General features: G+C 38.4%; 1 protein-coding gene across 3 annotated transcripts; it reads left to right on the top strand.

Annotated features, from left to right (window-relative positions):
- Positions 1-42,171: 42,171 nt before the first annotated feature.
- On the top strand, positions 42,172-122,291 carry RNF182 (ring finger protein 182). 3 transcript variants are annotated; one of them, XM_078153585.1, is made up of 5 exons: positions 42,172-42,710; positions 57,092-57,226; positions 83,698-83,775; positions 113,060-113,192; positions 118,894-122,291. In XM_078153585.1, the coding sequence occupies exon 5, from the start codon at positions 119,067-119,069 to the stop codon at positions 119,808-119,810; it is 744 nt and encodes a 247-aa protein (XP_078009711.1). In that variant the 5' UTR covers positions 42,172-42,710; positions 57,092-57,226; positions 83,698-83,775; positions 113,060-113,192; positions 118,894-119,066; the 3' UTR covers positions 119,811-122,291. The 3 variants fall into 3 exon arrangements, with proteins under 3 accessions (XP_078009711.1, XP_020842442.1, XP_020842443.1); XM_020986783.2 differs by lacking the exon at positions 57,092-57,226; XM_020986784.2 differs by lacking the exons at positions 42,172-42,710; positions 57,092-57,226 and adding an exon at positions 58,135-58,323.
- The last annotated feature ends 21,888 nt before the right edge of the window (positions 122,292-144,179 follow it).

Raw genomic sequence — 144,179 nt, 5'->3', positions numbered from 1 at the left:
TGGACCTCAGTTCCCTTGTTTATAAAGTGGGATATTTACACTAGATACCTGTAGTGTCTCCTGTTTTTAAAGTACCACACTATGCTGAGGTCATGGTCCTCTTAGGTAATGAAAGACAGATTGCAATAACAGCAACAATGCTATGATGCATTAAAGATGCCAAAAAGATAGTTGTTTTGCCACTGGCAAGATTTGACTCAGTAGATCATGTTGACTATTTTAAGTGATGTAGACTATAGTGATTCTTCTATTTTTCTTGGCTACCCGTTTAATCATTTAGCCCTTAGTTACAAATATCATCCTCTTTTATAACAAAATCATTTTTTGGTGGCTGAAAGCAAGAGGTTTAAATTTGATTATTAAAAATAATTTTCTCTTTTTTCTTTAGAGCATCTTTTGTATATACAAATTTATTGCATTTCTTTCCAGTCACCATGTTGTCTTTTCCCTTCATGACTGAAAAGCTTGTGTTCTCCTGGAAACAATACTTATTAGTATTATAATTTGTCTAGTTCCCTTCTCATCTTAATTGCTCTTCTTTGGATTTTTTCCAACATGTTAACATCTATCTCCAGTGATACTGTGCCAGGAAACATGGCCATATTTCTTCCCTTAATTTGCAACTGAAAGTGCTGCATAATTGAGTATGAGTCTTAATCTAAAATGAAAATGCAATCATCGCAGCTATAAAAGAGAAAAAAATCAGATAAAAGAGAAAAAAAATCAGACCCAGAGGTTTAAGAAGGAAAAATTTTCTATTAACAGAGGTGTCCTTCCAGACTTGAGATACACGTTCCTACCTGTAAAACGTCAGGCATTCATCACAGTAATCCAAATGTGCTAATTGCTGAAGATGAAGTGGGAGTGTAGCTTAGCTAATGATTGGACATCTTGGATTGGAATCTGTGGGAAAATTTGGTATTTTAACCACTTTGTAAAATCCTTGCAAGGAGTCTCCTAATATAACCTTTCCCATGTAGTATATTTCTACACTTATGTCTCATCTACTCTGTGGATGAAACCCAAGTTTTACTCATTTTTGTACCAAAATACCTGTTGTTCTGTCCGCCCTGCTCTGCTCCCCACTACTTTGCATACTGCTGTGTGTGTAGTAGGTACTCACTAGGAAGGGAAAGGATGGGGGGGCCCACAACATTTCTCTTTTCACTCTTCTCTTCCTCCCTCTTAGTGGCCTGTACTCTAGGGGTACTCCCTGTCCTCCTCTCCCCTCTCCCTTAAATCCCATCTAGTTATCTCAGAAAGAGTCACTGGCACACCAGAACATGATTAGAGAGAGACTTGGGACTTTTTAATTAAACTCCCAGACTAGTGGGAGTTTACTCAGGTGGATTGATGTCTGAATACCTGAGGGATCAAAAAAATGTGGTTTGGGAGTCATCGTGTCAGAACCTCATCTTGGTGCCTAAATCATAGTGGAAGATGGAGCAGAGCAGTATGTTCTTGAACCTCGGCAAATTTTTTGTGAGGCCAGATGAGTGCAAGAACCCTGGAAGACACTATATCTGAGTATCACAGTTCTGAGCCTTCATAGTTTCTGGAAAATGTGTGTGTGTGTGTGTGTAGGGGGTTGTGGTGCGAGGGATGGAAGAAGGGGCTATGTGAATGGAATCAGAGCTTATAATAGTATTTCAGGTCAGTATCAATGTAAGTGTCATAACTCACAGAGGATGGCTTGCCTACTTCCTTTACCTGTCATACATGTTCTTGATTAATGATGTCTTTTATTTCATTTCTAGAGTGTCGTCACTGCTAATGTGTTGTAGCCCTAATAATCCACCATGAGTTTTTCCAGTGCCCTTTGGGTCACCTACAATTTTGATTCTTTTGTAATAGTGGTGTTTCATAACTTGTAGCTGTGCAGCATCTCTGGGAGAATATAGATATTAAAATATATTATTCTGTGCCCAGGAGCAGCTTGGGATCATTGAAGGTGTATAATTTCCCAAATGTAATCTAGCTCTCTCTTCTCCTTCTGTTCAATTTTATGCCCAGATCATTATTTATCTACATTGAGTGTCCAAAATATGCAGGTAGATTAATTCAATGGGCTTCCCATCAAATGGGCATGTCATGTCCCCCACAATCTCCATTGGGTTTCACCTATGTGAATCACTAGGTCAATGTCTTTTGAAAGGTTGAGAATCTTTTTGTGTGCCAGGTCCTGATGCAGTTAGCACAATATTATCTGAGAACAAGACTACCTGAAACAACTTTGAAAGGCTTTAGAGCTCTGATCAACACAATAATAAATCATGAATTCAAAAGAATGAGGATGAAACATTTCAGAGGGGTGATGAACTTAAAATGTAGAGAGGCATACATTTTCAGACACGGCCCATGTGGGAATATGTTTTTGCCAGCCTGTGCAGCTATGTATCGAAGGCTTTCTTTTCTTTTCTCTTCTTTCCTTCCTTCTGGGTGGGATGTCCTTATGAAGACTTCTCAGTGTAAATAAGGTTGGGATAAGACTATCCTGAATTTGGAGGTAAGTTCAGTAGGCAGAATCTGATAAGTATAGATTTCTATAGTTCCCCTTTTCTCCCAGTGTCACATCAGTAGTTAAAGCTTGCCAAGCCTGAAACCCCTGAAACCCCTCTCCCCCCCATGCTGTTGCTACATTCTGGTCATGGTGACCTTGTTACATCAACGTCTAGCTTGACCACACATTCTAATTGTTTCATTTTGGCAGCAAACTAAGGTGCTAAATATGGATATGTATGTTGTTTCTTTGTTCTCTGCCTCTGGGGGTAGATTTTTGCACTTAGATTGTGAGCCAAGTATTGGTCAGTTGGTGGGAAGGGGAATTTTCCCATTAGCGTTATTTAACCTGGCTTTTTGCTTCTGTACCTTCTCTCCTTTCACCAGATCATACTGGTGGAGGGACACCTGAATCTCGAGATTCGAAAATAAACTTTCTGTTCCTATTTTGAGATACCTCTAAGTTTTTTTTTAAGAGTTGCATCTCACACACTTCCTTCCTCCTCCCTCTCTCCTCCCTCCCTCTCTCCCTCCCTCCCTCCCTCCCTCCCTTCCTTCCTTCCTTCCTTCCTTCCTTCCTTCCTTCCTTCCTTCCTTCCTTCCTTCCTTGCCTCTCTCCTCTTTTTTTTTTCTTGTTGTTCTTGGGCATTAACTCCTTTACTTGACTCTCTAAGGATAGCCGTCCTGCTGTGAGGATGGCAGCTGTCCTTACATTTAGTTGTAACTTCCTTATGGCTTCTGATTTAACTTTTAGAGAGAATATCAGTATGTATATGGTTTCTCCCAAACTGTATCAACTCATTGTTTCTGGGCAAAGAAGTCCCACTTAAAAGCTGCAATTTAGGAAATATTAATAGTAAATGTGACCCAGAACTCAAGCCATAGCCCTATATCTAATGGTTATCATGAAATTTAAATTTATCTCACTTGAAGTGATATTTGTACAGCTCTGGTTTGTAAAAAAACCAAAACAAAACAACAAACTATTGGAAAGAAAAATCTTAGATCAAAGTGCAGTCACATATTACTTAGCAAATCAAATTTATTTTCAAACCCATTTCTTTATTTATTCATGCACTATTTGGAGCCACTGTGTTGGTAAGAACAATATGTGGAATTTATTTTCACATTAGACCTCCCTTCCCTGCAGACTGCTTGTTGTATTGGCTCTTTGTCTGATTAAGTACTGACATGGTAGCACTGCTCATTAAGAGGTAAAATAAACATTTCCCATCACACTTGTACACTTCAGTCGCTATGTGTTCTGATTTGAGCCCATATTATTTCAGGTCACTTAGGCAACTCTTACAGTATCCAATTACTATGTGTAGCGTAGCTTGTCATAATAACCCAGGACATTTTTAGGAAGCAGATTGATTCAACCAGAGATATTTTTTTCTCCGTTATTGAAATGTTTTCCGAGAGTTTTGGTGAGGGGTTTAGGTCTTTTATTGTCTGGTTGGGAGAAAAAAAAAAACAACCCCAAGTCTCTATGACTTGTTAAAATAGGCCACGAATTGAGTCATTTGGATTAGCTGGGTCAGGACTTTAACTATTCTGTGGTCACTTATTCATTTGGGTATGCCTAGTCTTTAGCTGGAAATCTACCCTCTCCATACTCTTGAACTCAAGTTATTTGCATTTTTATTTGCTTTCCCTAAACTATTTTTGGGGTTTTGTCACAAAAATTCTGCATACCATCAGAGCTAGAACTAAAGAAGGCTAGGGCTTTGTTCCAAGGCTCTGAAATTTAGAGGGCGCTATCAGCACCATTTGGGGGCGGCTTCCTCCCCTGTCCCCTGTCTCTCTCTGCCCCTCCCCAGTGGTGGCCAGCCTTTCAGGAGTATTAAAACTTCAGGGTGTGCCAGGGCATGCTTCCTCCTCTCATGCATCCTAATTGAACCCCCTCTCTAACATTCCTTGCCCTCTCCTATGTGCCCAGGTCTCCACCCTGCCTGCCCTGTGATTGTACCTCTGCATGCAAGCCTGGCAATGAGGGATCTATAAAAGATGAGCTTTAGCAAGACTGTTTTTTGGTACCCCATCCTGTTGCCTCTCCCCTCTGATTGGAGGGCTGGAGGCAAAAAACTCCTCCCACAGTCTTCCTTTATAAAGTTCTCGGAACTCCCCGAACTTTGCCAGTAACTCTCATTTTCCGTTAGCCGCTCTGATTATTTTCGACCCTGCAGAACCTCGTGCTCCCTATGGCACTCCCCACTCCCCGGTTTTTTAGCTTCTTTTTGTGTATTGTCTTCTCCCATTAGATTGTAATCTCCTTGAGATCAGGAACAATCTTTTACTTATTTATATCCTCAGCACTTAGCACAATGCCAGGAATAGTAGGCATGCCTATTGAATTGTTAATTGATTTCATTGTTAATTGAAATATTTATTGAATCGATTTGAATTACCTTTCCACATTCTTTTGGTACTCCTCTCTCTACCAGCTCTGGATATTCATGCATTCAGCTGGCTATCTGCTCTCATTAAGGTGTTAACTCACCTAGAGCTATTTTCATTTTAATTAAGAGCCTCTTAAAGATGTAAATATGGAAATAAGTGGTAAGAGAAGTACTTTTTAGTCATTGGAGGGGGCTCTGCCCATCATTCCTCATAGTGTATCAAACAAGCAGCCCCCAGTTCTCCCAGATTAGAAGGCTAGTGTAATCGGGGTCTCTAAATTGGAGACTCTAAATAATAATTAATTTGAATAATAATAGTGCACAATAATAATTGCTGTCACAAAACCATGTGGATGGGTTATGGTTAATTGAATCCACCTAATATTTTGGCCATATCTATATATGCCATGGTCTGGAAACATAATTCAGGTGTCATTTGGGTAAAGAATGAGGACTGAAACCAGAGTAATAAAAGCTGCCTTTAGAAACAGGCGTTGAATAGATTACTACACATATGCTTTGTATTACATGCTTAGCTAGGTCAAAGGAGGAAGAATATATTTTGTCCACTCTGCTTAAGTTTCTTACATATGAAAAAATGTCCCACTGTTTCTTCTTTGATTTCATTATTCATAGTATATGATCTCCTACTTCCTCTTTAGGTTTTCAGGAGTTAGTAATGAATTTTACAGGGATAACAGGCATGGGACTAAAGATTCCCAGTGTCTAGGGGGCCCCAGCGTTAGCAGAATCAAGACTACTCTGGATCCCTCCACTCTTGGGTGAAACATTTTAGAGTTGGTGTTTTTAAATTTTTTTTGTACAGTACATATATTAAAGTTTAATCTGTATCATTAACATTTGCTCCATCACTTTTTTTAGATAATCAACAATCAAGCCTTAATCTGTAGCATTTGCTGATTTATTTTTTTATTTTTTAAAATTGAATTTTTCTTGGTTACATTTTGAGTTGAGTCATCTCCCTCCCTCCCTCTCTCCTAATCCTGCACTAAAGAAGGCCAACATTTGACACAGATATATATATATATATATATATATATATATATATATATATATATATTATGTGGAACCATACAATACATAGTTCCATGTATCAGTTCTTTTTCTGGAGTTAGGTAGCATTTTTTCCTTCACAAGTCTTTTGTAGTTGACTTGAATGATTATATTTACTCGAAATAGCTTGGTCATTCACAGTTATTCTTGGAGCAATATTGCTGCTACTTGTATACAACGATCTCTTGGTTCTGCTCATTCTACTCTGCATTATTCCATGCAAGTCTTTCCATGTTTTTCTAAAACCAACCTGCTCATCATTTCTTACAGCACAGGAGTAGTCTATCACAATCATATACCACAACTTATTCAGCCATTCCCCAATTGATGAGCATCCCCTTACTTTCCAGTTCTTTGCCACCACTGAGAGACCTGCTATAAATATTTTAGAGAATCTAGGCTCTTTTACTTTTTCTTTGATTACTTTGGGAAACAGACCTAATAGTGGTATTGTTGAGTCAAAGGGATATACACAGTTTAATAACTCTTTGGACATAATTCCAAATTGCTCTCCAAAATGGTTTGATCAGTTCACAGTTCCACCAATAGTGTGTTAGCGTCCCAATTTTCCCACATCCCTCCGATATTTGCCATCTTCCTCTTCTATTTTAGTCAGTCTGTTAGGTGTGAGATGGTACCTCAAATTACTTTAATTTTTATTTCGCTAATCAATTGTGATTCAGAGCATTTTTATATGACTATAGATAGCTTTAATTTCTTCTTCTGAAAACTGTTTGCTCATATCCTTTGACCATTTACCAATTGTATTCTTACGAATTTGACTCAGTTCTCTATATTTTTGAGATATGAGGCCTTTATCTGAGATAATGGTTATAAAATCCTCATGTCTACCCCAGTTTTCTGCTTTCCTTCTAATCTTGGCTACATTGGTTTATTTGAACATTTTAATTTTTATAGCTAGGGAGATCTTGGTTGAATAGGAATTCGAAAGAGAGCTTCCTTCTTGACCTTTGCCCAATCTTGGAGCTCAGACCCACTTATTGACAAAATGGCAGTGGGATGGGCATGGTAAGAAGGATTACTGATTGCCAAAAAAGCCCATTGCACAGAATTACTAGAGGTACACAAGACCGTCTGCAACTCTTAGGAGGAAGACAGAAGAGAAGGACAGACATTTCCTTGCTCCTTATAAGAGGTTGCAATGAAGACAAAGAATAGACTTAAAAGGGGTGAGGCAGAGGGAAGGATAGAAGGACAAGAGATTATGTTCAGAGGAGGTAATATCAGATTCAAGATGACTAAGGAGGCACAATTTTGGGTGCTGGTGAGTGACAGATCTTTCCATTCCTTACTCCATCAAGATACGACCTTAAGAGAAGCATGTCAAGTTGGATACCTCATGATGTCACCATTTGGTATGTGGCTCATTGAGGGAGAGGGTGTGTATCTCTGAATCCAATTCAATTATGTTGGGACCTATGAAAATGTTGTTAGATGCCTCCCAAAAACTTGTAGATACTTCTCTCTCTCTAATCCCTTACCTGCTCCTCTCTCCACCTTTTTTTTTTTTTTTGCAGCATAGGCTGGATCTAGTCCTATGTACCAGGGTTGTATGGTAAAATTTCTTTTAGAAGATACATTTTTCTGCCCAGTGAGGGCATATCATTTATCTGTGTTATGCTTCAACCTTCTTTTTTGGGTAGGTAATTTTTGTTTTTTTAAATTAAAAAAAATTTTATTCATTTTTTTTTTTTGCTTATCAAGTGCTTTATTCTTATGGCCACAACTACGCATAAATGCTGCCTACTAAGGCGTGGAGGATTTGTGATTCATATTGATGGAAGGAGTAATGTGTGGGAAGAACAAACTAAATGAGTTTGTGATATACTTAATGCTTAAGACATACATTTAACATGTGCTTGTATCATTCAGATATTCACTTTTGCTAATAGAAGAATTCTTCCCCAAATCCTCTATCTCTCCAACTCTCTCATCTTCTCTTTGACTGGTTAGTGGGTAGGTAACTTTCAAATAAGATTTTTCATAAACAGTGAACACTGGGGCAAATTAATGTAAATTGTGGATTGACTTTGTTAGATTATACATTCCATTAAAAAAAACAACCCAACAACCCTAAAGCTCTATTTCAGGCTGGAGATCTCAACCCTGTCCTATTGCTTAAACCTAGACTATAGCTAAGTTGGCTATATCCTACCTACCCTAATAAAGGTATCACCACCCCATGGGTAACTGAGATAGAGCGGAAATGTAGGTCATGGGACTTGAGGAAATTGATGAACCAGTTGATGAAGTATTCTAGGGAACATCAATATGAAGAGATGCTCCTAAGTATGAAGGCAGGGGTTGGGGTGGAGAGAAAGACTGGGATCCAGGAATAGCGTTCTCCTATGAAGGAGGAAGAATCACTTGGAGGCTGGCAGATGACAGCAACAAGATCTTACAGAGCCATGATTTGGGCAACTGGTAACTGTAGCTTTGCCCTTGAAAAATTTTATCCAGCTTTCATAGCATTTAGATTCCTTCAGTAGCATAGAGGTAACTGAGCTTAGGACTTAGTAAGAATAGTTAAAGTACCAAGTTACTATAGTACTACTTCTGTGTTATAGAACTACTATGGTAGTTGTACCCTATACTCTACCTCTCCTCCTGCCCCAGGCCAGTGTTCTAGGGTTTTTGTCTTTATCACATCCAAAGGCATTTATCTTAAAATGTTGAAGTGAAGGTAGATTTTATGCTTCTTGCCTTTCTTGCATTTTGCACCCCTTGCCTCAGACACCAAAGTTTGCCTGAATGGCTCTGAGCATCTGGACAAAGACTGATATAAGTGGACTAGAACTAAAAGCAAGAGAAGCTGATGAATGATGGTAGCAAAAAGGTGGTTCTAGAATTGACATGGAGAGCAAGGTTTACGCTGGTTACATTTGCTGGGTGAGTGTCGTGGGACCTGAGAGAAGGAATAACCAGCACTGGATGGGGTAGTAAGAGATGATCCACTACAACAAGGATTCTTTTTTCTTTGTTTCTTTGTTTTTCAATTTCATTTTTCTTTTCAGGCCTGGATTTTCTCCCCACCCTTTCCATGCCCCCATTGAGAAAGCAAGAAAAATAAAACCTGTTATAAATATGCATAGTCAGGCAAAATAAATCCCCACATTGGTCAAGTCCAAAAAAAAATGCGTCATTCATTGTTACCTCTTTATCTGGAGAGGGGGGAGCGTGTTTCCTCATGAGTCCTCTGGAATTTTTGTGGATGGTAATTGTGTTGATCAGAGTCCCTAGTTCTTCCAAAGTGGTTTATCTTTACAATATTGTTGTTACTGTATAAATTATTCTCCTAGTTCTGCTCACTTCACTTTCCATCAGTTCATCCAAGTGTTCCTATATTTCTCTGAAATCATCCTCTTCATAATTTTTTTACAGCACATTCACGTGTCATAAAATGTTTACCCATTTCCCAACTGATGGAATCCCCACAGTTTCCAATTCTTTGCCACCACAAAAAGAGCTATTATAAACATTTTTGTAGATATGGTTCCTTTTCCTCTTTTTTTTTTTTTGATGCCTTTGAAGTATAGATGTAGCAGTGGTATAAATGAGTCAAAAGGTATGCATCGTTTTATAGCTTTTTGGGGATAGTCCCAAATTGCTTTCCAGAATGGCTGGACCAATTCACAGTAAAACAGAGGTTCTTAACCTTTTTTTTTTTTTCTGCATGTGCCATGGACACATTTGAAAGTTTGGTGAAACCTATATGGACTCCTTTTCTGAATAATGTTAAATGCAAAAATAAAATCCAAAGGATTACAAAGAAAACCAATTAATTATATTAAAATACAGTTATCAAAATATTTTTCCAAAAAATTTCATGGACCCCAGGTTATGAACCTCTGTAGAAAAATACGTGTTTCTGAGAGCATCAGAAGATGGAAATAGTGTAAAAGGGAGAAATCTAGAATGAAGGGGAGGTTGTGGAGGTTCCATAGGGTATGATGAAAGAAGGTCAAAGAAGGGCAGCGAGGTGGTGCAGTGGATGGAACTCTGGCTTTGGAGTCAGAATCCAGCCTCATATAATGCTTACTAGCTGTGTGACCCTGGGCTAGTCACTTAACCCCATTGCCAAAAACAAACAAACAAAAAAAGAGGGTTGGAATTAAAAAAATTAAATTTAAATTAAAAAAATGTTTACTGAGAAGTCTGAGTAATGCATTTGCTGTGATTCATTTTGACTCTTTTGTGAATTCCCCTTTGTATATCTAGCAGCATGCTTTTATAAGATGGCTGGGCTAGGGGTTGGAATAAAGTCTGTAGTTGTGCAATGGAACAAAGCTAACTAGAGCATATGGAGATTGTGCTCATGACTTCGTCTTCATTAGCAAAATGCTCTGAACAACTGAGTTAACATGCTAAAGATTCTGAGGAATACGTCTCTCTAGAGACTATGCTCTACCCTGGGCACCCTTGTGTTTAAACAGCATTTGGAATGACACAGTTTTCTTTGTCCCTGGTGCCTTTCTGTGTTCTTGCTTGCTACACAAATTTTTTGATTTCCATTGTCTTTTGGAAATAGTATAATATGGAAAAAGCTATGGATTGGAAATGAGGGGACTGAGGATCCTAACTCTAGCTCTATAACTCACTGATAAGCCTCAGTCTCTTCCTCTGTAAAATAAAGGGATTGGATTACATGATTTCTAAAGTTCTTCTCCAGCCCTATATACAATAATTATCCTCTGATTACAGTATATCATTTACTTAATTTTCCTGTGGTTAGAGTTTCTCAAATTTGCATTGATCCAGTTCCTATTTTCCATTCATCTAATTTCTGTTTTATATTGATTGTACTGGGGTAAAGTGTCTATGATAATCTCAAGTATCACTCACCTCTCAGGGGAAAATGTTCTGTGCTAATTTAAAATATGGTTCTTACACTGATTACTTGAGAGGAAAATATTTAATCAAAAAAAGTTCTTTCTTATCGATCTTTACCCATAACTACTTGGTTTGATCTATTCTCCTGTTAGAATTCAAACCTATTACTAAAAACAATGGTTTGGAAAACTTGGAGTAGAAAAGATTCTCAGGTGCCTGACCTCTTCTAATTATGAGCACATTCTTCTTTTCTTGTTACTCCCCACTCCTTCCTTTCCTGCCATCTTCTTTATTCTCTGCAATTAGAATATCTTCAAAAAAAAGAAAAAAAAACTTTGTTAGATTAGCTGTTTTGTCTTTGCTTTATTGACCTTTTGCTTTTCATTACAAACATTCCAGATTGCCCCAAGTTGTTAAGAAGTGTCTCAAAGTAAAACAATGAAGCCAAACTCACAATAGTAACTTCATCTGAAAATACTCGGAACATCTATAGCACCACCCAACCTCTCTATTTAAAATTTTAAAAAATGAACAGAAATCTATTTCTCTCCCTCCCAACCTGCCCCAGTGAAAAAAAAGAGAGAAAAGAAAAACAAATTTCTCATAATGAATATGCATAGTCAAGCAAAACAAATTCCCTCATACACTGTATACAAAAATATGAGTGTGTGCGTGTGCATGTGTGTATGCGTGATTCTGCACTCTAAATCTATCTCCTGTCTGGAGGTAGATCGCATATTCCATCCTCTGGAATCAGTAATGGATACTTTATTGATTATAGTTCTTACAGCTTTCAAAATTATTTGCCTATATAGCATTGCTGTATTTACTCATATTATACTATATATAATAAAATGTTATGTTATATCATGTTACTATTTTCAATTCTATTCTATTGAATGTCTTTTCTAAGAGGGCACTGACAGTGCCCAGTGAAGAGTAGAGACAGAGCTGTAGAGAAATGAATTTATTCATTGTCTTTATGAATTTGGTTTGACAAAGATTCTAAAAAACTAAATCCATAGTAATTTAATTTAAGGTTGAAAGATTTGGGTGATCTTTTTCTTTTGGTGTGGAAAGGACCATATTGGAGAAGTGGCGCTATTTTCACAACAGTTTGATTCTAAGCAGACTTTTGCTGGTAGAAATGAGTAAATGAGTCCTTTAGACAAAGAATAAAGAATGATGATGTCTCTTTCTTCATTTCTCTCCTATTGTCTTTCTGACCTTTTGCAATGAGCCACGGTTTAAGAAGAATTTTCTTCCATGAAAATCTGACTTCAAAAGCCATGTATGGACCAGATTCCTTCTAGTGCCTATGAACGTGCATTTTAAAACCTATTACTATCAAATTAAAATGGAATCAATTCCACTATAGCCAGGCCTATTCTCATTATTTTATAGTGGTTCTTGTCACAAGAATGAATCTACTTATACCAGATGGAAAATAAAACTCTACAACTGGAATTCTTTGTACATGGGCCATGATGGCACTGAGCAGATGGAAGAACAAGGCTATTTGTATGATTATATAAGTCTATGATTATAATGGAAAACTTCAGATACAATCTAGTAAAGGTAAAAAGAACAAGACACTGAAACAAAGGCACAGCCAAAATTTGGATTCACTTTTTTTCTTAGTGTCAACAAGGCCAGTATATGGATAGCATAACATTCTTTGGTCTGTTGTCTAGAGTTTAGGGCTTTGAAGTATAAAATCTGGGTTCTGATTGGGTCCTATTAAATGACCTTGGGATATCTGTCTTCAAGGTGGTTTTCTCATAACGATTAAAGCAAGGATAAAAAATAAAAGAGCAATGCACTGATCAAGAAAACCAAGGAAAAACTATAGCGAAAGAGACAGACAGAAGTCTGTGGGCACTAGAGAAAAGATGTTGATATAAAAGCCTGACCAGGGAGTGTGACCCATTGAAACATTCCAGCACAAATGGAGAGATGGGGGGTGAGGGCCGGGAGGCCTGCAATCTGCAACAGAGTATAGGGGTAGACAGATGGGACTCTGGACCAAGGTATAGCCAAGGACACCTGGAAACCTGTTACTGTCTCATTCTGTCCCAGAACAGAGGTCAGAAGTCTGAGGTTCTGGGATTGGGGGGTAGGGGCAATAGTAAGGGTTTGCCTTAACAGAATCTGGTTCCACAGTGTAGGTCACCTGTTGTAGACCTCTTAGCCCCTGTACCACTCACCAACTTTGGAATAATCCTGCACCATCAGCTCCTTCACCTGAATACACCACCCCAGTGCGTTGGGCTGTCTGGAGCAGCTCCTGGGGTCCCTGAAGAACATAAGGCTCATTACCCAGACCCTAGATGATAGAGATCAGTACCAAAGAAGACTCTGACATTCCTTCTAGTAGTATACAGAAACTTGCCCTGATACAATGTCCCCAATTTGATAAATAAGAGTGGAAAAATAAGTAAACCCGAGAAACAATGATGGTAAAGAAATGTTATATGTGGTAACATTTAAAAATGCACATTCATAGAGCCAGAGACACACCCAGGAGACAGTAACTTACATTATTTACAAGCAAATACTCAAAGAAGAACACAGATTTGCCAGGAATGCTACCAGGAAAAAATGAAGTAAGAGTTTTAAAATGATCATATAAATTAGATGACAGCTCTAGAGAAACAGAATGTGAAAAGGGGAAAAAAGCTTTAGAGGCAAAAAACATGAAAGCAAAGGAGAGCTCTAGAGGAAAGAATTAGAAGAATAGTTTATTATAGGAGTTGTAAAACCTTACTCAAGTAATGGATTCCTTGAAAAATTAGATTGGATCAGACAGAGAGTCGATGAGAAAATAAGAATTTCTGGAACAAAATCAAGACTGAGAAGATATGTAAAATATCTATCAAAACAATTGACTTGGAAAATAGGTCAAAGAGAAATAATTTTAGAATCATCAAATTACTGAAAACTCTGACCAAAAATGTTTCAAGAAGTCATAAATGAAAACTGCTCCAGACCCGTTAGAATGAGAGAGCAGAATGAAAAGAATCCTCCAGCACCTCCTGAAAGAAATCCTCAAAATGAAAATCCCCACAAAGGTGATAGCTAAAATCTAGAGCTTCTAGGTCAAAGAAAAAAAAATACAGCAAGCAGCTAGAAAGAGTTCAAGTGCCAAATACCCATAGTCAGGGTCACATAAAACCTGTTGGCTTCCATTCTAAAGGAGAGGAGAGCTTGTAATATAATGTTCTAGAAGGAAAAACATAAAGGATTACAATTAAGAATAACCTATCTGCTAATGCTAAGTATAATCTAAAGAGGGGAAAATGGGCTTTTAATGATACAGATTTCCAAGTATTCCTGATGAAGAGACCAGTGCTCAGTAAGTGAGTACAATTGGAATTGAATGAATAAAGTCAAGAGAAACATAGAAAAGTACATTTGAGCAATTGGTAGGACCTATTTGACAATGAAATGTTTTTATTCTTTTATTCCATTCTATTCTATTCTGTTCTATTCATATTTGGAGAAGAGACAAGGTTCCCTGAGAACCCTAATGTCTTCATAGGTCATAAAGACAATAACTAAAACTGAAGGTCAGGTATTGTTTTGATATATTTTATTATATTTTGATGATCTTAAGATAGAAAGAAAAAAGGAAGGACAAAGCAGTATGTTAGAAAAAAGACAGAGGAAAGGGGTAGAATACACTATCTCACATGATTCAGATGAATGAGAAGAAGACTATACAACATGAAGGAATAAGTGAAGAGAATGGTCTACACATGATCCTCACATTTATTTGAACCAAAGCATGGTACACACACACACACACACACACACACACACACACACACACATACACACACACAGAGTTTGGTATACAAATAAGTTAAACTCAACAGGAAATTAGGCAGGGATAAGAAGAGGGTAATTAAAAAGGAGGGTAGGTTTGAGGAGAAATTCGTCATAAGCAAAATCAACTACTTCATATTCAGAGGGTTAAACAGGGAATAAAAGGAAATAAAGGGTAAGAATCTGTGATTAGAGGCTGGGTGGAGGGAAGAGAAGAAGAGTGATGGAAGGGAAAGAAGTGGTACCACATATAGTGATTACTGTTGAGCACTCCTCTCTCAACATATTTTATTCTTCTTTTGAAAAGAGAGGTTCAAGGGACAAAGTGAGGGAAAAATGTAAAAGGGCGGAAGGGAGGGTTATACAAAACGATCTCAACAGAATGTGAATAGAATGAATTCACTCATAAAATGAAGGAAGGTAGCAGAACTCCAACAATATGTGACTTGTAAAAAAATACCCTTGTAACACAAATATTCACATAGATTTTAAAAATAAGGTGTTGAAGCAAAATTTGTTGTGTTTCATGAGGCAGCTAAGTGGTGCAGTGGATATACTACACTGGGCCTGGAGTCAGGGAAACTTGAGTTAAATATGACCTCAGACATATACTAGCTGTGTGACCCTGGCTGTTGACCACTGTCTGCCTCAGTTTCCTCAGCTGTAAAGTGGGGAAAATAATGATCTACCTACCAGGGTTGTTGTGAGGACCAAAGGAAATAGTATGTGTAAAATGCTTAGAATAGTGTCTGACACATAGTAAGCACTTAATAAATGATTATTCCTTTCCCTTCAGGTGAAGTAAAAAAGACAGGAGGTAGCAATTATCCCAGAGAACAATAAAACTAAAGTGGATTAAAAGAGATTAAACAGAAAATTTAAATTATGCTTAAAGACAGCATAGATAATGAATCAATAGCAGTACTTAATAGATATGCACCAAAAGCAATAGCATCTAAATTTTTAAATGAAAAGTTAGAGGGAGAAATAGACAATAAAACTTTAATAGCAGGTAACTTCAATATGTTTATTTCAGACACAGACAATTCTAATCAAAAGATAATCTAGTAAGAAGGTGAGGTAGAATTAGGAGAACAATTTATACAATGACAACATTATAGAGAAAAATGTTTTGAAAACTTTGGAAACATCATCAATAAAAAAGAGAAAGAACAGATCAATGAATTGGGCATGCAACTAAATGACAATGGGCAAATCATTCAGGCTCTGCCTCACCAATGATTAGTAAATATGTGTCTGATAAAGAAGAAAGAATGCTGTTAGTTTATGATTTCTACTTGCATGCTTGCTGATGGATGGGAAGGATGCTAAACATTTTGGGGGTGAGATGCTGTCCATCTATGTTTCTTACATGCACAAGTGGTACATAAAGTATGGGCCAGGTTATCCTGGCACAACCTAAGGAGCTCTCAGAGAATGGACCAATGTTAATGCTCCTTCGGATTGTACTGGCACATCTAGCCCATGTTCCATTGCTCACCTCTGCACATGGCCTAAACGTTCATTTCTAGATAATGATAAATCTTAATGAAACAATGCTGAGGTACAAAATACAGTTCAAGTCCCTTCTCTGGAAAGTTGGAATTCATACCATGCTTTTCTCAACTTGAATTAAGTGTAGTCGAAATTAATTAACCTGGTTTAGTCAAAATAATTAATTAGCCTTCTAGCTGTAATCTGCCTTTCCTCAGGATTTCAATAGATAGAAATAGTGGGTGGACCTTTCTAAGCAAAGGAGCGAGCACAGGAAAATGTAAGACCATATTTGGTCAATGCACATGTGTGCCACTTGGCTGGAGATAGGGTAAGTGAAAGGGAATACTATGAGATCAAGCTGCAGAAGTAGGTTGGGACCAGACCTGGAAAGTCTTGAATATCAGGCTAAGCAACAAGAACTATTGACAGCCAGCACCAGTCTTATTCAGCTTCCAATCTCTTTAGATCTCTCCTCAATAGCCTCATCTTACTTCTCTCATACAATTAATAAAGAAATTTATTAAGTGCATACTATGTGCCAGGCACTGTGCTAAGTGCTGGGGATACAAAAAGAGGCAAAAGACAGTTCCTACCCTCGAGGAGCTTACCGTCTAATGGAGGAGACAACATGCAAACAAATCCTGTGCACAGGATAATAGAAAATAATTACAAGAGGGAAGGCATTGGAGCTAAGACATGCAAACAAATAAATACAAAGCAAGCTATATATAGGATGGACAGGAAATAATTAACAGAGGAAAAGACTGGAATTAAGACATGTAAACAACCATATACAAAGCAAGCTACATACAGGATAAATAGGAAATAATTAGGAGAAGGAAAGCACCAGATTTAAGAAGTATAGGGGAAGGCTTCTAGTACAAGATAGGATTTTAGTTAGGACTTAAAGGAAGCCAATGAAGTCATTAGGTGGAGTTGAGGAGGCAGAGTATTCTAGGCATGGGGGACAGCTAAAGATAATTCCCAGAGCAGAGAGATAGAGTGTTTTGTTCGTGGTGTTCATGGAATAGTCAATTGATAGAAGAGTAGGTGTTGGGGAGTAAAGTGTAAGAAGATTGGAAACATAGTAGGGGGCAAGGTTATGAAGAGCTTTGAGTGTCAAATGGCATTTTGTTTTTGATCCTGGAGGGAATAGGAAGCCTCTAGAGTTTACTAAGTAGGAAGGTGACATGATCAGACCTTTGCTGTAGGAAAATTGACTTGGTGGCTGAATGGAGGATGGATTGGAACAGAGAGAAGCTTGAAACAGGCAAGCCCACTCAACTCATCTGACTCAAGGTTTTTCTCCAGCTCAGATCCATGCAACCCACCTAATCATTAACTTAAGCCTCTGTCTAATCCCAAGCATCCTTGCATGAATTCATTTGTCTTATCAGACATCATTCTTCTTGACTGATAGAACTCATCCTTGCCCAAAGCTTCCCTGTAACAAGCATTCCTTCTGTCTCCTGGAAATTACTATTTCTGCTCATCCTCTCTTAAAAGTCAACCCACAAATTCATCTCATTTTGATGGAACAATGAAACCTCTTTGTTTCCTTTTTCTTATACTTGTTCTCAAGGCTGATATTATCTGTTATTGGGTATAAATATGCCATACCTTTTATGCTTTCTGTACTCAAAAGTACCTAGCTAGCAAGAAAGATTACTTAAAAAAAAAAAAGATGACAACCAGGAAAAGTTTAGTCTTGTGTGACTTTTTTTTTTTTTGCCGCTCACAATGGGAAAAAAACCCAACTATTCTGTAACATAAAAATTTAGGTTTGACCAATATTATTTGTTGTGAGAGAAACCTAGACTTACCTTCTTTGGCCTGTTTCCTCATTTGTAAAGGAGGGTAATTATACCTGCTCACAGCAATGTTGGGAGGCTCATATGAGATAGTAAGGTGAAAAATCCTTTGTAAGCTACTAGGTAGAGTATAAATGTCAGCCATCATTACTGTAACTGACTCTTCATGACCCCGTTTCTTGGCAGAGATACTGGAGTGGTTTGCCATTTCCTTCTCCAGCTCATTTTTACAGATGAGGACACTGAGGCAAACAGAGTAAAGTGACTTGCCCACAGTCACACAGCTACTGAGTGTCTCAGGCCAGATTTAAACTCAGGAAAATGAGTCTTCCTGACTCTAGGCCTGGCAGTCTGTCCCTTGTGACTCCTACCTGTCCAGTCATAGATACAGCAGAGATTAAATTAGTAAGGGGATTTTTTGGGTAACACCTCAAAGACCAGTTATATTTTCATTTCTAAATTTATGGGCCCCCTGAAGTTAATCCATAGACTCCAGGTTACAAGCCCTTGGAGTAGTTGGTCTTTAAGGCCCCTTCTAATTCCAGATCTTCAGTTTTTTTTTAAAATAAATTAAAATTCTTATTTTTAACCCCAACCCTAACCCTAACCCTATTAATTTAATTTCTCCTTCTCAGACTAGCTTCTTTCAATTCCTTTCAATATTGTTATAAGGAAACCTGAAGCTATTTTATTTCTCCAGCTCAACAATAAGTTCTGAGTCAGTTTTATTTTTTTCCCTTAGGAGCTCAGTGAGACTGATTCTTTAACTGTAAATAACCCTCCTCCTCAAGCCCTCACTCTTTCCCTTAACATTTGAAAATACAATTAGTAGTAAGGTGTATGTGTTGTGTTGTGTTATGTTTTCTTTGGAGAAATCCTTGATCCTGTGATGCCCTGCTAATTTTTTCCCCTTAACATTAAGGAATTCTGTAATTCAGTATTCTACCAATAGATGGCAGCAGCTGATAACTTCTATGTCTGCAAAAAAATTCCCAGGGCAAGCCCAGATCAAGCTCATCTGTTTTAAAATGTATGTTTGAATGAAGGCCATTGGAAACGATAGATCATAGTAATTGGAGAAAGCTTTAGTCAGCTGTTGGGAGATTGGCATTATGTACATGTAAGGGATCCCAGAAGGCTCGGGGCAGATCATATAGAGAAATTCATTCCTGCTTTGATTGCTCTAACGTGAAGTCAATCAATCAATAAACATTTATTAAGTGCCTACTATGTGCTAGGTACTGTGGGTGCTAAGTGCTGGGAGTACAGAAGAAGCAATATATAAGTTCCTGCTCTCAAGGAACTTACAATCTAATGAGGGATTTATATACAAATATATGCAAAGCAAGCTATACACAAGCTAGATAGGCAAAAAAAAAATGACACAGGGAAGGCACTGGAATTAAGAGGGGTTGTGGAGGGCTTCCCACTGAAGGTAGAATTTTAACTTCAGGCAGCCCACGTGACGTGGCAGGAGTATAGGGCAGGTTACCCGGAGCCCAGGCTCTCCAGGCGTGGGGCCTCATGTGGCCTGGAGGCCCCTGCCTAGGCTTTTGTCAAGAGCCCTTCTCTGATTTCCCCAGCTGTTCTTTTCTTCGTGCTGGAAATCACCCTAGCATTTCAAATTTTGCCATTTGGGTCTCTTGGAATCCTGCACCCTCTTTTTTTTTTTTTAACCTGCAAAAAAAGCACTGGATTTGAAGTCAGAATACCTGAGATCAAAGCCTAGAGGCATCACAATGCCACAGAAAGAAAGAAGGCTAGATTTGGAACCAGAGGACCTGGGTTCAAATTCTGGCTTTGCCATTTACTACCTGTGTGACTTGGATAAGTCACGTCACCTCTGGGAGTTAGACCAGTTGACCTCTCAGTTCCCTACTACCTCTTAATCTATGAGCCTGGCTCTGGCACTCACTACTTGTGTGACTGTGGGCAAGCCATCGTCCTCAGTTTCTTCATTTGTGAAATGAAAGAATTGAACTTTGTGATGTGTCTGATCCCATCTAGTTCCACAATCTTATGAATGCATGCCTTGTCCCCCAAAAGCAATGTTAGGCAGCCACCTCCCTGCCATTTCAGGTCCTAGTTGTTGATTGTTTCCAATTCAAAGCTAGGGGAAAAACAAACCTTTAGTTGAAGAACTTTAATGTGCATTGGCTTAGGGTGGACTTCAGCTAATTTGACCTTTTGATAGTTTAATAACAGAAGCTAGCATTTATATAGCACTTCAAAGTTTGCAAAACATTTTACATGTATTATCTCATTTGATCCTTACAACAAGCCTGTGAGGTGGGTGCTGTTTTTATCCCCATTTTACAGATGAAGACACAGAGACTGAAATGGATGAAATGACATGCCCAAGCTTGCATAGCTAAGTAAGTGAGGTGCATGGTATCCATTGTGCCACCTGAACTGCTTAATGAGGGTTAGTTTAACATTATGAGAATTTTTCTTTTTTTCATTAGTAAGTAAGCCACCTTTACTGAACATTTACTCTGTGTACAGATAATTGTGCATTACTAGGCATTGGGGGAAGGGAATAAGCATTTATAGAGCACCTACTATGTTCCAGGCACTGTGCTAAGTGCTTTACAAATATTATTTCATTTGATCCTCACAACAGCCTGTGAGGTAGATGCTGTTACTATTCCCATTTTACTGTTGAGGAAACTAAGGCAAAGAGAAGTTAAGTGACTTGCCCAGGGGTTACACAGCTAGTAAATATTAGAGGCTGGATTTGAACTCAATTCTTCCTGACTCCCAGGTTTAGCTATGCCACCTAACTGCCTGGGGAAGATTTAAAAGTTTTTTTTTTTATTGAGGAGATTATGATATAATGTAGGATATATGATATAATGATATATCGTATCATTGATATATTGACATATATGATATAATGTAGGAAACAGAGTGTATCATATAAGAATATAACAGGAACTTAAATGAAACACAAATAATGGTATCTGGGCATATGGGCTAGGGGATGGAATGAAATGGCTGAAATGAATATCAGAATGTAGGAATGCTAAAGTATATTTAGAAATGAGAGAAAAGTTCTTTCGTAAAAATGAAGGGAACAATGGAAGTTCTAGTTAAGGTTGAGACATAATCTCTTTTTTTTCATTTTACCTTGGTATTAAGGACATTTGCTAGTATCCATCTACCTGCAGATAGGGATGAATTGGATCCTTCCTTACCATAGGACCCCAAACAATGGTCTTCCTATATTTTCTTTTTTAAAAAAATTATTTATTTTAAGCTTAAATACAAAATGAGAAAAGAAAAAAATATTTTCATATATACAATAGAACATGAGAGGATTCAATATAAAACAGTAAATTTCTATTTCATGAAAACCTTCATAAATCCTACAATTTTGTTTCCAAAGCAACCCAACTTTTCTGTGCTTCCTTCTAGGTTTTCTTATGTTTGCTGTGCCTTTCTTATGTTTTCTTATATTTCCTTTCACTTTGTATATCTCTTTTAATGATACCTATAGTAGCAGAGGAAATGCCAAAGCATCAGCACTAATAAATGCTTAATCAGAATTCATTAGTTTTATAGAATTGTAGAACATTAGAATTAGAGGAGACCATGGAGGTTACCTTGTCCAGACCTTTTATTTTACACATGAAGAAACTGAGATGGAGAGAGACAAAGTGCTTTGTCCATTGTGCACAGCTAGCTAGTGATGCAAACGAGAGAAGAGCCATAACTAGCAGTTGTGGTAGCCAGGGTGGTTGAGCTGTTTAGGGGTTTAGGGAAAGGTCCCAGGACACTGCCTGGTAGGAGAACAGGAGAAATCAAGACCTGGGAACACCTTGAGGATGTTTCCAAGGAAGGGAGAATGTGACGTCGCAGGCTGGGGTAGGAGGATTTCCCCGGGTAGAGTTTAGCATGGTGAGGGTGGTATGTACTACCTATGTGACCTTGATCAAGTCCCCTTTCTGGCCCTCAGTTTCCTAATATGTAAACTGAGGGTGTTGGACTTCATGGCCTCTAAGGTTTATTCAGACTCTAAATCTATTTATGAACATTTGGTAGCTTCCAATTTTAACTGATTATTCTTGATATTAAGGTGCTAAACTCAGTTATTTCTATGATGCCAGAGTACATGTGCTATATTAGTGCCTTCTAAATTTCTATGCCTTGGGGAAAGTCTTAGTCATTCCACCCTTCTTACAGTTCTGGATAGAAAACTAGATGCCTATCAACCAATATAGCAGTCTTTCCATCACGTCATCTTGCCTGCACTATAGTAAGTGGGATAGGAAGAGAAGAAAAACAAGTAGTTACTTATTTAAAGCCTTTCTAGTAGAATCTCTGTCATATACATATATGTTCATGTGTATACATATATATATATATATATATGTATACACATGACCATATATATGTTTATATGTATATATGTAAGAATTCATATATCAAAACCTTTAGTGAGGTATGGCGATGTCTATCCCAAGCATGGTGAAAACTGTCCCCAGGGAAATGGCCAGATGAGAACAATTTGTTCCAATAGCCATGAAGGCAGCTGAAGCAGGTGCTGTGGAACGCTTAAAGCTTGGTGAGATTTTGAAGATGCCAAGGTCATCCACTGCATCCCAGGCCATCACCAGTCATACCTACTTTTGTCCTGCCAATTGACTTTGATGACTCTGGAAGAGAAAGTGAGGCTGAAGACTCCATGGAACTCTGCTTCACTTAAATCCTAGTTCACTGCACAAGTCAAGACATCACCTGTGATGTCATTGGTCCTCTTTGGAAACAAAGGACAAATAATACCAGTTGTATAATAAGATTGTCTTACCATTTGAAAGTTCGTGAGATTATAAATGAAATTCATAGATTAAAAAGAGTAGAGTTTTATTGAAAGAGGGAAGAAAACAAAAGAGAGCTACAGAAGCAATCCTTAGAAACAAACACTAATCCTCCAAAGAGTATCACTCTCCCCTCCCATCTACCCCCATTATATCTAAGTAAAATTTCAGTTATTTATAGCCCAGAAAAGATGAGTTGCTCTCTGGGATCTGGGACATTGTTTACTTAAATTCCCAATCACTAAGGCTTGCTTTTTTTGGGGGGAGTCCTCCTAAAGTTCTTTGTTTTCCCTAATAGATACTGCCTTAGAGTAGGGGCCTATCATGGGACTCTGTCTTTTCCTAAGGTGTGGCTCTCTCTTAGGTAGGCCAGGAAAGTTAAATGCCTGACTTCCACAGTTTTCCCTGTCTTGAAAGAAGCCCAGTTCTCCTTGCAAAACCTCCTGACTAGGACCTTTTTTTTTTCCTCATCAAGGCCCCCTTCCCATTCTTGCCACTCATAGAAACTTTTCCAACTTCAGGGGTCCCTGTCAGCAACTCCAACTTTACATATGATAAGTATAAATTTTAATTTCCTTTCTTCCTCTGATACCTGAAAAATACTGTCTTCCACCTGAGGGAACATTCTTCATTTGAGGAAGATTCAATAAAACTTCTCTCTCTCTTTCTTCCTTCTCCTCTCTCTCTTCCTTTCTCCATCTTCTTCCCTCTTCCTCTTCCTCTTCCCCACTTCTTTCCCATTCTTGAATATAGTTTGAGGATACAGTTGGAAAGTGAGGGACAATTTGAAACTGACTGAATAGGAAAAAATACCTCCCCCCTACTCCAACTATTATCCTAAAAGTCTTTCTATATAGGCAGATGGTTAAATTTCCCATCATTTTTCCTCATCTTCTTTGCCCAACATTCTCTTCCTTAAATATGTCTTCTAAGTCAGAAATCCAATAGTTTTTCTAACTCATATAGCACCTTTACAGTCTGCAATTCAGTTTGCTCCACAATAAAGCTTTATTTTTCCTTTAGAAACAAGGTGAATTAGCTCTCACCTAGATCTCCTGCTATTTTTCTGTAGGACTGGTACCATTTTTCTGCTACCAAGCATTTTAGCTATCAAATTACTCAATTGCTCTGTTCATTTCTCCTGCTGTCTCCTGACTGACTCAAAATGGAGCATAGACATCAAAGAGCATTCTGACATTTGCAGTCTCACGTTTGATTTGTTACCTGGAAGGTTTCTCTAGGGAGAATTTTTATCTTCATGTGTCATGAATACAAAATGGGAACCCCATGCAAAAGACTGGAGATAAATACAGGCAGGTAAGTGAGGAAAATAAAAGGGGAGAAGGAAGCTTTGTTGTTGCTCAGTTGTGTCCGACTCTTTGTGACCCGATTGGTGTTTTCTTGGCAAAGATAGTGGAGTTTTGCCATTTCCTTTTCCAGTGGATTAGGGAGACAGAGGTTAAGTGACTTGCCTAGGGTCGCATAGTGAGTGTGTGAGGCTGGATTTGAACTCCGGTCTTTCTGACTTCAGGCCCAGCGCTCTATCCACTAAGGCAGCTAGATGTCTAAAAGGAAGCATAGTTTGAAGCAAAAAAACCCCGTGATCAATAGCTGAATAATAGTGGTAGATAGGCTGAGAGGACAGAGTGCGACAATATCTGAGGGATTGGTTTGAACAACAAAAAAAGAAAACTCATGTTGATAAATGCATTGAGAAGCATCCCTATGAAAAGGAAGAAGTGCTTCCATTCTCTGGTTATCAGAAAGATAGGCTTGAATTCCAGCAAGCAATGTATAAAGAATGGACAGTCAGAATTAGTTTCTGTAAGGTCTACCGGCAACAACTTGAACAAAATTCAAGATAAGCCATTTACTAATTGTCTACCATGTTCAAAGGGCAGCTAGGTGGCAAAGTGGACAGAGCCCTGGGCCTGGAGTCAGGAAGACAAGTGTTCAAATCCAGCCTCAGAATCTTATTAGCAGTGTGACCCCAGATGAGTCACTTAAACCTGTTTGCCTCAGTTTCCTCATCTGTAAAATGAGTTGGAGAAGGAAATGGCAAACTACTATAATATCTTTGCCAAGAAAACCCCAAATGGGGTCAAGGAGAGTCGGACACTACTGGAATGACTGAACAACACCACCATGTTCAAAGTATTATATTAGGCTTTTGTGCATGCAAAGACAAAAGTAAAATAGATCTTCTTTTCAAGGACCTTATATTCTATGGGCAGAATAAAGCAATAAATGTACTCACTAATATGTGTATATATATGTGTGTGTATATATATAAATATATGCATATACATACATACACAACAATAAATGTATATGTATGTATATTCAGTATATTCAGTATACTTACTGGTATATACATTAACCCCCCTACCAATAAATATATATGTGTGTGTGTATACCAATGAGTATACTGAATATACTCATATGTGTGTGTATATATGTATACTTATATATATTTCTATGTATTCATTGGTGTATATATCTATACATACCAATAAATATACTGAAATGGACCTGATATTATCAATGTAGCTGATGCCTTCAACAATACAGAAAGCAACTCATTGGTGTCTGCCCTTCCTAGTTCATGTCTTTCCATGATTTTGTCAGAGGGGTCCCCCATTGTGCTAAAGGCCCTCCTTACCCTTTCATTCTATGAAGGATATCAAGGGAGCATATGGTTTCCTCTCCCTCTATCTATGCTCTCAGCTCATCTTCTTTTCTGGTCATATACATCTTTAATGAGATCCTTTTTTTTTTAATCTAGTTCTTCTTCATAGTTCCTTATGTACTGTATCCTGCACACATTCACCATGCACCACTCTATTGCCCTCCATGACTCATGGAGCTGTACAACACTGGTGGAATGTTCACACATTTGAATGTATCTGAGATTTTACTGATTGGGATGCTTCTTCCAATGATGCAGATGGCAACCCATCCATGCCTACCCAATCCTGTGCCACTGTTGTCCTTGTCCTCCCATTGGTTTGATAAAGGAGGTTCACCCAAGGTGCTGGAGACATTCCTCAATTTCTCCTGATATGTAGAGGCTGCTAGTGGAGTGCTATGGCTAGGTACCTGTCATCCATCACTTGCTATATAGCCAGACCATCTTTTTCTATCATACAATTCTCTAGTGACCTCTTTTACTCCTTTTCTGCTTTGTCATGTTAGAGCTATTCATACCCATATTGTCTCTCTGCTTAATATCCATTTTCAGTTCATCAAAGACTGTTTTATTCCATATTTCACAGATATTTAACAATAGCAGTAGAATGTAAGTATTGAAAGGATTGGACTTTGTTTTCTTTTTTTTTTAAAGCTTTTTTATTAACTAATTCATTTTTAGTTTTCAAATTTACTTCACAAGATTTTGAGTTCCAAGTTTTCTCCCCATCTCTCCCCTCCCCCCACCCCAAGATGGCATGCATTCTAAATAACCCTTTCCTCAATCATGGTTTATATGCTCTTGGAAGAATGGATGTTCCTGAGGGTGGCAATCAACTCTGATTGGTTAATAATTAATGAGAAAATGAATATTATGTGACAGGCTGGGCTATATTATAATAAGCATCTTGGAGTGACATCAAGACAAGGAGAGATTATACCTATACCCAGACCACCCCCCAGCCTTGTGTAATCTATTCAAAGAATTTATCCCTACCCACATCTGAGTAGAGCGCAATGGCTTCCCCACCTGGTAGGGTCTGAACAAGATTTTTTTAAAAGTTAATTTATTTTGATTTATCAACAATCACTTCCATATGCTTTTGAGTTTTAAATTTTTCTCCCCATCTCTCACTACAACTCTCCCCAAAATGGCACACAATATGATATAGGCTATACATACACATTCCTATTAAACATATTTTCACATTAGTGATGCTGAACAAGATTGTTAAGAAAGCTAATCCAGTCTCGTTATCAGTAGTGTGCTTCAAGAGACTGAACTTTTAAAATCAGGACTTCAGAAAAGGGGAGGAAACTCTGGATCTCCTCAAATTATTGGTTATTAATAATCTTTTCTCTCATCTCCTTCTGCTTAATTCTGGGTTCCATTTGTTGTCCAATTGCAATGACTATGCAAAATATACTAATGGATGAGTTCTGGTTGTTGTCCTTTGTTCTCAAAGAGGAACAAAATGACATTACTGTGCTAGAGTCAAGTTTCAGTGTGTCCGACTGGGGCTGAGCAGACCAATACGAGTTTGGAATGTTCTACCACAGGTCAGACACAAATAGCCCGTGTGAACATTTGGAGTGGATTCTCTAAATTTGCACGTCTCACATTTCTTTCAAACTACTTCAATTCTACTTTGCTCATAGAGCACACAGCACCCTCTCTGATGTGGGCACACCATGTTCAGCAGTCCCGTGCCAGTGTCTCCCATGTCACACAATCAATTTCAAAGTTCTCAAAAGAGACCTTGAGAGTGTCCTTGTATCACTTCTTCTGACCACGATGTGAATGCCTGCCCTGTGTAAGTTCTCCATAAAATAGTCTTTTTGGCAAGTATACATTTTGCATTTGAACCAACTGGCCAGCCCATCAGAGTTGAGTTCTCTCAAGTAGAGTTTGAATACTCGGCAGATACCAAAGTCTAAGATGCCAATGGATGAGCTCTACATGCTGTTAAATGCATGTCATAATCTGATCAATGGACCAATGGACTTGGTTGTTCCCTTGTTGTTGATTAGGTAACTGCTTTTGAGTGGTTACGTATCTTTTCCAGCAGAATCTGCAGGATACTGGGGCTCAGAATCAGCACAATGTCATCTGTGAACATCTACAAATTCTAGAGGACCTCACTGTCTATAAGAACCTTCTCTTCAGCTTGGACTTTTTCTTTTTTTGGCTAGTTCTCATCCTTTGCGAGCACATGCTTGCTCATTTTAAGCCTCATTTGATATTTATGATTAGAGCATCGTTAGATAAAACTGTCACTGTTATATCTTTGAATAAAATAAGTATAATACATGGAAAATTGAGTAGAGAGAGAGTAGTAGCAACTTCAGGGAGGTGTCAGCACTTGAGCTGAGGCTTGAAGGAAGACAAAGATTCTAGATGTGCAAATGAAGGCAGGGTATGTTCCAGAGATGAAAATTAGTTAATATTTGAAGAGAGAAGATGAAATATTAAGTTTGGGGAATGGCTAGTCCAGAATGTAGAGTTTGAGAAGAAAGAGTAGTGTGAAATAAGACTGAGAAAGGAAGTGGGAGTCAGATTGTGGCAGGCCTTGAACACCAGGCTAAATGTATATTTTATCCTATGGGCAATGGGGAGACACTGGTGGGTTTTGAGCAGGGGAATGACATGGTCAGACTACTTACTACTTTAGGATTATATTTTGGCAACTTTATGTAAGTTGAACTGGAGATAAGACACTGGAAAATGCTGGGGAGGTAAATTAGGAGGCTGTGAATTTCAGATGAGAAATGAGGAGGGTCTGAACTAAGAATATAGCTATGTAAATGGAGAGAAAGGAACAGCAGCAGGTGAGAAGCCATTGTGTAGAGAGAATGAATAAAATAGCTGGCATATATATATATGTACATATATATATGCATATATAGGCTTTAAGCTTTGCATAATGTTTTTCATAAAATATCTCATCTAGTATACAATAGTTAACATTTATATAGTGCTTACTATGTGCCAGGTACTACGCTAAGTGCTTTACAATCATTATTTCAAATGGATCCTCACAAACAACCTTGGGAGGTAGGTGTTGTTATTATCCCCATTCTACAGACAAGAAAACTGAAGTAGTCAGAGTTAAGTGACCTGCCCAGGATCACACAGTTAGTAAGTGTGTGAGGCTAGAATTAACCTCAAGTCTTCCTGATTCCAGGTTCAGACCTCTAGCTGCTGTGCTAACTAGCTGCTCCTAATCGCTAGCATTTATGTATCACCTAATATATATGTCAGGCACTGTGCTATTCACTCCACAAATATTGTCTCATTTGATCCTCACAACAACCCTAGCAGGAAGGCAGTGACATTATCTCCATTTTACAGATTAAGAAACTGAGCCAAACAGTCATTAAGTGACTTGCCCAAAGTCACATAGCTAGTAAGTGTTCAAGGCTGGTTTTGAACTTGGGTCTTCCTGACTCCAGGCCCCGGCACATGCCACCTAGCTGCCATTTGATCTTCACAACTATTCTGCAAGATTGGTGCTAAGTATCATTGGACCCAATTTATAAAGAGAGTCTTGGAGAGGTTGAATGTCTTGTCCAGGGTTCCACATTTAATTAGGTTTCTGAAGTGGGATTTGAACCCAGGTCTCTTTTGATGTCAAATCCAGTGTTCTTTCTATTATACAAGGCTGATTCAATGATTCAAGCCAATATTTAATTTAGATAAAAGCTTTCAGAATCTCAGATTGAATCTGCCATCACTGTCTTAAAACATTACTTACACTTTATTTGAATGGACCTGGGGTAAAGGGCATGGAACATGCACCCTCACTTTTTCATTTATTCAACCAAGACTAATTGAATGTCTATAAGGTCTCTAGCCTTTTTTGTACTAGAAAGGATATTTAGTTCAGTCATTTTTCAATTGTGTCCAACTCTTCATGACCCCCTTTGGGGTCTTCTTGGCAAATATACTGGAATAGCTTCTATTTCCTTTTCTAGCCTATTTTACAGATGAGGAAACTGAGACAAACAGGTTTAAGTGACACAGGGTGACATAGCTAGTAAGTGGCTAAGGCTAGATTTGAACTCATAAAGATGAGTCTCCCTGACTCCAGACCTAGTGTCCTATCCACAATGCCACCTAGCTGCCCCAGAAAGGATATGATACTTTAAATTGAATATTTTATCATTCAAATCTTGGAAGCAACCTATATACATGTGTAGGTAGTTCAGTATGGTACATAACAATCACTACTTAAGTTTGTCCTATTTACCCATCAAATGATTCCAAACACATGTCTAAATGAAGGGTCTGGGGAGAAAGCAAAACCAAATGAAAAGGTCTCTTAGGCAGCCAGACTATCCCAGCACCATTTAGGTAAAAGGCTGACTAAACAAATGTGCCTCTAGCAATAATGTGTTTAGGATTGTAAAGCAGGGCAGTGGGCCAAGAAAACTGACTGACACAGAACTACAGCAATATATATATATATATATATATATATATATATATATATATACACACACACACACACACACACACACACACACACACACACACACACACACAAAATAATCAAGAATCCTGCAAAGGAAACTCGGGATGCCAAGTTCAACACATTGCTTTCATACCAATGAAGGGATGCTCTTGAGCTCTGGCATCAGCTCGAGTTCCTGGCTCAGCAGCCAGAAGGACAGAGAATATCCCCTCCTCCCCTCTGTCCAGCCCTTGCCAAGAAAAAAAAAGAAGTCTGCTATGCACCTGGTACCCAGTCACTGAAAGGATGGATTGTACAAGAGTATCATCTTTGCTCTAGAGTCCTGGGTGCAGTTTGTTTTCATTTGTAATGTGAGGAGGAGGAGATAGGACTATGGCATTTAGGTAGTACAGTGCTGGTCCTAGAATTGGGAAGACCATCCTTCAAATCTCACCTGAGATACTAGCTTGTGACCCCAAGTAAGCCATTTAACTTCTCTCTCAGCCTCAGTTTCCCCAACTATGAATTGGGGATAGTAATAGTAACACTCACCTCTTGGGTTTGTTATGAAGCTAAGATGAGAGAATGCATGTGCAGTGATTTGTGAACCTTAAAGTGCCATATATTCTAAGTGTCTGCTATTATTCTTACATGGTTTGTTGTGTTAAAGTTAAACTGTTTAATTGTGTGCCTGTAGAAGAAATAACCACAAAGCCTTATGAGTTCAAGGCTTCCATCAGTTTCTAGAATAGGCTACTTCTGATGCGTAATGACTAAGTTGTCTTCCTTTTTCATGCAGCTGCCACTGACAGTGTTGACAATGAATGGCGCTGGTTTGGTGATACTGGATGCTTATCCATGGGAACCTGGACCATGACCAGCAATTCTTTTAACATTTCAATGCACTTAATTCTTAATTGCATCTAGCTTTGCCAAGTTCCCTCCAAGTCAGTCTATTAAGTAATATGAAAGAGTATCTGAGAAAGGATATAAAGGAGGGGAATGAGGCAGGGATGCAGGATAAGGAAGATACTGATATATGGTCCAGGTTCAGCCCTGGGTCTCCCTGACTATAGGGAAGAGCCTAAGGTTAGAGCCAAGTGATGGTTTTCCAGAGAGCTATTGGTTACTTCAAAACAGCCTTGGTGTCAAGGTGGGCACTTTCCCCCCCTATAGATTGCAGCCCCTCCCCACTTCTCAATAGAATATTTTGTGGGTTGTTGTGGCCAAAAACAATTAATTTCCTTATGGTCAGTCCTCTAGGGATGAGCCTTTGAACTTAGCTAGGGAATCCTCAAATGACAATCTCTTGCCTGGCCTATGCCTTCCCATCGTGGGAGGGCCTATTGGAACTTGCCCTTCATTAATATAGCTTTTCAGAACCCAGCCACCTTTATGTTATAATCAATCTGTCAATAAGTTAATCAATCAAGCATTTATTGACTATGTACTATGTGCCCAGCTCTGTGCTAGGCATTGAGGAAACAAATATAAAGAATGAAACAGGTCTTGCTCTCAAGAGGCTTACATTCTATTCAGGGATACAACATGTAAATATACAAGTATGTACAGAATATATACATAAGAATAAATGTCAAATAAATATGAGGTAGCTTAATAAAAGATAGTTTAGAAAGGAGGGTACTGACAGTTGTGAAAATCAAGAAAGGCTTTATGTAGAAGATGATGTTTGAGCTGGGTTTATTTTCAGGAAGAGAGGGAATCTGTGAGGTAGAGGTGAGGAGAGAATGCAATCTAGGCATGGGAGATGGCCAGTGCAGAGGGAGAAGGAATGCCATATGTGAGGAGCTGAGAGAAAGCCAGTTTGGATGGACCATAAAGCGTGGGAAGTGAAGTAATATGTAATATGGCTGGAAAGACAGGTCAGGGCCAGATTGTGAAGGGCTTTAAAAACCAAACAGAAGAGTTTATGTTTTATCATAAATGCAATAGGAAGCCAGGGCTTTACTGAGTAATGGAGTGATATGGGCAGATATTCTCTTAAAGAAATCACTTTGGCAGCCCTGAGGATGATGGATTATGATGAGTCATCAGGATAGGACTTTTGTGAAGGAATTCTTGATTATCCTAGAAAATTAGAGGATGGTATTTAGTCCAAACCTACTTCTTTCCAATATGAATTTTAACCTGGTTCTTGTCAGAAGACAGCATGCTGTAGAGAAAATAACACTATACTTGATGTCCAAAGACCTGGGCTTGGGGTCTGGCTCTGTCATTAGCCACCAGTGATATGACTTTGGGCAAGTCAATTAACCTCAATGGACCTTAATTTCCTACCTTATAAAGTGAGTGCTTGGACCAGATGATCCTAAGATCCTTCTGGCTCTAACAATCAAAGAAAAATCTCTAATTCCACTCTGAAATGAATGAAGCATGTGAAACTCACTAACTCTGAAATTAGCTGTGACTTTCCTCACTAAATTGGGATGGAACCTCCATGTAAAATATACATAAAAATAAGAGAAAATGTCTCCCAAAGCTTGTCTCCAAATTATCTTTCTCTTTTAATTTTACCTGAATGGGTATCATGGCTAAAGCCTTTGAATCAGCTTACAGCCATTAATAAACAGATTTGTAAGCACAGTGCCTGACGCTTTGTAAATGCTCACTTACTCTATCTATAATCTCTCTCTCTCTCTCTGTCTCCCTCTGTCTCTTTCTATCTTCTATCATCTTTCTATCATCTGTTTATCTATCTTCTACCTATCTTTCTATCTTTCTCTACCTTTCTATCTTCTATCATCTATCATCTATCTTCTACCTATCTGTCTGTCTATCTGTCTATCTATCTATCTATCTATCTATCTATCTATCTATCTATCTATCTATTTATCTATCTATCACAGCTAGGTGGGCCAGTGCCTGGCCCGAAGTCAGGAAGACTCATCTTCCTGAATTCAAAACTGGCTTCAGACGCTTAATAGCTGTGTGACTCTGGGCAAGTCGCTTAACCCTGTTTTGCCTCAGTTCCTCATCTATAAAATGAGGTGGAGAAAGAAATGGCAAACCACTCCTGTATCTTTGCCAAGAAAACCCCAAATGAGGTCATGAAGAGTTGGACACAACTCAAATGACTCAACAGAACATTTATCTATCTATCCATCCATCTGTCTAATTAAGCACTCATTCATGCATTCACGCTTCCATTCATCCATGCATTTATCTATCTATCATCTATCTCTCAATTAGTTTTTGCTGATATCTCTGTTCCCAATAAAACACCCACTTATTATCATCTTCAGTAGAGATTATCAGATATACTTAAAGTAGTAAGACTTGTAGCCTTGTCTAAACTGCTTCCTGTTAATTTAGGTCACAGGAAGAGTGGATAGATGGGACAGTAGTGAAAAGATCACTGGATTTTTAAGTCTGAAGACCCATTTTTCTTCTTACTACCTGTGAGACATCGTGTAAATCATTTAACCACTCTGTAATGTGGTTTCCTTATCTTTAAAATGAGAGATTTGGACTTGATGACCTCTAAGGCCCCTTTACCCACAAATTAATGATCATCTGAACATTTTATTGTGTGTAGAAGCATGCATCACTTGAAGTAAATCAGTTACACGACAATTTGGGTTTATAAACCAGATGTATTGAGAAATCATTATTTGCCCTTTAAAAGCTTACCACATGGTTCATTTGCTGTTAGTATTTGCTATCATGGTATTTATAATAAAAATTCTATTTATAAAAATTCATTTTATACTTAGCTATTATTCAGAACAAGTCCCACCTCAAGTGGATGGATGGGCTTTATCTGTGGTTCTAGCCCCATAACTAGTTTCCTGGCTTCTCACCATCCTCATGACCCTCTTTGATGCAATTCAGTCTGTCAAGGTCCTTCCCGAACACATTGTTCCAGATGTGGCTTGACTGAGCAGAGTTGAAGGGGGCTATCACTTTTCATGTCGTGGGCACCTTATTCGCTTTACTGAAACCAGAGGTCACTTTAACTTTTTTTGTGGGGGTGCTGCTTTGCCAAACTATTAACTCATAGCAAACTTAGAGTTCATTAAATCCCCCAAATTGTTTTTACATGAACCACTTTCTCCCAAGTCTTCCACTACTCTGTACTAATGTTATTGATTTTTTAAATTCAAGGATAGGACTTTAAACTCATGACTATCAAGTTCATCTCATTAGTATCAGTTCACTATTCCAGTCTGTTGAGATAGTTTTAGGTCCTGATTCTCTTATCCAAACTGTTGGCTACCTTTCTCAGCTTTATGTCATCCACAAATTTGATAAGTTTGATATCTTTGGGCAATCAATAAATGAAATCACTAAGCACCTATAATGTTCTAGACAAGTCATGAATCCTCTCTGAACCTCAGTTTCCTCATTTTTGTTAAGTGGGGATAACATTTGCAATATCTACCTGTGGCAGTTGGGTGGTGTGGTGGAGAGGACTCTGGGCCAGGAGTCAGGAAGACCCGGATTCCAATCCAGCTTTAGACACTTATTAGCTGTGAGATCCTGGGCAAATCACTTAACCACTGTTTGCTTCAGTTTCCTCATCTGTAAAATGGGGACAATAATAGCACCTACCTCGAAAGGTTGTTGTGAGGATCAAATGAGATAATAATTGTGAAGCACTTAGCTCAGTGTTAGCTGTTATTGTTGTTGTTATTGTTGTGATCTCATCAGGTTGGTACGAGGAAAGCACAATACCAAGATGAGTCCTTATCTATTTTCCATTATCCAAATCACTGATAAGAATGATGAACAGAATCAGATCATGGTGGGAACCCTGAGGACACTCCAACGTTCCAGTTGACATTGGCCCATGAGTAGGTCATAATCTACCTGACTCTCCAGCCTGATCAACATATCTCCATTTTCCCCACTGGGAAAACCTAAAAGATTTTGTCAAATATTTTATGAAGACTCTGACAGATGGTGTTCATGACATTGTGGTGCAGGTAGGTAGAGCCAAGGATAGTGAGCCCGGCTTAGAGTCAGGAAGACCTGAGTTCAAATTTAACATTAAACTCTTATCCAGGGCCTCAAATCCACATTTGCCTCAGTTTCCTCATCTGTAAAATGAGCTGGAGAAGGAAATGGCAAACCATTCCAGTATCTTCGCCAAGAGAACCTTAAATGGGGTCAAAAAGAGTCAGCCCTACCTGAAATGACTGAACAACAGCCACCTGTTCTAAGAGTTGAATAATCTTGTCCCAGAAGGAAATGAAGTTAGTCTGGTATAACTTGTTCTTAGTAATAGTTGACATTTATCGATAGCATTTGGAACAAAGCACTCTGCATAGATTATTTCACCTGATTCTCATAAATAATACCTGCCTGTGAGGGCAGGTATTATCTCAGATATAGAAACTGAGACTCAGACAAGGTGTGACTTGTTCAGATTTCTTTGTGAGTAGCTCTAATGGTTAAGAAGTTTTTTGTATTTTATTCTTAAATAATGAACTGAATTTGCTTCTCTGCTATTTCTGCTCATTGCTCCTACTTGTGCCTGTGAGGTCAGACAAAACAAATCAAATCTCCTTTCCACATGACAGTTCTTTCAGATACTTGAAGATAGCTATCATGTTCCCCTTAAATCTTCCCTTTCCTCTGCTAAACACTCCAGTGCCTTCATATTCTTATATAAGGCATAGTAGAAAGCTGGCTGACCTTGAAATCACAAGATCTGATGACCATGATTCTGGTTACCATACTTCCCACAATGCACCACCCTGGCATGTATTGATCACTATTTCTTTTTCTCGGTGCTCACAACTAACTAAATAGTTCATGGTCGAATTGAAAAGTTAGCTAAGGGGGCGGCTAGGTGGCGTAGTGGATAGAGCACAGGCCCTGAAGTTAGGAGGGCCTGAGTTCAAATCTGGTTTCAGACCAAACACTTGACACTTACTAGCTGTGTGACCCTGGGCAAGTCACTTAACCCCAATTGCTTAAGAAAGAAATTAGCTAAGGTTATTATTATCGATAATTTTGAGGGTTGAATCCTCTGCTCTACACCAATAAATGGCATATCTAGACATAGAAACTAAGGTAAGCAGAGAAGAACCTCCTGGCAACTGCCCAGGAACAAGATTTAGAATCCTCTCTTACAAGTAAAAAAAGGCCAAAAGAGTCTATCACTCACCTGCCTCGTACAGGAATGTAAATGAGCCGATTAGCTGTATGTGGGCATCCTATCTTGGAGATAATATAAAAGTGTTTGTTCTCCACTAACAATGCTGATGGGACAGAACATGATATTTGGCACATATTCATAAAATAAACAGAGGTAGCACAGTGTAACAACATGCTGGGCTTAGAGCTGGAAAATATGCATACAAATCTTGCATCTGATGTTAGTTTTTAAATCCTGGGCAAGTTACTTAACATCTCTATACCCAAGGCAGCTCCCAAGGACCTAACTACCAAATCATAGACTAGTTGGGAGCTGTGTTAGTATTTCCCCAGGTTGGCTCATTGATCCTTAGTGTATTTTTGGATGTGCCCCTGGCTTCCTTTCTCAGAACTTACTTTCCTAGTATCCCTCAGTGAATTATTGGTAGAATGGGAAATAGCATCTGTGACTCATGAATCCCCAGTTTGCATACATTCATTTGGGTAATTGGTTCTGATGTTCTAGGGCAGTTGTATTCCCTCAGATGGTTCCTAACCATCTTAAAAAAAAATCCAGTGAAAAAGTGTTTAAAGAGATAGGCAACAGAAGTACCTTCTAATTTGTTTTGGGTTTCTTGTTATCACCTCATTAAGCAGTGTTAGAACATGGCTAAGAGGCAGGGGTCCATAGAATTGTGGTTTAATGAGATTATAATGAAAGAACATTGCAGACTGCATTTCCCTGTCTAATCTAGCATGTGTTGCTTAGTAGGATAAAACACACCATGAGGAGCTGGCGTTTTCAAATAGTTTTCAATAGATTTCTTGGGACTGCTCCTTTTTCTTTTTCAGTAACTGCCCCATTCCCTTTTTTCAGGTAGGTACAAATGACAGAAAAACCTTTATTCACTTCTGCTTTTCTTGAGGTAAGCAACTTCTACATTCTAGCAATCAGAAATTTCTCTAAGAATATCAGAAGTCAAAGACAACTGGCTTTCTAGAACTACTGTTAAATTTTTGGTGCGGTCCTTTGGTCCCACTGGCAAAGGCTACAGATGGGGCTTGATTTTGTGTTGTTGATTGTCTAGACTAATAATGCAGATTAAACTTAAAAGTATGCTGTGCATACATTTCCCTCCCCCAGCAGGTTATTATGGATTTACCAGCACACCCCTGGGTGTACTATCACTGTAGCAAATAGAGGGGAATGTGAACTGACTGAGGACACAATGGGAAAGCATTTTATCAAGATGTTCTGGTATTTGACATTTTGGGCAGTTGCATGGTATGGTGGGTAGCCTGCTGGACTTGGCTGGGAAGAAGACCTTGGTTTAAATGCTACCTCTGGTACTTGGCATCTGTGTTAACTATATGTAAGCCAATTAACCACACTGAGCAACTATTTACTCATCTGTAAAGTGGGGATGGTAATACCTGTAGTATTTCACAGAGTTGTTTTTAAGGCTCAAAGCAGATAATGTACATAAAGTGCCTTGCAAATTTTTAACATGTCACATAACTATCAGTTATTATTATTTCTTCATTGAATAAGGTGGAATTTTTCCTTTAAATGTGACAATAATTTTATATTCAGCTGAATAGTTGTAAATTTTGACTGAAGTGCTAGACCACGAGAAGAGCACTAACTCTAAAATAGAAGGTCCTGGGTTCAAATCCAGTCTCTGATATTTCCTTAAAAATAGAACTTTTGTTAAGTCCTCTGTGAATTTCAGTTTCTCGTATATAAAATGAGGAGATTGGACTACATGGCCTCTGAGGGTACCCTTAAGATCTGGATTTATGATGCAATCAGTCTTGAAGATTAAAACCAAATTTATTATGTAGCAATGAAATCACAAGTCCTGTCCCTATTTCCTTAATAATATAATAAGTGCATTACAATTATTACAACAACCACCTTGGGAAGTAGGTACTATTATTGTCTCCATTTTACAGATGAAGAAACTGAGGCAAACAGAGGTTGCGACTTGCCAAGGGTCACACAGCTGGTAAGTGTCTGAGGTTAGATTTGAATTCAAGTCTTCCCGATTCCAAGCCTGGTTGTCTATCCATTTCACTGCCTAGCTGCCTTATTGCATAAAGACTACCAGCCGTACATGGCGATGCTTTTTTTCTTTTCTTATTTTGTATTTTAGTTTTAATATTTCAGTTTCTAATATTGTGTATTTAAATTTTAGAAATAAAAAAAGCTATAAAAAGACTACTAGCAAGATTATGGATTAACTCAATAAATAACAAATATGATAATATTTAATGCCTTAAATTACAACTGAAACTAACCTGGTACAATATCCAGAAACTTTATAAAATGTGGAGGAACTATGTCTGCATATGTTTATGTGAGAAGCTGAAAACATGTTGCATACATTATTAATTAATAAAACACCAAATGAGATAGGTAGTTCTTTTCAGTTACAATAAAAAGATTTCCAATTTTGACTTTCTTTATGCTGCTTTACCAAAAATACTTCTTCCTCTTCCCTAAATCTTTCCCCTTCCTTGCTGTACCCCAGTCTGGAAGTCCACGTATGATATAATATGCAAAAGAAAATGTGAAAAGGAGTGGGCAAATTGCTATGGACAATACAGGGGATGGCTCCTCTCACTAGAGTCCCTTTTCCTGAATTTCAGTTGTCCAGCCATCATGAGGTAGCTCCAGACCCTGGGGTCCAATCAGAAGAGTTTCTTTTGTCCACTCAACAGGGGGTTGGGGCACCTGTCCACCTCCATGGGAGATAGCCCTTCTGACAAAGGTCAAAATAATCTCATCAGACTGATGGGACAGACTCCTCAGATTAATCAGGGTCTACCCTTATCAGCCCTCAATTGCACTCTCTATGGAAATTCTTAAATTTTTCTGAGCTAGAAGGCATCATTTCAATTAGCTTATAATAGAGAGGTGGAATGGTTCTGTAGAAATAGTACTGAATTTGGAATCAGAAAACCTCAGTTCATATCCCTCACTCTTACAAGCTGTAAATCACTTAACTTTTTAGAGGGTCATTGCTAAAATAGGAAAGTTCTTACTCTACCTCATCTCTACAGGGCTGTTGTGAGGATCAAATGAGATAATTGTATGTAAACCTCAGAGGTTGTTTTAAGGATTAAAGATCACAGAATCATAGAATCTTGGAGTGGAAGGGACCTTAGAAGTCATGCAGTCCAACCAATTCCTGAGCAAGAATCTATTCTATGACGTTCCCAATAAGTAGCCATCCAGCCTGCAAGTAATGACTTCTCCAGTGATGGGAAAATGCTTCCTGAGGGAGCTCATTCGACTTTTGGACATCCTTTTGTTTCAAGTTTTGATTTTAATTACTTGCTAAAGGCTTTTGCATCTCAAATCCTCAGAGACAAAAGAATGGAGAAATGTTAGATTTAGATTTTAAATAATTGTTTTATTGTTGTTCAGTCCTGTCTCATTTTTTGTGACCCCATTTGGAGTTTTCTTGGCAAAGACACAGGAACGGTTTGCCATTTCCTTCTCCAGATCATTTTACAGAGGAGGAAACTGAGGCAAACAGGGTATAGTGATTTGCCTAGGGTCACACAGCTAATAAGGGTCTGAGACCATATTTGACCTCAGGAAGATAAGTCTTCTTGACTTCAGGCCAGGCATCTTTCTGCTGTGCCACCCTAGCTGCCCTTTTAAATAACTGCAGCTGATTATTATGTAGCTTGGGGCAACTAGGTGGCACAGTGGATAGATTGCTAAGCCTGGCGTTAGGAAGCTCTGAGTTCAAATCCACCTCAGACACATATTAACTGTGACCCAGGACAACAAAGTACTTAGCATAGTACCTGGCGCATAGTGTAATATAAATGTTAGCTACTATTAGCCAATGTTTTCTTTAGTAGACGGGGTAAAAATATCAAAGATTAATAAAGGATTGGATGAGCACAACTTCTGATCAAGATGTAGAAGATTATGTAATTCCCTCTCCACCCTGACCTGTTTCAGAATGAAAATATCACGGGTAACTGTATGTGGGAAGGTTGGGGGCAGAGATAAGGGGAGAGCAATTATTCAGATATGGTCATTGAAGCCACTAATCAAAATCTGATCCATCTTTAAGAAAATTGTTAATTTTGTTTATTTGGACCTGCATATACTATTTTTTTTCCTATTGGGAAGCAATTAGTTAAACTTTACAGATGAATGATTGTTTCATTTGAAGGCAGAAAATTTGACAGAATGAAATCTGGTCTTTATTAAATGGAGATGACAACATGAATCTTTCCTAGATCTTCTCTGGACTCACTCATTTTCTGTTTCACTCATATGGTAAACAACCTCCTCCTCTTCAAATACTCTTTTATTTATCCGTATGAATCTCCCTAGTAGAATGGAATTTGTATGAAGGCAAGGACTGTTTTTCCATACGTCTTTGTATCCACAGTATCTACAATGCTTCTTTCATGTTGTTCAGTCGTGTCCGACTCTTCATAACCCCATTTGGGGTTTTCCTTGGCAAATATATCGAATTGGTTTGTCATTTTTTTTTCCAGATCATTTTATAGATGAAGAAACTGAGGCAAACAGGCTTAAGTGACTTGCCCCAGGGTCACACAACTAATTAAGTCTCTGGGGCCAGAGTTGAACTCAGGAAGATGAGTCTTCCCGATTCCAAGTCCAGTCTTCTATCCACTGTGCCACCTAGCTGTCCCTCTTCTTTCATAGTGGGGGCTTACTAAACCAGTCAGGGCTTTCTTTTGACATCTTCTACATATTTACTGTTATTCAAATCTTGCATACTTCAGGCTTTAAGTTAAAATCCAGGGTAAAGGATAAAGATGCACAAATATATCTTGAAAATGGTATTGTAGTGGAAAAAAGATTGGTCCTAGCATCAAAAGATCTGCATTTGGAACTAGGCTTCAGCTGAACAACCTGAGAACCTCTCAGTTTCTTCATCTGAAATCAGGGATAAGAGAACTTGTACTACCTATCATGATGAAAGTATTTTTATAAATGTTAAAGCAATATTTGTGTAAGTTATCACAACAGATAGAAAATAGTATACTAGTATGTTCAAACCTGAATGGCTTTGGTAGCCAGGCAAGCTATTATGAAGATATCATCTCACAGATTCTCAGATGGGCAGCAAAGTATCAAAAAAAAAAAACCCAGCTCCTCTGAGAGCTTTTTGCATGTTGTTAATATTCCTTTCTGCCATCTCAGGGTGATTCATTGATGTTAGAAAAGAAATTCCATGCCACCCAGGGTCTAAATTGGAGTGAAGTGATGACACATTGTAGATTTGGATATAGGAACTGATCTCTTTCAAGAAAATATAGTTAGCCTAGAGGATGACTCACTCACCCTACAGCCACTGTCCTCAAGAGCTGCCCTTTTAGGATTGTTTTATAGAGGGTCTGATAGTTGTTTTCACTCAGTAAGGATTTTTTTTTTTGGAGGGAGGGTGTCTGGCATCTGCTCAGCGGCTAGCCTTGTCTCCTCCTCTCCTCTGAGGATTGTAGCTTGTTGCAGTACACGGTCAGTTGTTGGCAAGAGACCCGGCCAGTGCTCAAGGCTGATACTTAGTAGTCACAGCCAGTAGCATAGCTGAGGCATCAGCTGAGATATACAATATAGTCTCAAAGTTGTATCATTTGAATGCGGTGACATGTGTTCCCTGGGCAAAATTAGAAATAAAGCTACCTTTTCTACCTCTGCAGTCGAGGGAAAGGGTATCTACCAAGGTCATTTGTTAGCAGGGTAAAGATAAGACTCGGATGAGAATCAGAACATAGCCAAGGAGGAACCATCAGCCCCCGACAAAGTGGAGGCAAAGAGGGGAGGAGGTGCTCCTTGGCAGCATCCTGACTTGTGGCCGTGGAAATAGGAGCGCTAAGCCAGCTTCCCAGCATTTCTCCCTCATCCCCCAAGGACTCTCGGGTCCCCGCAGAAATCTAGTGGATTGCCATTTGTTGCAGCTGGGGTGGAGGGCGGGGCCCACTGGCCCCAGAGATCTTTAGGAAAGGGCGGTTGGTGGTGGGGCTCTAGAATCCAGTTTCGGGGTAGCAAGAGATGGATTTCCAGGGATACAGAGAAAGTCCAGCGCTCTGGGGGAAAGACACTTCTAACACGGCGCCTGGCGTGATGTCTTTTTGCACACTGCAGGCTTTTAATAAGTGCATTCGATTGAATTCCCAGTCCTCAATTTTGGAGTGGGAGAAGTGACTCCTGGGTCCCGGGGGGAGGGGGTCTCCACGACCCTGACTTTGAGTCCATTCCAAAGGAGGCGGAAGAAGTGTCAGGCGGCCGTGGGATCCAGTCCCCCGAGGACACAAGTGCACGCCGGCGGGAGAACGGAAGCGTGCTGGGGGTTGGGGAGCGGTGTCGGGGGCACGGACGGAGAGCTAGGCTGGCTCTGGTGACGGGCGCACCGCCGGCCGCTGCGTCCCGGGCCCTCGAAGTCCCCGCGGCAGCTTCAGCCAGCCGCCGGTTGTCATGGTGACCGCTGGATCGGCGGCTGCTCGCTGGAGTAACAAAGCCGCCTGCTTCTCCTCCTCCCCAGGGCTCCGCCTCCTGCCTCCACCTCCACCCCCCAGCCCCCGACTGCCGCGGCTGGAGCAGGCACCGGGCTTTTCGCGCTGCAGCCGCGGAGTCCCCACGACTACGGCCACGGCCACGGCCGCGACCACGGCCGCCCAAGCGAGGTAAGGCGACGCGCACCCCTCACCCGGGCTGAGCATGGGGGCAAAGGGGCGGGGGGGGCCTGTGGGGCCACGGGAGAGAGGGAGAGAGAGAGAGAGAGAGAGAGAGAGAGAGAGAGAGAGAGAGAGAGAGAGAGAGAGAGAGAGAGCGCGCGCGAGCGCGAGTGGGGATATGTGTGTGTATGGGTGCATCGCCGCTGCTGACGGCTTCTCGGGCTTTATGACTGCACCAAAGTGTACCCCCAAAAGGAGCATCCCTGGCTGGAAACACTGGGGCGCCGGCTGCTTCTTTTTCCTCCTCTTCTTTCTTCTCCTCCTTCCTTGGCTCTAGCAACCAACCAACAAACAAGCTCCCTCACCAGCCTGCCCCTCGGATCCAGACGTCCAGATCACACACCCAACTTACACACGCACGACGCACACACACATACATACACACTCCTTTCGCAGGATGAGGGGCTAAGTTCGGGTGGCTGCGAGAGATGCTCTGCTTTCTTCCATATATCGCGTGGTATTCCCCGAAAGAAAGGAAGAAAGGAAGGAAGAGTGTAAGAGAAAGCGGGTGTGCGTGGAAGAGAGAAGCAGAGACAGGGGAGACAGCAAGAGACAAAAAGACAGAGACAGAAACACACTGGGGGGGCGAAGGGAGGAGGAAGGAGGAGAGAGAGAAAGAGAGAAAAGAGGGAGAGAAAGAGCACATGGGAGGAAGGAGAGAGAGAAAAGACGGGAGAGACACGGAGAGAAAGACAGAAACAGCCAGTGAGCTAGTTTTACTATGCAAAAGAACCTGGCATTTTGGTGAAAGTCAAAGCTATTAAGTGCACCTCCGTGTGTGCTATAAAAGGAGCACGGAAAGTTTGCGTGCATCCCTCAGGTTTGTGAGAAAGGGGCTGTAGGATTTAGGTTCCATCCATTGAATGGGATTAATTCCGTCTCAGACTGGGCATCTCCAGTTGCTTCCGGGCTCATGCGGTTGCTTCTCCAGTCTGACAGGTTGTTCACTATTCTGGCATCAACTCAGACGATATTGTGGTAAGGCAAATTGGACGTAGTTGCACCACCTCCCTAATCAGTCAACGCTAGGCTCATTTTGTTTTTCTTTGCTGTGAGATGGTGAATATTGTATATTTCATTCTGACATTCAGCCTTGTTGTTAAAGAACTAGCATGGATGGATTTACTTTTGCACTTTCTTAGTAGATGAGGGGAAAAGGAAGAGAAAGAAGAAGGAATAAGGAAGGATTACAGGATGTGAAGCTGGAAAAGGCCTTAGAGACCATCTAATCCAATGCTTCTTCCTTTTGCAATTGAGCAACTGAGGTCCAGGGAGCTAAAAATACCATGAAGGAAATATGGGAAACAAATATTTCTAAAATTGCATTGGATCAACAACCAACTGTAATTCTCAGTCTTACTTAACTTGATATTGCTTATGAAATCCGTATGAATTTTGAGTTCAGTTCTCTCCGTTTTAGAAGGACTTCAATTAAATAGAACTGTCAGCTACAAGACTTGGTCCATATGGAGACTACAGAGATAGCTAGGATTTTTCTAAGCAGCGAGCAAATTGTCTGTATCACTTTTCATTACCGGAAAGAGGTGATATAAAAGCAAGTATGGTAAGACAGTTGTAAAACTTGGTAGTTGTTATTGTGATCATCATCAGTATTGCATAAATAAAGTACCTTTTCTCTATGCAACTAAATAATGTCTTAATGAATTTTTTTTAAAGAACCAATTCAAACCATCTTTTTGAGGCAGAGAGCTGTGTGCTGTGTACACTTAAATAGTTGTGAAGGAAAAGAGTGCAAAATGGAACTGAATAGGTGATTATGCCAGGTGCACCTCCTTTTTCATTGTTCAATACTGGATATTATTAATTTTTGAAAAATTGAAACTAAAGTATAATGTGATGACCTTCCTTTTTGCTTTATTAACAGGAATATTGCAATTGGAATTGGTTTTAAAATTCAAAATTTTTATTAACAGCCATTTAGAGCTAATAATATGCATCATGCAATGTATGAGAAAGAAAAATAGTGTCTTGTTTCAGGAACAATAGATAATCTTTCCAGTGACAAGGACATGATAGGTAAATTAATATAAATTTCATTTGATTAAGAGGAGCTGTGGGAAAGGATATGTGACTAGCAAAATCAGGCACGTAACTGTAGTGTAGGAAAAACAATTTGAAAGTCAGAGTAGAGCTGCTGAAAGCAAAATTAAATAGAAATACAAGAAGTTGTATTTTTTCCACAATGATACTTGGTGAAAAGAAGCCTGTGTCATAATAATTCTGAATGACAGTTAAATTTATCAGAATTATAGGTATTGCAGCTGTAGACAATTTCAGGTATGAAGCAATAATCTGATATTCCTTTACTTTCCTCTGGGATTTTAATACTGTTAGCTTACTGGTAACTGGGTTTATGAACCTATGTGATGACTAATCTTGTTCATCAATTTAAGGAACTTCACTTCTTCAGAAGAGAGTATTGGAGAATAAAGAAATTAAGTCACAAGCCAAGTTAAAACTTAGTTCAGAATTGTAGTTAAGCTTAAGAAAAACCAACCTGAATTGAATCTAGCACAGCAATATGCATACCCACAGGTGTTCTGATAGATTCCTTTCAGTGATGGCAGTTCTGAAATACTATGTTGATTAAAATTATGGAGGTACATTTTTAGGAAGGTAATGTAGAGTGAAAAATAAGTATTTTCTCATTTAAGCTTGAAAGGCAATGAAAATGTTTGAATATTGAGGCTAAAATCTTAGTGAAGCAGTTTGCAGATACAGAATAGAGTCATATTTTGTATGTAAAAGTATTAGTGGTTTATTTCTCAAGGGATCCAAGAACATTTCCCTCTTGAAACCTTTCTTAATGTTACATAAAATCCAAGTGCATATTGTCTAGACCCGTTATTAAAGTTTTCAGACAGTTCAAAGCCCCATTAATTCTGATGATGAGATCTGTTGCCTTAAAACAGTATAGTCGGGGCTGTTGGTTTATACCTTTGAAATAGAGATATGATATTAACTTGGCACAATGAGATCTCATGTTTGTACCTCGACCTCTAGATGATATATAAGATCTAATCTAGTTTTTTGGGGAGCTGATCAATTCTTTCTCCCTCCATACTGGAGGAAAAACCGTGACGGTAAACATTAGAAATCAACATTCAGTATACAGTGAGCTATACAACTGCCTTTTTAAAGTCTGTGTTTTAATGTTTTATTTATACATCTATTGAAGCATGAAATGTAGCTTGTGGCCATGAAATGAAAAACAATCTGTATAAATTTGTTCGTGTACGTAGGGCTCAAAAACAGTATAAGTGCATGCCCAAAGAGGGAAGAAAAATTACTTTTATATTTATATTATCCCTGATAAAATACACAAGTAGAAATGAGTATCCTGGCTCTTGATTAAGATGGGCAATGGTAACCCACAGCATTGTGTGGTCTCAGGTATGTGAAATACCAGTTGTAGTTGGCATTGTTTCATAGGAGTTTAGTCCTTCCACAGCTATCATAATACATAAGACTTCCCATTACGGAGTAAAACTACTCTCTTCATGATTTTTATGATATCAGCTATACAAACAATATGATATTCTGATCATTATGGCCCATCATGTTTTCAGCAGGCAATTTTATAATTTAATTTATTGTTAACTGAGCACCAAAAGACACAAAACTGTCCGTAAAAGCTTCTTATTTAAGTAATGATTTATAATACAATGCTGTGGTTCACCGTTAGTTGTTTGTAACCATATGGGTAAGCTCCGGCCAAAGAAGGCCACAGATGCCCTGATCAGCTGTTTCTGGGTCATTGTTTTCTTGTAATTTCTAAATGTACAATGTTACCATGATGGCTGTGTGGTTGTTTATAGCATGTAGCATGGTATGTGCTGTGATATTTATAAAAGCACAGTTTAAAAACGTGATAGTCTTTAAATAAATTCTTTATTACCAGATCGGTTTGGGTTAATACCGATTTGTGGCCTGGGAACGTAACATATCAGTGACACAAAGTGCTTTGATTCCTTGAGGAAAACTGCTCTAAATACAAGGTATTGTTAACTGACCTGCTGTGCACTGTGGGTGTTGATAACTACCCTTACCTGGAAAAAGGCCCATGAGACACATGGGCTGTTGTGAGAGGCAAGAGGTGGTTGGTGATGTGGTTATCTACTGGAGTGACTTAAAGACATCTTTTGTGCTGTGTGTATGTGTGTATATGTGTGTGTGTGTGTGTGTTTGTATTTTCACTTTGGTTTCTTTGGGAAAATACACACTAGTTTATGATTTGGCTAATATTAAGCATTTCAATTAAAAGGATGATTACATTTCTTTTAACAAGATTTAAATGAAGTGGGTTTGGCCATATTTAGCCCACAAGTATTAAATTCTTGCCACATGCCCAACATTGTGCTAGGTGCTATGGGAGATACATCTTTTCTTATATAAAGCCTGTGTGCTAACTGTGGTTGAGAATGAGCCAATTTTCTAACAGTTGTATACATGAATCTCTGGGATAAATTTTCAGTATTCTCAAGAGACTACTATTTCTTATATTTTATATAGTTTACTATATATGAGACCTAAATATACTTCCTACTCATCAATATTCAGCCAGCCATTTTCCCAGTATAATAGGAGCAGGCTGCCCTTAATGGAAGACTTCCAGTGCAGTTTCAGACCTACAGTTATGGGACAAGGGTGCTGCTTTTCCTTGGAGAAAGTCTAGCGTGTCATAATCCTGGGAGGTTGGTGCCGGGATGAAAACGGGGGTCAGGCAGCATGAATAAGGGAAAAGAGGAGAAAGAAGAGCCTTGGGGGCAGATAGGCATCGGAGAGGCAAAGTGCAGGCTGTGATTACAGTAGGGGACAGAGGGGAACGCATGGATCATGGCTACTCTTGTGTCCTCTGAACCTGATTGTCCCGGCACAATCCTGATGCTTATTAGCCCAAGCTGAAAGGCATCGCAGATTTCCAGCCTTGTTGAGAGACTTGTTGAAAGGCGATGGGTGCCTGATTTACAGCTTTCTCACTTTCATTGCTTATGTGATGAGCCCAGTTTCCTTATTCCCTTGACCAGTTTTCTGTCTGGTCCCTCCAAACATGGGAGGTCAAACTCATTTATGTATTGGACAGAGAATGATTTTGTTATTTGTTTTTGATGGTGTGTGTGTGTTTAATTTCTTAGTTATGTACTCTGTGATTTATGTGTGTCTTGCATGGTCAGGTAATACAGTGTACTAGGTGGTGCTTGAGCCAAGGTTTATACCGTATGAACAATTAATTCCCTGAAGTGATTGCATGTATTAGAATTTGTCCTATTTGAAGTTATAATTATGCAAAATACAGTAGTAACTGGTTTCAGCCCAATGGAGATATGTGGTACTAATTCGAATAATGCAGCCACCTTGGGGAATTCATTATTCACACTAATGGGGACTTAGCTGTACTGAAAACAGCTACACTGAACCTGGAAAAATGGCAAAAAGGTCCAGAACCCCAGTCATCAGAGACTTCAAGAAACTAGTTGTCAAGTGGGGGATGGATGACCAATGGATTATTGAACTTAAATGATTTTTAAAAAAATTCTTTATCTTCTTTATATGTAATTTGGAAATTGTAATGTAATTAGACTGTACCAAAATGTAATTTTTTTATTTTTTAAATTAATTTATTTGGATTTATCAGCAATCACTTCCATAAGCTTGTGAGTTTTAAATTTTTCTCTTCCTCTCTCCCCACCTCCCTCCCCAAGGTGTCGTGCAATTGATATAGACTATATATTTGCACAAAATGTAATTTAGAAAAAATGTGAAGAACCATGATATTATTCCATACTTAAATGTTAAGCATTTAAATATTAGCATTCAGTTTTTTAAAAACATAGAAAATGATAGCTAGCACAATGGGTTAAGCCATGCTATTGTTCATTAGAGTTTAAAATATAGGACATATCTGTCATTTAAAGGGATTCATTCTAGAGATTCTTTGAATATGCCAATCTGAGAATACCTCTAACTAATCACAGCTCCCTAATATAATTTTAAAAAAATTTTGTTTGTTGATATCTTTTGTTTCTTACATTAGTATAATTATCCCAAGTTATCCCTCTTCCTTCTTCCAAGAGAGCCATCCTATATAACAAAAAGTATTTTAAAAAATATTTTTAGAAAAAAATTGAAAAAAATCAGCACAACTGATTAATACATTAAATAAAGTTTGAAAACATGTGTAATGCATAACACTTGTGGTCTTCTCACTTCCATAAAATAGTGAGTTAGGAGTGTCCTCTCATATAATTTCATTCAAGTCCTGCTTGATGTTTTCTTTTACATTCACTTTTGATTTTTTGGGTATGTAGTTGTTCTTTCCATTTATATTTATTGTAGTTATTTTGTATGTTGTTTTCTTTGCTCTGCTTACTTTACTGTTCATCAGTTCATATAGATCTTCCTGTGCTTCTCTGTATTTATCACACACATCATTTTTTATAGCACAGTAAATATTCCATTATGTTCATGAAGTATCACAATTTCTTTAGCCATTCCCCAATCAATGGGCATCTATTTTGTTTCCAATTCTTTGCCCTCACAAAGAGTGCTGCTATAAATATTGTGGTGTACATGAGAATTTTCTTCTTATTGAAATGAAGATTTTTCTCTAAAATCTCTTGAATCCTTTCTTTCTCTCGTGATTGGCATAAGGCATATCCAAGGGACTAGAGAACAGGAGGCAGAGACTGTAATGTACCACAAGGTTAATTATGCTTATCATAGACATACTTTCTTTAATTATTTTAGGGAAAAGGGCTCTAGTAAGGTTAAACTCACTTTCAAACACCATGTAGAGCTCAGATCCTTGAAACAATTAACCAAGAAAGGTATCTTGCCTCTTTATAAAGGTTGGCCCTTTCAGAGGCTGGTACAGGCCACACAATTTCCTTTCCACTTAGACAAAAATTTTTAAGCCATTTGGAATCACGATGATTGTAACATGCACAACTGATATTTGAAGCCACAGATCAGCCTCAATTAGATTTCCTCAGTGAGTAAATGTTTAACTTCAGTACTTCAAATCTTTGTGATTCCTTTGGTGTAGGTATTCCCTCCCCATTGCAGGCCACAACCCCTCTATCCTTTAGTAGCGAGTCTTCAAATTTCTGTGGGTGAAAAGTTTTATCACATGGCAGTCTACCAGGTGATGAACGCTTCTGGATTTAACTAGTCTGGTTCTTAGAGGACAATACCTCAGTGGCTTCATGTTTGAAGCCTTTCCTGCTTGGCCTGAGTATGTAATATATTCTAAAATGGTTTAAAAGAAATGTGAAATAAACTAATTAGTAATGGGTTTTTTAAATCAAATGCTTAGTTGTCAGACATCTTTGAAATGAGTATTTAATTTGGAGTGGTATTCAGTCCTTTGTGCTCCTTCTTCCCACCAATATAGCCATAATTTTTCAGAGGAAACATATAATTTCACACGATTTAATCACTAATGTGGTGTGCATAATTGGGTACAGCTATGTTGAAGTATAAATGTCTTTTCAAATTATTAAATAGTAAATTTAAAATAAAAGACGTTCCTCTGTGTTTGTGTCATTTGCTTTCTCCCTGTTGTGTATTTTCTTTCCATGACCTCGATTTTTACACTTTCAGTCACTGAGACTTCCTTCACCCCACCTTTTTTCTTTTTTTTTTTTGTAATGTCACTTTTTATGAGGTATTTATTTCTGTTTAGCTTGCTTTAAGGTTATAGAATCTGTCACAATTGTAGAATCTCAGAGTTTGAAGGGGTCTTTGAGACCATTTCATCCAGCCTTATCCCTAGCCCTTAGCAAAGGCTAGCGCATACTAGATCCTTAATAAATACTTGTTGAATGATTAATTGATTGAAACTGGACTTGAATAAGAATCAAGTCTGCAACATCCTTGAGAAGTGATCACATATTCTCTCCCTTATAATGTAAGTTCCTTCAGGGCTGATATCATCATCATCAATATCCTCCTCCTCTCCTCCTCCTTCTCCTCCTCCTCAGCTTTTCTTTGTATCCCCATCCAGTGCTTCCTGTAGTACTTGGCACATGGTAAATAAGCACTTAATAAAAGCTTCTTGATGAATTAATTGATCTAGCCTCTGCTTGAAAATCTGAAGGAGGGGAACCCTTACTGCCCAAAACAGTATTCTGTATTTGAATGATATTAATTGTTCAGTTTCTCCTGATATTAAATCTATATCTGCCTCTCTGAAAATCTCACCTGTTCTGTCTAGTTCTACTCTCTGGGGTCAAATAGACCAAGCCTAATCCCCCTTGCACAACTATTCAAATACTTGAAGAGCAATTAATGTATAATCCTGCCTTCTTCACCCATTACCTAATTCCTTTATGAAATTCTTTTATGTCATATTTTCTATCGTTGTTGTTGGTTGTTTAGTCTTGTGTGACTCTTTGTGACCCCATTTGGGGTTTTCTTGGCAAAGATACTGGAGTGCTTTGTTATTTTCTTCTCCAGCTCATTTTACAGACAAGGAAACTGAGGCAAACAGGATTAAGTGACTCACCCAGGGTCACATAGCTAGTAAGTATCTGAGGCTAGATTTGAACTCAGGAAAATGAGTCTTCCTGACTTCAGATCTGGTGCTCTATCCACTGAACTACCCAGCTGCCCCATGTTTTCTGGTCTTGCTTAATATCTTGGTTACCTGCCACCAGATATTCTCCACTTTGTCAGTCTTCCCTAAAATGTGATGACCGGAATGGAATGCAATACTCCGGATTTTATTTGATCAGGGCAGAATATTCTTCTCTCTTATTCTTAACATGTTGCATCTTTATAAGACTTGTCCATGCAATAAGACCACATTAACTTTTATGTCTGCTATATCACACATTGTGGTCTTAAACTGAGTTTGTAGTAAATGAAGATTCTTAGATTTTGTAAGAATTATTGTCTGCTCATACTTGTTCCCTCCTGGACTTGTACCATTGATTCTTTGATGAAAATGATGCACTTTACATTTATATCTACTAAATTTTATCATAGTCATCATTGTATTGTCCAGACTATGATATGCAGTTTGGACAGACAGAACATAGAACAATTCCATTAGTATTTATATCTTGGCTAGTCAACTATATGAGGACAATGAATATGGTCCAGAACTTGATAGGAAGAGGAGACCTGTCTGGTTTGCATTTGGGAAACTATGCAGTACTTTTAATGACTCCAAACTTTCTCCTGAAACAAAGGTCTGTTCTTTAAAGATTGATATTATTCTGGTGATGCCATATAGCTGTAAAAAATGCAACACTGCAGTTTCTGAAAAATTGAAGTCACTCAAAGGGCAATGAAGAAAGAGATTCATGGGTGGGTGTGAGCAGGTTGGAATATATTACCAATGAATATTCTTCAGGGAAAGTAGTGTAAAAGATACTAAAGAAATGTGGGACCAGAAAAAGAAGTCAGGAATGATGTATATTTGTAAGGAAATCTATAGGAAGTCCTCTGTATGTTGGGCGGACCTGTTGTATAGGATTCATGGGAACAAGTGGACCAGAGTAATCTAGGATAACAAAGCTTGGATTGGCTTTTGAAAATTGACATGTCTGACTTCCACTTTTTAAAAATTTATTTTTATTTTTATTTTATTTTTTGGTGAGGCAATTGGGGTTAAGTGACTTGCCCAGGGTCACACAGCTAATCAATGTCAAGTGTCTGAGGTCAGATTTGAACTCAGGTCCTCCTGATTCCAAGGCTGGAGAATTTATCCACTGTATCAACTAGCTGCCCCCCACTTTTTTTTTAACAGGTGGGGTATTTTGGGTGTGGAGCATCATATAGATTGTCAGATTTGGTTATGTACAGATTAGTCTTGCTGAAATACTTTTTTGTCCTCTTTTGTTTTAATTCTTTGTTACAAGGGATGGCCTTCTATGTAAGGGAGGGAACAGGGATATATTTAAAAATGAAGGGATATAAAACAAAATATAATAAAAATTTTAAAAAATCAAAGCATCTCAAATAATTTATTAAAGGAATGGACAAATTCTGATCCAAATACATTACATGCAGATACATTTCATTACATGTAAAAAGCTTACTTTTTATGGTTACACATCAGTAGTAATAATAAAACTTTTAGAAGTGTGATTTCTTTCTTCTCCCTTTATTCACTCCTTCCTGTTCACACACATCCCTTACCCAAAGTTGGAAACATTGCCCCAAGGAGAGAAAGAGAAGTATTTGTTGTGCTGTGGATAAATGTGAGAGACCTTGTGGTGTAGTGGATGACCTAAGTTTTAGACCCTCCTCTGAAGTATACTGGCTGTGTAGTCTTGGGCAACTTACTTATTTTCAAATTTCTAGGCGCCCCAGGCAACTGTGAGAATGATGATGATGACCAACATAGCTATGTGCTAGGTACTGAGTTAAACATTTTACAATTAATATCTCATTCAATCCTCACAACAGCCCTGAGAAATAGATGGTATTATTATCCCCATTTTAGGGAAGAGGAAATTGAGGCAAACAAAGGTTAAATGACATAAACTAGGTCACACAACAAGTAAGTGTCTGAGACAGGATTTGAACTCAAGTCTTCCTGACTCCAGGCCCAGTGCTCTAAGACTTTAACTCCCCAAGACTCTAAGTAGCAAAAGAGATGTTGATCTGCGTTGGTAGAAGGAGTTTCCTTACTGGGAATTTCCTGTATCAATAAAATCATAGGTTAAGTAAAAGTAAAAATTAAAAAAATATTTATAATATATATACAAACACACACACACACTTATTATCAGGGTCCTTGGTGGGGGCTTTGAGCTATGAGAGTGAAAAGCACTCCCATTATGGCCCAGTTGTATGGTTTTTTTAAAGTATGTAGCACCTCTTTGTACTATCCTTTCCTCCTCCCCCATCAATTCATATCTCCTAGGGGATAGTTTCCTTCGAGCTTCCATCAACATTTACCTTTTAGTTGTTAGCCAGACACAATTAGCTCAAAACAAAGACACTTACTGGAAGAGTTCAGTCAGTAAATTTACAAAAGGACATTTCTACCCATAAACTTAAGCTACACTCTCCTGCACACCTGCCTGCTGTCCATGGGGATAGTAACCAAGTGCAGAGAGATCCAGGAGGCAGTGTGGATGGGCAGCTTTCCAGTACAATGCTGCAAGGCCAGAGATGTCCTCTTGTGATTTCTCTGCACTGCTTCTAAGTGAGTAAGGCATCTTGGGTAGGGGTGTGTGTGTTTTTGTTGTTGTGTTTTTTGCTGTGCTCACTGAGCCTGCTTTTTGCAGAGTGTATCGTTCAGCTGGTTGGTTATGGTTTCTGAAGCTTCCAGCTGACTAAACTGAAATCCTCTACTAATACCCTGCTAGTCTCTTTTGGACAGCAACAGAGCCCTTGCCAGAGGATGAATGGGAAGTCTCCACATCTGTTCCCTCAGTATCTTAGCTCAAGGGCTTGCCATCTTTTGAGCATCAGGATTCTCATCAGGTTCCAAGTTCTTACTCTTCCTACATCCTCAGGGTTGGCTCCTGGTTATCCCACCCTCGCTGCCCTCCCTACTACTCCCTACTCGCTTTAACTCTGACAAAGGTTATCCACACCCAGGAGCAAATCCATTGCCTCTGGTAATCAGCTAGCTTCTGACTCTTTCATATGCAAATAGACTCCTGAAAGGCTCTTGCCCTTACAAATAAAACATTTTAAAAGCTTAAATGTTAGTAAGTCTGTTTTCTGTGCTTTTGGACTAACTGGTGATTGGCCAAATTTCTCACTGCTTATTTATGTGAGATACAATAACACTACTCCTACTTTTGGATGACCAAAAAAAAATTTGTATTTTTTTTCTTTGGAATGTGCTTTTTTTTTTTTCCTGCATGTTTAAATTCTTTGGAGCAGAATGATTAAGCATTTGAACTTGTTTCATGGCTTTCCTCAAGCAAGCTGCATAGAAAAATAGGAATAAGTAGGAAAGAGACAGATGCTGATAAATCACATAATTAAGGTCTCTTCTATGAAGGTGAAAGCAGTATTTTCCTTGGATAAACTGTAAACCAAGTTGGCCTTGGTTAACTGATTTGTTTGTTATCAGCAGAGGATATTCTTATGTGTCTGCTTTGGTGCAGTGGAAAAGGTGCTAGATTTGAAGTTAGAGGGTCTGAATTTGAAGCCTATTTCTGCCACTGTGTGACCACAGACCAGTTGCTTAACCTTGCTGGGTTTCATTTCTCTGATCTATAAAATGAAAGATTTGGACTAGGACTATCCTAGCTTTAAATGTTGATAATGTATGTTTTTAGGGATATACTTTTCCCTCTGAGGACTGATTTAGCTGCATTCTAGACATTTTGGCATGACGTCTCATCATTTGTCTTTCAAATAGTTATTAATTGCTTCTGTGATTTGTTCTTTGACATATTCATTGTTTAGGATTTCATTATTAAGTCTGAATTTAGATCTGCCTCTTTTGATTATGCTTCCTGTGTTGATGATTATTTTTATTACATTATGGTCCATAAAAGATGTGTTTAGTATTTCTGCTTTTTTACATTTAATTGCTGTTTTTCTGTGCCCTGATAATGCTCTAGTTTTGTAAAAATGTCATATGATACTAAGCTACATCACTTTCTCTCTCTCTCTCTCTCTCTCTCTCTCTCTCTCTCTCTCTCTCTCTCTCTTTGCCTCCTTTAGTGGTCCCATTCAAAAAAGATACCATAAATCTTTTAGCTCTAAATTCAACAGTTTTTCAGTTGTATATTTTCCCTTTTAAAAAGAACTTTCTGTTAGATTTGTCTAGCTCGAAGGCAGGAACATTATAAATCTCCTATTCTTATGGTGTTACTTTGTGAGTCTTTTTATAATTCAGTTATTTTTTCCAGTGAATGTAGATGCTTTGCTACATGGTGCATATACATTTAATACTGATATTGGTTCGTTGTTGATAGTTCCTTTAAGAATAATATAATTTGTTTATTTCTATTGTTATTATGAGTTATTTATTTGTCTTCTAACATGAATTCAACTTCTACTTCTTTTCTGATTATCCTTATGCATAGTAAATTTTGTGCCAGCCTCTCATTTTGATTTAATGTGTGTCTGTTTTTTTAGTTATGTTTCTCATAACCAATAAATTGTGGAGTTTTGTTTTCTTGGTGATTCTGTCACTCTTTCATTTTATTGGATTATTTAGCCCATTCACGCTTAAAGTTATGAGTGAAGTTTGTGTTTTCCTCTATTTTTCTAGTTTTTAATATTTAAATTTTTTTCTCTTCTCTTAATACTTTATCCCTGTAATTAATTTTGCTTACGTTACTCTGATTCTGCTCAAGTTTCATAGGCTCTCTTTTCTCCCTCACTTTCTATTCTCATTTGTCATCTTTCTCCTCAGTTTTGTGGTTTTATTTAAATTATTATTCTTTTCACTTGTTTAATTATCTATTTCCTCCTCTATTCCTTCTTTTTCCTCTCATTACTATTGTTAATTTAAATCCACCCTTTCCAACTTTTTATGTTCGTTAGTTTTCTCTTTTTTTTTTCTATGCCTTTTTATAAGAAGGTTTTATTGGCTTTGTTCTCTTCATTAATTTCCTTCCCTAGTCTTTTCTGAAAGTTTATTTCTTTACTCATGTTTTATATTCTTATCTATTCCTTTTTTAACCTCTTTTTGTTCCTCAAGGGGTTAAAACTTCTGAAGTACTTCATTTGAAGACTCTCTTTTAATCAGTTCCTAGGTTATTCCCCATGTAAATTTTGCTCCCTTGTCTCTCTTTTCTGTTGTTCTTCTCTTGTTTCTTAAAAGTATCAATTCATGAGGAAAGTAACGTGGTTAGAAGTAATACTCGTTGCAGAAATTACCCTGTGTCTTAAAGCACATGGTCCAGTCCTATGCTCTGGTCTGCCTATGATTATTCTCCATCCCATTGGCTATGCCATGTCATCCATATCTCCCCCACCCCTCTGGCCTTAGCAGCTTGGGACAGAATGTTATTCATGGAAGCATAACACTTTCTTAGAGAAGGTGGTCTGCTACCACACCCCAGGCCATTCCTCCCACCTCTCTGATTAGATTCAAGTTTATAGGGTTTGTCATTTTGGATTTTAGCTTGACCATCATTGCTCTTTAGATATATTATTCCATTTCCTTCTGCATTTACTGGTGAATGTGGAATAATCTCATGTTATTTGAATTTTCTTTCCTTTATAATTGAAGGTCTGTCTTCCCGCCATTTGCAGATTTTTTGGGGGTTGTTTTCTTATATTATTTATTACCTTTTGATGTTTTATGTTTTTTGATTTGTCATGTTCTTCTGGAGGACCTTTGACCGATTTAAACTGTCTCTGTGTATTCTTTCTTGTAGGTATTCTTTTGAAAATTAAATTTTTAATGCTGTCTCCCCCAGGAAAAAAGAAAAACAAAAGCCTTGTGACAAATAATGCACAGTCAAGCAAAATACATTTCCATGTCGGCCATGTTCAAAAATGTTTGTCAGGAGGTAGGTAGCGTGTCTTATCATGGGTCCTCTGGAATCGTGATTGATCATTGTTTTGATTAGAGTAATTCAAAATTATTAATTTTTATGTTATTGTTGTTTTAGTATAAATTGTTCTCCTGATTCTGTTCACTTCACTCTGCATTAATTCACACATATCTTCCCAGGTTTTTTCTGAAACCTTTCTTTTTGTCATTTCTCATAAGACAATAGTATTCCTTTACAATGGATAGAGTGCTAGTCCTGGAGTCAGGAAGACTCCTCTTCATGAGTTCAAATCTGGCTTCTTTCTTTTATGATATATAGGCCTAGTAATGGTATCATTAGGGTAAAAGATTTGTACAGTTTAGTAACTTTTTGGGCATAATTCCAAATTATTTTCTTGAATCATTGCCTAAATTTTCTCTTCCTTCCCCTGTTCCTCCCAAAGAGCTACTCATTATAACAAACAATTTTTTTTAAAGAAAAAAAGAAAGAGGAAAAAGAGAAAAAAAATATTCAAGACTGATCAATCTAGATACCTGAAAATAGTTATAATGCTCTCCCACTGTTCATTCCCTCTTTTTCTTCCAGTACTTTTGTTAAACTAATGTTTTATTGATGCACTTTAAAAATACTGTAACTTCCTAATAACTCTCTATCTCACCTTCCCCCAAATATAATCCTCCTTTGTAACAATGAATCTTTCTTCTTCCAGACTAAACATCTCTTGTTCCTTTATTTGATGTTCATAGGACATGGACTTATTGTTCTTCAACACCCTGTTTGTCTTCCTGTGGAAATTTTCTAGCCCATCTGAGTTTCCTAAAATATGGTGCCAGAACTAAATAGTGCTGACTCGCACGCTAGATGTGATTTGACCAGGACATATTTTTTATTAAATTGAGCACATGCCTCTAGGGATTTCCATGTACCTCACATTTTGCAATGATTCCTGGTAGTGGTGGGTGGTAATGAACTAATTGGAGATACTGGTTTATCTGAATGATCTCATTGCTTTCGGAAAGTCACAAAGAATCTGAGGAGATGCTATGGAAGATGTACAATCAGTCGGAAACTATTGTCTTACAGCTGAAGTTGTTTAACTAGAGTTAGTTTTGGTGAGTATTTGTCAAATGTTTTGATCACAGTTATTTTAGAGGAGTGACATGTGTGTTTGTGTGTGTGTGTGTTTGTGTGTGTGTGTGTGTGTGTGTGTTGTGTGAATACTGACACATAGGAGACAGAAGCACTCATATATAAAAATTATCAAAGGAAGATATTTCAGGGATTAGGTGATTATGATTAGAGATTTGTTGAAAAAAGATGCTATCATTACAAAGCCCCCCAACAGTCTCAGCTGTGGATATGTCACTTGGGAGGAATTAAAAATCAAAGGCCAAAAAAGGAAATTCAGAAGTAGTAGAACAGAAAGAAGGAATAGCCTCGACTTCATCCCTTGGTATCTTTTGGAGGCATTTGCATGAGAAAGTGACCTGTCTGTGAGGCCTTGATTAGCTTTCTTATACATGTGCTAGTGTTGGCATCTGTGAATCCAAGTAAAATTTTGGCATTACATGTTGATGCCAGCCTACATGGTTCAGGGGTAGTCCTGAATCTGGAGAGATTCTGGCTACAAGAATGTGAGAGCTGACTGACTATGAGAGCCATTATTGAACCTACTCATTCCAGATCATCAGTTGTCAGTCACCAGTAAGCTTTTGGTTGGAGCTTTCATCTTTCAAGTGGACTGACATGGAAAAATTCAGAGGCTGTGTGTATGGGACTCATATATGTAGTTCAGGTATGGATGAACAGTAGTTCGTCAAACTTCTGAAAGGTGCCATGCAGTATGACGTTAGCCAGAAATTGGAACGTGCCCTGGCTAACTCTCGTTGACCCGTACTTTGGAATATCAGAGGGTGGAAGCATTACAGATATCCGGGGAGGCAATTGGGAGTAGTGACATCACTAAACACAGCATCAGAGGACTTGGTTCTTGTTCTGATTGTGACTTCAGGAAATATTGCTAGAAAGCACAGCTAAACCTAGACACAACCTTTGGGAGAGATGCTCATTAAGTCCACAATATGAGGAGCGTTAGCATGATACCTCAATGTTGGATTTGAAACCTGGGGAAATATTTAGCAGGCTGGGGTTTATGTTGTATCTTGTCTTTAGCAATATGTATCTGCTACATCCCTGGCCCCATTCCTGTTTATCTCACCTTGTGATCCTTACCTGAACTTTGTTCCTCTGATACCCTTATCCTGTACTCTGCTTTGCTTTGCTCACTGGGATACTGGGCCTTGCTAGACTGCCTCTTACTTTAAGGAGTTACATGTTTGTCTGCAGAGGAGCCACCTGAATTCCTATGTTGAAATTTGGTCATGCCTCCTATGTAAAAATCATGATATCTCCCTCATTCATGTACCTGGGTAGTTAGTGTCTAAGTCTGACCTCCACAACTAAAGTGACGTAGAGAACTTTATAATTTCCCTCTGAATATTCTTCTCAATTATTCACAAGAAATAGGAGCCATGCTGAAAGGTTAAAAGACTGGGATTATTTAGCCAGAGGCAGAGAAGGATGAGGAATGACGATAGGTTTTTAGTAGAGGTCTACTTCATTTTATGGAATAGATGTTTGCCTGAAAAGTTATACGTCAATTAAACTTCATAAATTGAATCATACTTGAAAATCACTAGGGATGTTTACTAGTTAAAAGAAAGATCCCTGAGGTTCATTATTTTGCAATGCAAATAGTCACTTACTAAATTATGTCTTTTACAGATTGGAATTTTTGCCTAGAGAGTTTTCTCACTGTAAAGGAGATAACACAGAAGATAGTGGTCTTTATTACTGTGGAGGATCAAACAAGGTGATAAACGACATTTAAGCTAAATATCAGGAAGGAAAAAAACCTTAATTTTCTCATAGTATACATTTAGATGGATCATTTAAAGTGGTTATAGAAGGTTCTCAAGAATCTTTAAGATTAGAATAGTTTCTTAACTTATTGGTGGCAGTCATATGGTCCAACCCTGTGAATTTATGAAAATGAAATGTTCCTAGGGATTTATTGTTGACTGTGCATTAGGCTCCCAATTCCTCTTCACCTTTCCAGAGCAATGAGATTTCTAGGAGTTATTCAGTCGATATGACATTATTTGACATAGTTTCCTACCCAGAGAAGCTGCTCTTGTTATCAGTAGGAAATTTTCAAAGCCCAGGAATCAAAGCCTTCATTCACATACTTGGTATTTGATTTGGAAGTCCTTTTGCACCTAATGCATGGCCAACGGAACTACTACAAGTCACACATTCGTAAATAGAAGATGTTTCCCCAGAAGACTTGTTGGAACATTTAAGTATCCCATGCTGTTCTAACAAGGGTAGCACATTAGGTGGGGGACTTGCAGCCATGTGATATCAGTGAAACTGTTGAAAGCATTTTAGTCTGTTAATGGTGATGGTGATGTGGGTAGAAAGGTTACTCAGTATAACTGTTTGTTATGCACAAAATATGGTTTAAAATTTAAGTTTTTAAATAGTAGAGATCTTGTAACACATTTAAGTCTTGCTTCATTTGTTAAAATGAGTCTTTAAGAAAATGACCACCCCATCCCTTATGTTTATAATCTCTTTCAGCAAAGGTCTGAAAAAATCATAAATAGCATTTTTTCTCTCCAACCTTCACCCCATTCACAGATCAAAGAAAAGTGTGAAGCCTTCACTGCTTTTTGCTTTCAGAGATGAAACGTGTAATTTGAAAAGGTTAAAGTATTTCAGAAAAAAGAATGCATGCACAAGAAAAGGTTTTTGAAGGGCTAAAAAAGGCATGGTCCACCTAGATTATTGTCAAAGCTTGGGGTTATAGTTAAAACAAAGTAAGATCAAGTCATTACTCAAGCTGTTCTCTGTATAGCCTGGTGAGACCCAGGTCCCCATGCTGTTCAGTGATAGAGATAACTATTTTCAATTCCATTTATATAATTGAACTCTTTCCCAGATCCTTCTCCTGCCTCACCAACTCAGTATCCTTTATACATCTTTGGTGAGAATTTAACGCCTGAAGAATTATTATCCCTTCCCCAGTTTTGGACATTGGATCTCAACTATTTTCATCATATGGATTGTACCCAGTCCAGCATTAAAATACTCCCCCAGAGTGGTGGTAGTGGGGCTTGGGATTAAGAAGAGATGGTTGCTTGCCTCCAAAGGTCTTCATGATAACAGCTGGACTATTAACAGAAAGAGATAGCCTTCTCCCTACAGTTTTACCATTTTGGGGGATAAAATTAATTAAAATTACTTAATTATTAACTTCAGATCATGACTTTTTGAAAGCTCTTTCAGCCACAGAATATGATCTTTAAAAGTAACAGTTTTGTCTTCACATTGAGAGAGGCAGCAAATATAAAAGTATTTTGTGTGTGGAGGAGAAATGCTTTAAAGTAATGATATTTAAAGGTTCTGCTGACTTAATACCATTCCATTTCCAAAAGTAAACAACCTCTTTACCTGATTGCTCAGTCATATTTATCATGTGAAATTTATGGCATAAAATTTGAATCATAAATGTTGTTAGCAGAAGCATTCTCTAGTGCCTCTAACTTTATCTTGCTTACTGCAATAAATAAGAAGAGCCTTATAGATAACATAAAATATTCTATTCTAAAATGAGCCCTTTTCTTGATACAGACCAGCAGTTCTTTGTAATTAGGATAACTATATACACATGATTAAAAAGATGATCAGTATGTATGATTACATTTTTTAAAAATTCCTCTAAATGCATGTGAATGCTTTGTACTACAAGCAGAGTGGCTTAATTATGAACTCTTAGGATTGTCGTGGCTGAGCCAGAAAATATCTTTAAAAGTACCGTTGGCTAGCATTAACTTCAAGATAGCTGAGTACTTAAACTTTGTACACATAGCTCATAATTATGAACATAGCAAATATTTATATAGTGCTATAGGGCTTGCAAATATGTGTATTTTTTTTGTAGATTATCTAATGGGATTATAGGAGGATCGTCTTCAAGTTTTCATTGTAGTTATTACCATGTGAGAGTTTACACAAAAGTAACATTGATCTTTTGACTCTTCCCACCATGCCTTTTCTATTCTTTTCTTATAGAGAAGCCTTTTTACAATAGATAAAGTAATCTTGTTGTATTTTTGGTCTATTCCTTTATTGCTTATTCTTAGAATATTTTATAGTCTGTGGCTTTATTACTATCTTTTATAAAGGAAACAACACTTCACAATTAAAATATCAGTAAATATGTAGCCATTTTCTTACATTTATATTAAAGTAGCATGGAATGATTAATCTTTTAATTGTCACTGTACAACCCTTTTTAATTTAATGTAATTGAAATCATCCATTTTACACCTCACAGTGCTGTCTGTCTCTTGTTTATTCATAAACAATATTCAAATTTGTAAACAATTCATAAACATATCCATAAGTAGGTAATGTGTTCCAGTATTCTTGTTTACTCTTGAAAACATAGTATGTCCTTACAAATAATTTTTATTAATCTTTTTTTTTTTTTTTGGCTAGGCAGTGGGGTTAAGTGACTTGCCCAGGGTCACACAGCTAGTAAGTGTTATGTGTCTGAGGCTGGATTTGAACTCAGGTCCTTCTGAATCCAGGGCCAGTGCTCTATCCACCTAGCGGCCCCCTTACAAATAATTTTTTAAAAATCATTAGGCCTACAGAAAATTTCATTGGCCCACCCTCACTAATCATTGTTACTGAAAATTTTTTTTTCTTGGAAAAACAAAACCAGAGGCCTTGGCTTCACCTTAGGATGTATTAAATCTATATGTATCATTAGGAAGGTAAATTACCTATTTTCTGATACAGCCTAATTATTTTATCCTGTCTTTGACAATTAACTACCTGTGTGACCTTGGGCAAGTCACTTAATTACCTACTGCCTTAGCTTCCTCATCTGTATTATCAGGGGGCCTTTGAGGGCCCATCTGGTTCATTTATACTTCTGTAATCTTTTGTTCTATGACTTAAAATTGAATCTTCAACAAGCATTAGTTTGTGTAATCTGCATTGTCATTAAGAAACAAGCTGAGGCCGTTACTATTGTAAGGAAGGAATATAATACTGGAGAGATTTAATTTGTAGTCCACCAGTAGATAGTTAAAAGAAAAGGAAACTGAATAGCAGCTTCTTGGAACACATGAATGAAAACACTATTGTGTAATTTGTTTTTGTCAGAAGTGCATATTCACTTGCCAATACGAAATAAATTGTCAAAGGTATTTAAATATTTAATGAATTTAGTATTTGGTCCTGACCAGACACATTTGCATTTACCATGATTTCTATGATCTTTGTAAAATGTGATAAAATGACATTATTATTATGAAGAAGCATTTATCGTTAGTGCCTAAATGTATGTTGTATTGATCTGGGCACTGCCTATAAAGCTGATGCGTCTTTGAGGTTTAACACAGAACCATTGATATAGGTACAAATGTAAAGGTCAGAGCAAAGAAAAGGTACGAATTGGAGAAGTGATATCACCGAGAGGTGAAGAGTAAATGTGGTTTGATGTGGGAAGAGGTGATCAATTCAGAAATAAGGTAGAGAAGGAGAATAGTTGTGGAAATCCCAAGTTCCACTGTCAGACAACATAAGGAGAAAACTTTCAGTACAGTTTTCTCAATTGTTCTATCAGTTTGAAGTATTTAATGTCTATTTAATTCTTAAATTAGACAATGGGGAGCTATGATGTGTTTTAAAGAAATGAATGAATCAGTGAAGCGTTTATCAAGTACTTACTATATCCAAAGTACTGTGCTAAGTGTTGGGAATGCAATAGAAAAATAAAACTGTCCCTGCTCTCAAGGAGCTCACGTTCTTTTTACCTTTACCGCCACCACCCAGCCCCACACAGACAAAACTATTATTTATTTATTTTTAACATTAATTTTCAAAAAAATTTTGAACTTTTTAAATGTTCTAAATTCATTCCTTCCTTTCCCCTCCCCATTGAGAAAGCAAACAATATAATACCAATTATATATGTGAAATTGTGTAAGCCATAGTTCCATATTAGCCATGTTGCCAAAAAAAGGAAAAGCAAGAAAAATAAAGAAAATGGAAAATTATACTTATGCTTCACTATGCACTCAGAGTTCATCAGTTCTCTCTCTGGAGGTGGAAAACCTTTTTCATCCTGAGGAGGGGCTCACTTTCAAATGGAAGAGGCAACCCATATGGAAGGTTTTAGCCGCAATTGAGATAACTTCCATTTATGAGCAATATTGTTCACCATCTTTGATCCTCTGTAAGATATTACAAACAAGTTTATCATGTGAACCAAAGTTGACCTTGCCTACCATGTCTCTGTGCTTGGCAAGTATTTGATGGTTTGCTCGCTGATATAGTCGTTACCCACTTTCTGTCTCTCTGTCATGGCAGTTAATTTACATTGGTTAAATTTTCTCTGTTTTAGTGGAAAACTACTATTTAAGATGCAAATTGCAACTACAAACCCCTTTCACATATGGAAATGGATAGCTAGCTGTCAAGTAACCTTGGTTAAATTTGAACTGGTGAACCAAGTGTTTAATGTGCTATTTTCCAATCCTGTAGAATCTTTATGAGAATAACCTGTGCATATTGGGACCATCCTTGATGCCTATATGATAAGGAAACAGTCAGGCTTGAATAAATGATTTTCTATAGCAGACTGCCTCTTTACTACAGCTGATTGAAACATGCAAAAAATACAAGATCCTACTATGTTTGTTGAGTATGAAAAACCATTTCACGCAAGTCATGGTGATCCACGCCTGTAATCCTTGTTCTTGGGGTGCTGCTGCTGGTGTATCATTTGAGCTTAAGAATTCTGAACTGCAGTAGGGCTAACGCTGATCCTGAACTATCTGGCAGCAATATAGGAAGTCTGGCTCAGGCTCAGGTTCAAAATAGAGCAAGTGAAAGTTTATATGCAGTGGGATTGGGCCTGGGAGTGGCTGCTGTGCTTCCAACCAGGGCAAGATAAGAAGACCCAGTCAAAATACTTTGATTTGGTAGAACAAAATCCACCTAAAGACTCTCTTCTCAAAAGCGCCTCCCATAAATAAGGTTGGAATCACACAAGATTCTCTGAAAGATGAAATACCAGAAATAACTTTGTTCAGAGATCCTCCAGTGATTAATAGTAAGTGACCTATAAAAAGAGAAAAATACTTGCTTGCCAAATGGACTTGTTACTGTCATGGAGAATACCCAGTGTAGGATTCAGATGAAAACTGGATTCCCTATAGGTGACGAGGTTCTCTAGATATCTCTGCCTGCAGATGCCGTTTTGCTGATTTTATCAAGGCCTAGAACATCACAGAGTCTCCTAAATGAGATCATAAAACCATAGACCATAGATTTAGCACTGGAAGGGACCTTAATGTCTCTTCATTAGAGCCTCTCATTAGAAAGAGAGAAAACTGAAGCCCAGAGATCACATGAATAGGAAATGATAGCGTAAGAATTCATACACATTCATTCTGGCTCCTTTAGATCCAGTACTCTTTCCACTCTGAAGAGTTTGCCATAACTATCGGTGTTGTTCGTCCTTCCTTTTGAAGAGGACTAGTGATAGCATGGAGTGATTTAAGTGAAGTAGAGCTGCACAAAGTCATCAGCCTCACTCTCTCCTCTAGCGTCATTGAAGTGCAGTGGCAAGACAAAAGTCAGGATGACTGGCGATAGTCTGGGATGCAGTGTATGACCTTGGCATCTCACATGTCTGATCAAGCGCGACTACAGCTGCTTCAGCTCCCTTCACGGCCACAGGAACAAATTGTTCTCATCTAGCCATTCTCCTGGGGGAAGTCTTCACTTTCTTGGGGTACACATTCCTCTATCTCACTGACAGGTTTGGTGCCTGTCAGTTACCTCAACCTGGTTTATTTAGCTCGTCTGCCAATGTGGTTTACTGGGATGAGGCTGCTGTGCATGCTGCAGCTTCTTGGAGCCACAGGTAGGAAAACAAAGGGATGAAAAACACCTGTTGTCCAGACCATAACATGAAGTTGAATGCTTGGATGCACAAACCAGAAAACTGTTTCATGAGTACACACATTTAAAAAATTTATTTATTTTTGTATTATTATTATTTTTCTTATTGTTTATTTTTAAATATAAATTTATCTATTTTTAGTTTTCAACATATACTTCCACAAGATTTTGAGTTCCAAATTTTCACCCCATCTCGCCCCTCCCCCCACCCCAAGATGGCATGCATTCTGAATACCCCTTCCCCTAATCTTCCCTCTCTTCTATCTCTCCCCCCCCTTCTCTTATCCCCTTCCCCTTCTATTTTCCTGTAGAGCAGGATAGACTTCTGTACCCCATTTCCTGTATTTCTTATTTCCCAGTTGCATGTGAAAACATTTTTTTTAAAACATGTGTTTTTAAAACTTTGGGTTCCAGATTTTCTCCCTTCCTTGCTCCCCACCCACCCGCCCTCATTGAAAAGGCAAGCGACTCAATATAGGTTATGCATATGCAGTTATGCAAAACACTTCCATAGTAGACATGTTGTGAAAAGCTAACTCTATTTCCCTTAATCCTATCCTGCCCCACCCATTTATTCTATTCTTTCTTTTGACCCTGTCCTTCCTCAGAAGTATTTGTTTCTGATTACCCCCTTTCCCAATCTGCCTTCCTCTCTATCATCCCCCTGCTCTCTCGTCCCCTTCCTCCCCCCCCCCATTGTACTGTAACAGGGTAAGACAGATTTCCATACCCAATTGAATGTTGAGTACGCACGTTTTAGACAGATTGTAGATTGGCAATGACCAGGACCTGTTATCAAGTGGAGCAACAGTAGGTTTAAATGCCTTTGGGAAATATTACAGTGCTTTTTAAGAATCTCAAACCTTCTCCCCCACAAAATTTGCATTTTTTTAAACATCAGTATGCTTTTACTGATGCTGTATGAGTGTGAAGCATGTCTTGCTATAGTTCCCAAAGAACTAAAGCTTTGGCTTCTCTGCAGGCCCATGGAGAGGTAGATAATGGACATAATTAGGCTGCAATGTATTCATAACAGAGAATTATGTGAGTACTTCCATGCATCATAGCAGTTTATATGGAAAGACCGCTGAATTAGAGTCAGAGCCTGAATTTAAATCCTAGCCTTGTCCCTTACTACTAACTACTAAATGATTAATCAGTTGAATACCTGAATGTTCTATGATTTCCTCTGCTTCTATTGTGTGGGAAATTCTTCTATTTTTGCAGATTCAAACTGTCAATGACTTAGTAATTCAGTAAATCAAAAAGCATTTGTTAAGTATCTCTGGTGGTGGAAGCAGATAATGTGCACTGGGGATGCAATGATAAAAGCAAAACAATTTCTGCCCTTGAGGAATTAAGTTTTAGGGGGTGGAGGGAAAAATATTTGGGCAGATAAATAAGATCAAAATATGCAAAGATGAAGAGACTGGGAGAGACTAGGGCAGACCATGGGTAGAAAGTGATGTTTGAATTGCACCATGAGGGGAGCTAGTGAGTACAAGAGGTGGAGGTGAGGAGGAAGAACTTTCCAGGCATGGGATACAGAAGATGGAGTATTGAGTTCAGGGTAAAACAATTAGGCTGGTTCGATTAGAATGTAGAATGCTGAGGTGGAGCATTTCCACACATAAAATTGGTATGGAAAGATAGGTCGGAGCCAGATTGTGAAGGGCTTAAGTGTAATGTAGAAGAATTGGTATTTGGTCCTAGAAGCAGCAACGAACTCCTGAAGTTTCTTAAAACAGGGGAGTGAAATAGTAAGACCTGTGCTTTAGGAATATTAGTTTCATATTTATTTGGAGTATGCATTAGTGTGGGGAGAGATTGACAAGAGATTATGAGGGCCTGAACTAGGGTGTGGAGAGAAGTGGAGAGGTATGAGAGATGCACAGGTAGAAACAATAAGTCTTGGTAATTTATTAAATTTGAGGGTTGAAAGAGAGGAAAGGTTTAGGATGATGTGGAAGTTGTGAACCTGGGTTGGCTATCATGATGATGGTTGTTCACTCAATAGAAATTGGGAAGTTAGAGGGTTGGGTTGCAAGTATTGTTTTGGACATGCTAAAATTTTATATATATATATATATATATATATATATACACATATACATATATATATGTATATATATTATTATTAAGACGTCTTCATCTAAATGTGCAAAGCGGCTATTTAGATGAAGATGTCTTGTTCACGGATATAGGGGTGGGTAACATGTGGCCTCAAGGCCACGTGTGGCCCTCTAGGTCCTCAAGCACAGCCCTTTGACTGAATTCACATGTGGCCTCGAGGCTGCAGGTTCCCCACCCCTAGATAGGACTTGAGTTCATGAGGGGAGTTGAAGGCTGCATAGAAATTGATAAAATGAGCAATAGAGAGGAGACCCAGTGGAGATCCCCAGAATACACTCAGGCATAGAAGGTGGGACATCAAAAATGACTCAGCAAAGGAGACTGAGAAATAGTGGCCATATAGGGGTGTGTGTGTGTGTGTGTGTGTGTGTGTGTGTGTGTGAGAGAGAGAGAGAGAGAGAGAGAGAGAGAGAGAGAGAGAGAGAGAGAGAGAGGAAGAAGATGGGACTGGAGAGAATTGAGGGCATAAATGTTTTTCACATCTTCAAGTTTTTAGCAGTCTTCATAGGAATTATTATGATAATAAATATGGAAAAACATTTATAGTTTGGCAAAAAAAATGTGAGCTAATTTTGAGACTCACCTTCAGACATTATTATCATCAATACTATTTATCAGTACCATCATCAGTAATAGCACTAATTATACAGACCTCACAATATCCTTGAGAACTCAACCAGCAAACCAACGCATTATCTCACACTTTCAAACTTCTGCTCACAGTTGCCTAGATATAACATTGATACATACAAAGCTCAAGAATGATATTTTGAAATCAGTGCCTCTTTGTCAAATACTCCTAATCTCTAAGTTACACGATGAAAAACTTTGAAAATAAAGAGACCCAGCAGAGAAAATCAAAATCATGAGGGAACAGGCTGAGGTACATATCATTCCTGTTGTCCTGTCTGCTGCTACAGTTGTACCAAGGATTTCAGTGAACCCACAGAAGATGAACTTAGATCTTAGTACTTTAACAAAAAACCAGTTATTTTATCTGTCTGTACAGTAATCGATAGAACATTAAGTATAAAAGAAAAAGGGTAGTGAGTCATTCCAGGCTGTTTCTATCAGAATTCTATTTAAAAGATAAGAATTTTCAGATAATAATAAAATCAAGAGTAATCTCTGTTTCTTGGGGTCAGGTCATTTGCAAGTTCCACATGTGTAAAACAAGGCCAGGGCAGCGAGGTGGTGCAGGGTGCAGTCAGGAAGATTCATCTTGCCGAGTTCAAATCTGGCCTCAGACACTTACTAGCCCTGTGACTCTGGGCAAGTCACTTAACCCTGTGTGCCTCAGTTTCCTCATCTGTAAAATGAGCTGGAGAAAGAAATGGCAAACCACTTCAATATCTTTGCCAAGAAAACCTCAAATGGGATCATGAAGAGTCAGGTTCGACTGAAATGACCAAACAACAAAATGAGGCAAACTTGAAGTATTAAACTCACTTAGGGAAACAAGGAGTATCATCATCACAGGCATACCTGGAGGGTGTGCCTAGTGTGATGTACATCCCATCACACTTCTGCTTAACTTCCCTGAAGGGGAAGGGGAAGACCAGTGGCAATTCACATTCATTGTACCCTCTAGGCACACCTATCATAATCATAATTACTGTCAAAAAGCAAGTTTTAAGGCACTGTCTAAATGTGTGCAGCACTCTACCTAAAGTTGGTCCCTGTCTTCCATTGCTGGCAGGCATAAATGTATAGGAAATCTTTGTTGTCTGTACAGCAATCTTTATTTAAATCTGGCCATTTTCCTATGCCTTTGTATAGCCTTTGTTGTGGAAATGTTGTGTGGCCCTGGCATTGTATCACTCATTCAGTCAGTCATATACCTAGTACTCAGCAGATGCACAACACTGAGTAAATGGATATAAAAGAAAGTTGAGGGAATGGTTCTTGCTCTTGGGAAATTTACAGTTTAGTGGGGGACACATACCCACACTCTACAACTAAATAATACAAATACAAAAACAAATTAGATGCCAATCATGGGAAAGCACTGAGGGAATACGGTATGAGGGAATGGGTGAACAATGGGATGTGAGGTCAGCCCAGGAAGGCTCCTTGGACAGTCTTCAGTTAGGTCTTGAAGAAAGTGCTCCAAGTGCATTGATGAGGACATGTTGAGTAGGAATGAAAGATTTTGAGCTGGGAGGACTCTTAGAGATCCTCCTAGCTCTTGCATTTTATAGATTAAAAAACTGGGACTCAGAGAAGTTAAGATTTGCTTGAGATTGCACAAATAGTAAAATAATAGAAGTAGGATTTGAATCCAGGTTCTCCACCTCTATGCCCTTTCCACTGCACCACAAGACCTCTTGGGGGGCGGGCATCATAAGCACGGAGGCTGAACAGGTACTTTATGTAAACTGTAAAATAAAAACCAAAACCTTGCTTTGCCAGAGCCAAGGAAACTACAAAGGGATGGAGTTGGCAGGTGAAAGAAATGCAGTCAGTGGGAGGCATTGACCGTTAAGTTACCTTCTGTCATACCCCGGCCATACTGGTCCTTGCTCCCCACTGTTACTTCGGCTCTCCCTTTACCTTCATTACTCAGTGAACTTTCCTTTTTTGAAGTACGCCCAATTGAAATTTTCCATTCATTCCAAATTATGGTGACTGTAGTCACCCCCAAGTCATTCTTGCTCCTTTTTTCAAAACGTTCAGCACTTGGCTTACTGTGTTCCTCTTCTCCCTAACTCCTGCCATTCTATCCCATTTCTCATCCTCCTTCAATCCCATGACCTACTCCTTCATTCTACCTCATCTACACATAGAGATGATTACACATTGGATCTCACCATTTTCCACAAGTGTTCCTTGATTAGAAACTGGCATCCACCTAGCTGCCCATAATCCTTCCCAAACATATCCTGTGCCCTCATCTATACCTCTAATCCTTCCACACCCTTAGTACTAGTTCCAGCAATTACCTCTCCTCTGACTTCACTTTCTTCCCACTCAAACATTAATACAATAATTAGCTACTGCAACTCTGCTTTCCTCTGTTGCCCCCTTGTTCTGGTAAAACTCATTACTTGCTGTACCTCAGACCTGGATTATTCCCACCACCCAGTTCCTTTGATCCTATTCCTTAGCTGCTGAATGTGGCTGGAGAAAGTCTTACAACACTGCTGATTTACTTAAAGTTGCAGCTCAAGTACCATCTTGTATATGAAGACTTTTCTGATTTCCTCAACTGCTAGTGGCCTTCATCCCAAGTTGTCTCATATTCTTGACTCCATACAGAGTGAAGAAGACCTGAATTTGAAGCCTGTCTCAGACATTTACTAGCTGTGTGACTTTGGGCAAGTCACTTAACCTGTTTGCCTCAGTTTCCTCAACTGTGAAATGTAGATATTAAGCTCCCTTTCATCAATCACCTTTCCATCAGACCCATACTTTTTGAATGACTAACACTAATAGAAGAAAACAAAGTCCAGATCTGTTACTTCCCTGTATTTTGACAGCCTCTTTCTGCTTTTCCAGCTGCGTAGGGTTCTTTTCTTCCCAAGAGCCTGGGAATCTCACTAAAGCAAGGAATTATTTTGAGTAAGTCAAGAGACAGGCAGTTTATCGTTGCCAGATATATTTCTGGGATCTAGACTTTCTGTTTTATTGTGTCTGAAAACTACATTAAAGTAACATCAATGGAAATGAAGACTGTTAGCAATATGTAATTCCCAGCCAAAAATGACAAATTAAAAGTGTAAAGTTTTGATTTGAGATAGCAAAAATTCTCCCAGTGGCATGGTCTGCACACACGCAAAAAATTAAATGTGTATTTAATTCCCTTGCAGAGCAGATGATTCGATCTAATAAAACATTTAACAAAATGCCTAGTCATTATGTACCCAACTGTGCACCAAAGTTTTTGCTACGATTGCTCACTCTTGCATGTAACTTGAGTCCCAAAGCCCATTGGTGTGGGACTGTGTCCCCATTGGTGGAGATTAATGCCCCGTGCCCTCATGAGGGGCAGGGCAGAGTTGGCAAGAGCAAGAATGTGGAGAGCTTTGGTCTCTTCCCTTTCTGTGGGCTTGAGTCTTTTTGTACTCTGCAGTCACTTCGAGAGCTTCTGGCTCCCAGCTTTGAGAGAGATGGACAATGTCAACTCCATTTCAGGCTGCTGAAGGGAGAATAAAGACTCTGGGAAGAAGCTGACATGAGAAGAGCTAGCAGTCTCCATCATGTTCCTATCTTTACCTTGCCCCATTCTTCCCTTCTCTTTTCCTTAAACATACCCTTTTCTCTTCCCCTTCCCCTTAACGGAATTTTCCCTTGGGTGAGATCAGGCATTCTCTCTCTTTCTCTCTCTCTAGGTTGAGCTGAATTACCTCGCTCCCAAAGGGACAGCTACTTCACTCTGTATTGCCTGATATATATTATCCTATGGATACTTCCCCTGATTTCTATTTTGCTATTGATGTGAATAAGTGTATTTCTTTGCTTCTTGCTATATATGTTCATTGTGGAACTGGTATTTGGTAGAATGGGAGTCAAGCCTTTGATATAGAGCTTTTCCCATTACTGGACAGCAATCGGAAGTTTAATTCAATCATGAAAACTACATCCCCTAGACTAATAATATTTAGGGGAATAGATAGGTATAATTCTAGCCTAGTACCTCTTCTTTTTCTGAGGAAAATAGAGTTGTCAAATTTCTGGCTCCAACCTACTCTTTCCCTTCTTGGCAGGAAATGGAAGTCTCCCTTGGAGAAGGGTGGGAGGAGGCTAGAGATGTCTTTTCTGCTTCTCTGAGCCATGCAGTGACATCCTCATGCTATATGTGGGGGACAGCCTTCATCTACATATAACTGGCTGCTAAGAAAGGAATCTTTCTAAAACAAGGGACCAAAGAACGTTGCACTAGGAGTCACGATATTTTGATTCAAGTTTTGGCATTACCACTAGTTAACACTAGTGTGATCGTGAGTAGGCAACAACCTTTCTGGGTTGTTTCCTCATTTCTAAAGTGAAAGTATTGGACTAGGTGAATTGTAAAGGCAGAGTGGAACTAGAATAGAGTGGCCATACTTTTGTCCCAGGTAATGACATGGTGGGGGTGTTTCTTTTCCTCTGGCTAAATGCTGATGACTGAATCAGCATGGTCCCTCACCTATACTTTCCAGATTATCATCTCCCAGGGTTTTGTATCCCTCACTTGAGTTCTGCCTTCCCACTAAGAGGGACTGCCCACTAGTTCCATCTAGCCTGGAGATTCCAACCATGCTGGATCCCCAGAAAGTATCAGTGATGATGGCATTGCACACTGGCCACCATTGTTCCCTCTAGCTGCCACACCCTACCCCCCCAATAATCCTAGAGCTCTCCAGTATGTTTCCTCCTCTACTTTTCCTTTCTATGGTGACTCTATGGAACCCTTTCTCTATTATGAAATTTTCTTCTTCCTTGATCTTTTTCTCATATCTTCTGGTGCTCACTGAATCCAGGCTTCATTCTAAAGACACCATATCTCTTGACATTCTCTTCAAGGCTGGCTGGTTCTGCTCTTATACCTCCTAACAGAAAGGGTTTAGGAGAAACAATTGGTTGGTTCCCCAAGGCCACTTTCAAATCTTTGTTCTGCCATTGTCACTCAGCAAACACCTCTCCTTTTTTAAATTTCACTCCATTCTGTTCAGATACTTCTGTCATCTGTGGCCCAACAGGTCACTTTCTGTTTTCCCAGTGAATTCACTACCTGGCTCACAAGCTTCCTCTCTTGTCCCTTTTGAACACCTTGGTCCCTGACCTCCCCAGTTCCTAAGACTATTATCTCCATTCTCCCTTAGCTACCCTCTGGATTGGTCATACCTTAGAATTTTTCTCATGTGAGTCAGCTCAATTGCCCCAAGTCCTGGAATTCCCCATTAAGACTCTCCTCTAAAGTTCTGTCTAACTGTAAATTTCTTTGATATGTGATTTTCTTCCCTGTTTCTTTCTGGGTAGACTTTGTATTCTCTATGCAAACCTATTGGCACCTGTACTCAATGTGAATTAAGGTGTCAAGGAGTGAATTCAGTGGCTTGCTATTTTGATGTGAGAACACTCCAATCATTGAGCCACAGTTGGAAGGAGTCAATGACTTCACACCAGTACTCTGCTATGGCAGACATTGTCTGCTTTTCTCCATTCTCTCTTCCAGTAACTATCTGTTGCAATCTACTGATCAATAAATAATGGTACGTAATGTTTTCTTGCTTGGGAGATGTAAAACTTCACATACATTCAATCTTCTTACTTCGGCAAATGTTCTTGTTGCCTGCTTTTCTTTAGTTTATGATGTCAGCATTTTTCATGCTGTGTTCTCTTACAATCTTTCCTTCTCTTCTGATGTGGCTAAGGCCAAACACTGATTTTGTGTTATGGTCACATAAAGATTTCTTGCGATGAAATGAGTAAGATGGGAAGGCAGGAGATGAAACCATATATTCTGCTTGATCATAACACAAGTCTCTCTGTGTGCCAGTCTGTAAGTGGAATAAGCAAACTGTTAACTAAGCCGTATTTTAAACACACAAGGAAAGCCAACTATTTAAAGTCAGTTATTAATATAAAATATTGTCCCTTGATTTAATGTTTTATTTATTAGAATTCTTGTCTACTAGATTTTAAAAGAAGTACAGTAAGTGCTATACTTACAATCCTTGGAAAAGAGTACAAAATACTGCAAGTTTAGGTATGCATAGAGTGTTGCCAGGGTATACATGTTATATCCTCTTGGTAATATGTAAATTCTTTGAGGCCTAGGCCTATTTCATTCACACCTGGCTCACACTTTTTGCATGCTTGTGCTTCTAGAACAAAAACAATAACAGACCAGTTAGGAGGCTATTACCTCTTATATGAGCCGTTGTAATAGCCTCTTACCTGGCATCTGTGTTCCAGTCTCTTTTTAATCCAGTCTCTTCTATATAATACTATCAAACTAATCTTCTAAATCATGACTTTGTTCAGATGTCCTTTGTGCTAAAACCTTCAATGGCTCTACATTGCCTATAGATTTTTTTTTTCAATTTGTAATGAGCTTTATTTTAAAATTAAAGAAAGAAAAACAAAACTCCTATAACAAATATGCATTGTTAAGCATTGCCTACTGAAATAACACTGGATGGAATGGTGTGTTGAGGTTAGAACTTGGATATCAAAATAAGGAATTTCAACTTATCTCCTGTAGTCTTCTAATGTGTATATTCCAGACACCTTACTCTTTCTCAAACACATTCCACTTTTCTTTTTGGAGGCAATAGGAGGTTAAGGGACTTGCCTAGGGTCATATAGCTAGTGGGTATCTGAGGCCAGATTTGAACTCAGATCCTCCTGACTCCAGGACTGGTGCTGTATCCACTGTGCCACATGCTATATGCTAAATTTAGCCATATGCTAAATGAGCATATGGTCTCTTCTGTCTGGAATACCCGTCTCTCTCCAACTCTTCCTATTAAATACTACCTTTCCATTAAGATCCAGCTCAAATGATAACTCCTTCATTGATTCTTCTTTTGATTTCTCTTCTCCTTTCTTAGATATGATTATTTATTCACCAAATGGTTATTGATAGCTTTTTATGTACAGTATTCCGTGTGTGTGTGTGTGTGTGTGTGTGTGTGTGTGTGTGTGTGTGTGTGTATACACTGAAGGTTGTTGCTAAGGGCTGACTGGCAATGCAGAATGAATAAAAGAAATGACAGATAGTCCTATTAAGAATAATATCAGAAGTGCTAAATATCAGAATTAGCTGAGGCAGGCCAGGAAAACAAAAAAAAAGTTCATTCATTTTTTTTTTTACCTATATTGGGGAAAAGAGGAGGATAAAAAAAGGATAAGGCTACTATTCAGAGTGGGTGGGCTGATGATAACTGATGATTCTCTCCACCTTTACTAAGTCTCTTAATTGTTAACTCTCATGGCCTTTACTCATTCCTCAAACTTCTTGACCTCTTTGCATTATTTTTCACTGTTGACCAATTCTCTTAACACTTTTTCTCTTGGTGATCTCATCAGGTCTTGTGTGTTTAATTATCTCTATGTAGATGATTCCTCTATCTATATATCCAGCCCTAGTCTCTCTTCTGAGCTCCAGTCCTTCATCAACTGCCTATTGGTCATCTCGAGAATGAAGGACGAACAGCAAACAATTGGACATTTCAAACTGGATGTCCTATAGGCATTGCAAACTCAATACATCTGAAAAGCAGAACCCATTATCTTTCCCCACAAATACACCTTCCAAGCTTTACTGTTTCTGTCAAGGGCCACCATGATCATTCCAGTCACTTAGATTGACAAGTCACTTGAAGTCATCTTTCACTTCCTCTTCTCACTAACCTGTTGTACACAGTCAGTTGTCAAATATTACCAATTCTATGATGGTGCCACCAAGGGTGGCCGTGTCTTCTGGTTCTGGAGGAAGAGTTTGCATTCTCCCTGCTTTCCAGTGCCACTTTTAGATTCCCCCCTTAGCCACCATTATTCAGTAGCCACTCTCCCCCTTACGTCTGTGTCCTTCTCTCTGCTCACAAAGCCATCACCCTAAGTCAAACCCTCATGACCAATGGCCTGTACTATTGCTGTAGCCTCCTGAGTGGTCTCCTTGCCTCAAGTCACTCTATACTCCAATCCATCCTCCATTTTCCTAAAGCACAGGTCTACCATTCTACTCCCCCCCTGTTTACAGACACACGATTTTCTATCTCTGTGCCATCTCCCATGCTTGGAATACACTGTCCTTACCTCTGCCTTGAATATTACCTAGTTTCCTTCAAAACTCAACTCAAGTACCATCCTCTCCAAGAGGCCTTTCCTTAGCCCTTCCCAGATGCTAGTGCCTTCCTTACCCCAAATTATTTTGTTATTTGTTTTCTACATATTATGTTTATATTTGCCATGTGCATATTGACACTATGTAGAATATAATCTCTCTAGTCACAGAGACTGATTTATTTTTGCTTTTGTATCTCTAATGCCTTGAACATTATCATCATTTGATAAATGCTTATTGATTGATTGATTGGTTGATGTAGATAGGCCAGAGCTACTCAACTCTTATTTTATTTCTGTTTTCTTTTGGTCTTTGGCCTAAAAGAGGCAGAACAAAAAATATTTGAGACAGTATGCTAAAGATAGATAAAGAGAAAGTTAGAGTGTCCACTTAACCTTGATAAGATCAAGTCATTTGGCCCCCGTGAACTATAGCTTTAGGTAAAACTGGTGCAATTGGTTGCTATACCACTGTCAATCATATTTGAAATATAGTAGAGAATGGGAGAAGTATCGGATAATTGAAAACTGGCAAATGTTTTCCCAGTTTTCAAAAGAAGGAAAGAGAATGGAGTCCAAATTTTGGAACGGTCAACTTAACTTTTGATTCCTTGCAAAATTGTAGAGGATATTATTAAAGAAGAAATCATGATGACAAAGAATGAGCATGGCTTCATCAAGAATTGGTCATACTAGATTAATCTTTTTTTCCTTTTAGTTAGGGTAGATAAGAATAGTGTTCCTAGATATAGTTTACCTAGGTTTTAGCAAAGTATTTGACAAAGTCTCCTGCTATTCTTGTGGGTAAGATGGAGAGATGTTGGCCCTACCAATTAGGTGGGTTCAAGTCTGATTGAATGACTATACCCAAAGAGTTTTCATTAATGATTTATTTTATTTGGAAGAGGGTTCTAAAGGGCCCCAGAGCTCTGTGCTTCACCCTGTGCTATTTTTTAAATTGAGCCTTTTTAAAAATTTTAATTTATTTTTAAAAATAAATTTATTTATTTTTAGTTTCCAACATTCACTTTGATAAGATTTCAAGTTCCAAATTTTCTCCTCATATTTCCCCTCCCGCCACCCCAAGATGGCATGCAATTTGATATAGGCTCAACATATACGTTCGTATTAAATCTATTTTCATATTAGTCATGTTGTAAAGAAGAATTAGAACTAATGGGAGAAACTATGAGGAAAAAAAGAGAGAGAGAGAGAGAACAAATAATATGCTTCAATCTGCATTCAGACTCCATACTTTTTTTTCTGGATGTGGACAGCATTTTCCATCATGAATCTTTTGGAGTTGTCTTAGATCATTGCTAAGAAGAGATGTCTGTCAAAATTAGTCATTGTACAATGTGGCTGTTACTGTGTACAATGTTCTCATGGTTCTACTCACTTCACTGAGTATCAGTCCTTACAAATCTTTCCAGGTTTTTCTGAAGTCTGCCTACTCATCATTTCTTATAGAACAATAGTATTCCATTATATTCATATACCATAATTTGTTCAGCCATTCCCCAACTGATGGGCATCCCCACAATTTCCAATTCTTTGCCACCATGAAAAGAGCTGCTGTAAATATTTTTGTACATGTGGGTCCTTTTCCCATTTGTATGATTTCTTTGGGATATAGCCCTAGAAGTGCTATTGCTGGGTCAAAAGGTATGTACATTTTTATAGTCCTTTGGGCATAGTTCCAAATTGCTCTCCAGAGTGGTTGGATCAGTTCACAACTCCACCAAACAATGCATTAGTGTTCCAATTTTCCCACATCTTCTCCAGCATTTATCATTTTCCTGTTTTGTCATGTTAGCCAATCTTATAGGTGTGATGTGGTACCTCAGAGTTGTTTTGATTTGCATTTCTTTAATCAATAGTGATTTAGAACATTTTTTCATATGACTGTATATAGCTTTAGTTTCTTCATCTGAAAACTGCCTGTTCATATCCTTTGACCATTTATCAATTGGGGAATGACTTGTATTCTTATAAATTTGACTCAGTTCTCTATATATTTTAGAAATAAGGCCTTTATTAGTGGTTGTAAAAATTCTTTCCCAGTTTTCTACTTCCCTCCTAATCTTGGATGCATTGGCTTTGTTTGTGCAAAATTCATTCCAATTTAATGTAATCAAAATTATCCATTTTGCATTTTATAATGTTCTCTATCTCTTGTTTGGTCATAAATCCATAGATCTGAAAGGTAAATTATTCCTTGCTCTTCTAGTTTGCTTATAATATCAGTCTTCATATCTAAATCCTGTACCCATTTTGACTTTATCTTTGTATAGGATGTAAGATGTTGGTTTATTCCCAGTTTCTGCCATACATTTTTCCAGTTTTCCTTGCAGCTTTTGTTAAATAGTGAGTTCTTATCCCAGAAGCTGGAGTCTTTGGACTTATCAAATACTAGATTAGTATAGTCATTGACTGCTGTGTCTAATGTGCCTAACTTATTCCACTGATCCACCACTCTGTTTCTTAGCCAGTACCAAGTAGTTTTGATGATTGCTGCTTTATAATACAATTTAAGATCTGGTATGACTAGGCCACCTTCCCTTGCATTTCTTTTTGTTAATTCTCTTGATGTTCTGGACCTTTTGTTCTTCCAGATTAATTTTGTTATTATTTTTTCTAGCTGTATAAAATAATTTTTGGTAGTTTGATTGATATGGCACTGAATGAATTAATTGAGGTAGAATTACCACTTTTATTGTATTAGCTCAGCCTACCCGTGGGCAACTGATATTTTTCCAGTTATTTACATCTGATTTTATTTGTGTGAAAAGTGTTTTGTAACTGTGTTGCTATAGTTCCTGTGTTTGTTTCGGCAGGTAGAGCCCTGTGCTAGTTAACATTTTTTTTTTTATGAATGACTTGTATAAAGGTAGAAGTGGCATACTTATTAAATCTAAATTGGCACATAACTAGAAGAGGATAGTTAACACACTGGATGCTAGAATCAGGATTAAAAAATACCTCCACAGGGTATATCATTGAACCAAATCTAATAACATGAACTTCAGAAGGGATAAACACATGTCTTACACTTGGGTTAAAAATAATCCTGGACACCACATTTTAGGAAAGATATTGATAATCTTGAGTGTCCAGAGGAGGGTAACCCAGACTGGTGATGAGGCTTGAGTCTGTGCTATATAAGGATCAGTTGGATATTTACCCTGTAGAAGAGAAGATTTAAAGGGGACATGATAGCTGACCAAGTATTTGAAGAACTGTCATGTGGAAGAGAGGTAAAGACTTCCAGTTTACCACAGAGGAGTAATGGGTAGAAATTGCAAAGAGCTGCAGATTTAGACTTGCTTTAAGGGAACACTGCTTGTCAAAGAGAACAGCACACAAAAAGGGTGGTGTGTAGTGGATTCTAAGGTGGATGATCCGATCACTTGTCAAGTGTGTTGTAAGGAAGATTCTTGTTTAGACATTGACTGGACCAGGGGGCCTCTAAAGTCCCTTTCAATTCCAGATTCTGTGATTCTGTTATCCCTCATGTTATTTGTCACATTAAGTATTTGTGTACATGAATCTTCTCCCCTCTTAGACCGTAGGCTTTTGCTTTCGTTTAGTTGTTTTAGTCTTGTCTGACTCTTCATGACCCCCTTTTAGAGGTTTTTTGGCAAAGATACTAGAGTGGTTTGCTATTTCCTTCTCCAGCTCATTTTACAGATGAAGAAACTGAGGCAAATAGGATTAAGTGACTTGCCCAGGGTAACACAACTAGTAAGTATCTGAGACCAGATTTGAGCTCAGGTCCTCCTGACTCCAAGTTCAGCACTCTATCCACTTCACCATCTAGAGACTATAAGCTAGTTAATGACAATGAGTCTAACTTAACTGATCTCTCTGTGCCCCACTGTTGCCCGCAACCAGATAGTACACCGAAGGGAAAGGTGTGAAATAAAGTGGGCCAGGTGGAGCAGCAGAACTAACTCAGTTTATTTTTCTGAGGGTACAGGATATGTAGAGAAAATCCATCCTAACTTCAAAGAGTCCTCCCCAGGAATCACTCCCCGAAACATCTGCTAAGGATGTGATAACATACATTTCCTCCTTATCAGAGTTCCTAGACAGGGTTGTAAATTCCAAGGCTTTTTTCTGGTGCCCGTATGGAGGAGTGAATATGTAAATCTAAGGTTCAAAGAGTGAGAAGGAATGTCTGAGGAGCCTCCTAGCAGGGAGGGATTTGGAGAGCCTTGCTTCTTAATTATCGAGCCCTGTGGGTAAAAGCCTGGGCAAAGGTCAAACTCTGTCCTGGATCTTAAACCCATATTGGACTCTTAAGGCCGACCCTCAATACTCCACAGTGCCTTACATATAACAGCTATGTAGTCAGTACTTGAATTGAAGAAAGTGCTTTGCTGAAGGTCATGTAGCTTGTTTGTAGCAAGAGATGAACTGAAAGTCAAGTTTTCTGACTTTCACTGTAGTGCTCTTATTTTAAAGTGGTCCTCTAAGGATGTCCCTTGCTGTTAACTTTTCAATATTGTTTTAGCGATTTAAACAAGAGTTTACGAGGCAGTTTGGTGTTTTTCTTCCCTCACATTCATTTTGGGGAAGAAGACAGGGGATCTCTTGACACTGACTCAGGATCTGTTAATAGAGATGGAAGGTATCCATGGCCAATATTTGCTTATTTATCAAAAAGTGTATTAGAGCAATTCTGTGGTTTATATTTTCTTCCAGCATGTACTCCTTAGTCATATAACAGTTTTGTTTCATTGCCCCAAAGTGTGTCTGATTATATGGTTCCAACAAGTTCTAGTTGTGTTATGTTTTTGAAAAGAAAAATCTGAATCACCAAACCTGGAAATTTTTCTCTCTCTCTTGCAAGTGTTTATGGATTTTCGTTGTTAAACATTTCTTTTAGCCCAGTGTCTTTGGTACAGATTTATTTTGTTAGGCAAAATTGACAGGTTGAATTGCCACATCCCTATGCTATATAATTGGAGAAGAAAGTCATTGCCTACTAAAATGGGAGGCAGAGGATATGGGGGAGCTGGCTTCAGAGTCAGGAAGATGTACTCGACACCTTCTGCTTACACACAGTAGCTCTGTGTTTCAATGCCTAGGCAGCTCTCTAAACCTGCAGAGACGGTGCTGACCTGCATTGGTAGAGGGAGTTACCTCCTCCTGGAATCCCAAAACAAATGATCAATAATATTTATGGAGCCTGAAGTTGAAAGTGAGCGTTCAGAACTGAAAGCTCCCTCTGTGTTTATCATAGTGGTTCCTTGACCTCCCTGACTGTTTTAGCTCCTCATCTTGTTTCTCTCTTTTTCCTTCCTTCTAAGCTCAAACTATCGTGCTCTCTGTATTCATTGCCACCATTTCTTTTCCATCAGTTCCCAATTTGACCTTTTACAGTCTGATTTATATCCTCATGATAGTTTCTATTATGTTTACCGAGGAGTTCCTTTGGGCCAAATCTAGATACTCTCCATCATTTTTAACCTTCTTGAGCTGCCTGCTGCTTTGTAAAGTGTTGACAATCTCCTTTTCCTTTGAGATTTTTTTTTTCTGATCTTGGTTTCAGAGATTTTCAATTTACTCTCCTCGTTCTCTTCCCATTTCTTAGATTACTCTTTTCTTGGTGACTTCTTTTATCCCCCTCCCCCTTTGTATCCCTTAAAGTGCTTCTCAGGGGAGTATTTCTTTTCTTCTCTGCGACCTGCCCCCCAAGTCTTCATTGTAGGCACTTGGTATTTCTTCCTGCATTCTTGTTTTGAGAAGCTCAGGACTTTTCCTATTTTCTTTTCATGTCTTTATTTATTGACTATGTGTAGAAGACGTCTAGAGCCCATATTTCTCATCACCTATAAGAAAACTTTTTCCTGGAGATGTTGTTGTTCCCTAAAATGAAACTTGCTGAAAATAGAGTGAAATGAACCTTAACACCCTCCTACTAACTGATTTCCAAGTATTCATCTTCTCTCATTTCTTATTTCGCTTCTAGTTGCTTTAGGCAAAAAGAACTTTTTCCCTTCTAGACTTGCAACCTAGGCAGTCTTGACTCTTAATCAGCAGCTTTTAAAAATGTTCCTAAATGTATACTTTTTTTTAACCCCAGTCAAGAATAAAACAATTAGCCCTTACATATTAGAAGCATTGTAGATTGTTATGTTTCTTTTGTGTGCAGTGCTTATTTGATAACCACAGAAAGCCTTGAAGAGTAACTTGCATCTGTCCTCCCTAGCATTTAGTGTATCCTTCCTTCCTAACAAGTATCATTTTTATCACATTAAGAATATACTGGGAGTTCTGAATATACTTCAGTTCTAGCCCACACAGTTGAATATATGCCAGTCAATATATCACATCTTGGAGCTTTGTTACAAAGTGAAAAAGGGATTAAAAATTGACATCAATATGCCCATTAAGAAAAGCTTCCCAGAGCCAATAAATATAGTAGACAAGTATCTCTTTTCCGTGAAGTTTGAACATTTGTATATAAATTTGAAAGACTTAGCCCAACAAATTTATTTCTTACTCTGTTTTCTCTCCTTCCCCAGATCTATATGCTACTAACTGGTACAATTCGTTAGCAGGATTGCTCATTACCGGACAAATCAGAGTACAGTTGCATTTTGGTAAGTATAAATCTACCATTGTTTGGGAGCAACTTTGATGAATACTGATGATTTTTATTTATATATGTATATATACACACATAATACATATATATATATATATATATGTGTATGTGTATACTTAGGTATCTGCACAGACATATATGCATGCACACATATACGTATGTGTATAAATGTATACACATATGCATATATACACATATTTTAAGAAAGAGAAAATTGACCAAAACATTGTACTGTTCGAAATAAGAATATTTTGGTTTGTTTTTGCCTTTGTTTTAGTGTACCTACCTTGATGAATAATTTATGTTTTTCTCTCTTCTCTGAAAAGAGTTATTTGTCATTCTGAAGGAGTTAGTGGAAGCACTGAGAGATAATGTTGATAGCCATTTTACATAATACTTAAGGGACACTAAGAATTGTAAAAGTTCTAAGGACAGAAGTATGTCATTTCAGATTAAGGTATAGAAATTTTTAAAGTGAGACAATTATAAGCGAATTGATCTGAGAATTCTGTGTTTTACATAGAATTAAGTATAAAGAATTAAGTAAGCATCTGTTAGTCATTGTAGACAAGTATGTGGTAAGAGTTAGGAACACTAAATGGTGAAGACAATGTGTGTCTTTTCTCTTTACTAAAGAATCTCGCAAAGTACATCTGCATGCATCATTGTTTTAGATGATATGATTGTGATTTTAAAATACATATTTGTGAAACTGACGTTCAAGAAAAGCAAGACATGGTTTTCATTACATGTGAAAGACTATAGAGTGCATAGAGGAAAATAATGGAATCTGAGTCTTAGAGTTGGAAGTGTTTTTATAGTTCCCTTTATCCAGGCTTCACAAAATCTCTAAGTTGGAGGGCACTTCAGGGGCTCTGTAGTAACCACAGCTCAACAGGGAATATTCTCTTTAACATCCATAGCAAACAGCCATCCAGTTTCCATTTGAAGACATCCAATGATAGAAAACTCACTGATACTTCAGGCATTTTGGATAGATCTGACTGGTATTCCCTACTTTGAACTACAATCTTCCTCATTTCAGTTTGTACTAAATGTTTCTTGTTCTGCTTTCTGGGGCCGAGCAGAAAAACTGAATCCCTTTTTCCTCATAATTGCTCTTCAGAAACTTGAAAATAACTATCATATCTAAGTCCAAGGATTCTTTTATCCAGACTGTACATCCCCTAGTCCTTTAACCAGGGCTTATCCCATATGTTTTTCAGTCCTATCCTGTTCACCCTCCAATGATTGTGTTCTTTTTTGTCAATGCTCTTTTAAAATGTGCTGCCCAGTCCTGAACAGAATGCTTCAGATGGGATGCGACTGGAGTAGAGTACCATGGAACTCTCTCATTATGGGTCACTTCTCTCTAGATTTAACCTAAGACCGTGTTACCTCTTTTGGCTGCCAAATTATATTGTTAACATAGTGATCGTGCAGTCCATAAAAAATCCCACATGTTTTCTCCATAAATTCTTGTCTAACCATTGCTTCCTGCTTTAAACAAATGAAGGACTTTGTTGTTATTAAGTAAGTTTCACTTGTTAATTCAGTCCATTGTTTTAGCCTAGCAGCATCCTTTTGGATCTGGATTGCATCATACAATTTGTTAGGAAACCTCCCTAATTTTGTGCCATTCACAGCTTTGATAAGCATGCCTTCCATGCCTTCACTTAATTCATTGGTAAAAGTGTTTAGCAGAGTTGGGCCAAGGTTAGATTACTGATATACTGATTACTGCTCTTTGAGTTATATTCCAAATTCAGTTCCAAATCTACCTAAATATATAATAATATAGTCTATATCTCACCAGCTTGCCCACAAGAATACCATAAGAGACTGAATTAAATTTAGTTACTCTAAAACCTGAGTAAACTATGCCTACAGCATTCCTCTTATCTACTAATCTGGTAATCCTGCCAGAAAAGGAAATTAAGTTAGTTTTATATGACCTGTCATTTAAAAAAAAGTTTTATTTATGCCCTTTTATCATTATATCAGTCATTTCTTTTCTTCTGCTTAGTAGTATTTTATTTTTTCAAATTACATGTCAAGATTATATTCAGCATTCATTTTTATAAGATTTTGAGTTCCAAATTTTTCTCCTTTTCCCCTCCCTAAGACAGCCAGCAAGCTATTGTAGGTTATACAAGCACAATCATGTTAAACATATTTCCACATTAGGTATATTGTGAAAGAAGAATCAGAACAAAAGGGAAAAACCACAAGAAGGAAAAAACAAAAAAAAGCAAAAACAAAATGTGAAAATAGTATGTTTCGATCTGCATTCAGACTCCATAGTTCTTTCTCTGGATGTGGGGAGCATTTTCCAACATGAGTCTTTTGGATGTCTTTGATCATTATATTGCTGAGAAGAGCTAAGTTGTTCGTAGTTGATCATTACATAATGTTGCTATTACTGTATATTCTCCTGGTTCTGCTCACTTCACTCTGCATCAGTTCATGTCAGTCTTTCCAGGTTTTTCTGAAATCTGCCTGCTCGCCATTTCTTATAACACAATGGTATTCCATTACATACACAATAACAGCAACATTGTGCAATGACTGACTTTGATAGACTTAGCTCTTCTCAGCAATACAATGATCTAAGACAATTCCAAAAGACTCAGGATGGAAAATGCTCCCCACATCCAGAGAAAGAACTATGGAGTCTGAGTGCTGATTGAAGCATATTATTTTCTCTCTCTTCTTTTGGCTAGGCAATGAGTTTTTTTCTTTCTAGTGTGTTTTCTCTTTTGTTATGATTCTTCTTTCACAACATGACTAATGTGAAAATATGTTTAATATAATTGCACATGTGTAGCTTATGTCAGATTGCTTGCCATCTTGGGGAGGAGGAAGGGGAGGGAGGGAGAAAAAAATTTGGAACTCAAAATCTTATAAAAGTGAATGTGGAAAACTATCTTTACATGTAAGTGGAAAAAGTAGTATTCCATTACATTCATATACCACAACTTGTTTAGCCATTCCCCAATTGATGGGCATCCCCTCAATTTCCAATTTTTTGCCACAACAAAAAGAGCTTCTATAAATATTTTTGTACATGTGGGTCCTTTTCCCTTTTTTATGATCTCTTTGGGATATGGACCTCGTAGTGATATTGCTGGATTAAAGGGTATGCACAGTTTTATAGCCCTTTGGGCATAGTTACAAATTGTTCTCCAGAATGGTTAGATCAGTTCATAATTCCACCAGCAACGCATTAGTGTCCCAATTTTCCTACATCTTCACCAGCATTTATCATTTTCCTTTTATGTCATGTTGGCCAATCTGATAGGTGTGATGTGGTACCTCAGAGTTGTTTTGATTTGCATTTCTCTAGTCAACAGTGATTTAGAGCATTTTTTGATATGACTATAAATAGCTTTAATTTCTTCATCTGAAAACTGCCTTTTCATATCCTTTGACCATTTATCAATTGGGGATATAGCAGTCATTTCAGTGAGGAAAAAGAAACTCTTATTCTTCTCCTTCGCTCACCTTCACGTTGAACTTTTCCTTATAACAGAGAAAGGCAGTGAAGTAAAAAGCACCTCATTGAGTAATCATATATGACAACATATATAACATTTTGATCCATTAGTTCCTTTTCAGTTATGAGAGGTAAATATCTTTCATTATCTAGATTCAGTGGTCATCATTGGTTTTCCATTTGTTCAGTTTGGCTTTCTTTCAGTGATCTTTTCATTTATATTACTGTGGTCACTGCATATAGCATTCTTTTGTTTCTACTTATTTCATTCTGCATCAGTTTCACATAAACCTTTCTGTGTTTCTCTGAATTCTTCATTGTTTATTGAGCAAAAGAATTTCATTTACAGAGAATGGTTCTGGACTACTCTGTGTGACCAAGGTTGGCTAGATGTCCACGTGTTCTTTTCTGACTCGATTGGCTTGAGCCCCCATTCTGGCATGCCCCCAACACTCACTGTTAACTGCCACTGTTTAATTTCCCAGTTCCATTTAGCTAATTCATATTGATTAACTTTTATAAAAGAGTATTTGCCACTTTGCAAGAACAGGTGTACAAACATTTCCTTTCAATACCTTTGGGCACACTTATAGACTCTGAGGAGGTAGGGTTCAGGCTTAATGCAGTGTCTACATGATGTTGGTCCTACAAAGCTCATGTTCACATGCCCCATAGTAGCAGGATGAGTCCATCTGTTAGCTACTGCTGGATCCTGATGGTCGTTCCTGAGGTCCTTGGTACTGGACTGGATGGCTTCTAAACCCGTCATCCACTCTGCTCCTTTGCCTCCTGATGGCTTTCTCTCTGACCTTTCAAAGTTTACCAGTCCATAGCTATCTCCATTCTCCTTCACCTTAACCAGGAAAAAACGGAGGCAAAGAACTGAGCCCCAAACTCTCTCCTCTTACAATATTGCCTCTTACCAGAATGCAGCTGTGCAGGAAGGAGTCAGACCAAGTGACTGGCACTAACTGATGAGCACCTGTGGAATGCTCCCCAGTTCTGTCCAGGAGCCACTCAGTTGTCCATCTCTTCATCATTGATTAGCAGACCAGAATCAGTTACAGAATGCCTAATCCAACTCAAGGAGCAAGATTCTTCCATTTTATATTAATCATACCTCTCCACATGGGGTATTGCATTAGCCTAGAATGCTGATGCCTGCTCAACAGTCCTTTGTTACATATTCGTATACTACATCTTTCTTAGCTATTCCCCAATTGATGGGCACCCACTTTATTCAATCAGTCAGTCAGCAAGTATTTACTAAGTGCCTAATATGTTCCAGGCACTGTGATAGGTGCTGAGGATACAAAGAATGAGACAATCCTTACTGGACTTGAGCTTATATTCTAAAGGTAGAGATATCAAGAATGTGTGTGTGTGTGTGTGTGTGTGTGTTGTGTGTGTGTGTTGTGTATGTATGTATGTATACAGCATAAATATCAAGATGATAAATATAAATATATACAAAGTTGCTAAATATAAGGTAGTTTGGGAGGGAGGGCACTAGCATTTAGGGAGAATTAGAAAAACCTTCATGAAGAAGATAACATCTGAGTTGCATCTTAAAGGAAGAGAGACTCTATGAGGTAGTGGTAAGGAGGGAGTACATTTCAAGAAAAGGAGAGAGCGAGTGCAAAGGGACAGAGAAGGGAGATGTAGCATTATTTATGAGGATTAGAGAGAAGCCTAGTTTGGCTAAATCCCAGAGTGTGGGGTTGGGGAGTAATATCCACTGAGTCTGGAGAGATAGATTAGGGCCAGGCTGTGTAGGGCTTTAAAAGCTAAAAAGTGGAGTTAATATTTTATCCTAGAGGCAATAGGTACCTACTGGAATTAGGAGAGTCACATGGTCAGGTCTGCACTTAAGGAAAATTACTTTGGCAGAAGTGTATAAGAAAGAATAGAATGGGGGAAGGCTTGAGAGACTAATTAGGAGGCTGTTACATTAATCTAGGCAAGAGGTGATGAGGGCCTGAAATAAGCTATGTGAGTGGAGAGAAGGGATCAGATATAAGATATGTCGTGAAGGTAGAAATGGCAAGACTTGGCAAGCAATTGGATGTGCTGGGGTGAGAGACAATGAGTAGTCCAAGATGATTCCAAGATTATAAACTTGGGGGACTTGGAAGGATTGGTGATACCATTGACAGAAATAGAAAAGTTTGGAAGAGGGACATGTTTTGGGGAAAGAGAATGGATTAGGTTTTGGACATGTTGATTTTAAAGCCGTCTGGTCTGAAATGTCAAATAAACAATTGGTGATGTAGACTGAAGCTCAAAGTAGAGATGGGCAATTAAGAAAGAGCAGTTTTAGTTGACGTTTAGTCGGTGAGGTTGAAAACCAGATTGTGGAGGGTAGAGGAATGAGTGAGAGAACAGAAAGTGGAAGCAGAGAGTGTAGACAACTTTTTAAAAATAGTATTTTATTTTTTCCAATTACGTGTAAAGACACTTTTTAACATTCATTTCTAAAAAATTTTGAGTTCCAAATTTTCTCCCTCACTCTCTCCCCTTCCCCGCTAAAAAGGTAAGAATTTTAAATAGGTTATATATGTGCAATCATGTAAGACATATTTCCATATTAGTTGTGTTGTGAAAGAAGAAACAGATAAAAGGGAAAAAACCACACACAAAAAAAGTGAAAATAATATGCTTCATTTTGCATTCAGACTCCATTAGTTCTTTCTCTGGATGTGGATAGCATTTTTCATCATGAATCCTTTGGAATTGTGCAGACAACTTTTTAAAGGAGTTTGCCTGAGAAAGGAAGAAGAGACACTGGATGATAATTTGAGGGCATAGTAGGGTCTAGATGAGGCTTTTTAAGAATCAGGGAGACTTGACCAAATTTGAAGATAGTGGGGAAGGAGCCAATAAGGAAACACTGAAAATTTAAGGAGGGGATGTTTGAAGATACAGTCTGCTGGAGAATATAGAGAGGGCATGAGATCAAATACACATGTAGAGGGGTCAGCTTTGGCAAAAAGAAAGGCCACTCCTTTGTCAGGGATGGGGGATTAAAGAGGAGACAGTAAGAGATGACGTCAAGGGGGTTTTAAGATTAAGAAAATAGGAGAGGGAGCTCGTGTCAAAGGGCCTTAGTTTGTTCAATAATATGAGAGTCATTGTCCTCAGCAGAGAGTAGGGAAGAGGGGATGTCAGGGCTTGAGGATGGGAGAATACTTCCTCTGGGAAATGAAATGGGAATCAATCAGGGACAAATCACATGCTGCAATGGGAACCCAGTTGAGATTGGCTGGCATGAATTTGTAATATACCTAGTCAGCAAAGTTGTGGGATTTCTTCCAGCATCATGAATCAGAGTGGAGGACATGAATGGTGGCTAATCTGGATCCGAGGCGTGGCACGAAACAAGTGGCAAGATGGTAAGGAACCAAGGGATTTAAGAGTAGAGGGCACTATAGAATTGGAGGGAAAGTGGAAGTGATGGCAAAGGAAGGGAAGGGAATAAGCATTTATATATCACTACATGTCAAACACTGTGCTAAGCACTTTTACAGATTATCGTTGTCATCATCATCATCATCATCATCATCATCATCATCATCATCATCTCATTTGATCCTTGCCACAACCCTCTGAAGTAGGTTTAGTTATGGTCCCCATTTTACAGTTGAAGAATCTGAGGTAGAAGTCAAGTGACTTGGCCAGGATCATATAGCTACTAAATGTTTGAGGATGGATTTGAACTTAGGTCTTCCTCACTCCAGGCCCAGCACTCTGTCTGCTATGCCACCAGTTGAAATGGCTAATTACTGGGTTGAGGCTGGAAAGGGATGAAGGGGACATCTAAGCAGGTGTAAAAACCTTGAGAAAGTACTGTGGGGTAGAGGGAATGGAGGTCATAGAAGAGGGTAAAGAATAGGTGTAGAAGGGGTAAAGGATAGGGAGAGGTATAATGAGTATGAGAATATGGTTAGATAGGAGAATGCAAATTTCTAATTAGGGAAGCAGAACACTTGTGGACAAGGACTAGATCCATTTGTGCCTATCCCTGTGTTTGGTTGAATGGGAGTGAAAGAGTAGGTTACTGGACTTAAGGAAGATGAGGAAACGTTTCCAGTTTCTTACTAGCACAAAGAGTGCTGTTATGACTATTTTGGTAAATGTTAGGCCTTTGTTTCTGTCTGACCTCCTATGGATATGTGTATATATGTGTATATATATATGTATATGTATGTATGTATATATGTATGTATGTATGTATGTATATTTACCAGTTCCATCTGAGCGATGAGTTTGAGAGTCAGATTGGGGAGGGTTCATTCCACTGTGTCAACAGATGTGGAAAATTTAGACACTTTTCTTGAATAATTCCAAAGTGGTATCTAGAATGGTGGGACCAGTTCACAGCTCTACCAAGAGTATGCTTTCCACAGCACCACCTTCATCAGCTGTTCCTATTTGTTGTCAGGTTTGCATATTTGCCTATTATGCGGTCAAACCTCAGAGTTGCTTTAATTATCATTTTCTTTTTATTTGTGATTGGGAGCCTGTTTTTAAATGGGTCATTTATAGCTTGCAATTCTTTTGAAAACTGTTTATCTTCTTTTGTAATCTATTGGGGAGTGGCTCATAGTATAAACATTAGCATTAATTTTGTATATATCTTGGATCTCATACTTTTATTGTTGATTTTTTTAATATATTTTTTCTCACTTGACAGCTTTTCTCATTTTCTCTTAAATGACCTGTTCTTGATGAATTCCTGCTTGCTCTTAATGATCACTTATTTAATTTTTAAGTGCTCACAAATCTCTTTAATTTTATTTCAAGAATCATAGAATTAGAAGGGACCTCAGAATTTTTTTTAAACCAGCCTTCACCTATATGGGAATATCCTCTACAACATTCTGTACTTTTGTCAAGAATCCATGTAAAATTCATATGATCATTGGATCATAGATTTGTAGCTGAAAGGAATCTTAGAGGCTATCCAGTCCAACCTTTTCATCTATAGATGAGGAAACTGACCCTCAGAGAGGTTAAGTGACTTGACTCATGACTCACAAGCATCAGAGGAAGGCTTTGAGACCAGTTCTTCCTGACTTTCAATTCCAAGTCTCACTTCACTATCCCACCTGCTTGTATTTACAGACTCCATTTTCTTAACTTATATGAAAATAAGGACCTTTGCCCATCATCTCCAATTCTATAGCAATTCTTCCTCTCTCCACTACTTTTCAAAAGTTACTACTGGTTTAGTAACACACCCATCAGTTCTATTAGCTTATAGGATGTTGTTTGGCTTTGTTTAATGTTGTGGACTCTTTGAGGATAGCTAGGTGCTGTCTTGACATCTTCTCACTTATCCTGGTCTGCAACACTTTGCTCTAATTCTTTTTAATTCTATTCTTCCCAGTCTGAAGAGCATTCGTCTGGGTAGAGAAATCAAGCAAAATAAGAATTCACTTGTTTTCTCTTCTCTCTGTTTATCCTTGGTCACCTTTATTTGCTTCTATCTCCTGTAGGTGGCTTGGTTGATGAGTTTTCTGTGCATCCTCATTGGTCTCTTTGGACCACTCTTCCTTTTCTTCCTTATTGGAATCATTTGTTTGTATTTTCAGAATTTCATTATTTCTTTTGGCATTCTATTTTAAGAATTAATTAATTTATTTTTAGTTTTCAGCATTAACTTCCACAAGATTTTGAGTTCCAATTTTTCTCCCCATCTCTCCCCTCCCCTCACCCCAAGAGCACATGCATTGTGAATACCCCTTCCTCCAATCTGCTCTCCCTTCTATCACCACCACCCCTTCCAGAATTTCATTCTTGAGAGCACTCCATTCTTTTTGGGTGGAATCCCCCTGTAAAATTTGAGGCCATACCTATCCCTTTTTTCATCCTCTGAAATCTATTCTTCCAAAGTTTAGAGGGAATATCAGACTATGCCCAACTTTCCTTTTCTTCTTTGTTAGAGTAAGATGGAGTGGCCCTTTTCCTTCAAGGGTCCCATAAATTCCTCTTATGTGATTAGAATTATATTGAAATAAGTACATTCTATTATTCTCTGGGCTCAGATTCTAATTCTCCAGACTTTTTTCTCCACCATGATCCAGCACTCTGCCATGAGGCCCTTCTTCAGATTGGTCAGTTCTTCCCAGAAATTCCATTTTAATGAAAGTGTCCAGGCCAGCCATATTCACTTCACACCTCTCTGGGTTCCACTCTTGATTCTGAACTTCATTCTCCACTATGATCCAGCAGTCTTCTTAGTTTAGAAGATTATTCTACCCCTTTACACCCATCTCCCTTTTCAGTTTTTATGGGCTACCTTCCCCCATTACAGCATCACCTCCTTGCATGTGTATTCCCAGTGCTTAACACAGGGCCTTCTCCTCCTCCTCCTCCTTCCTTCTCTTTATCTGATTTTTGGAATTTCCTTACATTGTTGTGTGCTCTTAATATACAGTGCTCTCCCTTGTGAAAACCTCCTCTACAATATCCCAGAAAGGTGGTCATCTAACCTCTTCCTGGACATTTCCTGATGAAATAGTGGTAAATGAGAGCTGAGCTATTATTACCATAAGAAGCAAAATGCCTATTATTATGCTTTTAAATTAGTTTGGCAGTACATGGTGGTACACCAATCACTAAAACTGTGATAGAATGTTACTTCTAGTCATGACTTTAGAATGTAACTGTGTTCATTTGTGACCAGAAGGTAGCCTCTATCTGCCAAAGTAGAGACTCTCATATTGCTTTTGAGGAAAGTATTCATGTTGGTTGTTCTTATTCATTGTAATAGGTATAAGTGAGTTAATCATCTTCATGCTTACATCTAAAATTCAGAAATCATTCTCAGAGGTTGTATTGTTAGTTTCCTTTGAAACTTTATATGGTTAGAGAATTTTGTTAAGTGGAAATCTAAGAGAACAGTATGGAAAGAAAAATAGATATTATAAGAAAGAGTTAATGTAAGAGTAGTTGGATGGTCATTTTCAATAGTGAAGTTATTAGAGTTTTGGCCAGATAATTGAATAAGGAATTGTGACTACACCAAGTTCCCTACCTGCCACCTCAGAACATTGTCAGATAAGCCAAAGGACAACAAAAACAAAGGGCAAAGGAAAGAAACTCTCACAGTAACTACTGTGCAAGAAAGTTAATAGAAAGACTGAAGAAAAGAATAAGCAAAAGAAAGGCTCCAATTTGATAATTAAGCACTATGTGATTAAGAAAAAAAGCAAGGAGAAATCTCTAGAAATAAAGAACAAGACTGCAACAACACCAACTTTAGAACTCTTTCTCTGAGACAAATATGATCCTGATTCTGAAATCAGGTAGGGATAAAATAGAGAAAGAAAACTACAGAGTATTATCACTGAATGAACATTACCCCAATAATTGGGCAAAGGGATTACAGCAGTATATCTTTAAATTATTCATTTTGAAAAAATTATATTTTTATCAGAAATGGTTCAAAATTAAGAAAACAGTTAGGATAATTGATTATGCCAGTAATGGAAGAACCATACAATTATTTCAATAGATACAAGAAAGCTTTAGCTAAAATACATTACTCACTTATCTTAAAAACTTACCTTAAAAACACTAATAGATGTTGTGATGGAAGGACCATTAGTGTGTTCAAATGACTTTTTATAAAGCCATGACCTGGAATTATTCATAATTAAGAAATGCTGAAAGTTTTCATAATAAGATCAGGAATGAAATAAACCACTGTTACCATTTTATTTGGCATAATGCAAGAAATAGTAGTTGTAGAAATAAGACAAGAAAAAGAAATTAAATGAACAAGCATTGGCAAAACAAACTAAAATTATCATTGTTTAGGGATATGATGGTTGAAATAGAACATTTTCTACCATCAGATAATTGCGTGAAAGACACAGAGAATACAAGGTTCCACTATGCTTATTGTTTGCTAAAGTATTTGATTCAGTAGAACAAAATATTACTTAGGAGGCTTTCCTCAACAAGCTATCTTCAATGCATATGTCAAAATTAGGTAAGATATCTCAATCAATAAGCATTTCTTCAGCAACTGCTGTATAGTAATAGTGATGATAATAATAATAATAGGTAACATTTATGTAACAGGCACTGTATTAAACATTTTATAATTATTATCTCATTTGAGTCTCACAACTACCCTGGGAAGTGGGTATTATTATCCCCATTTTACAGATGCAGAAACTGAGGCAGACAGAAATTAAGTGGCTTGCTCAAAGTCACACAGTTAGGAAGTGTGTGAAGCAGGATTTGAACTCAGGTCTTCCCAATTCCAGGCCTGGTGCTTTATCCGCTGGTACCACCTAGTTGCTGCTCAGGTACTATGGTAGGCATTGAAGAGAGAAAGGCAGAAATCTCATCAGATAGATGCACACATAAGTATATACAAAATATTAAAAATAAATATAAGGTAATTTTTGGGGGGGGGCAGCATTAACATCTTAGAGGAGAAAGTGTACATTAAGAAAGTCCTCAAGTAGGAAATGATGTCCGAACTAAGCCCCAAGGGAAACTAGAGAGTCCAAGAGGCAGAGGTAGAAGACATTGCATTCCAGATTATGTGGGATAGAGGGATAACCTATCAAAGGAGGAGCAGTAAGAAGGGAAATCCAATGGCTTCTTCTCTATCTTCATTCTTCTTGACCTTTCAGCAGCCTTTGACACTATCGGTCACCCTCTTTTCCTCAGTACTCTCTTCTCTAGGTTTTCAGGGCACCACTTTCTCCTGGTTCTCCTCCTACCTATCTGTCTGCTCCTTCTCTGTCTCCTGTTTTGGATCTTCATCTAGGTCATGCACACTCAATGTGGGTGTTCCCAAGGTTCTGTCCTGGGTTCTCTTCTCTCTCTAGACTATATCACTTGATGATCATATCAGCTCCCATGGATTTAATTACCGTCTCTGTGTTGTTGATTCTCTGATCTACAGATCTAGCTCAAACATCTCTTCTAATGTCCAGACTTGTATCCCCAGATGTCTTTGGCTTATCTGAAATTGGATGTCTGGTTGACATCATAAAATCATCATGTCAAAACTGAACTCATTTTTTTCCTGGTACAGGTTCTTCTATCCCTGTAATCGATATCCTTGCTTCAGATCTCTGCTAACTCTGATGCATCCTTCACTCAACTGTCAAATTAATCTTCCTAAATAATAGATCTGACCATGTAGTTTCCCTATAAACTCCAGCGTTTATTACGGCATTATTTCTTACTCCTATTACCACTAGGATCAAACATAAAATGATCTGTTGGACATACAAAGCGATTCACAACCTGGCCCCCAGTCTTCTTCTCCTCCTACCCCCAACACAGTACTCTGTAAACCAGGAACACCAGTTCCTTAATGTTCCTAGAACAAGACATTCCATCTTCCAACTCTGAGCACCTTTCCCTGGCTATCCCATATACCAGGAATACTTTCCCTCTTCACCTCTACCTCCTGGCTTCCTTCAGGTTCCAAATAAAATCCCACCTTCTATGAGGCAAAATCTTTACGTCCTCTTAAATGTTAGTTCCTTCCCTCTGTTGATCATCTCCAATTTATCCTGTTATGTATCTTGCTTATATATAGTTATCTTCATCTTGTCTCCCTCAGTAGACTGAGCTCATTGAGAGCAGTAAAGGCCTTTTGTCTTTCCTTGTATCCCCAGATACAGCACAATGCCTGGCACATAGTAGGTTCTTAATAAATATTTATTGACTGGGTAGTAGAGTATATAAAGGAATATAATGTGCAAAAAAGCTGGAAGGATCTACTTTGCATTTATAGTTGAGTAGATGACCTCTAGAGCTTGTCCAGAAGGGTATATGTCTTAGATAGGCACTCCAAATGGGCAATTGGATCTATAATTAAATTGGATCTATAATTAGCCAGGAGGAAGTGAATTGTCTTTGGAAATTGCAGTTTTTAAAGTGACTCCAAGCTTCCCCGTGAAAGAAAAATCCATCTTTTTAATATGAGTATTCTTCCAGTGTTGTTGTATGGCTGTGACTCATGGAATACTACAATCTTAGAAAAATTCAAATTGAGAGTCACCCAAAGGGCAGTGGAGCCGTTTACAAAGATTACAAAGAATAGGTATAAAAAACACTATTTTAAAAAGTATGTTAATCCCATTGCCTAGCCAAAAAAAAAAAGTATGAATAAAACAGAAGGTGGCTTAGGCATGTGCTAAGAGATAAGTATAACCCTTGTGTAATCCATGTGCTCCACTGATATATTAACTATTTCAAAAGAAAGTGAGAAAGGCAGACCTTGGGATGAATTTACAGGAGGACTTGGACAAGACATATAGGATGGGAAGGCATGGATAGGATGTCATTGACATAACTGGGAAGAGTACCTTCATTAATGAGATAACAGATCCAATTGAGTTTTAATGGTTTAAGTAGAAATTGGCTTACATAGAACACTTGAGAAAAAACTGAGACTATTAATTGCTTCAGCAAGATAGCAAAAAATTAAATAAATACATGAAAAGCATTGGCATGTGTTATTAGCAAAACTCAGGAAGAAGAGATAGAGAAAGATCATTTAAAAATAACAAAATGCACTAAATATCTAGAGTTGACCCATCAAGTCATATACACAATTTAAATGATTAATTAATATTATAAATTAAGTTAAAAATAAAACTACAAAACAATTTTTATAACATTAAAGGAAGACCTAAAGAAGTAGAGAGGTGTTCCTTGTTTATGGATAGGCCATGCCAATATAGTGAAAAGGATAATCTTACCTAAATTACTTGGTAGACTTGATGCTATTCCAGACAAATTGCCAAAGATGTAGTTTAAAGAATTATACCAATACTCTCCCCTTCCGCCACTAAAATTCATATGGAGGGATGAAAAGATCAAATATACCTAATGATACAATGAGAAAAAAGTAGGAATAAAGTACATGGCATTGCCAAATTATATTGTAATTATAATTTCCTCTCTGGCTTCTACTCCTGACTCTCCAGACTTTCTCCACCAAGTCCCTTGTGCCTCCCCTACATAGCCCTGAACTTTTATGTGTTCTTTTCTCCCCATAGAATGTAAGCTCCTTGAGGGCAGGGACTGTCCTTTTTGCTCATGTTTGTGTTCTCAGTGCTTAACACAGTACCTGACATATAGTTAAGCTTAATAATAATTAGCTTAATAAATGCTTGTAAAAACAGTAATTATCAAAACTATTGGAGACTAGATTTATAAAAAGAAAAGTTCATCAGTGTAATACAATAGAGAGATGTAGAGTGAAATATGCACAAATCTGTCTTTCAGTAAACTTAACACAAAAAACTTGAGGAAAAACTCTATTCAGCAAAAATTTCAGGTAAATTTGTATATCAGTTTAATGGGAAATAGGTTAAGGCCAGCATTTATATAACGTGCCCCTATAAATGAACTAAATATAAAACATTTCACTATGAAAGTTATAGAAAAAAAGTAATGTCTCTCGCAACTGTGTATAGGGTACTATTTTCTAACCAGTCACAAAATATAGAATGTCATAAAATACAAAATATATTATTTCAGTGTTACAAAAAAGTTTTTACCCAAATACAATTAATGCAACAAGAATAAGAAGAAAAAGATACAGACTAGGAAAAAATTTGCATGAAATGCCTCTGACAAAAAGGCTGACATAAAATATGTACAGGGAATGGACACAGGTCTATAATATTAAGAGCTATCTTCCTATAAAGAATGATTAAATGGTATGAACAAAGTTTTTAAAAAGAGCAAAATTAACAACCATCACAAAAGTTCTCAGAATTGCTAATAATCAGAGAAATACAAATTACAAAAATTCTCAGCTAACAACTGCCATAAAATTGTCAAGGAAAAAAAGAAAAAGAAAATTCAATGTTAGATAGAGATGTAAGAAAACAGGTTAACTGATACTCTGCTAGTAGAGTTGTGAATCAGTCCAACCATTTTGGAAAACAGTTTGGAATTATGTGAGAAAAGTTCCAAAATTGTTCGTACCTTTTGGTCCAGTGAAACCTGTGGACAGAAAGAAAAGACCTATTTATGTAAATATTCATAGCTATTTGTAATAGCAAAAAGTTGGAATAGAACCATGTCCCTGTTGTTTGATGAAAGGCTGAACAAATTGTGGTGTATGAAGTATGCCATAATGAGTGGTTGATTGGAAGAATTTTTTTAAATATCAGAAAACATATGCGGTGATGCAATGAGAAAAAAAGAATTAGAATATACACCATACACAATTGTTATATCTATATACATTAATAACAAAATAAAAATCTTATTTAAAAAAAAGTTACCAAGAAAATATCAATAACTATCAATCTATTCAGCTACTATGGTAGGCTAGGGTCTCTTGCTTCCCTGCACCTTCCATGTGGGTTAAACTAATTCTTTTCTTAAAAACCAAGTCCTAAGACTTGATTGGCCCATTGGGCTGAGGCTCACACCACCGTGCTCTCCTGGTGCACTCAGGCCTTATTGATCTGGTTTCTTGTTCACCTAAGGTCTCCACCCACAAAGAATTGGGGCCCTTCAGACTTGGTGGATATTCCAAGGCCTTATGAGTTGCTGCACCTTATCCTGGTTACCAGACACATTTCCACAGGAAGGTGAGGGGGACCATGTCTCCCTGACTTGAGTATTCTCGTTAGTCATTTTTTCTATGCTCTACCTCAGTAAATTTCCTTTTGTTGATTGGTGAATGACCTGTGGGTATCTCATTTCATCCCATTTTTGGACCTAAACTTACTAGGACATTGTCTTGATCACGCACAGCCCACCACAACTACTTTTCCATTTCTACAGAATTTTTATGAGATTTGCCTCCAAATCAATGGGGATTTCTTTAATGAAAATGTGAGAAAGGAACAGATAAGCTTTCTCAAATGATATTCTATAGCAGACTACATCTTCGTAACAGAAGATTTACTAGTAGGTAAAGAATACAAGATTCCATTGTGCTTACTGTTTGTTGACTATGCAAGTATTTGATTTGGTAGAGCAAAACACTGCCGTATAGACACAACAGTGTGTCTCCTATCCACATCAGAGACATCCAAGATTCCATGAAATATATAATAAAACAGAGGTAACTTTGTTTAATGACCTTCTGATGATTAATATCAAGCAAGGCATAAAAAAGGCATATATTTGTCACTATCATGAACCATGGACCATGACTGGTATTGAGTCCAAACGGAAGTGGAATTCTCTATAGATGATTCTATTTGTAAATGACATTGTAGGGGTAACTAGGTGGCTTAGTGGATAGAGCACTGACTCTGGAGTCAGGAGGACCTGAGTTCAAATCCGGCCTCAGACACATAATACTTCCTAGCTGTGTGACTCTGGACAAGTCACTTAACCCCAACTGCCTCACTAAAAAAATATGCATCAATCCATAAGCACTTGTTAAGTATTAGTCCTAGATGCTAGGGACACTAAGAGAAAAATTAAGTAATTCTAGCCCTCAAGAAGATTGATTTCTATAAGGAAGAAAGCCTATGTTCATTTAACTCTGTAAAAAATGAGCGTGTGTGTGTGCGTGTGTGTGTGTGTGTGTGTGTGTGTGTGTGTGTGTATGTGTGACTCATGTGTGTGAGGGGGCCTTTTTCCTACAAGGGGCTCCAACTCTAGTCACAAGTGGACCTGTGCTCAATCTTGGGGGAACTTAACCCTAAAAAAAGAGACTTTGTTTTGGCACTCCTGCTCACTGATCATATCCCAGAGTTCTGGGCAAAACATATAAAATAATAAAATAAAGCTTTGGTGTGGTTCATGTTTAGGGCTTCTTCTGAAAGTGATTCATAGGGTCTGTTGGTAATCAATGTACAAAGTAAATATCAGGCCTAGTACAGCTATTTATTTCTTATACCCCAAAAGAAATGCAAAACACAAAGACTCATAAGTATGCATTAACAAATGCATGATACATTAAAAATAACTTATAGTATCTATTATACTCTCCTGGCAGGTAAAGACAACTTTGTAGGACTGCTGAACAGATATTTCACATTCATGATAATTTTATACTTTCAGAGCAACTCACAGGGTCCAAATCTCTTGCTAGCAAGCCTCAGAACATTGCAGAGCTTTTAAAATAAAGCCCATCATCATTCAAAAGAGTTTGGCTTAACCATTCAAAATGGAAAAACCAACTGTACAAAGAATATACCTTGTCTGAACTATGATGTACAGTTGGAGAGAAAGCCCATAGAAATGGTCCATCTGTATGTATGCATGTGTGTATAGATGCGTGTATGCATGCATATATGTGTTGTGCAAATATATACACATACATAGCTATATCTGTATCTTGGACAGACAATGCATAGGTACAGTGAGCTAGGCCTAGAATTGAACAGGAGGAGGAAAGTGGAGTAGACTGTCGTTTGGAAATTGTATGTTGTTGTTCATTGTTTCAGTCATGTCCAACTTTTCATGACCCTGTTTGGGGTTTTCATGTCAAAGATAACTGGAGTGGGTTGTCATTTCCTTCTCCAGCTCATTTTACAGATGAGAAAACTGAGGCAAACAGGGTTAGGTGACTTGCCAAGGGTCCCACAGCTAGTAAGTATCTGAGGCCAGATTTTAACTCAGGTCCTCCTGGCTCTAGCCCCTGTACTCTATCCACTGTGCCACCTAGAATTGTAAATCCTTTTAATATTTTGTGTAATGCCAGGTTTCTCCTTGATGCAGTTTTATGCTGGATTTTTGTATGATGAGTCAAAAGAAAATGAATCAATTTTAAGAAATAAAGCCTTCACTGTCTGTCTTCCACTTATATCCCAATCTATTAACCTTTCATAAATTACATCTCGTTCTGGCCATTGTTTTCATGGTGGAGGCAAGGAAGAGTTCCAAAGAAACAACTCAAGAACCTCTTGCATGTTGTGCATTATTGCTCATCTAAATGGAATGCATTAAAATTAGGGTGCCTAACCTGGGGTCTGTGAATTTTTAAAAAATATATATTTTAACAACTGTGTTTCAGTATAATTGATTTTCTTTCTAACTTTATGTATTTTATGCATTTAGAAACATTATTCTGAGAAGGGTTAGACTTCCTAGACTGCCAAAGGGTCCATAACACAAGGTTACTAACCCTTGAGTTAGAGGAAAGCTACAGTTTGCCCTTCAGTGTTCAAGAAATTAGTTCTAGTGTCAGAAATGAAATAGTATTTTTAGATTCTACTTTACTTGATAAAAGACCACAACTTACTACATGCTTTAGTCTGATCAAATGCAACTCAATCTCCTTGTGTCTGTAGCTATTTATAGTCTGATATAGGATATACTTATATACTACTTATATATTTTTATATAGGATGTGAAGATATTGTTTTGATATCTCTGGCTGCTTTGATCCTAAACTACAGCATATTCTGTGTCCGAAGGAAGAGTATGTATGGGGTATTGATATGTAGATTGTACAAGCTCAGCAACCAGCTCTAGGACCAGATCAGTATTTCCCTACAATTGAGTTGTAGCTCCAAATCTTAAGTTAATCAGTGGGAGACTTTTGGCAAACAAACCAACCAACAGTAATTGTTCCTGGCTTTCTTTCCAGATTTAACGAGCTAAACCTTTAGGGCATTTCCTTGGCTATAGCCTAATGAATAGATTATGATTTTCCACCAAATTGGATTGATTGGCCAAGTGCAGGGATGTTCATAAGAGTGTGTCTCTGAGGGAAGCTGTCTTGGAATTGGTCCTTCTGCTGCCAGGCAGCCAGTCGATCTGATTGGTGATGCAGGATGAATTCCTTTAGAGTCTGCTGTCGATCTCTTCATGACAAATGCTTGGCATCCTGTTGAGCTTATTCTCATCTTTGTTACTAAGCTGGGACCTGCTGCTATAACACTAAGCATCTGCTTTAATGAGAAGTCACAGCAGACACCTTGGTCCTGGGACCACGTATCACAATTTGCCAAAGTTTAGTTATTGCTAATAATTCCTAATAGAGTGTTGCATCTGATTATGTGATCTGCATGGTGATCAGCATGTTATTGATGACTTGGTGATCTCTCAAGCCCTCTTTACACTTTCCCATTTGTGAATCTCTTATTGGGAAAATAGGCCCTCCTCTGGAGGAAAATGCTATGTCTTTCCCTGTACCTTTGTTTAGGACTCAAGTTCCATAAATAATTTTTAAAAATGTAAGGACATGAGCAGCGCAAAGTCCATGAAGGGGATGGTAGGGTATCTGATAGGTGGCAGATGGTTGTAATTTATGGGTAGCAAGGGTGGATGGCTGGAAAGGAGAGATTGTTCTGCCTTGATGTTCACAAAGAAGGATGGGGTTACAAATGGCAACCGCTCTCCATAAATTTCCTTTTGGAGACAGAACTATTAGTCAAGGAATTTAGAATGTCACAAGAACTGATGACCAAGAAATGAAAATGTTTGAAGACTGGAGCTCCAGGTTTGCACAAAAAAGTGAGAGAAAGAGAGAGAGAGGGAGAGGGAAGGAGAGAGACAGAGAGAGACAGAGAGAGATGAATCTTAGGTACGATCTCTCTGAAAACAGGCACCTCCAATAAATGTACTAGAGGACAGTTGATATAATGGCCATTTTTCAGAGTGAAAACCAAGGAGGAATCTATGAAATAAGAGGATAAGTTGGAGCTTGACAGTCACTGCTGGGCCACATTAGTAAGAAATATTATGTCTCATATTAATAAAATTAAAACAACTGACGGACTATATAACTGTGACTTGGGCTAATTGAAGTCTACACACTAGCTGCCCTGAAGAATTCCTCAGGAAAGTAAAATCCTCAAGACATTTAGGTAGGAAGTCATAAAGGAATGAGTGATCTAGTTTGGAGAATGGAGCATTACGCTGGATCTCCACGGTTCATGATGACAGTGGGAGTTTTATAACCCCACCAACATCCTTGACCTGGCTCTCACCAGCTCACTGTATCATCTCCAGTGGGCCACTTCATTTCTCTGTGTCAGTTTTTTCATAGGTAATTTGGGGTAACAACTACCTTTACCTCATTCTTGTGGAGATTATACAGTGTCTTCGATTATGCTTTGAGCTCTATTGAGAGACTGTCTTTCTAAGCAATAGAATAAGAATACTGAAATTTATACAGAAAACAAAACGTTTGGATTTTAGGAGATGGAGGTTAAGTTGAATGCATTGCCAGCTCTATATTGAATCAGAATATATGATTATATGCCTCTCAGGGACACATGTGCAGAAAACTTGGAAATATCTATGAAAGTCAGCAGAATAGGGATGATTCTCTTGTGAAAAATTAAGAGCAAGAATCTTTGGGTAGTGACTGGTTTATTCATAAGGAGGGCTTAAAGTAGTATGGTTGGAGTCAGAATAAAAGATTCTATCTAGGCCAAATGGTTTATTAAGAACTTTTAAGATCAGGATATTATGATCAAGATTATTCTGCTGTCATAGTCATAAAGAAGGGTGGAGGTGCACATGACAAGTGCTCTCATACATTTCCTTTGGAAACAGAATTCTTAACAACAGGAGCACCCCCCTCCCCCCAAAAAAACCTACTGAAAGATTATAAAAATTGTGCTATAGGTTGATTCTTTGAGATAAAGATAAAGGAATGGGTAAAGAGTGTTTAAGTAGTGAATTCTTCTGTTATCTTAGGTTTGGGAGCTTTTTTTTTTTTAAAAGCATTCCTTGTTACTCATCAAGGAAGTTACTGGATAATTCTTACTTGATGACATGGTTGGAATGACTGACATATATTGATTGGCTGCTTATTGATCCGGAAGTCATTCTTCTTGAAGAATAGAAAGATTTTGAACTATATGGGGAGAATACCCAGAAAAAAAGATTGTGTCCTTGTATTTGAAATGCGTATTGATTTCCAGGTTGGGAGGAAGGGTATAGACATTTATTAAGCATCTGTTAAGTGTCAAGCACTGTGCTAGGTGCTTCACAAATATTATCTCATTTTATCCTCACATTCTTTGCTATGGAAGCAAATAGAAGAATAAGGAAAAAGGTCAACTGGGTTGAATTTTTTGAAGAAACACTATGAATTTAGCTATGTATCCAACAGATGCATGACTTGTTTACATAATAGCAACTGAACATAATTGGGACCATTAATTGTCCTTACCCTACTAGCCTCCTCCACATTTTAAAGTTATTACAAATTTCTACCTTTTCCTCCTGGATGAACATTAAGAAACTTAGAGAATCACTATTTACTGGACAGTTGAACTCTTTTATAATAATTGAACATGACAGCACTATGGAAATAAGAAACCATGGTTGTCTGTAAATGCAACACAGAAATTTTAATCATATAGGGAGTGGACCAGAAGCATGAACTAATGGAAAACAGTAGTTAAAGCAGATTTGAGTTATTTAAACTAGTTAAAATGTTTAGAATGAAATTTTAAAATTAGCTTCTAGATTTGCAATCAAAAAATGAATGTCAGAACAATTCAGGGCAAAGTGAATGACCACTTTGCCAATTGTCCAGGAGAATAACTTTTGGCTTACTTAGATGTTTCTCTGTGCTTTGAAAGTGAAAATCTTTTTGTAGGATGGTGAACTTTTTGTGTTTGATTGTGGAGTGACTTTAATATTCCACAGTGTTTTTTGTTTTTTAAGTAGTGAATTCTTTCTGTCATGCTGGGCATAGGAACACTTTCAATATTCCTTGTCCTCATCAAGAAAGTTATAGGATCAGAGATCTGGAGGTACTCCATCCAATTTAAATATTGATTTGCAATAATACCAGAATTATTGATGAGCAATATTGAAGGTTAAAGAGCAGTGGACAAAGAAAGGAGCTGTATTTGAATCTTGAAAAACAAATTAATTAGGTTAGAGAGAAAATAAATTGATGAAATTGCTTCAGAAGGTTTACTGATGATCTGGGGGAGGTTTAGGAAAATAGTTGTGATACTTGATTATAGCATTTGGCCAGAGGAGAGGGAGAAGGAAATACATACATATGTGTGTATGCACATATGTACATATCCACATATATGTACATATATAATATTTTAATTTATTTTCTTAACTATTTCCCAATTACATTTAAATTTTTTTCACATTTATTTAAAAAATTTTTGGTTTCATTATGCCTAAAAGGATATAAAATTGTGCGTACCCTTTGATCCAGCAATATCACTACTAGGTCTGCATCCCAAACAGATCATAAAAAAGAGAAAGAACCCATACGTACAGGTCTTTTTGTGGTGGCAAGGAATTGGAAATTGAGAGGATACCCATTAATTGGGAATGGCTGAACAAGTTGTGGTATATGAATGTAATGGAATACTGTTGTTCTGTAAGAAATGATGAGTAGGTGGATTTCAGAAAAACCTGGAGAGACTTACATGAACTGATGCTGAGTGAAGTGAGCAGTACCAGGAGAACATTGTACACAGTAATAGCAACATTGTGTGAGATCAACTTTGATAGACTTAGCTCTTTTCAGCAATGCAATGTTCTAAGACAATTCCAAAAGACTCATGATGGAAAATCCTAACACATCCAGAGGAAGAACGATGGAGTCTGAATGTATATTGAAGCATACTATTTTCACTTTTTTTGCTTTTTCTTTCTCATAGTTTTTCCCTTTTGTTTTGATTCTTCTTATGCATCATGGCTAATGTAGAAATATGTTTAACATGATTGTACATGTATAACATGTATCACGTTGCTTGTTGTGTTGGGGAAGGCAGAGGGAGAAAAATTTGGAACTCAAAATCTTACAAAAATGAATGTTGAAAAACATCTTTATATGTAATTAAAGTGAAATACTATTAAATGTTTTTAAAAAATTTTTGAGTTCCAAATTCTGTCCCTCTTTCCTGCCCCTTTTCTACCCATTGAGGAGGCAAGCAATGTGATATTGATTATACATGTGGAGTAATATAAAACATGTTTCCATATTTAACCATGTTGCAAAAAAAATGCACACACTCTCACAAAAAAAGAAAAACCAAGTATGCTTCAGTCTGCATTCTGAGTTCATCAGATCACCCTCTGGAGATGGATAGCATTTTTCAGCACAGGTCCTTTGCAGTTGTCATGGATCATTGCCTTATCACAGTAGCTAAGTATTTTACAGTTGATCGTTACAACATTGCTGTTGCTACGTACAATGTTCCCCTGTTTCTGCTTACTTCACTTTACTTCAGTTAATATAAGTCTTCTCAGCTTTTTCTGAAGCTATCCTGCTCATCATTTCTTACAACTCAGTAGTATTCCATCACAATCATATACCATGTTCAGCCATTCCCCACTTGATTCCCGTGTTGAGCCATCCCCTCAATTTCCAATTCTTTGTTACCACAAAAAGAACTGCTATAAATATTTTTAAACAAATAGATTTTCCCCTTTGTTTTGTAGGCCTTTGGGCATAGTTTCAAATTGCTCTCCAGAATGGTTGGATCAGTTCACAATTCTACCAACAGTTCATTAGTATCCCAGTTTTTCCACATTCCCTCCAGCATTTGTCATTTCCCTTTTTCTGTTATGTTAGCCAATCTGATAGGTGTGAGGTGGTACCTCAGAGTACCACCTAATTTGCCTTTCTCTAATTAATAGTTATTTAGAGTATTTTCTCATGGGACTGATACCTCTGATTTCTTCTTCTGAAAACCATTCATATCCTTTGACCATTTATCAACTGGGGAATGTCTTGCATTTTTATAAATTTGGCTCAGTTTGCTATATATTTGAGAAATGAACAATTTGTAAAATTTTTCTCTAGTTTCCTGTTTTCCTTCTAATTTTGGCTGCCTTTTAGTTTTGTTTGTGTAAAACCTTTTTAATTTCCTGTAATCAGGATTATCCATTTTACATCCCATGATTCTCTCAATCTCTTGCTTGGTCATAAACTCTTCCTTTATCCATAGACCTGACATTTTTCTATGCTTTTTCAATTTACTTATGATATTACCATTTAGGTCTAAATCATTTCTCTATTTTGACCTTATCTTGATATATGATATGAGATATTAATCTATGCCTAGTTTCTTCCAAACTTCTAGTTTTCCCAACAATTTTTGTCAAATGGTGAATTCTTACCCCAAAACTTGGATCTTTGAGTTTTTCAAACACTAGATTACTATAGTTATTTACTACTGTGTATGGGGTACCTACCCTATTTTACTGATCCACCACTCTGTTTCTTAGCCAGTAGCAGATTATTTTGATGATTAACACTTTGTAATGTAGTTTGAAATCTGGTGCTGCTAGGCTGCCTTCCTTCACATTTTTTTTTTCATCGGTTTCTTTGATATTCTTGACCTTTTATTCTTCCAGTTGAATTTTATTACTTTTTTCTAGCTCTGTGAAGTAATTCTTTGGAAGTTTGGTTGGTATAGCACCGAATAATTAACTTAGGTAGAATTGTCATTTTTATTCCTTTGGCTCAGCTTACCCATGAACAATTAATATTTCTCCAGTTGTTTATATATGTCTTTGTATGAAGAGTGTTTTGTAATTGTGATCACATAATTCCTGGATTTATCTTGGTAGGTGGGTACCCAAGTATTTTATAATATCTGCAGTTATTTTAAATGGAATTTTTCTTTCTGTCTCTTCCTGTTGGGTTGTGTTGGTAACATATAGAACTTCTGATGCTTTATGAGGATTTATTTTATATCCTACAACTTTGCTAATGTTGTTAATTGTTTCAAATAGTTTTGTAGTTGATTTTCTAGGGCTCTCTAAGTATACTGTTATATCATCTGCAAAGAGTGATAGTTTTGTTTCCTCATTGCCTATTTTTGTTCTTCTGGTTCTTTTTCTTGTCTTATTGCTAAGCTAACATTCCTTCTTTCTCTCTTATTTTATTCTCAATTACATGTAAAAATTTTTTAAACATTCTTTTTTAAAAAAATTTAGTTCCAAATTTTATCCCTCCTTCCTTCCCCTTGCTCCTCCTTGAGAAGGCAAGCAATTTAATATAGGTTATACATGTGAAGTCATGCAAAGCATATTTCCATATTAGCCATGTTGCAAAAGAAAACACAGACCAAAAAACCCCCCCACAAAAAAATACAGTAAAAAATAGTATGCTTTGATCTGCATTCATACTTTATCAGTTCTTTCCCAGGAGTTAGATAGCTTTTTTCATCATAGTAGTAGTTCTTGAGTCATTTTTCAGTTGTGTCCAACTCTTTGTGACTCCATTTGGGGTTTTCTTGGCAGAGATACTAGAGTGGTTTTCCATTTCCTTCTCCAACTCATTTCATAGATGAGGAAATTGAGGCAAACAGGGTTAAGTGACTCACCCAGGGTCACACAGGGAGTAAATGTTTAAGGCCGGATTTGAACTCATGAGGATGAGTCTTTCTGACTTCCTGAGTCATGGCATACTCTATCCATTGCACCACCTACCTGCCCATTTTTCATCATAAATCCTTCAGAATTGTCTTAGATCATTGTATTGATCAGAATAGCTAAGTCATTCACAGTTGATCATTGTACAATATTGCTGTTACCGTGTACAATGTTCTCCTTTGGGCCATCAATACCATTGCTAGGTCTGCATCCCAAAGAGACAAAAAAAGGGGAGGGAGCTATATGTACATGGAATTATGTATGTATGTGGAATTTGGCTATAATATTCCTGGGAGTTTTAATTTTTGGGTGTACTTCAGGAAGTGATCAATAGATTCTTTCAATTTCTATTTTACCCTCTGGTTCCAGGATATAGGGGCAGTTTTCCTTTATAATTTCTTGAAATATGGCGTCTAGGCTCTTTCTTTGATAATGGCTTTCAGGTAGTCCAATACTTCTTGAGTTATCTCTCCTTGATCTATTTTCCAAGTCAATTTTTCCAATGGGATATTTCACATTTTCATCTATTTTTTCATTCTTTTGACTTCATTTCATTTTTTAAAATGTCTTTGAGGTCATTAGCTCCCACTTCCCCAATTCTAACTTTATTTTTTTATTTTTTTTTTTTTTAGGCAATTGGGGTTAAGTGACTTGCCCACAGTCACACAGCTAGTACGTGTCAAGTGTTTGGTCTGAGGCCGGATTTGAACTCAGTTCCTCCTGACTTCAGGGCTGGTGCTCTGTCCACTGCACCACCTAGCTTCCCCCCCCCCATTCTAACTTTAAAGAAATTATTTTCTTCAGTAAATTTTTGTACCTCTTTTCCCCATTTGGCCAATTCTCTTTTTTAGGATATTATATCATCAGTATTTCTTGTGCCTCTTTTACCAAGCAGTTAGCTGTTTTTTTCCCCCATAATTTTCTTCCTTTGCTCTCATTTCTTTACCTATTTTTCTACTACTTTTGATTTTGAAAATACTTTTTTTTGTTTGCTTTCCAGGAATTTTTGTTCAGCTTGTGTCTAATGTACATTTTTCTTTGAGGCTTAGCTGTTTTGACTTCATTGTCTTCTTCTGAATTTGTGTCTTGATCTTCCCTGTCTCCACAGTAGCTTTTTGTGGTCAAGCTCTTTATTTTTTGTTCATTTTTTAATCTGTTTCTTGATTGTCAACTTTATGTTAAAATTGGTTTCTGTTCCCAGCATGGAGTAATGGGAGGGACAGTGTCCCAAGCTTCAGGCTTTTTTTGCACCACAGCTTTTAAAACTAGTTCTGGGGGTTTGGAAGTTTTTAGTGCTTCCAAAGTGATGTGATCAGGGGAGAGGTGTGGTTACTGCTCTCTTGGTCTGTGTGCTGATCCTTACTCAGGAAAGACTCCTGCTCCCTTGGGAGCAGAAATGATACTACTCCTAAGAGCCCTTGCTCCTCTTGACTGAAAACACTCCTTTTCGCCCTTGAACTATGACCTAGAAGTGAGTATAGGGAATGGATTTGCCAAATAGCATCTGGGTCTGGGTCCAATGCTAGCACAAGGGTCCCCTGTAATCTCTTCCTGACTAGGTATCATCTCTGGCTTGAGAGCCCCCGAAGCTGCTGCTGCATCTGTTGCTACCCCCTAGTAACACTACTGGGCATGGGGCCAACCTCCACTCCTTGTATTACAGATGTCTCCTTCCAGCCTCCTCGCCTTGGGCTGGAAGACTGTCTCACCCTGACCTTTTGTTTGGCTCTGCCACTCCAGAAATCAATTTGGAGAATTATTTTAAAGTTGTTTGGAGGGGAGTGTTGGAGAGCTCAACTGCTTCTACTCCATCATCTTGGCTCCACCCCTGGAAGTCTAAAATCAATACATTTTGTAGACTTAAATTAACATTCTGACGATACCTGTCCTGGGTGAAATAAATGGGGGACATGAAAAATTTGTCTTATTTGTTTTTTTTGTTTTCCTTTTTGGTGAGGCAGTCAGGGTTAAGTGACTTGCCCAGGGTCACACAGCTAGTAAGTGTAAAATATCTGAGGCCAGATTTGAACTCAGGCCCTCCTGACTCCAAGGCCAGACAGAGCTCTATCTGCTGCACCACCTAGCTTCCCCTTATTTTTAAATTAACAAAATTTTACTTTCCCCTCCTCTTCTCAGTTACAAAAAAAGAGAGAAAAACCCCATGAAACTGCTTTGACAAATATGTATAGATAAGCAAAACAAATGCCAGCATTGGCCATGTCATTCATTCACATACACATATATGTATATATGTATACATACATACATGTGTATATATGTATATGTATATATGTATACACACATACATATGTGTGTGTGTATACATATATATATATATATACACATACACACACACACACACACACACACAACTTTGAACCTTGAGTTCATCACTTCTCTGCCAGGAGGTGAGTATCATGCTTAATATTCAGCTCTCTGGCATTATAATAGGTCCCTGCATTGATCTGAGTTATTAAATCTTTCAGAGCTGTTTGTTTGTCTTTGAAATGCTGATGTTATTGTGTTATTAATTGTCCTGGTTTTGGTCACTTAACTCTATCAGTTCATACAAGTCTTTCCAGGCTTCTCTGAAACCATGCCCTTCATCATTTCTTACAGCACAACAGTAGCCTATTACGTACCACAATTCCTTCAACCATTCCTCAGTTTTTGGGCAGACCCTACCTCCCCTTTCTAATTCTTCGGAACAATCAGTTTTTGAAGGAACACATCGGGTTGGCTAACCTTCACAAAGGAAATATCCTGTTTCCGTCTATGCTGGTTAGGCTACATCTGACATATTTTGTTCAGTTGTGGATACCTAGTTTTAAGGAGGAAGACAATCAGGTTTGTGAAGGATATTAAAATCATTGAATGAGAGTCAGCTGAAGAAACTGGGAATGTTTAGACTGGAGGAGGAGACTTAGGTGGGGAAATGATAGTTGTCTTCAATATTTGCAGGGCTTTTGTGCAAGAATGTTCTGTTGGCCTCAGAAGGCAGAATTCATACCAGTTGTAATAATAACGGACATTTATAGAACTCTCTGTAATTATTATCTCCTGTAAGCCTGACAACAACCCTGGGTGATAGGTGCTACATATACTATTATCCTCATTTTACAAATGAAGAAACTGAGGCACAGGTAAGTTGCATGACTTGTCAGCGGCCTCACAAAAAGTATCAGAGGAAGGATTTGCCCCTGTATCTTCCTGATTCCAAGTTCAAACATCAAGCTATTTTTCCGTGTTTCCTTTTAGTGCTTAGAAGTTGTGAGAAGGCAGATTTAGCTTGATTGAAGGAAGAACTTCCTAACAAGTAAAGCTTTTAAAAAGTGGAATGGGAGTAAAGCCTTGCCTCCCCCTCACTAGAGGTTGTAAAGGAAATGCAGAACGATAACTTATCGGGGAGAGGGGATTCTGAATCAGTCATGAGTTAGCCTCATTGCTCTGTTAGGTTCCTGCAGAGATTTTCTGATTTTGGGTTTTTGTGTCGTTCCAGGAGGTGTTGCTTGTAAACAGCTAAATTTTCGGGCATGCCATTGAAGCTCTGGCCATATAAGGCCGTTGGTCATTCACTGCTGGAAGTAGCACTCTCAGAGGCCCTTCTCCATGGAGTGTTTCAAAATAAGAAAGTGAGTATGCTAGACATTGGTCTATTAACTAAATTAGATAACTTCATGTTGGGTACCTGAATATTGTAAAATGTCTTCCCATCTTATTAGCAGTCCCGTCTCTGGAATGTTTTGGATACATAAAATCATAACAAATATAACCACCCTATACCATAGCAATATGGTACTTATAGTATTTCAGTAAAAAAAACAAAGCAAATAAACAAAAAACAACAACAAACCAAACTGATAGGCTTACTTGAAACAAAGCTAGTCGCTAATGGTAACAGCTCTTTAAGCAAGAAAATATAGATAATCTAATCCTAAGATATGACCAGTGCCACTAAGCTAAACTTAAACCTTTTTGATGGTAGGAAGAGTTTAACACAAAAGTGGTAATGTCACCAGCTTGATATAAGGGGTGGGACAGTGGGTAGAACTCTGGGCTTAAAGTTAAGGAAGACCCGAATTCAAATCCAGCATCAGACACACTCACTAGTTATGTGACCCCAGGCAAGTCATTTAAATGCTTTCTGCCTCAGTTTCATCATCTGTAAAATGGACATAGTAATACAAAACTTCTCAGGGTTATTGTGAGGAGAGAATGAGGTAATACTTGTAAAGCACTTAGCAGACCTTAGAGCACTATAGAAGATACCATTAAGATAATTGTGAATATGCTGGGAGCCACATATTTCACATACAAATATGTAGGATAACTGTTCACATGTATATATATATATGCATGTATGTACATCTATACAAGATGTCCTCCAATGTCTTCAAGGTCTTCTAGTTATTAATGTCTTGTAATTTCACTAAGACTTTTAGGCACACTCTATATATCTACTTATATATCTTCTCTCTCTCTCTCTCTCTCTCTCTCTCTCTCTCTCTCTCTCTCTCTCTCTGTATCTGTCTCCCTTTCTCTCTGTCTCTCATTCACACACACACACACACACACACACACACACACCCCATCTATTGAATACACATTGAGTCACACTCTCTCTTGTGCCTTTATACCCACATGTCTACACATTTTGTCATTCTTTCCACAAAGCCCCACCTCTCTTCTGACTCACTCAGCCTTGCCGATAACACTGGAAACCGCTGCTATTGTAAATTCTGCTACGCTTGCTCTGATTTGGGAGGGAATTTAAGCTTTTGGAGAGGGAGAGTTGGGTCAGAAGCAGTAAGATGACGCGGTGGGTTAGGATCAGTGTTCATGTTCTTTGGACAAGTGTAACCACCAGTCAGTCAGTAGCCATTTATTAAGCAACTACTATGTGCCAGGAGCTGTGCTAAGTAGGCATGGTGGTATTAAAAAAAAAAGGCAAAAGACAGTCCCTGCCTCCAGTGAGCTCATAATCTAACGAGGAAGACAACAAGGGAGAAATTATGTACAAACAAGCTATGTGCAGGATGAATAGGTAATAATTAACAGAGGGAAGGCACCCGAATTAAGAGGGGCTGGGAAAGCCTTTTTGTAGAAAGTGAGGTTTCATTTGGGACTCAAAGGAAGCCGGGGAAGCCAGGAGGTGGAGACGAGGGAGGGCATTCCAGGCATGTGGGACAGCCAGAGAAAATGCCCAAATCTGAGACCGATGAAGTGTCTTGTTTGTGGAAGAGCAAGGAGGCCAGTGTCACTGGATTGAAGAGCATGTGACAGGGATAAGATGTAAGAAGACTGGAACAGGAGAAGGGGAATATGGTATGAAGGGCTTTGGACATGAAATGGAGGATTTTGTATTCGATCCTAAGCCACTGGAGTTTATTGAGTAGGCAGTGCCATGGTCAGACCTGCTCTTTAGAAAAACCACCTTGGTGGCTGAATGGAGGATGGATTGGAGTGGGGAGAGACTTAGGGCAGGCAGAGGCACCAGCAGGCTAGTGCAGGAACCAAGGTGCGAGGTGATGAGGGCCGGCACCAGAGTGGTAACAGTGTCAGAGGAGAGAAGGCAGCTGCTCAGCCATCAGTAGGGGAGAGGGGTAAGAGAGATACCCTACAGGCTTAGGTCACAGTGTGTATCGCTAACAGCTAATTCTTTCATATCATGGCCGAGAGTGGTAATGGAGATGGACTGCTTCTTCCTGTCCCCCACCCATGAACTCTCTAGGAAACCTGCTCTCCTGAGAATGCAATGGAAAATGGACACTGATATTTGGCATCCATCTGCCAGATGCTGATGTCATGTATAATAGGTTCAGGACCAGGAACAGGAGGCCAAGTCATGAACAGGGTGTATGGAAAAATGGAATTGATAGTGGTCCACTAGATTAAGGGAGAAGGTGTTTTATTTCTGTGTCATCAGTCAACATGCAGTCAGTGATTATTTCATGGATGGTTATTATTTACATGGTAGTAAATTATATATATATATGTATGTATTTATATATATATAAACATACATATGTACTTACATACACATTGTCACTTCTCAATTGCCTTTATTTGCAGGTTGCATGTGTCTTTTTTCTTTTAATGAACAGAAATTAACTTTGTTCTCCTGAGCTCATCCTCAGCCAGACATCTGTTACATGCTTAGTGAAGACCATCTCTATTTTAATGTCAGCCAAAGACAAAAGTAAATAAGAAGGTTCTGTTAAAGTCATGTCATGGATTACAGAGCCAAACATACATGACTTTGGGGTCATCCAGTTGTTTTGGATCAGATGCCTTCCATTAATGCACATCATGGGGATCGTTGACATAGAGCCCAAAGGGCCATCTACTCCAGCTCTGTCATTTTACAGACCAGGAAACGAAGGCCCAGAGTGGCCTTGAATGACTTGTTCAAGATCACATAGGTATTAAGGATTTGAAGCCAGGACCACTGATGTAGAGCCAGAATTCCTTCCACCGTACTTCTCTGCCTCCCTAATGATCCATGGAAAGCTTTTCATTCCATACTGACTGCCCACTGCCGGCCAGCAGGGTTCTGGCAGCCCTTCACAATTATTGCTTGGTGTATGCTCAGAAATACAAATGCATTGTTATATTTGCCTAAGCAAGACATAATTAAAAGCTAAATCTGCTGCCAAAATAAATCGAATATCCCAAGGCCAGATAGAAATTGCTTTGTTCCACTCTTTCCCCCCATCTCACATCTGTACCATTCTACTACTAAAAGATGATTGGGAGTTGACTATCTGTTTGAATTTGTGCACATAACCATGTATCCAAGGTCAGTAATGATAATGGAGGACCAATAGGGAACATTTTTATTTTATTCATTTTTTTTAATATGTATAGTTTAAGGCTGCCGAACTAGAAGAAGATCTTAGGATCTAAAGCTGGAAGGAACCTTGAGTATCATCTAGTTCAGCCCTCTCTTTTTATAGAAAAATGAAACTAAGAACCAGAAATATTCAATAATTTTACTGCCGCCCTACAGTACCAAGACTTACACATAGGTCTGTGTTCTTTTGACTGTGACACGCTACCTATCTTCTGTGCGTGGCTAAGCTATAACTACTTAGGAGAGGATAAGGGTAGACTTCTGATTTCTTTGGGATAGGGAAATTTGATTTTCCTATTTTTATTTTTATAAATAAATATTTATTATAAATGAATATTTATTTATTATCCCTTAAATGTTTTATTGGGGCATCTAGGTGGTACAGTAGATAGAGCACTAGGCCTGGAGTCAGAAAGACCAGCGTTCAAATGTGACCTTAGACACTTACTAGCTGTGTGACCCTGGCCAAGTCACTTAACTCACCCAACCTGCGTAAGACTGGAGAAGAAAATGGCAAACCACTCTAGTATCTTTGCCAAAAAACATCCCATGGACAGTTGGTCCACAGGGTTGTGAAGAGTTGGACATGACTGAACAACAGCAGCAAATATGTTTTATATTGGGAGGAGAAAAATCCTTCTGTCAATTCAGATCAACACCTTCTCTATAATTTATAATAATGGAGGGGTGCCTGGGACAATGAGAGGCTCAGCAACCTGTTTAGGGTTGGTCATAGCCTGTGTGGGACAAGAGGCAACACTTGAATCCAGGTCTTCCTGATTCTGAGACCAACTCTGTAGCTACCACTCCACCCTTATACATATGTGTGTGTATGTATGTGTATGTATTTTTTCCCTTCTTAAAAACGAAACTACTAGAGTATCTTCTTTGCCAGCCTCTGGTTCTCAAAACTTAGGCTGTCCTTGTTTATAGTAGGGCCATCTTGCTCCATTCTTGACTAGGTGAATGAGTATGCAGCCATTTAGGTATTTAAGAATGTTCCATCGAGTGTCAGAGCAGAAAGAAAAAAAGATTTTCAGCTGAATGCCTCATTACTTTGCGTTGGTATAGAAAGAACCATCTGCTCTGTACAATTTTCTGGCCCTTGGTCTTCACCTCCATCCCATACTGTCGTTGTTCAGTCGTTTTCAGTCGTGTCCAGTTCTTTGTGACCCCATTTGGGGTTTTCTTGGCAAAGATACTGGAGTATTTTGCCATTTCTTTCTCCAGTTCATGTACAAATGAGGAAACTGAGGCAAACACGGTGAAGTGACTTGCACAGGGTCACACAGCTAGTAAGTGTCTGAGGTCAGATTTGAACTCATGTCTTTCTGATTCTAGGCCCAGTGCTCTATCCACTGCTCCACCTTGCTAGCTTTCCTTTTCTTCCTAGCACCCTTTAAATTTCTCTAAGCATTACCTGAAAGAGTAATCTTTTGTGAGCTGTCAGGCTCCCTAAGAGACTACTTGGATCACAATCAAACACTTAATTTAAGCTCCTACTGTGTGTACTTCTGGCTCTTGAGTTACTGAAATCATTCCAAGTAAATTGTGTCTTTGACTCAAGTCCCTTGACATTTTTTAATGAAACCAGAGGTTTTTTTTTTAAAAACTTTCTGGGACAGTTTCCTCTATTGTCTCTCTCTTCTTTATTTATTGCTGTACGGCATAATCAGCATTAACTATTTCATCCACCGGCGTGTCATCATTGATTGGAAGGCCCACGAGCTGCCTCCGAAGAGAGCTTTTCAAATGTAGCCCTTTGCTGTCCTGGGGCCGGGGATGTGTTGCACACTGAACAAGTTTAGTGTTTGATGGAAATTACTTCTCTGTATCAAGCCTAGAAAGCATCCTTTTAAGCACTTTGTTGTTATTATTGTAAAGTCGTTTTTTAGTCATGTCTTTGTGACGCCATTTAGGGTTTTCTTTGGCAAAGATACTGAAGTGGTTTGCCATTTCCTTTTCCAGCTCATTTTACAGATGAGGAAACTGAAGCAAACAGGGTTAAGAGACTTGACCAGGGTCACACAGCTAGTAAGTGTCTCAAGCCAGATTTGGCCGCAGGAGGATGAGTCTTCCTGCCTCTAGGCCCAGCACTCTATCTGTGCCACCTAGCTGCCCCTTTAAGTAAATACATTTAATAAATTGAAGCACTTACTTTGTATGTAAACTTAAAAAACCTCCAAATTTCTTTGTTTATATATATCTGTATGTATATATATATACACATATATATGCATACACACACACACACATACAAACACGCACACACACACACACACATATATATATTTTGGCTAGGCAATGGGGTTAAGTGACTTGCCCAGGGTCACGTAGCTAGTAAGTATTGTGTGTCTGAGGTCATATTTGAACTTAGGTACTCCTGAATCCAGGGCCGGTGCTCTATCCACTGCGTCACCTAGCTGCCTCCCTCTTTGTTAATATTTTGTTCACTATCAGAATCTTTCTTTCCTTCACAGAATCTTCACGTTGCCTTTTTCCACCTAAGTCTGGGCAACAAAGTCACATGCAGAAGCTGAGAATGAACGTGCAAATCCTGCTTGATTTGAATGGTATGATGCTCTCAGGGATCGCCTAGACATCCCTTAGAAAAACCCTGCTGGTAGAGGCAGCCACGGAAGACAGCCCAAAAATGACCAGCCAGCCTCCAGAGGATACTGCCGAGTCCCCCGTCTCCGACGAGCTTGAGTGTAAGATCTGCTATAATCGCTACAACCTGCGGCAGAGGAAACCCAAAGTGCTGGAATGTTGTCACCGCGTGTGTGCCAAATGCCTTTACAAGATCATCGACTTCGGAGACTCCCCTCAGGGCGTCATCGTGTGTCCCTTCTGCAGGTTTGAGACCTGCCTGCCCGATGACGAGGTCAGCAGCCTCCCCGATGACAACAACATCCTCGTGAACTTGACTTGTGGAGGAAAGGGGAAGAAATGCCTGCCGGACAATCCCACGGAGCTGTTGCTGACCCCCAAAAGGCTGGCCTCCCTGGTCAGCCCTTCGCACACTTCCTCCAACTGCCTGGTGATCACCATCATGGAAGTGCAAAGAGAGAGCCCTCAGTCTCTGAGCTCGACCCCCGTGGTGGAGTTTTACAGGCCCACCAGCTTTGACTCTGTGGCTACCGTGTCCCACAACTGGACAGTGTGGAACTGCACCTCTCTGCTCTTCCAGACGTCAATCCGAGTGTTAGTTTGGTTGCTAGGGCTACTGTATTTCAGTTCCTTGCCCTTAGGGATCTACTTGCTGGTCTCTAAGAAAGTCACCCTTGGGGTTGTCTTTGTCAGCCTTGTCCCTTCCAGCCTTGTTATTCTTATGGTGTACGGTTTTTGCCAGTGTGTATGCCATGAATTTTTAGACTGTATGTCATCACCTTCATGAGAGATGCTACAAAAATGAGAAATTTAATATACTTTGCCACGTTTGTAGCTTAGTTCATTTAAATTGTTTTTGATTTTCTTATTTATGATTTGTGTCTCTAACATTAACAGACATTAATTACATCTTATTGGTCTGTTTTCCTCATCAGTATGTATCCTTTGGTTCATTTATAATTTTTTTTCTTAATACTGGTAGTAAAATTTGATACTTCAACTTGGGGGGGTTAGACTTTAGGAAAGAAACAGGTGTGTCCAAGTTAAGCCTTTTTGGAGCTCAAAGGGAACAGTGTCTACCTAGGGAAAGAACAGAGCCTTTCAGGCAACAAATGTTGTCACGCAGACAACTTAACGAGAGTTTGGTACACCCACATTGTGTAGTAGCGGAGAGTTTTGCCACAAGTTAATGATGAACTGGCTTCTCTTTGCATAATCATCACTGTTATGTTTATGGAAGGAGGGCATAAGTTACTCCAAGTGAAACCCTTTTGAAGTGTGCATTCACCCTTGACATTTCTCGTTGCTACCTTCCCTCATTTCATCCACTCCCCTTGTATTTCTTTTCTCTTAATATCACCCTCTTTTATTTAATGTGTAATTCAAGATATCTGTCTCCTCTGTACACTCTTTCTGATCCTGAAGCCCCCAGACCAGGGGGGAGGACCTTAAGGCCACAAATAGCCCTCTGGGTCCTCAAGTGCGGCCTTTTGACTGAGTCCAGGTTTTACAGAACTGGGGTTTTACAGAACTGTAAAACTTGGACTCAGTCAAAGGGCCGCACTTGAGGACCCAGAGGGTCACATGTGGTCCCAAGGATGCAGGTTCCCTGCTCCTGCCCCCGACTCATTCTGCTGAGCCACTCTCTTCCGCTGCAGAGTTCTCTTTGAAAACAATGAGAAATTTGAACCATAAGAGAATTTGGCCATTTGTTCTGAACACGCTATGAGTCCCCTAGTTTTTGAACCTCCACCCTTCTGTGAAAAGTGCTAGAGACCTTTCATTGTTTTGCTTTGGTATATTTGATCTTTTACCCCATTACTCCTTCAGCCTTCATTCCCTGTCGTGAGAAAATAGGTCTCCTTTTCCACTAACTCCTGTAAGGTGAGGAGAAAGGGTGATTTACCAAACAAAATTTGGATCCCCTTGTCTTCCTTGCCCCATGTCCTACCACTCCAATTTCAAAGGACACTGACTTATTTAATTTTCAGCTTTTGGAGATGGAGAATGAGATGCTCCAACTCATTGTTTGTAAAGAGTTGAGAACGTGCATGTTCTGTTTTGCTGTACTGAGTAGCAATAAAGCATGAAGGCTTTAGGTTTACATACACGACTCTGTGGGTAGGCGTGGGGGGAGGGAGCAAGCCACATGCAGAGCTGAAGGCTTTGCTAAGGATGTACCCAAAAGAACTCAGGCCATGGTCATAGAACTGGAGGCAGGCATCTGCGACTGCATTGGTTGCTATCCCAGATGTTCTAAAATCAAAGCAGTCTAATCTATAAAGTGGGATCAAATACTTATGCAAATTATTTCAATGAAAGACATGGGTAAATGTGACCTGAGTGAAGGGACCATTTTCCTTGAGGTGTAGGGGAAGTTGACTATACACTTCTGAGAAGAATTGTTTAGCAGATTTTAGGTTTTAAAGTGCACTATGTCAACCAGAACTACATGTATCCAGTGGAAAAAAGAAACCTTTTTAAAACTCCCTGACGACGATTAGCATTACCTTGTTTGCATATTTTTTTGAAGGAGTATTACTAAAGTTACTACTTATTCTAGTTTGTGATGAAATATTTGTTGTGAGGTGGTAGCTACAGTGGGCCCTATTCCAATTTCTTTAGTCAGCTAAAACAAATGGTTACTTCCAGAATATCTGTATCATTTAATTATATAATTGTTAACTTTCAGAATGTTTATGCCAAGGTCAATTTGGCCAGAAAGAACATGTGGAATCTGGCCTAGTGAATTTATCATGAGGTATATATATAACTAAATAAATTTATGAATCCATAAAATCTAGTTTAGATAAGTGTTCAATGTGAGTGCAACTCCCAGAAAACCATTTGTTCCTGAAGTAAATGTCATGTTTAGAAGATGTTATGTTAGATTTGCATAGTTATAAGGGTTTTAAAAAATGTTTATTTGTTCTGAAGTGTAACATCTAGTAGATAGGTGGAGTAATACATTGATGAGATTCTAGGAAGTTCGGGAAATTTGAACTACTCGTTTAGCTTCTTTGTGTAAATGTGTCAGCAGTGCTCAATTTATGTACCTCATGCACAGTAGTGGTCTTTTTTTTTTTAAAGTTGCCAGTGAATTAACTTTGGTTCAGAAGTAAATTTTACCAATACCTTTAAGACCTATTAAATGGCTAACACTAATAATTTCTCCATGTTGTTAAATGAAAAAGAAAGGACAATACTTCAATATTATGATGACTGTGATACAGTTTTGTTTTGTCATTAAATCATTATTATTCCCAAACTGTATGCTTGTTTTTTGTGATTCAGAGATGAAGTCCTGTGTTTATTTTGAAACTGTATAAAATGTTAGATTGATTCAAGTGTTTGCATTTTAAGAACATCAAGTCCTCCTGTAAATTAGGATGTGTTGAATATGATTTATTAGAAGGTTCTAGTTCTCTTGTGGAAGGAAACCAAGGAAGAGCAGACAGAAAAAACGGTTCTTTTGTTGCTTAATTGCCTTACTTTACTGAGGATGCCAAACAACATAAAAGCCATCTCAGCTGGTGCTGCAAGGTCAGAAGCTAAAATCCTCATTCAGCAAAATAGAACCACACATAGAGAAAACAGACACCTAGGGAGTGTATAATTAGTGTACTCTTTATGTAAATTAGGCTAGGAACATATGCTAATCAATAGCTAATGATTACAGATAGTGACAGTAATATCATATTTCTTGGCATAAAAATAGCAAAAAGTCAGTTAATTGCATTACTTTTAATTGTTTTTAAAGTGCTGGAGTGATAAATTACAGTAAACCCTTAAGCGCTAATGGAAACCCTTACTCAAGTAAACCGCCATTTTAAGACTAAGAAGCAGGGAGAGCTTGTGGGAGAAAAAAAGCCTAAATTTCAACTATCTTTCAGTAAGGTTTGAGAAGAAAGCTAAGAAGAACAAAAAGGGTCTTCTCTCTCTCTCTCTCTCTCTCTTACTCTGTCCTCTTTTGTCTTCTCTTTCCCTCTTTCTCTCTCCTCTCTCCTTTCCTTCTCCTCCTCTTCCTCTTCCTCTTCTTCTTCCTCTTCCTCTTCTTCTTCTTCTTCCTCTTCCTCTTCTTCCTCTTCTTCCTCTTCTTTCTTCTTCTTCTTCTTCTTCTTCTTCTTCTTCTTCTTCTTCTTCTTCTTCTTCTTCTTCTTCTCTGTCTCTCTGTCTGTCTTGCCTTCCCCCCCCCATTTTCAGAACTAAAAGACCACCAAGCAGGAAATACAAGGTTCACTGCCTGGAGGAGATAGTGAAATGCCAAGAGATGAAATAAATAAATTTAAAAAAACCCAATAAATAAACCAACTCTCATTTTGCTTCAGTTTTCTCTCAATAAGAGTGATTTCCAATCTGATAAGAACGGAAGAAACATGATTAAGAGTCAATGGATCCTTAAGATAGTCAAGGAGCTTTCAAGACCGTTCCTAACCCCAATGTGGCTGATTGGTTTTTCAGTCCTGTCTGACTCTCTGTGAGCCCATTTGTAGTTTTCTTGGCAGAAGTGCTGGAGTGGTTTGCCATTTCTTGCTCCAGCTCATTTTACAGATGAGAAAACCGAGACAAACAAGGTTAAATGACTAGCACAGGTTCACACAACTAGTAAGTGTCTGAGGCTAGTTTTGAACTTGGGTCCTTCTGACTCCAGGCCAGATGCTCTATCCACTGGGCCACTGAACTGCTCCCTGCCCTAAAAGAACTGTTAATAAAATTTCTTTGACGGCAAGTTCTTGTCCTTGGTGCTTAGCAAAGTGCCTTGAACTTAGCTGTGTTTAGAAAATATGTTGAATTAAAATAAATGGCTCTAAGTGCTTCATCTTCTGGCCCAAATTAATTAAAACAAGGTGCTGAAAGAATCCAAAGATGTGATTAGTACAGCATGATTGATAATCTTTGAGGAATCATGGCACACACTGAGGTATTAGAAAACCACAAACAAATCTCCCTACATGCAGAATTCTAGAATGGTTTGTAAGCACCTGGAAAAAGAAGGACTCAGCATTCCAAGTTAGTGTTGGTTAACCTCATCTGCTTTTCACTGGACTGGATTTCAGCAAGAGATTTGACAAAGTTTCTTATGATACTCTGGCAGACAAAATGGTGGGAATTCTCTAAGAGAGCCCTATCAAGTCCAGAGCTATGATAAGGCACCTTAAGCTAGGTCTGAGAATTGGATTTCTCCTTTTAATAATAATGACAATAACAATAATAGCTAGCATTTATATGGCACTTTGAGGTTTGCAAAGAGCTTTATAAATATCTCATTTTATCCTCTACAACCATGATGTAGCTGCTATTATTATCTCCATTTTACAGATGAGGAAACTGAGATAGAAAGGTTAAGTCACTTGCCTACAGCCACACAGCTAGTAAATATCTAAGGCTGAATTTGGACTCAGTTCTTTCTGACTCCAGGTCCAACACTCACCACTGGATCACCTAGCTGAGAAAGGTCAAAATTTTTCTCCATAATCCATGAGACTTATCATAAAACTATGACTTATTTTCTATAAAGATTTCTAGATTAAAATGTTTATAAAATAAAAATAATAAAATTATTCTCTCCTTGCAATGGCATGAATAAAAAAAATCTATTATATATGCTGGTGAATGCAAATAGAAAAGAAAATTTCTGCTCTCAAGGAGCTCACATTGTCAAATTGATAAAAAAGATTCTTGCTCTTCCTCCTACATGTTACACTCTAGATGGTGCTTATTCCTCCTCAGGTCATTATTATCAGTGATTCAGACTAGGTTATGGGGGACATGTTTACCACATTTGCAGTTAAAACAAAGCAGAGAAGCATCAAGCCTACTATTTCCTTCCCTCTGGTCACAGGAGAGATATCCTACCCCTCACTAAAGCTAATTCTTCTTCTTGTGTTGTTGATCCCATTTCTTTGTGTAAATGAATGAATGAATGAAAATGAGCACCATGTACCAAGCACTATGCTAAGTGCTGGTGACCTAAATACAAAAAAAGCATAATGGCCCTTCTTCTCAAAGAGCTTACATTCTGATAGGGGAGACCGTACATGTAGGGGAATGGTGGCCGGGGAAGGGAGTTATAGTCTGGAGAGTCGAAAATGATGAAAAGAACGATATGGCATTTTGTTGGTACACCCTTTCCAGAGGCAGTGATTGTATTGATTTGATCACAGAGTAAGAGCTAGAAAAAGAGGGAGTAGGGTGAAGATGAAGATGCATTGTCCCAGGGAATGTGGAACCCAGTGACTTACCTCGCTCTAGCAGTCAGCTCTTCTGCAGAAATTCATCTTCTTCCTCTTTGATCATTCCCCTCCTTCTCTTGACTCTGATGCTAGTTCATGTCTTTCATTTCCATCACTGCTAAATTCCTTGAAAACTTTCTTTACTTGCTGCCTCCACATCTTAACTATTCATTGTCTTCTCTACTCTCAATGACATGAATTTAAAAAAAATTATATACTACCTACGCTGGTGAATGCAAATAGAAAAGAAAGTTTCTGCTTTCAAGGAGCTCACATTGTAATGAGGAGACAACATAGATAGTAGGTTTCAGCTGTTAGTCAGATGGTAAGGCCCAGGGGCCCTTAGGATACAGGGGTGAGGCAGATGGGTGGTAGTGCCTCTTCTTTCTTGTCATTTCCATTACTAAAACCGTATCTCTTTCTGGTGTTTTAACTATTTAACAATGTGAAGGACTTCAGTGGTGAGAAGTGTTTTGTATCTTCATAGGAGCTGAGGAGGCAGGGCTGCATTCCTCTTCAGAGGCAGTTGCCAGGTCCTAACTATTTCTGATTTGCTTCCCTGGATGATGTTCTCTGGGTTGGGGCTAGAGGCAGGGCTAAGTGTCTGGGGCAGGGTGCTGCTTTTCTACCTACTCAATACCCTCTCTCCTCTTGACTTCAGAGACAACATACTCATGGTTCTTCTACCTCTTCTTTAATAGACCCTTCTTTGTCTTGTCTTCTTGCCAATCAGCTAATGTAGTTTTTGTCAACCGCTTTATCTGTTTCTCTTGTCTACTCTCACATCTGGCGATCTTAGTGATCCTCATAGTGTCAATGATGCAAATGACTCCCAATTCTCTATCTCATGTTGTCCTGAGCTCCAAGACCATATCTCCAGCTGCCTACAGAAATCCACTTATCCCTCTCACTAGCACATCCAACGAGTGTCTCTAAAGGAAAGGTTATCATCCTTACCCCTAAATCTAGTCCTCCTTCTGACTTCAGTATTCCTATTAGGGTCCCCTCTTAGTCTCCAATACTCAAAACTTTTTTTTTCTGACTCTTCTCTATCCCTCATTTCTCATATCAATCAGTTAATATTTTTAAAGGGCCTACTATGTTGCCAGGCACTATGCTAAGTGCTGAGTATGTCAGAAGAGGCAAAAGACACTTTCTGCCCTCAAGGAACTTGCAATCTAATGGGAGAGATAACATGCAAACCAATATATACAAAGCAAGCTATATGCAGGATAAATAGGAAATAATTAACAGAGGGAAGGTGCTGGAATTAAGAGGGGTTGGGGAAAGCCTCATCTAGAAGGTGGAATTTTAGCACTGTCCCCTCTTCCTATTCCCACTTCCACCACTCTCATCATCACCTGCATGGGCTATTATATTTGCTTCATAACAAGTATTTTCTATCTCTTCCCTTTCCAGTTCATCCTTCACAAGAATGCCAAATTAGATCTGGCTCTGTCTTTATACCAAGAAATCTTCAGCAGCTTCTATTACCTATTGTGTAAAGTTCAAACTCCATTACCTGGCATTCAAGGCTTTTAACAATCTGATGCCAACCCTACTCATGTATCCTTATCTCATATTCTTTCTAGGCATTCTATGCTCTAGCAAAATTCAATTACCCTTTATGCTCCAAACAATCCTAACATTGTAGCTATCTCTCTACTTTGGCCCATGCTATTCTCAATGATTGAAAAGGCCTGTCTTTACCTCTTGACTGTCTACCCATACTGTAAAGCGTAACTCAAACAGAGTCCCTGTCTCCACCCCCAATTTCCATCAGCAAGGACTTTCTTCTTTATACCTTACATACCATTACATTTTGCCTCTTTGTAATGTATCTCATAACATTGTATGTTAATCTGTTTGTATCTTATCTGCCTACTATAAGGTAGGAAATTTATTTTAGTTAAACCTTACATTTTACCCTCTTCCTCCAACATGGTGCACTGCACTGAGGAGGCAGCTGATATTTATTTGATGAATGAATGAATGAAAGAATGAATGAAAATGGCCCGAACATTTGATTCAGGGTAGATATTTCTGGGCTTTGGTTTTGTTGTTCACAAATTCTACTGTAACAGTTTGGCATAAGTCAATTAACCTTTCTGTTTCCCTAGTTTAGTCCTTTGCCTCATAAACTGCAGATAATAAATCTTATCTTCTTCCCGGAGATATTAAAGGAATTAAAATAACTTGTTTGTCAATGAAAATGTCATGTTAATGCCAAGCAGCATCATTAGTCAATAGCTGAGCAGCTGGCTTTGTTAAAGACTTAGCCAAAATAACACAATATTCCTTTCTTTCCATTCTCTTTGAATTTTCTGTTGTTTACTAAAATTTTCCCCTCAAAAGCCAACATCACATTTTTATGAAAGACATATTTATAAAAGTGAATCCCTACATTCCTCAGCCAGATGGTAATTGCTGATTAGAGCACCATCTGAGAAAAGTTAACCTTATTGTTGTTGTTGTTGTTCTCCTCCTCCTCCTCCTCCTCTTCCTCCTCCTCCTTCTCATCTCCCTCCTCCTCCTTCTCCTCTTCTTCCTCCTCCTCCTTTTTTTGTAGTGGACTTGTCACAAAATAAGTACTTCAGCCAATAATTTCATCAGGAATCTATTAACTTTTACAGTAAACCACATCACTAAGCACTTAGAAATGATGCCCTAAAAAAGAAATCAGCTGTTTAATAATATGATTTGCTGGCATCACTTTAATTTAGCATACGTTTTAATTTATTTCAGCTTTTTATGCTATTCTACAGTCAAACTGATCTGTTAGTATAGATTTTTTTTTTGCTTGTGTAAGCAAGAGTAAAAAAAAAATCAACAACAAATTTTAAAGTTATTTTCCAGAACCAACTTTAGTCACCTGCTTAAAGGGACCAGATGATGTCCTTGGAGTCCATGCAATGGCTCTGCTCTCAGTATTCAGGAATAGGATTGGGGTGTGACCATGTGCCCCTGTTGAAATTCTGTCTGTCTTGAAAGATAGACAGGCTTTCATGTGATGCTGCCAAGTACGAAGTGTGAGAACAGTGGAGAGCAGATTTAGGACAGAACAACAAACAGAGAGTTCTGATGTTCAAAGATTTTATTAATCATAAAATCTGATCTATCCTAAAACTTACACATACATTCTGTCTCTCAGTCCCCAATTCACTCTTCCTCTTTTCCCCCTCCGTTGGTTTCTGTACATTCTCACATAATCCGTATATACCTATAATTAGCTAAGACATGCAGGGTTAGCCAAGCACCTGATGGCATCACAAAGAAGAAGAGTTATTGCAGTTTTTATGCAATGCCTCTTATTTCTTTGTTTTCTTACAGATATTCAAAGGGGATTTGCATAGCTTCTTTGAGCTGGGCATTTTCTATACAGGCATGCCTTGGAGAGATGGTGAGTTCGGTTCTAGACCAATGCAATAAAGCAAGTATCACAATAAAGCAAGCCATATGAAATTTTTGGTTTCCTGGTACATATAAAAGTTATGTTTACACTATGCTGTAGTCTATAAAGTGTGTGATGGTATTATGTCTAAGAAAATGATGTATATAACTTAATTAAAAATACGTTATTACTAAAAAATACTAACCATCATCTGAGCTTTCAGGAGTCATAATCTTTTTGCTGGTGGAGGGTCTTGCCTTGATGTGGATGGCTGCTGACTAATCAGGGTGACGATGGCTGAAGGTTGGGGTGGCTGTGGCAATTTCTCAAAATAAGACAACTATGAAATTTGCCATATCAGTTGACTCTTCCTTTCACTGGAATACTTAGAGGCCGTTGTAGGGTTATTAATTGGCTTCATTTTAATATTGTTGTGTCTCAGGGAATAGGGAGGCCTGAGGAGAGAGAGCAAATCAGGATGGCTGGTTGGTGGAGCAGTCAGAACACACAAGATTTATCAGTTAAGTTTGTTGTCTTATAAGGGCACGGTTTGTAGCACCCCCAAACAATTACAATAGTACCATCAAACATCACTGATCACAGCTGACTGCAGTAGATATAATAATAATGAAAAAGTTTGAAATATTGCAAGAATTACCAAAATGTGGCATAGACATGATGTGGACACATGCTGTTGGGAAAATGGCCCCAGTGGATTTGCTTGACATAGGGTTGCCACAAACCTTCAATTTGTTTAAAAAAAAAGCAATATCTGTGAAGTGCAATACAATGACGTACGCTTGTATTATTTTAAGGCCTCTTTCTTCTTAGCTTGGTGCTACCATTTGGTTTAAGTCCATCAGTCTCCTCTTGATTATCTGGCCCAGGACTGAATGATGCCTCGGTCTAGATGGGCTATCTTTGATGATGGATTGTTATCTTTTCAAAAAGGCTTTTCTTGGGTCATTTTAACAGTTTCCCACAGACTGACAAGTATAAATGATACAACACACAGCTATAAATGCATTTACCCAGACTTCATTAAGATTCTACATATTTGCTCCATTCAACAAAATCAGATCAATTCTGATTTTCTGATCATCATTTTTTTTACTATTATAATTACTATCAACTTATCATAATTATTGATAAATCAGAAGTCCATAGCAACCCCACCCCCCATTTTTAATATTATAGTCATTTGTGAACTTATTTTATCTTTTCCTTGATACTCCAAGGTAAGAACTTTTCATCTCAGCAGTACATAGCACAATGTGTTGTGCAGAGTAGACACTTAAAACATTTTTTTAATGAATCCCTGAACTGGGAATACTCTTGCTTTTGTCTGAACTCTTCTCTGTCCTTGGAATGCTAGGAGGTAGAATATACTTTCACTGTACTCATCCTATTCTTCCACTGTAATTGCATATTCTTGTGAATAGTGTTGGTAGGGACCTGGCCACTGCAATTTCCAAACCTTGATAATGAGTCATATACAGGCAACTCAATCATCTGTGGTAATGGAAAACAAGGAATCTAGACTGTTCCTGCTTTCCCCCCACAGTGCTTTCTCCAAAATTGTGTTGTAAAGGAGATTGTTATAAGGTCTATCATATTTTCTCTTAGGAATATTGTTATAATTGGAGGTAGCATTACTTACCAAGGACTTGGTATCAAATAAATCATATGAATATGTATATATACATACATACCCACATGTGTATGTACATAATAATGGAACATAGTACAGTGATCATTTATGTCATAAAATAGACTTAAATAAATTTAGTTAACATTGATAATTTGATGGGGTCTGATATATTTTAAAGTTATTTAACACTCGAAAATGTAAGTCTATCATATCATAGATTTGACTTGAAGAGTTAGTAAGCCAGGAATAAACTTCATTGGCAATGGTTTTGCTTACTGTCTTAGAGTTGATTGCTCAGGTTTTAAACAACTATTCAGAGGTATTTGAACAGATGCCTTCTTTTATTCTTGGGTAGATTTATTCATAACAAGTTGAAAAATTAAAAAAATATTCCATTTGATCTTAGAGCTTCACTCAAAGTAGTATGTATTCAATAAATATTTCTTGCTATCATGTATCTATATTAGCTCGGAGGGAGAACTCTTCTAGAGTGCGCAGGGATCTCTCCTTGTCCCTATACTAAACATTTTTATTAATGATTCGGATAAAGGGATAAATGCCATGCTTATAAAATTTGCAGATGACACAAAGCTGGGAGGGACAACTAACATATTGGATGATAGGATTCACATTTTGATGGACTGGCATAATTGAATCTCATAAGATGAAAGTTAACAGAGATAATGTTAAACCTTATGCTTGAATTGGAAAAAAAAACCCTAGCTTCATAATTACAGAGTCAGGGAGGCATGTTTAGACAAAAGTTCATGTGAAAAAGATGTAGATTTTTTCATGAACTTCAAGCTTGATATGCAACATTTGCAGCCCCCAAAAAGCTAATGTTATTTGAGGATGCTTGAGGAGAAGCATAGGATCCACAAAACAGAAGGTGAGAATCTTTCTGTACACTGCTCTGTACGCTGCAGCATTTTGTTTAGTTCTGAGGGTGACTCTCAGGCTGGAAAGTGTTCAGAACAGGGTGATCACAATGGAGAGACTGGAGGCTATGCCACATGAGATTGGGTTGAAGGATATAGGGATGTTTAGTTTGGAAAAGAGAAGGCTTAGTGCAGACACAGGACCATGTATAGATTTTGAGTTGGAAGGGATTTTAGAAGTCATCCTGACAACCTGTTTTCATGTATCTGAAGAGATGTACAAAAGGTATTAGGTGGTGTATACCCAGAGGGCTGAAATAGGATCAGAGCTTGGAAGCTGCACAGAAGTAGGTTTTTCGTAGAGGTAAAAAACAATAAAAAGCTTCCTAACCATTAAAATCATCCAGTAATGGAATGAGCTGTTCTGTGGAGGACCCATTGTGTGTCAGCTCCTTAATAAAACAACACTTATCAGATCATTGTTGTTGTCCAATTATGGCTGACACTTTGTGACCCCAGTTGGTTTTTTGGGTTTTTTTTTTAGGCAATTGAGGTTAAGCGACTTGCCCAGAGTCACACAGCTAGTGAGTGTTATGTGTTTGAAGCCAGATTTGAACTCAGATCCTCCCTGATTCCAGGACTGGTGCTCTATCCACTGTGTCACCTAGCTGCCCCTAGTTGGGGTTTTCTTGGCAAAGATGGTGGAAAGGTTTGCCATTTCCTTTTCCAGTTCATTTTACAGGTGAGAAAACTGAGGCCAACAGGGTTATGTGACTTTTCCAGGGTCACACAGCTAATAAGTGTCTGAGGCCAGATTTGAATTCATGAAGTTCAGTCTTTCTGACTCCAGGCCCAGCACCACTTAGAGCTGCCCTACCAGCTCATTTGCATGAACTTGAAAAAAAAGAAAATTGAAAACACTAAGAAATTATTCTTCACATCATTCTATTCTCACCACTATGTCTTTGAAAAGGTTGTCCCCCATGCCTGGAATGTTCTTTCTCCTTACCTTTGCCTTAAGGAATCCCTAGATATAGTTAAGGCTCAGCTTAAGTACAGCTTCTTCCGGGAGGCCTTTGTCCATCTCTCTCAGCCAAAGTTACTTTGCCTGTATTTTTTTTTATCTACTTTTCCCTGTGAATATTGATCTCTCCTGTTCTACCACTAGAATGTATAAGGTCCTCCAGGGCAAGTTCTATGTTCATTTTTGTCTCTTTGTCCTCAGTACCTATCATAGTGCCTAGCACATTGAAGATGCTTCATAAATGCTTGAGTTGAGTTGTTAAAACTGGATTTGGACTGAATCTTACTGTATATCCTTTGTTGTCTTTGTCTTTCATAGCATGAAGGTAATGAGAAATAAGTTCTGAGTTTTAATTGGGCAATATGGAGTGGGTAGAGTGGTGAATTAGTGAAATGAATTTGTAGTAGGTGGTAATTGCCTATATCATGGATAATTAAGCTTTCAGTGATAATACTAAAATCTAATTTTAGCCGGTAGTTTGAACCACCTTCTTTATTAAGTCATCACTAGAATTTCTGGTTTCTGGGACATTTCTAGAATTTCTGGGGCAAATATACAGAGATTAGAGGAGAGAACTCCTTAGGACATAAGACCTTTGGGGGTAAAGACCCTGGAACATGTCCTTATATATGTGGGGGTCAGCAGACACCCTGGAGTCATTGCTAAGCCCTGAGCAGTCATTTCTTGGCCAGCTGGAGGGACCAGATTGGGGTTAGCTAGGAAGTTCACTTGTGGTATGGAAAGGCCCCAGGATCCTACCTTAGCTGGCCTTCAGAGTGCACCTTCTGAACTTTCATTGTGGTCAGGGCTTAGAGGTCAATCCTCCCTGTTTGGGTGTGATTGTACTGTGTGGGGGAGGGGAGAAGGCCTGTCCCCAGAGGGTCTAAGAGGGTCTTCAAGCTCTAAACACTCCACAGTGCCTGTTTCAGCCACCTTTGTGGCTGTTGAAACAAATTGTTCTCATCTGCCCATTCTGCTGGGGGAAGTCTTCACATGCTTGGGGTAGACATGTCCCTAACTTACCCACAGGTCTGATGCCTGTTGGCTACCCTCAACCTAGTTTAGCCCATCTATGGAGACGGTTTTACTGAGGTATGGCTATTGCACGTGCTATAGTGTCTTAGAGCCAAAAGTGAGAGCTGGGTGAAGATGGACATCAGAGGTGGATGAGCAGTCCTGAGAAGGGCTCAGCAAGCCCTCCCACCAGAGGTACAAGTCCTCCCTGAACCCCTGTACACATCCTGGCATATAAAATAAAGATGATAATTGCATTACCTACCTTAAAGGGATGTCATGATAAAGTGCTTTTGGAATGTTAAAGTGCTAGATAAGTGTGAGCTAGTGTTACTATTTGTTCCATACTTTTTTTTTTTTAAAAGGCTGGATCTGGGATTTCATCAGTGTCAGGAACTCCCTGCATGAAAATTCCTCTACTGATGTATACAGGCAATAAATAGCCTTAGAAATTGCCATAGGCACTGAGAAGCTGTGCCTTGACAAAGATCATCCAGCTAGTAGGTGTGAAAAGCTGGACAGGAACGCAGGTTTTCCTGACTCCAAGTTGAGCCCACCATGCTGCCCCGACCCTCCCAATCATATTGAAGAGGAGCTCAGTTTGTTGGCTGGCTGTTTACATGAAGATAAGCACTTCCGGCCCACAGCAAAACAAATGGAGGGCATTGCCATACTGTGGAATGGTATGCTATTCCATGGAACCAAAAAATCTTCACTTTGAAGATAAAGCATTACAAGATCAAACAGGTTATTGTTTACTTTTTGTTTTTGTTTTACATCCAAGCCTATGATTCCATCAGTGTGGGTTGTTCCTTTTTTTTTTCCAAGCTTTCACTGTTTTTACATCATTGACAGAAGCATTGCCAATATTTGCTTTGAATTTATTCTTTATGCATCTCTGACTGCTTTTGCACAAATCTGGGAATGCGAAGTGTAGTTGAGTCCAGCACACCTCTGATATTCTGCCAACATCACGAGGAGGGTAAATGGGTTCGTCTGATCAGCAAGAACAGAGCAGGCATAATTACTAAATTATATATGGTCACCAACTATATCAAAACATTCTAAGGTACTTAAGTTATATGGGAATCCAGGACACTCCTGACTCCATGTTCAGAATTTTTTTTCACCGTGCCATGTTTGTTCTAATTTTCTTGTGAAGCTGATGCTCTTCACACAAGGAAGCTGTCCATATAACAATTTTGTGAATCAGCGTCCTTGTAGAATTCCCCATAATGTGTGACTAGTTATTGATCTTTGGTTATTTTCATTTTTCAGTCTCAAGTTGATTTAACGACTGAATTGGCTTTTGTCACCTCTTTAGTATTATAGCAAGGAATTGGAAACAAAGTGGGTGCTCACTATTTGGGGAATGGATGAACAAATTGTGGTTTATTAACATGATGGGAGATTTTGATTCAGAGGATTCATTCCTATAAATTTTTCCATAGGTCTGTAGGGCTCTGGGAAAATAAAATTTCAAAACACAAATATTAAAGCCATAATTTATGGCATTGGATCTATTCTTTAGGCACTTCTCTGGCTGTCATCAGATTTATAATCATTATGACATTGGTAAGCTTATGAGGAAATTTTCTTGTGTAGTATAGGTCAAAACAATTTTCTGTAAGCCCTAAAAACAATTTTTAATAACAGAGGATCTTTCCCAAGTTACAGTTAGATGACAAGTTGATGCACTTGAACTTTTCTTGAAAAGTTGGGTGAATTTTAAAATAAAGAGAAGTGATACATGTGGCATTTTAAAGATTCAAGAGACCTTAATTCAATTCAACAAATACTAAATTCCTATCATGTAGAAGGCACTGTGCTAGGCACAAATGATACAGATATCTAGTATACTGGCCCTATTTTCAAGAAGTATACAACTGAATGTAATTAAAATGTCTTTACTACTTCGTAGGAACATGAGATTATAGACTTATAATTAGAATGGCCCACAGAAGGTGTAAAATCCAACTCCCTCATATAAGGTAACTATGGAATATAAATGCTAAGTGACTTGCTGAAGGCAAGCAAGCAACTAAGATGGGATTTGAACCAGGATCTTCCTGACTCCAACTCCAGTGTCCCATTGATGAGGGCGCTTCCCATTGATAAAAATTGCAAACTATACATGCTTTTTCATCCTGTTCAACTCTTGTCCATGATCTCTTAAAGATACTGGAAGATGAAAGAAGAAGGGGACAGGATGGTGGATTTAGAGGCAATCCAGTGGAACTCTCTCCAAATTCCCCTCCAAACAACTTTAAAATAATGCCTCAAATGAAATTTTGGAGCACTAGGGCCAACAAAAGGTCAGGGTGAGACATTTTCCTGGCCTAAAAAAATTTAGGAGGTCTGCAGAAGAGGTCTGGGATACTGGGGCGGAAGCCTATCTGGAGCCCACACACAGGAGCAGCAATAGCAGCCATAGTAGCAGCAGCAGCACCAGGAGCTCTCAGCCCACAGATGGTAAGGGACTTAGACAACTGGTCAGAAAGAGATTACAAGGGAACTTTGTTGGCACTGGGTACAGCTGGCACTGATTGGCAACTCTATTACCCATACAAAATTTTGGGTTGCAGTTCCAGAGCAGAGAGAAGTACTGGGAGTTGGCCACAAGGGAGCAGGGTCTCTGCTTACAGTTTCAAGGCAAAGAGAATGCTAGCACTTGTGGCTATGAGAACCATAGCTCTTGCTGGGTGAAGACCAGAGCACAGAGCAGGAGAGCAGTGACCATACATCTCCCTGGAAACACCCAAACCTTGCAGACCTCCAGAATTAGCTCTGAAAATAGCAGCATGAAAAAACCTGAAGCTTGGGACAGTGCTTTCCCACCCCCATGGTGACCAGAGCCCAACTTTAACATAAAGTTCAAAGTCAAGAAATAGGCTGGGAAAATGAGCAAACAAACAAACAAAAAAAGAACTTGATCATAAGAAATTACTGTGTTGGCAGGGAAGACCAAGACATAAACCCAGAAGAAGACAACAATGTGAAAACAGTTACTACCAAAGCCTTAAGGAAAAATGTTAATTGTACCCAAGCCCAGCAAGAATTCCTAGAAGAGTTAAAAAAAAAGAGATAAAGAGTGGTAGAGGAAAAATGTAAAAAAGAGGTACAAAATATCACTGAAGGAAAAATTCCTTAAAAACTAGAATTGGGCAAGTGGAAGCTAAGGACTCCGTGAGACATCAAGAAACAATAAAACAAAGAATGAAAAAATTAAAAAAAGTGAGATATGTTATTGGAAAAACAACTGACCTGGAAAATAGATCAAGGAGATAATTTAAGAATTATTGGACTATCTGAAAGACATGATGAAAGAAAAACCCTAGGCATATATTTCAAGAAATTATCAAGGAAAACTGCCCTGATATCTTAGATCTTGAGGATAAAATAGAAATTGAAAGATTCTACAGACAACCTCCTGAAAGACATCTCAAAATGAAAACTCTTGGGAATATTACAGCCAAATTACAAAGCTCCCAGGTCAAAGAGAAAATACTTGAAGCAGCCAGAAAGAAGCAATTCAAATATTGTGGTGCCACAGTCAGGATCACAGAAGATTTAGTACTTCCATGATAAAAAGGTGGAGGGCTTAGAATATGATATTCTAGGAGGCAAAGGAATTAGGATTACAACCAAGATTAACCTACCCAGCAAAACTGAGTATTTAATTAAATAGAAGATTTTCAAGCATTCCTGATGAAAAGACCAGAGCTGAATAGAAAATCTGACTTTCAAATACAAGATTCAGGTAAAGCATAAAAAGATGGACAAGACCTAAAACATAAATCTTACAAGGAAGTTGTAGGAAATAATTCAAATTATGTGTATGATTCAGAACAACAGAAGCATTTGCATTATGAATTGAAAATGAGTGAATAAATGAAAAATTATGCAAACTTGGCCCCAAAGAAGAGATATGAGACTGTCATGCCCTTCTTGCTTTGTAGAGGTGGGGGACTATGGGTACAGAGCACTTCCTGCAACATTGAACTTCATGGTTAGTTTTGCTGAACTATTCCCTCCACCCCCACTTTTAAATTCTGTATTATATGGAATGTCTCTCTGAGGGAGAAGGGAAGGGTATGTTGGGGAATGTAGATGATATGAAAACAAAGATATCAACAAAATTGTTTTTAAATTAAAAAAAAACAACAAAAAAAAATCTGTGAAAGTGTATCTACTTAACGCAGTGGAGGCCATTCACTTGTTTTTAACATTCCCTGTATACCAGTACAGCTCAGGTAGTTTAGGAAGTACATTTATTATGTCTTCATCTCATGACAAGACCATCTATTTCCCTTTCTGGTTATATTTACTAGATAATACTATCTCTTGGACATTGTGGGCAGGCCCCTACTGTTAATATATTGTAGCTGACTTATATCTAGTTTAAACCTTTGGGTCACCTCCAATTTTAATTCTTTGTAGTCTGTGATATTCAAAGATTAATAGCCATGAATCATTGATTGGGAGAACACTCATTTTGAAGAGATAGATTTTTTTGCTGCCTCAAAAAAAGCATCACATTGAAGATATAAAAGACAGTGTACTAATTGAAAGCAAAATGAAACTAAAAAAACATGCTTTGTAGGGAATGGTTCTTTAATGACACTGATTTACAAAATTGGCTCATGGGCAGATTCCCAAGGTCAAGAGTCTCACCAGAAGACAAGAGCAAATAAGGAATAGTGGTGAGTATGCTGGATTTAGACTCAGGACAGCCTTGGGAATTTGCTTATAATTTAGGCACATTACATATTTTGGTGACCATAATACAGCATTAAATTGCATTTTTTCTGGGTAGAGCAACTTACTTACCTTCCCCATGCTGGGACTAGTGAAAGCTCTGCAAAAATTTACAAATAAAGTTCAGCCTATTGTCTTCTTCCTCTTTACCTCTGGCCCCAGCTCATCGTCCATCTTTAGTCCCTGTTTTGGAGGGATGTACTGAGGAAACAGCTCAGTGGGCCACTCAACTTCATGTCAGATTGGGCAATAGGTATTCTTTATCCACTTGGCTTGTCTTTAGAAATCTTCTAAACTGTTGAGTGGTCATGGATCTCTATAATATCTAGGGCTTGATGCAATCAACACAATGCAGTCCCCAGGTAGGAGCATGTGAACAATCTCTCCATGGACAGTGCATTTCCCTTCCATTTGGTCTTTGAGCTGGACATCCTCCTTGACTATGGGACACCTTTATATGTATGCATCTTCCTAAATTACACTTCTCTTGATACGGGCAACTTTATTCAGGGATCTTCTGATTTGCCCTGATCTCTGATTAGCCTTGAGGTTACGTCTATCAGAGAATTTTGTGTTATCTTAAACCTATGCATGAGTGTAGACATGGTCCATTGTAGGCTAAGGGGAACTAACCATATGTATAGAAGTATAGTGAAGTTAATAATAATGATAATAGCTAGCATTTACATGACATGTATGTGCTAAATACTTAAAAAATACAACAACCCTGAGAAGGGTAGGTGCTATTATTATCCCCAATGTACAGTGGAGGAGATGAAAGCAAATAGAGGTCAAGTGACTTGCCCAATGTCACAGAGCTAGTAAGTTTGTGATGCCAGATTTGAACTCAGGTCTTCTTGACTCTAAGCCCAGTGCTCTAACCGTTTTACCACTTAGCTGCTCTTACATTGAATTGGCCTATGGTACCCTTGGACTGGAACCAGAAATGGCAACTCTGAGCCTGTTCCCCAGGGATGGCTTCTATTGGCCCATTCAAACTCACTCTACTTTGCTATATAACAGACACAGGGAGACTGCGATAATTGTTGGGGGAAGATTAAGCAAAATGCTATGAGATATATCCCTGCTGCAGGCGTTGGAGGAGGGGGGCGAGAAGACTTCCAAGAGGAGGAGATATCCTAGTGTCTATGCCCATGCCTGATCTGAGTTGCCAGTTGGTACACCTATAGTTCAAATACTCCAAGAGATCAGCAATGCCTGCTGTTGTATCACTGGAGAGTTAGTTATCCAGTGAATCATTAGTGCTGCTCGGAATGAAAAGTATAGAGAAGCCAAGTTGGCTTTTCACTTTAGGGATAATGATTGTAACAGTTCCTATTTTTAGGGGGCAACTGAAACATAGTCCTTGTAGTATGCCCTGAAAATGTAAAACGAATATAAAATATAAAACAAACAAACACAAAGGAGCTACCTGTTCAGAGATTTTCATAGCAACATTACAATCTAACTGCAAAGACTGAAAGAAACTTAAATGCCCATCACTAGGGGAATGGTTAAATAAACTGTGGTACTGGTGCAGTGGATGGAGCATTGGGCTTGGAATCAGGAAAACTTATCTTCATGAGTTCAAATGTGACCTCAGATACTTCCTAGCTGTGTGACCCTGGGCAAGTCACTCAACCTTGTTTGCCTCAGTTCCTTATCTGTAAAATGAAGTGAAGAAGGAAATGGCAAACAGCTCTGGTATTTCTTTCAAGAAAACCCCAAATGGGGGGTCATGAAGAGTTGGACACGACTGAAAACCACCTCAACAACAACAACACTCTAATTAATGTAATAGAATATTATAAATCAATTAAGACTGACAAGTACAAGGAATGCAAAGAAATCAGGAAGGATCTTGATGAAATAGCACAAAGCAACAAAAGCAGAACCAGAAAAATGGAATACATACTATGTTGTTTAAGAGGAAAATGGATGAGACAATGAATTTTTGTGTTGTGTTTTTAACAAAACATTCAGTTTTTAAAAATGTAAAATACTTCCTAATGTTTTAGAAATTATGTAAAAATGTGAATTGTAATATACAATTCAATCTCTTTTTTTCAGATTAAGGTTTAAGGGACAAGCCATGATCATGAGAGAGAAACTCACTCCAGCTGAGATAAGACACTAACACACAGGAATGATTAATGATCCCATAATTCGCAGATCTTGGAATATCAGAGCCAGTATTTTTCTTTTAAAGGGTTCATTGTGGCTAAGTTATTTATCAAAACCCCTTCATGATGATATACTGAACATGGTTCTGATATAAAATTCAGAAATAACTGAACATCTACCAGGCTTAATTTGTTTCCAATTATGCAGGTAAAATTGAGACAGAAGGAGTCTGCTGGCTGCACAGGTATTTGACATGACTCCATTAACCAATTAGTGCTGAAGACTGCATTGCAAAAGCCCAGATGATGCACTTTGAAACCATGACAAAATGTAAGACAAGCAATTCTGTCTGGTAACAGACTGCCTGCACATTTCAGGTTACTTTGCGTTTATGAATTACAAAGAATCACAAAAGCCAGTCAAATCCTTCCTTCTATTTTCCAGGATGAAAAGCTCTCCTGCCCCAGTCCTGACTGAGAAGCCTCATGTACAAGTTGAGAGGGAGAAAGGGATGGAGATGAAAAATACACAGCTCTGGAGGTCTTCTTCCCGGGTTCTGCTACAGTACTCAGTCACTCTTCCATTGGCTGCTGTATTTATGGAGGAGGGGCAGGTTTTTGGAGGTCCCTCTTACGACTAGTAACACTATAAGACCCAGGTGGATGTGAAAGGTAACTTCTCTCCTCTTCCTCCCTTCTCCCATCTTCTAGAAGGGTATCTTGAGTATGTAGATAGGAATCAATCTTAAATGTCTTTGCTTGTCATGACCAAAAGCTTATGTCCTATATTTATTTAAAATATGCCCAACTTTTATGTGACTGTATTTCAGGGTTTTTTCTCCCTACACACTTTTCAATGATTAATAGAGTAATGAGACTGAAGAAAATTCTGGACATTTCAATCCTAGATCACTTAGTTTCTTAAGGAGTGGCTCTGCTCACCCAATAATGACATTGAAGTACACTTTGCAGTAGGTTGGCCAGCCAGAAGCTTCCCTTTTGAAGATGGTTGCTGTGGTCCAGCTGAGAAGGAGCCAGCATGGCAATGCTTGGCACACAGTAGGTGCTAATTGAAAAATGAGATGACTAGTAATCAGATTAAGTGAATAGAGTTCAGCATTGTTAATAAAGAATTCAGAGTCACTGAGACTGTTTGTCTCCTGATATGCCTCAGTAGAAAGGGCATTGGTTGGTAATAAGAGATTCTTAATCTAAGGTCCATGAAGCCCAATGGGTCTCTAGATAGATTTTAGAGGGCTCAAAAACTTGGATGGAAAGAAAATTACATCATTAGTTGCATTAGCCTTTGTTTCTTTTGTAATACCATGTATTTGGCATTTGCCTGCTGGGTGGTGTATGTAGCCTATGGAGAGTTGGACCTGGAGTTGGGAAGACCCAAGTTCAAATCAAACCTCTGACACCTACTAGCTGTGTGACTCTGAAGCAAGTCACTCAGCCTCTGTCTACCTCAGTTTGCTCATTTGTAAAGTGGGAATAATAATAGCACCTAGTTTTCAGGGTTGTTGTGAAGATCAAATGAGATAAGAATTGTAAAGCATGGTACCTGGCACATCATAAGTACTATATGAATGTTAGCTATTGTTATCATCATTATTTTATGCTTTGTAAAACACTATTCTGAGAAGGGGTCCATATGTTTCGCCAGACTGCCAAAGGAGTCCATGAGACAAAAAGCACTTGGGCTCAAATCCCACTGCTGACATTTATAGCCTTTATGACCTTGATCGAGTCAATTAACAAGCAATCATTAAGCACTAACCAAGTGTCGCACACTATGCTAGATGCTAAGCACATAGAGAAAGGCAAAAAAAAAAGTCTGTGTTCTCAAGGAGTTTACATTCTAATGTGAGATCTTAACCTCCTTGGCCTCAGTTTTTCCATCTGTAAAATAAAAGGGTTGGATTATATAGCCCCTGAAGTCTTTTTAAGATATGATCATCTTAAAGTCTTGGGATAATAGAGAAAATGCAAGAAGGATAATAAACATCCACTTAAATGTACAATGCACTTAGCATAGTAGATGCTTAATAAATGTTCGTTAACAATAGGGATGTCTACCTTCCTCCCCTTCCCAGTTCTTTAGGACAAAGTAACAGCAAAGAGCTTGTCTGGCTACCACTAGATTTTAGAACTTTCTTTTGAAAAAAAGAAAGAAAAGAATGGAAAAAACCAACCACAAGACAAAACCATCAATCATAATTCCCTACCAATTTTCCTATTCATTTCTACTCATCTGTCTTTTCCTTTTCACTCCCATCTTCATTGCTATCTTAGTTCACCACTAAGTTCACTAGCACTGTACAGGCTCTTGTCAAGTAATATTTTGACTATTGGTCATGCCCCCCCCCCCAAGTCTGTCTATCCTTCATAGTACTTGGGCTCAGAAAAGAGAAACAAAGAAGAAGAAGGTGTCCTGAAAGTGAAGGTCCAGGAAGGACCAGGGCATCTGGAAGCTAGCAAGGGCAACTCACCGAGAGCCTCTCCCATCAGTCACTATCTCCTGTTCCTTGACTATGGAGGGAAAGGAGAAATCTTCTCCCCAGGTCCCTTGCTGCCTAGGGATCCAAAAGAGAAACCTAGGGAAAGAAAATAAAGGCCAAACCCTCTCAGAGACCACAGGAAAGACAAGAATCCTCTCTACTCATAAATCAATTTGTATGTAGCCATGCGCAGTAGAGACCTATTAGAGAAGATCTTGAATTACTCTCTGGAAGGGGCTAGGGTTGCATGTGTGTTATGGAATGTGCCCTTCAAATGAAGATCCCTGCCCTATAGGTCAGGCTGATTGGGGAACTTATCAAATGTATCAGACTAACAGCCTTCCACCCCAATCAATCTTTCTTACAAATATGTGTAGTGAATATGTTTTGGCTCACTCTCCCAGAGCCAGGCAACCTACATCAGCCTCCTCAATGCTCCAGGATACCCTGAGGGACTTGGGGGTTGTCTCTAATGTCGTTGGCTGGTGCCCCACCAGTTATGTTTCTCTCCATTGTCAGGTGCTAATGACTGTCACCCCATTTCTATTTAACTTCTTAACATCAATTAGCTTTACAAAGGAATATTTAATTCAAAGATATAGCAATAACACAGTACAAGTATTTCCCTGCAACACTTCAAAGGCACATTCTCCCCTGCACCACTTTGGTCTTTGAGGAGAGCAGGCTTAAACTTACATTCCTACATAACATTGGTCCCACTGAGTTTATGTCCAAATATGGCATTACTGCTGGATAAGTCCTGGAGGTAACTACCAAAGGTTGCTTCTTGTTCCTTGGAGAATCATTGCTGCACCCAGATGTGAGGAAGTCAGGACTGCATTCTGCCTTCACCTAAGATTAAAGAACAAACACCAAAGCAGACATAGAAATCAGGACCATATTCAAGGGCCACCGCCCTTAGTAGAGAAGACCTAAACCCTCTCCCTTTATAGCATTTTTCTTTCCTGATACCACCAGTGGAGGAGTCAAAAATATCAACCAAGAGTGTAGCCAAAAGAGACAAGGCCAATGCAGACTTAAGCCGTTTTGGAGATGCCCCTAATTCTGGTAATGCAGTCAATCAAAAAAAAGCTTCTCCTAATCATGTGCTTAGCCAACCAGAACCTATTACAGAATGTTTATGTGTGCTCAAGTCTCTCTGAGGCACTTCTATTGCATGCCATTACCACTCTCCCGGAAGCTGACTTCTCAGCCACTTCCATGTGAAGAATTTGCACCAGTGAATCATATTGATACAATCTGCTAATGAGTCAGTCCTGTTACGTATTATGCAGATAATGAGGATGAATTGACCTATAAGGGCTCATAGCCACATAGAGGCAGCTACCCCTCCCTCACCCAACTCGTCCAACACAACTTGAAAACACCTGTCTTACATGATTTGACATCTCAAAGAGACCAAGTGGCGGTCAATCCCCTTACAAATCCACTGAGTCATCAAGTCCTCTGGTTCAGCAGCTTATTAAGGGACTCTGTCATCTGAGAGCTTAAGCTCTTAGCCCTGAGTCATTCTTACTCCAGCACTGATGTAACTGTGAACATGCTCTGTGGAATGGCCTCCA

The sequence above is a fragment of the Phascolarctos cinereus genome, unplaced genomic scaffold (assembly GCF_003287225.1).
Source record: "Phascolarctos cinereus isolate Bilbo 61053 unplaced genomic scaffold, phaCin_HiC Scaffold_4;HRSCAF=312, whole genome shotgun sequence".
NCBI lineage: Eukaryota > Metazoa > Chordata > Mammalia > Diprotodontia > Phascolarctidae > Phascolarctos > Phascolarctos cinereus.
This window is presented reverse-complemented; position numbering and strand designations above follow the sequence as displayed.

Excerpts from the sequence above, each read along its gene's own strand:
- RNF182 (XM_020986783.2), top strand. The coding sequence starts at position 119,067 with ATGACCAGCCAGCCTCCAGAGGATACTGCCGAGTCCCCCGTCTCCGAC.